The following is a 138,083-nucleotide window of genomic DNA, read 5'->3' on the forward strand; positions in this document are numbered from 1 at the left end:
GGGCAGCTAAATTTATTATCTAAGAGGAACTCATTAAAATGTTACTGTCAGACCCAAAGTAGCTCTTCAATCTTCAACATGTTGAAGTGAGAAGGGAGAGGTGGGGAAGAGAAGCTCTAATTCTGGGGCAGCTAGGTGGCACAGTAGATAGAGCACTGGCCCTGAAGTCAGGAGGACCTGAGTTCAAATCCAGCCTCAGACCAAACACTTGACACTTAGCAGCTGTGTGACCCTCTGCAAGTCACTCAACCCCAACTAACTGCCTAACCAAAAAAAAAAAAGAGAGCTCTGATTCTGGCCAAAAGAACAAGGTTCAAATCTTGTCTCTGATGCTTACTTATCTGTGTGATTGTGGGCTATCACTTAACTTCTCTGGGTCTTAATTTTCTCATCTGTAAAATGAAGAGGTTGGAATAGATTCCTTTCTATGGTAAACCTATGATTCTTGTTTTTTAAAATGATTTTTAAAAACTCTGAACCAAAGAAAATTAGCATATATATATATATGTACATATATTAGAACAGAAAAAAAGATTGCACATAAAAGTGCAAATCTGCTATGTACAGCTTGCTTTTCTATTGAAATACGTAATAAGTTCAACGTGTAATTTTCAAAGCTATCCTGTTTATCTGTGATTCCTTCTGGCCCCCCTTCTTTTGTCTTCTCAGCATTTTTTTAATGCCTTTATGATCCTTGTTTGAGAATGACAAAGGAAATCAGAGCTTCCTTATTAACAAGACACAGACCAGGGATAAAGGGAGCTGAGTTATGAAAAAATCAAATTAAATCTTAGCTAATTATAATGGGTTATACACTTTATGAATTAATTTATAATCATGGCTATCATTTATGACAATATTATCTTATTTGATCCTCACCACAACCCCAGGAGGCAGATGTTCTCACCATCCCTTCCTCCGTCTGCCCACACACCCCCTTCCGCTGATTATTTGTGCTTTGTTGTGGTAGCACTAGCTTCAGGAAACATTAACCCAACAACCCTGGGAGGTAGGGGCTACTGTGATCCCCATTTTACAGTTAAGTGAACTGCTAGATCAGTTTACAGATAAGGAACACATTAGCAAAAGTTAAGCATCTACCCCAAGGCCACCCAGCAAATTACTGGCAGAGACCAGACTTGAATTCTGGTCTTCTGTCAAGATTCAATATTCATTCCACATCCTGCTGGCTTTCAGACAGGTCTCCATCACAAATGAAAAATTCCCATGCAAAACCTAAAGGTTTTCAAGTTCAAACTTGATAAGAGGCTGGCAGAGGAAGTTGTAGGCCTGTCTTTCAAATGAAGACACCTGCTACTTTCAACGCCTTTATTGTTTTGGGGGTTCAGAAACCTAACTCTATGTGGAAAATGTACTAGTGACATTATAGTGTACTATACAAAAAACCACTAGAGGGGAGTAAAACATCAAAGGAGAACATGCCACAACTTGGCTTTCGGGTCTAATGGACAAATTACATTTATAACTGTTGACTAATATCTATTGTTTCCCATCAAATCCACTACATTGCTTTAAAATCCAAGGATGTGGGGGAATCACTCTTTCCATATGTTTGGTGTAATGAGTCTCTGAGCCCAAAGCCGAGGAGAATCCACACTCTCAAGGTCTCTCACTTACAGGGGTAGAGGACAGTTCATTCAAACACTCAGCAAATCTACTTTATTTCTGATTTTCATTTAATTTACCATTGACTGATGGTGACAAAAGATGAGACTGTATTTTTGAAACTCAAGAGGGAACAAAAGTCTCTTGCTCCTAATGGACCTTCCAGAAAGAGAGGCCATACCGTCCTTGGGCTTGAACTTCCAAACAGGAAGCTAGATGGCTCAGTGAATAGAGTGCTGGGACTAGAATCAGGAAGACCTGAGTTCAAATATGGCTTCAGACATTTGTGGGACCTCAGGCAAGTCACTTCACCTTAAGTTTCCTCAGTAATATCACCAGCTTCCCAAAGCTGTTGTGAGTCTCAAATGAGATAATATTTGCAAAGTACTTAGCCCAGTGACTGGCACATAGTAGGTACTATGTAAATGCTAGTTAATCAGTCATTATAAGGAGAGCAGAAAACTGTCTCAAGAGTGTATTTGAAAGAGTGACAGACTTGGAAGGCAGGAGAATGGGGTACAAACCCCTAGTTCTGAGACTTACTAGCTGTGTGGCCATGAGCCATGTGCTGTACAGTCATTTTCTTCTGTGAGGTCCTGTTTCCTCAACAGAAAATGGGGATAATACTGCTTGCACTCTCTACTTCATGGAGTTAAATAGGGTCATAGATTTAGAGCTGAGGGGATCTCAAAAGTTATCTGTTCTAACTTCTTCTGACCTTCACTGATGAGTTCATTGAGAGCCAGTGAGGTTAAATATTTTGCCTAAGGTCACATAGGTAATAAAAGGTAGAAACAAGAATGGGACCCCCAGATCCTCTGACACTAGAATGCAGCACTTTTCCCACTGCATCATAATGCTTCCTAATAATATGAGGAAAACACTTTGTAAACCTTAAAGAGCTCTATAAATGTGAGTTATTACAAGGAAATGGGGGTTTCCTCCCATTAGAGAAACTAGATGTTCCAACTGGTGGAAAGAATGTGGGCTTTCACTTTGGAATTATCTTGTAAAACATGGGGCTTCAATGTTGGATGAGACCTTAGAGATTATCTCACCCAATATTCTTTGTTGTACAGAACAGGAAATTGAGGCCCAGAGATCATCTTGTCCAAAGTCACACAGACCCAGGAGCACAACCCAGGTCTCTAAGACAGTCCTAGACTAGACCAGACTGAGTTGTGCTTTACATCATGTCATCTTGCCATCATCCCTTCCACCATCCCCTTCCCCCTCTCCCTTTACTATCTACCTCTTGCTCTGTGTACAGTAATCAAATCAGCTATTGGAAAGGATGTCAGTTGACTAATCTATGTATCAACCAACCTACCATCTCTGTGACTCCTCAGACTAAAACTTATTTCCTTGGCTACCACTATGTGGTGACCCTGGACAAGTCACATTCTGACTTAATTCATTTCTAAGATGAAAGGGTTGAGTTAGATAGTCAATTCTAACTCTTCTAGCTCTAAAAGAAAGATAAAATGCTACAAACATTTGAGGGGGAGGATGGGTCCTGTTTATGTGAGTAGTAAAGGTCAAGAAAGATTTCACAGAGGAGTCAGCCTATGAATTCTGCCTTGAAAGAAGAAAGGGATTTCAACAGAGGAAAGGGAAGGGAGTGGAGTCTATTTTTTAATGAAAAAAGAATTAGTGATGGTTTTGTTGTCATATTCATTTTTAATACATCCCACTGTCCTATCCATTGAGCCATCCCTTAAAGTAAGGATTTTTAAAGGTAGTTCACCAGATCCAAACACAACTGTGTTTGAAAGTACATTCAATATTTCATAGTCATAGTGCCCCACCTATGCAAAAAGGGGAATAATGTTCATTTTCTCAATGTTTTGCAGAGGCCAAATTTGGTCATTATCATTACATAGCACAGTTTAGTTTTATTATTCTTTTCCATTTACATTGTTGTAGTAATTGCCTTTATTGTTTTCTTAGTTTTAGTTACTTTACTCTGCATCTATTCATATAACTCTTCTCATGATTCTCTGAATTCTACATATTTATTTTTTCTTAAGGCATGGCAATATTTCAAGAGGACTCTTTTTAAGCATGGGGGATGGTATGAGCGTGGAAATGGGAGAGGGAAAGAGAATGAGGATCATAGAGTAGTTCAGTTTGTTGGCAATGTTGTAAACATGAAAAGATTAGTAAGAATAAAATTGAAGCCAGACTGTGGAGGACTTTGATTGCCAAGATCAGGAATATAAATCTCATTCAGCAGGAAATGGAGAGATGCTAAAGGTTACCAAATAGAGCAATGTGACATGACCATGACAGTATAAAAGGAAAATGATTCATTCAGCATGATGGAGAATGGAGTGGAGAAGAGAGACACCAGAGGAATCAAGACCTAAGAAGGCTCTTTTGAGACTTGACTTGAACCAAAGTTGTTACAGTGGAAGTGGGAAGGAGTCAAACATGGAAGGTATTGCAGAGGTAAAAATGAAAGGATTTCAGAACTGATTAGATGTATGGGATGAGGGAAGAGGAATATGTTAAAGATTACTTAAAAGTTACAAGCCTGCATGATAGAAAACATGATAGTGCCATTAAAAGAGACAGACAAGTTAAGGAGAGAGGAAGTTTTAAGATGGAAAAGTATGAATTCAGTTTTAGATATGTTGAGTTTGAAGAATCCCAATGAGCAGTTAGAAATTAAAAACTACATCTCTGGGTAGAAATTGGGCACATATGTATACATATACATATAACACACAAACATATGTGAATAATTTGTAAAGAAGTGGTCACTGAAACCAACAGAATGGATGGGGCCCCTGAGTGATAGAATGCAGAATGAAGAGAACAATCATGTTGAAAGAACAAGAGGAGACAGCAGGAAAGACAGAGGAGGTTATACTAAAAGACTGCAGGTCCTAGAATACCATATATTGAAAAGCAGAAGAACCCAGCAAAGCTAAGCATAATTCTAAATGAAAAAAAAAATGGACATTTAATGAATTGTCAGACCTTTAGGACTCTGATTTAAAAAAAGAAAAAAAACAAACCTGAACTTAATAGAAGATTTGACGTACAAGATCCAAGAGAAACGTAAGGTACATACCGAGGACTAATTACGAGGGATTCAATAAGAACAGACTGTTTACCTTTTATGTATGCAAAATGTAAAATGTATGTCTAAGATTGTTACTAGTAATTGGGTAGTTTGTAAGAAAGATTGAGGTAGAGCTGAGTATGATATGGCTTTAAAAAGTAAAACCATTTAGGAACAGCTAAAATGAATAATTATCTCATGCAAATGAGGTGCAAAAGGAAGAACTGACACAGAGGAATTAGATGGGGGAGGAGGGCTGTTAGTTCTGGAACCCCACTCTCATTGGGAATGGTTCAAGAGGGAATGATACATATATGTCTAGAAGAGTATAAAAGTCTTCTAAATTCAGAAAAAAATAAAATACTAAAAGGATAGGGAGGGGGGAGAGGATAAGGGAGGGATCTAGAGGGGAGGATGAGGGAATAGGTCAAGGTAGGGTATAGCAGGGTGTTTAGATTAATAGGAATGGGAGGATAAGGGAGGGGTCTTTGGGGGGGTAGATTAAGTAATAGGAGGCAAAGGTAACAGGTAGAAGTGAAGTAGAGGAGTTAGGAGAGAGAAAGTAAGAGATATACACAAACATAAAACATAGATCAGGAGTAGAATTTATTAGGGAAAGTATATGCTTATGTGTATATACATGTATGTATGTATGTATGTATCTATATATATATATCTATATATATATATCTATATATATATATCTATGTCCATGCTTAATTGTAGCCTTCTGGAGTGTGGAGGAGGAAAGAGGAAAAAAAGAACACAGTAAAAAGTACACAGCAGAGAACAAAAGAAAACTTACAAGGAAGCAAAGAAAAGAAGGATAGCTCTCAACACAATTTTATTACATAGGCTTTCTTGAAATGGAAATTTATTGCTATATATTTTGAATCCTCTCTTACATTCTGCTGTGCACATGGCGTGTTTCTTTTTTCATTTATTATTTTGTATTAGAGTTTTAATATTTAAATTTATATTTTTCTTTTTTATTGTATATAAGTTTTAGAAAAATAAAATAAAATAAAATAAAATAAAGGAATGGCCAGAGGTAAGAGGAGAACCATAAGGCTACATAGCATCATGGGAGCCAAGGGAGGAGAAAGTATTAAGAAGGATGGGATAGTCAACAGTTTCCAATACTGCAGAGAGTAAGAGATCAAGAGTAGCAGAGCCAAGATGGTGGAGAGAAGCCAGGAAGTTGCCTGCGTTCTCCCCAATTTCCCTCAGAAATAATGTTAAATCAAGCCTCTAAAAGAATTCTGGAGCAATGGAATCCCCACAAAAAGATGGAGGGAAACAATTTTTCAGCCCAAGATAACTTAGAAGGACTTCGTGGAAGGTTTCTCTCTTTTGTGTAAAAGGGGAGTGCAGCCTAGTGTAGTTGGTGTCTAAACAAGCCAGCAGGAGGTTCTTAGTCACAGCACAGAACAGCAACTGAGGTTCTGCAGTCTGGGTTCAGCAGGTCAGTGGCATAGCAGACCAGCTGTGAGGCCTCCAGCCCCAGAGCAGCAGGCAAAATGCCAGCCCCAGAACCCAGGGCACAACAGGCACAAGTAGGCCAGGCCACCCTCGCGGTGGACAAACTGCCAACCCCAGAGGCCCTTGTGCAGAAAGCCAGTGACCAGACCCCTGACCCCCGGTGCAAGAAGCTTGGGACAGTGACCCATACACCCCAGAGGCAGAGCTCAACTTTTTAAAATGAGCAAAAGAAACAAAAAAAAAAGAGTGCTGATCATAGAAAGCTACTATGGCAAGAGTGAAGATCAAAACACAACTCAGAAGAGGACAGCAATATCAAAATGCCTACATGCGAAGGCTCAGAGGGAAATATGAATTGGTCTCAAGTCCAAAAAGACCTCTTGGAAGAGCTCAAAGAGGATTTTAAAAATCAAGTAAGAGAGGTAGAAGAAAAATTGAGAAAAGAAATGAGAGTTATGCAAGAGAATCATGAAAAAAGTCACCAGCGTGGAAGAGGAAGCACAAAAATTGACTGAAGAAAACAACTCCTTAAAAAATAGAATTGGCCAAATGGAAAAAAACCCACTGAAGAAAACAGCTCCCTTAAGAGCAGAATTGGCCAAATGGAAAAGGAGGTACAAAAACTAACTGAAGAAAATAATTCCTTAAAAATTAGGATTGGGCAAAAAAATCATTCAAACAAAATCAAAAGAATGAAAAAATGGAAGAAAATGTAAAATACCTCATTTGAAAAAAAAAAAACTGACCTGGAAAATAGATCCAGGAGAGATAATTTAATAATTATTGGACTACCTGAAAGCCATGACCAAGAAAAAGAGTGTGGACTGCATCTTTCAAGAAATTATCAAGGAAAACTGCCCTGATATCCTAGAAACAGATGGTAAAATAGTCATTGAAAGAATCCACCGATCACCTCCTGAAAGATATCCCAAAATAAAAACTCTGAAGAATACTGTAGTCAAATTCCACAACTATCAGGTCAAGGAGAAAATATTGCAAACAGTCAGAAAGAAACAATTCAAATATCAAGGTCCCACAGTCAGGATAACACAGGACTTACAGCTTCTATATTAAAGGATCAGAGGGCTTGGAATATATCCCAGAAGGCAGAGGGGCTTGCATTACAAACAGGAATCAACTACCCAGCAAAACTGAGCATAATTTTTCAGGGGAAAAGATGGACATTCAATGAAATAGGGGACTTTCAAACTTTGCTGATGAAAAGACCAAAGCTGAACAGAAAATTTGATCTTCAAATACAAGACTCAAGAGAAGCATAAAAAGGTAAACAGGAAAGAAAAAAAGCCCCATGGTATTCAACAAGGTTAAACTGTTTATATCCCTACATGGGAAGATGATTCTTGTAAACTCCTAAGAACTGTATCTCTATGAGGGCAGTTAAAGGAGTATACTTAGACAGAAGGTGTGGGTATAAATTGACTTTGATGTGATGATAAAAAAAATTAATTAGGGGGTGAAAAAAGGATTGGACTGGGAGAAGAGAAAAGGAGGAGGCAGAATGGGGTAAATTATATCACATGAAGAATCATGAAAGACCTATTAAAGTAGAAGGAAAGAAGGGAAGGGCTGAGCATTGTTTGAACCTTACTCTCATTGAATTTGGCTCAAAGAGGGAATAACATACACAGTCAGTTGAGTAAAGGAATCTATCTTACCCTATAGGGAAGTAGGAAGGGAAGGGGAAAAGAAAAGAGGGGAGCTGATAGAAGGGAGGGCAGATTGAGGGAGTTGGTGGTCAAAAGCAAAACACTGGTGAGGGGGGATAGGGTGAAAGAAGGGAAAGAGAAAAGTATAAACAGGGAAAATAGGATGGAAAAAATACAGTAAGTAATCATAATTGTGAATGTGAATGGAATGAACTCTCCCATAAAACAGAAGTAGATAGCAGAGTGGATTAAAAATCAGAATCCTACAATATGTTGTTTACAAGAAACACATTTGAAGCAGAGAGACACACAGTGTAAAGGTAAAAAGTTGGAGCAGAATATATTATGCTTCAGCTGAAGTTAAAAAAGCAGGAGTAGCAATCCTTATCTCAGACAAAGCAAAAGCAAAAATAGATACAATTAAAAGAGACAAGGAAGGAAACTACATCTTGATAAAAAGGTACCATAGACAATGAAGTAATATCAGTACTAAACATATATGAACCAAGTGATATAGCATCCAAATTCTTAGAGAAGAAGTTAAGTGAGTTACAGGAAGGAAAAGAGCAAAACTATGCCAGTGGGGGACCTCAATCTTCCCCTCTCCTCAACCTTCCTCTCTCAGAACTAGATAAATCTAACCAAAAAATAAACAAGAAAGAAATTAAGGAGGTGAACAGAATTTTAGAAAAGTTAGGTATGAGAGACCTCTGGAGAAATTTGAATGGGGATAGAAAGGAATATATCTTTTTTCTCAGCAGTATACAGAACCTACACAAAAACTGACCATGTATTAGTGCATAAAAATCTCAAAATCAAATGCAGAAAGGCAGAAATATTAAATGCTTCCCTTTTCAGATCATGATGCAATAAAATTACATATAATAGAGGGCCATGGAAAAATAGATTTAAAATTAACTGGAAACTAAACAATCTAATCCTAAAGAAAGAGTGAGTCAAACAATAAATCATAGAAACAATAATTTCATCAAAAAGAGTGACAATAATGAGATGACATACTAAAATTTATGGGATGCAGCCAAAGCAGTACTTAGGGGAAATTTTATATCTCTAAATGCTTACATGGATAAAATAGAGAAAGAGCAGATCAATGTTAGGCATGCAACTAAAAAAACTAGAAAAAGAACAAATTAAAAATCTCCAATTAAACACCAAATTAGAAATTCTGAAACTCAAAGGAGAGATTAATAAAATTAAAAGTAAGAAAACTATTGAACTAATAATTAAAACTAAGAGCTGGTTTTGTGAAAAAAAAAACCAACAAAATAGATAAACCTTTGATTGATTTGATTAAAAAAAGAAAGAAGAAAACCAAATTACCAGTATCAAAAATGAAAAGGGTGAATTCACCAACAATGAAGAGGAAATTAAAGCAATAATTAGAAGCTATTTTGCCCAACTGTATGCCAATAAATCTGACAATCTAAGTGAAATGGATTAATATTTACAAAAATATAAATTGCCCAGATTAACAGAAGAGGAAATAAAATACTTAACCCCATTTTTAAAAAAGAAATTGAACAAGCCATCAATGAACTCCCTAAGAAAAAGTATCCAGGGCCAGATGGAGTTACAAATGAATTCTACCAAATATTTAAAGAACAAATTAATTCTAATACTTTATAAACTATTTGGAAAAATAGGCAAAGGAGTCCTACAAAATCCCTTTTATGACACAAATGTGGTGCTGATACCTGAAAGAGGAAAAGCCAAAACAGAGAAAGAAAATTATAGACCAATTTCCCTAATGAATATTGAGGCAAAAATTTTAAATAAAATATTAGCAATGAGATTACAGCAATTTATCAGCAGGACAATACACTGTGACCAGATAGGGTTCATACCAGGAACACAGAGCTGGTTCAGTATTAGAAAAACTATTAGCATAATTGACCATAGCAATAACAAGACCAAGAGAAATCATATGATTATCTCAACAGATACAGAAAAAGTTTTTGACAAAATATAGCATCCATTCCTAGTAAAAACACCAGAGAACATAGGAGAGCTTCCCTTAAAATAATAAGTAGTATCTATCTAAAACTATCAGCAAGCATTATATGTAATGGGGATAAGCTAGAAGCATTTCCAGTAACATCAGGGGTGAAACAAGGATGTCCATTATCCCCACTGTTATTCAATATTGTACTAGAACTTTAGCTTTAGCAATAAGAGAAGAAAAAAAATTGAAGGAATTAAAATAGGTAATGAGGAGACAAAACTATCACTCTTTGCAGATGATAGGATGGTCAACTTAGAGAATCCTAGAAAATCAACTAAAAAACTTCTTGAAATAACAACTTTAGCGCAGGATATAAAATAAACCCACATAAATCATCAGTATTTCTATATATTACCAACAAAGCTTAGTAGCAAGAGATAGAAAGAGAAATTCCACTTAAAGTAACTATTGACAATATAAAATATTTCAGAGTCTACTTGCTAAGACAAACCCAGGAACTACATGAACACAATTATGCAATGCTTTTCACACAAATAAATTCAGATCTAAACAGTTGGAAAAATATCAATTGCTCATGGGTAAGCTGAGCTAATATAATAAAAATTACAATTCTACCTAAATTAATTTCTTATTCAGTGCCATACCAATCAAACTACCAAAAAATTATTTTATAGAGCTAGGAAAAATAATAACAAAATTCATCTGGAAGTACAAAAAGTCAAGAATATCAAGGGAATTAATGAAAAAAAAATGCAAAGGAAGGTAACCTAGCCACCCCAGATCTAAAATTGTATTATAAAGCAACAATCATCAAAACTATTTGGTACTGGCTAAGAAGTAGAGTAGTGGATAAATAGGTTAGGTACACAAGACATAGTAAATGACTATAGTAATCTACTGTTTGATAAACCCAAAGACTCCACCTTCTGGGATAAGAAATAACTATTTGACAAAAACTGCTGGGAAAACTGGATAATGGTATGGCAGACACTATACAGAAACCAACATTTCATACTGCATACCAAGACAAAGTCAAAATGGGTACATGATTTAGACATAAAGTTTGATACCATAAGCAAATTAGGAGAGCAAGGAATAGTTTACCTGACAGGTCTATGGAGAAGGGAAGAATTTATAACCAAATGAGAAATAGAGAACATTATGAAATGCAAAATCGATAATTCTGATTATATTAAATTAAAAAGTTTTTGCACAAACAAAACCAATGCAACCAAGATTAGAAGGAAACAATTTTTACAGCAAGTGTTTCTGATAAAGACCTCATTTCTCAAATATATAAAGAACTGAGTCAAATTTATAAGAATACAAGTCATTCCCAATTGATAAATAGTTAAAGTTTTCAGTTTTCAGATGAAGAAATTAAAGTTATCTATAGTCATATGAAAAATGCTCCAAATCACTATTCATTAGAGAAGCACAAATTAAAACAGCTCTGAGGTATCACCTCATACCTATCAGATTGGCTAATATGACAGAAAAGGAAAGTGATTAGTTTTGGAGAAGATGTGGGAAAATTGGGATACTAATGCATTTTTGGTGGAGTTGTGAACTAATCCAATCATTCTGGAGAGCAATTTTGTCAACTATAAAACAGTGCATATCCTTTGATCCAGCAATACCACTACTAGGTCTGTATCACAAAGAGATCATAAAAAAGGGAAAAGAACCTACATGTACAAAAATATTTATAGCAACTCTTTTTGTAGTGGCAAAGAATTGGAAATTGAGAGGATGCCCATCAACTGGGGAATGGCTGAACAAGTTATGATATACGAATGTAATGGAATACTATTGTGCCATGAGAAAAGATGAACAGGTAGATTTCAGAAAGACTTACATGAATTGATGCTGAGTGAAGTGAGCAGAACCAGGGGAACATCACATGTAGTGACAGTAACACCGTGAGATGATCAACTATGATTGACTTGTCACTCCTCAGCAATACAATGATTCAAGACAACTCCAAAAGACTCATGATGGAAAATGCTCTCCACATCCAAAGAAAGAACTATGGAGTCTGAGTGCAGATCAAAGCATGCTATTTTCACTTTTCTTGTTTTCTGTGGCTTCTCCCTTTTGTTCTTTTTCTTCTTTCATACATGACTAATATGGAAATATGTTTCCATGATTGCACATGTATAACCTATATCAGATTGCTTGCTGTCTTGGGGAGGAGAGAGGAGAGGGAAGGAGGGAGAAAAATTTGGAACTCAAAATCTTATAAAAATAAATGCTGAAAACTATCTTTACGTGTAATTGGAAAAAACAAAATACTATTTACAAAGAGAAAGATCAAGAATAAAGAAGACCAAAAAAAAAAAAAGATGTTGGATTTTGTGATAAAGTGCTCCTAGTAATTTTGGAAGAAAGCTATTTAATAGAATGGTAGGGGTGGAAGTCAGATTGCTTCATCTCTTCTTCTCCTTTCCTCCAGAATGTTTAAAGAGCTTCTCTTTAAAATGGTTCCGAGTTACCTGGGGATGAGTACTTGGAATGTCCTCTTTGAGTTTACAGCTTGAGGCAACTTCCTAATAACCATCCCATCATTTAGATTCCAGTATCCTTATGGGGTAGCTCACCAATGACCCGAGCATGAGGCATTCTTTGACTTGGATTAAATAAATGTTTGGAGTTTTTCCTTGCTATATTTTCAGAATAAAAAGTGGAAAGAATACTAAAATACTTTATCTACTAATTCTAAACAGATTGAGTTATTCCTGCTAGGAATGACAGACTCCGTTATTGGATGTAACTAAAGTAGATTACTTTTTAATGTATTATGTATTACCAGGCATGGGTTAGCAAACCTGATGCCTTCTTTTATTTTTATTATTAGTTTGTAAGCAATTTGAGAGCAAGGAATGTGTCATTTTCTTCTTTGAATTCTCATCTAGCACAGTGCTTACACATAGTAGGAGCTTAATAAGTATTTATTGATTTTAAGGTTTATCTTTTTACTAAGCAATGTTCATTTCATTCAATATTTATTTCTTACCACCACTTTTTTCTGTAATGACAGCTGCTCTCTTAGTAAAGGCACCTGAGGGTTTATTGTTCTAGGGTATAACTAGGAGCAGGCTAGTCAAAATAATAAAGTTAAAGGATGAGTCTTTGCCCTAAATAAGGTTCAAAATGATTAAGGAAATTTTCTTGATGGAGTACAAACCAGTAGTCTAGTGCACATCTTCCAAAGTCTTCATCTCCTCAGAGACAAATAAGATCATTACAGGCTTTTAAGTGAATCTGATATAAATTTACTGAGGGAGAGAGAAGATTAGGAAAGGAGAGGGGGAGGGGAAAAGGAAAGAAAAGAGAGAGAAGGAGAGAGAGCCCAATAACAGACACAAACAATATTTATAGGATAGCACAGAATTAAGGCTTTATGAGAGACAGAACAAAGAAAACACATTTGTACGAGTTTAAATCAAAACCAGGCTTTTCTTCTCAGGACAGGCATTTCAGTGAAGATGCATGTTCCTTGCATATTCACCATCTGACAGATATGTTTTAGTGATGTAACTATCAGGCTTTGTAGTAAACAAAGTGAGAGCATTATGGAGCCCAGCCTTACTTAATTAAAGTTTGAAAGAAAAAAGTTTAAAAATTCATGTGTGGTATCCATCCCAATGCAACAAGATCACTGTAGGAAAGAGAAATGAGAACAGATTGCTTACATTTTGCATGTTTTTTTTTTTTTGAAAAAGCACACATAACCAAATTCTCTAAGAGGAGATATGTTCCAATCTCCATAGGGCAACAACCCAAATTAAGGATAAGATCCGCCAGCTGGAATCACTGATGGAAGACATTTTGCGGGTGGTAAAGTAACAAAGTCTCAGGAAAAAAATGACGAGTATATGTTGTAGGCTCAATGGAATTTGCTTAATACATTGCACATTTGTCACCATCGGTCAGTATCTAGGGTGCCAGAAGACATAATTTCTTCATTATACCATCAAATGCTTGTCAGTTCTGGAAAACGAGTATTGGAGAAAAAAATCAATCTTATTGCCTTTTCAGAAAGCACGTCCTTTGTTGGTCAGGAATTCTGAATGGAGCAGTTGAGTGAGTCCATAAAGATGTGTTAGCTAGGCCAGTAAAATCAATGTTCATTTGGATACTTCTCTTCCTATCTACTTTTTAAACCCTAGGACCACTCAAAATACCCTGGTGGCTAAGTGAAGGAAGGAGAGAGTAGCTGTTTTCTCAAGGTTCCAAAGAGAGATGGAAGCCAGTGGCTGAATTACAGCTGGAGTTCAAGAGGCTGATTAAACTTGCATCTTGCTGTTAGGTGGTACAATGGATAAAGTGCTGGGCCTGAAGTCAGGTAGACTGTTTTTTCCTGAGTTCAAATTCACTTGTGTGACCCTGGGCAAGTCATTTAACCCCAACTGCCTGCAAAAAAAATTATCTTCCAGAAAGTTTATGTCAAAATGCTGCCCCTGGGTTATCAAGGTACAATAAAAGGTTATGCCTCAGTGTCCTCATCTGTAAAATGAACTAGAGAAAGAAATGATGAACCACTCCAGTATCTTTGCCAAGAAAACCCCAAATGGGGTAATAAGAAGTCAGACATGAAGGAAAAATGACTGAATTTGCTATTTTATCTAGACCTTAACTTTGTGACTTGCCATAGCCATGCAAGTAACCCCACATATCCAAACAGTTCCTAAGTCTTGTTGATTTTTACGCCTATATAATATCTTGTACCTACCTCTCCTCTCTGTTCACACAGCTGCTACATTCATTCATTGTTGTTGTTGAGTTGTGTCTGACCCTTCGTGACTCCACAGACATGCTATAGCATGCCAGGCCAATCTATCCTCCACTGTCTCTCAAAGTCTGTCCAAGTTCACATTTGTTGTTTCTATGATACTATCTATCCTTTTCATCATCTGCTGTCCCCTTTTTCTTTTGCCTTTAATCTTTCCTATCATCAGTCCAATGAGTCCAGTTCTCTCATTATGTGACTAAAGTATTTAAGCTTCAGTTTCAGTGTTTGACCTTCCAGTGAATAGCCTAAATTAATTTCCTTGAGTATTTACTGATTTGACCTCCTTGCTGTCCAAGGGACTCTCAAAAGTCTTCTCCAGCACTACAATTCAAAAGCAACAATTCTATGATGCTCAGTTTTCCTTATAGTCCAATCCTCACAGCCATACATAGCTACCAGAGTTTTGACTCTATGGACCTTTGTCAAAAAGGCAATGTCTCTGCTTTTTAGTATGCTGCTCATATTTGCCATAGCTTTCCTTCCAAGGTGCAAGTATCTTTTAATTTCATAGCTGCAGTCGCCATCTGCAGTGATCTTTGAGCCCAAGAATATAAATTCTGACACTGTTTCCATTTTTTCTCCCTCTATTTGCCAGGAAGTGATGGGACCAGTTGTCAAGATCATTTGTTTTTGTTTTTTGATGTTAAGCTTCAAGCCAGCTTTTACACTCTCCTCTTTCACCCTTATTAAGAGGTTTCTTAATTCTTCTTCACTTTCTGCCATGAGAGTGGTATCATCTGCATATCTGAGATTGTTGTTATTTCTTCCAGCAACGTTAATTTCAGCTTTTGATTCATCCAGCCCGGCATTTTGCATGATGTTCTCTGAATATGTGAAATAAACAGGGTGATAACACCCAACCTTGTCATCTTCCTTTTTTCCAATCTTAAACCAATCGGTTGTTCCACGTTTGGTTCTAACTGTTGCTTCTTGGCCCACAAACAGGATCCTCAGTAAGATGTTAAGTAAGATGATCTGGTACTTCCATCTTTGACCACAGTCATTCAGGCTCTCATTATCTCAAATACTGAGTCTTCAGCTGATCTTGCCTCATCTTTCTCTCCTCTCACATTCACCTTCTACACAGCTGCCAAATTGATTTTCCTAAAGCACAGACCTGACTAGGCCACCCCCCAATCCAATTTACTCCTAGGATCAAATGCAAATCAAATGACATTTAGAGCACTAGCTCTCCAGTTTACCTTTTCAGGTTTAGTATACATTACTTCCTTTTATATACACTATGGCCTCATCAAATTGGCATTCTTACTGGTCCTCATAACACGATACCCCATCTTAGACAGCAATGTGATACAGTAGAAAGAATACAGGATTTGGAGTCAGAGGACCTAGGTTCATATCCTGATTTACTCAAGATTCCTCATCTGTACAATGAGGGGGTTAAGCTGGCTGATCGCTAAGGACCCTACATGTTTTAAATGTATGATCCAGGCTCTGTGTCTCTGCACTGGCTGTCTATTATGCTTGGAATATACTCCTTCATCACCTCTTCTTCTTAGAATCCTTAATTTCCTTCAGAAGTCATGAGGCTTTTCCAAATTCTCCCAGCTTCTGATCTAGTCAATCATTCAACCAACAAGCATTTTATTAAGAGCTTACTATGTACCAGACACTATGCTGAGTGCTGGGGGTACAAATATAAGGAAAAAAGCAATCCCTGCCTTTAGGGAGATTATATTCTAATGGGGGCAAGGGGAGAGAGATGACACATAAAAAAGGAGATGAAAGGGTGTGTGGAGTAAAAGGGTGAGGGAATGTGGCAAAAGGAAGAGAAAGCCTGGTGCAGATGAGTCAGTCTTGCAGTTTGGAGATGAATGGCAGAAACTTTGGACTTTTCAGCTCACTCTGCATCTTGCTGCCCTGTCTGGTTTCAACTCTATGGAACAAGATACTTCCTTTTGTCCCCTCCCCCTTTTGTGGGTTGTCTCCCCCCTATTAAATTGTAAGCTCCTTGAAGGGGGGGACCATCTTTCTTTCAATTAATTGTATCCCCAGCCCTAGCACAGTGCCTGGCAGATAAGAGGAGCTCAGTAAATGTTTATTGGATATTATTGGGGGAATGAAGACATGGTTGGCCTGGCCTCCTCCTTAAATTTTAGATGTTCAGAGGAACCAGTCAATCAGAGGGAGAGGCCTTGGAGGCAGAAGATACTTCCATAGGGAGAAGTTGTCTAAGGTGGAGTCAGCCTTCAAGGTGAAAATGTTTCTATGGCATGGGAGACAGAGTCCTATGGAGATGAGTCAGCACTATGGCTTGGAGAGCATTGAATTAACCAAAATTGTCTTGTCTGTTGTGCTTTACTTATATATGCCCATGTTGTCTTCTCCAGTATATGCTCCTTGAAGGAAGGACTATCTCATTTTTCTTTGTATTCCCAGTGCCTAGCATATAATAAGTAATACTAAAATTAATAAATATTTATCATTTTTTAAACCTTCGTTGTTGAGTTTCTCTTGTGCACCCATGTTTTTGCTATAAGTGCTTCAGAAAAACCTTCCTAAAAGGATGTAACTTTTCCTTTATTCCCATGAGGAAATATTCATCCATTCTTAGGATTAAGAAGCCTTATAGGTCTTCTGGTCCAACCCCCTCATGTTGCAGAAGAAAAGAACTGAGGCCCAGAGGGGTAAACTGCCTTCATTCACCAAGGTCTTAGAGGGAGGAAGTGGGCCTGACTCCCAACTCTTACCTTTTAGCACATAGTACAAGGCACTGTGAGAGGTACTACCAAGACAGGTGGCTGACCGTGGAGGAGTTCCTGAGACTATGCACACAAATAGCTATAATACAGAGTATGCTAAGTGCCATGCCTTATTTGGGGAGGGGGTGAAAAAGGAAAGGATTCATGAAAAACATAACATCTGAGCAGAGGCATAGAGGAAGGGAGCACTTTGACATCAAATGAGATTGTGGCCAGGTTGCTAGATTTGGAGCACTTAGGTCCTCTGCATCTTGGTGATGTGGGGCAAATCACTCCAAGTCTCTGGGTCTCAGTTTCTTCATCTAATAAAATGAAGCAGCTGGGTTTGGACTGACTTCTAAAGTCCCTTCTATCAGTGAAACTGGAATGTTATCAACAGGTAGAGATAAAGCAGGGAGAACGTTCCAGACATAGGATATCACTTGAACAAGGTATATAGGTAAGACGTGTTTGCAGAGGATTGTATGTGTAATTGACTGGAATACACAGGAGGTGTGAAAGCCTTGAATGCCAATCTAAGGAGTTTATATTTTATTTGAAGGTTTATTTTTCTGACTCAGTGTTTTGATTTAGAAAAGAATTGAGGGGCAGCTAGGTGGTGCAGCAGACGGAGCACTGGCCCTGGAGTCAGGAGGACCCGAGTTCAAATCCGGTCTCAGATAAGACACTTGACACTAGCTGTGTGACCTTGGGTAAGTCACTTAACCTCAACTGCCTCGCCACCCCCCGCCAAAAATATTGAATCATACTGTTCTTTGACTCCTTTTCATGGTCACGTTGTTTGACTTTCTATATACCAGGGCTACAAAGACAGATAAAAACTCAGTCCCTGCCTTTAGAAAGCATGTTAATGGAGGGAGATGACACACCAAAAACTGTATAAGATGTGTGTATACATATATCTATATACATTTTTTCTCTACACATACGTGTGTGTGTGTGTGTGTGTATTTAAAGACAGAGACATAGAGAGGGATACAGAGATACAGAAAGGGGGAAGGGAGAGAGAGGAAGGTAAGGAAGAGGAAGGGGGGAGGGGGAGTGTTAAGTAGAAGGTAATCTAAGAGGGAAACAAGGAGCATTCACATCCAGCTTTGGTTCTAGTGTTTTTCCTTTAAAAACCAGAGAATATGAAAATACATACACACACATTTGCACCAGGGAAAAACCTTTGAGTCCTCTCTCCCAACCCCCATTCCCAAGGGGGTGCACTTTGAAAGACATCGCTTGTGTCCCTTTACTTCAATTTCCAAGATGGACATCACTGACTTACTTTTTGTCACCTTAGAACTGGTTCTACTATGTTTTGACCTGGTGAAAGGGATGATTCTGAGCTGAAGTCTCCTTTAGAGCATATTCTGACTTCCCAGCATCCTCTACCACTTGTTCAAAACCAAATAGCTCCACATTCAATTTTTAGAGTGTACACTGAGGAATATAAACCCCTCTTAATTCTAGTGCCTTCCCTCTTTAATTATTTCCTATTTATCTTATATATAGTTTGCTTTGTATATATTTGTCGCTTTTCTCCCACATTAGATTATGAGCTCCTTGAGGGCAGGGGCTGTCTTTTGCCTCTTTTTGTATCCCCAGTGCTTAGCGCAGTCTCTGGCACACAGTATGTGCTCAATAAATGTTTACTGATTTACTGATTGATTAAACAGTCAAAGCTCAGTAGGGAAAATTGCTGTAACGGCTGTGAGTCCCAGAAATGTCATCTACTTAATATGGCAGAAAACTTCCAGTTTTTGCTAGCTATAACATGCTTCCTGGGGTAGTTGGTTTGAACCGTACTTTGTGGTTCTGTTTTGGTTTAATGGATTTGTTAACCTAGCAAACACAACGTGCAATAGGTTATTTTAACCTCTGCAAACACAAAATTTGAGTTCAAGGGAACATTTGAAATTGCTAAGATGTGAACATTTAACTAGTGCTTAAGAAGCAACTTGAACAGTTCTGTGGGTAATGTCAGACAATTAAGTAAAGGAAATTGTGAAAAAGTTATATTATGATTTTATTTTAGCTTTCCAGTTGAAGATTCCTAGGTAGTCAAAGAAATCTGCCATATATAGGATTATTACAATGATGCACTCTTAACTGTGCTTACTCTGTGGTCATTCATCTATGAACTCTAGAAACACAAAGTAGGAAGAATCAATGACTACAGGAACCAGAATTTGGCCCAGAACGCTATGTTCAAGACACAATGAATGAAATTATGAAATTTAATTTGAATTATGAAATCTAATTTGCTGTGTGACGAACAAGCCTCTGGTCCCAAAAAAAATTGGTGGTTCTATTCAAATTGTCTCATCAGGCAATAACATATTTATAAGAACACAAGATTTAATTTACTCCCCAAGTTTCCATATTGTTTCTTTGCTTTAAGAGACACTGAATAAGCTATCCATTTAAGTTACTTATTTTAATGAAATAAAAAAGCCATTGTTTGAAGCCATTTTACCATTTCAGCTTCTAATTAATTTCCTGTCCTGTTCCTGAAGGAAATAAATTTCTTGTAATTATAACAAAGGAGGTTTTTAAATGGTATTGTTAGTTACCGCCCAAAGATATTGAAATACCTTTTAATTTCCTAATAGTATTTTAAGATGAGTCAACGTTGGTGTGCTCAGATGACTCAAAATTATTGAAGATGGTATGATTCTAATACAACAATTTTCCACAGTTATGTTGGGAAATACCAAATTGCAAGCTGACCTACCCAAAGGAAAAAAAAAAAACCCAAGTGATTCAGACTGCCAAAGTGCTCCAGCTAAGCAGAAGTCCCATGTAACTCAATCTACCACCAAGAGAGCAAATTGAAATGAATTCACATATTCATAGATCATAGATTTAGAATTGGAAGAGACTTTATTCAAAAGCATGCCCAATTCAATTCATAGCCTGAAGAAGATTGAGAGTGGAGGGAAATATATGATATCTGCTCTAGTATCAGAAAGGTGGTCCTGTGAAAGAGGAACTAAACTTTCTTTGCTTGGCCTCAGAGGATGGAACAAGATGTAATGAGTGAATGGATAAATGGTCAAAGGATATAAATAGGTAGTTTTCAGAGGAAGAAATCCAAGATATCATAACCATATGAAAAAATGTTCTATATCACTAATAGAGAAATGTAAATTTAAAAGTATGAAGTACCATCAGATTGGCAAAATTGACCAAAAAAAAAAAAAAAGGAAATGACAAATGCTGGAAAAGACTGTGGGGAAAATAGGTACTTTAATCTGCTGTTGGTAGAGCTGTAAACTAGTCCCACCATTCTGAAAAGCAAGTTGATACAATACCAAAAAAAGTTATTAAATTGTGTACCTTTTACCCAGCAATATCCCTACTAGATCAATACTCAAAAGAGAGCAAAAAACAGGAAAAGGATCCATATGGAAAGCAATATTTACAGCAGCACTTTTTGTGACAGAAAAGAATTAGAAACTGAGGGGATGCTTATCAACTGGAGAATGGCTGAACAAGTTATATATATGAAGGTGATGGAATACTATATTGCATAAGATATTATGAAGTTTCAGAAAAACCTGGGAAGAACTGCATAAACTGATGCAAAGTGAACAGAATCAGGATAACAATTTTATACAATAACAATATTATTATAAGGTTAAACAACTTTGAAAGATTTATGTACTCTGATCAACACACTGACCAACCACAAATGCAAAGGACTCATGAAAGATACTATCCACCTGCAGATTGAGAGGTGACAGACTAAGAGTGCAGACTGATAAATATTTTCTTTCTTTCCCTTCCTTCCTTTCTGAACAGGGCTAATGTATGAATTTCTTTTGATTGACTATACACATTTGTAACTGAACTGAAAATAAAATTGAATTTAAAAAGTAACCAAAAGCTGTGGGCTATAAACTAAGCTAAACTTTAAAAAAATTGACTGTTCATCAAAGGTATGCTTAATATCAGTGGACTAAAAGTATGCCTTCATGAAGAAGAGTAAAAGGACATGTGTTTAAATAAAGATATAATGGATGGAAGTTACAAGAAAACTGATCTTGTGCTGATATAAAGAAAATGTTCTTTGCTGTCTAGAAGAGGAATATTTGGCATATCATGATAGGGAACAAATTGTCTGTCCTAGGTGTTCAAGAAGAGGCTGAATAGCCATTTGTCACAATATTCTAGAGATTTTTTTTTTAATCAGGAGTGGTTCTTCCAAAAATCCTAAGTATTTATTAAAGTTAAATTATTAAACAACAATTAGCCACTATTTGCAAGATACTGTGTTAGGTCACTAAGAGGTACAGAAGATAAATAAGGGGAGAGGGAGAGAGGGAGGGAGGAAGAGAGAGAGAGACAGAGAGAGACAGAGACAGAGACAGAGAGACAGAGAGAGAGAGAGTAGTTTAGCTACCAGAGGCTTCCTGATCAGTTATGGCTTAGCAGAGTATGCCTTAAAACCAATATTCTATCTATAGCAAAACTCTGTGCTATAATATAGCTTTCAATAAACATTAATCTGATATACTTATTGAGGTGAGGACAATCCAATTCAATAAACATTTATGTGCCTACCATGTGCCAGGCACTGTGCTAAGTACTGGGAATACAATTAATAAAAAGACAGTCCCTGCTCTCAACAAGTTTACAATTTAAGAGGGGAGACAACACACACAAGGAGACAGGAAAGAAGGTGGGGGGAAAGATGGGACATCAGGGGGTATCTGGTGTGGGCCATGGAGTTCAAACCAGGCAGGGCAGCAAATGCCAGGTGGAATGAGCTAGTGATATACTTATTCCCCAACACCATTCCCCCCTTTTTTTTCCTCTTGCCCCCAATCGCTTGACTGATTGCAACAAGATTGGGTTTAGTAACTTCATGGTGATAGCTTGGAAGAATACTTTAAAATATGTGAAATATTAAAGAGTTTTCTATAATTACTAATTATAATAGGAGGTTCTTAGGTTTGCAAAATTATTTCCACCTATCTCATTTGATCCTGTGAGATAAGAGACTGTATACAAGTGCCCATTTTGCAAATGAAAAAAACTGAGGTCTGAGAAGTTTGGTGACATGTGTGGATACACACAGCCAGGAGGCAGAATTCCATCCGAGGTCTCTCTTAACTCCCAGTCTAACCTTCTTCAATGTTTTTAAGACAACACTGGCTCTTAGCAGATTATAGACAATTTGCTGATGGACGGCAGGAATGAAAGAAGGGAGACAGGATATTTGAAGGATGGGACATAATATTTATTTAATCTTGAGCAACCCTCTCATTTTTCATGAGGAAACTAAAATAGTGGTTACATGACTTCCTCAAGGTCAAATAATTAAGGGAGTTAAGTAGCAGAGATGATATTGGAATCCAAGCCTTGATTCTAAATCAAGTCTCCTCCTATACTGTTCTATCTGGTCTGACTAGAGGACAAGGTTTCTTCAAACTCTAAATCCTATTCTGCTATGGGGATAGGCATGGATTGGATATCCCAGTAGAAAACATGTTTGAGACTGAACTAAGAGATGAGAAGTAGGGCAGCACAGGGAGAAAGGTAGGATGCCAGAGAAACTTAAACTTTTGAGATTCTGCTCAAGGTTTGAGGTCTTGCTGACTCTGATGCCACACTCAGCTTTCCTTGTCTCACACCTGGGGCTCAGAGACAAACAAATCTGCTCAAATGGACTAATTGCACATTGCTGACCTGCAGCAGCAAACGTTCTTTGATAGCTTTGCACTGGCTGTACCCCATGCCAGGATTACTCCCTCCTTCCTCATCTTTGCCACTCTGGACCCCCATTTGTCTTCAATACACAGCTCGAGGGCCACCTTCTGCCAGCCTTTCCTGGTCCTCCAGTTGCTGGTGCCTTCCCATTCTAAAGCTTCCTTGTACCCACTTTATATGTATCAATATACATATATACGTGTTGTCTTCCTCCATTGGGATATAAGCTCTCTGAAAGTAAGAACTGTTTCACTTCTGTTTAGTACAGCATCTTGCATAGAGGCACTCAATAAATGCTTTGAGTGTGCTATTTGCAAGCTCAACAAAAAGGCAATTTTTGAGGAACTCAAACTGTGCTCATGTAGAGGCAGTACTGCTAGTGGATAGAGTGCTGGATCTGGAGTTGGTAGACTTGGATTCAAATCCCTTCTCAGAGACAACACGGTTGAGTTACAACCTCTAGATCCTCCATTTTCTCACCTGTAGATGGGAATAATACTTGCATTATCTACTTCACAGGTTTGTGATGAAAGCACTTTGCAGGCCTGAAAGTGCTATGTAAATATGTTACTATTACATATACAATATGCTTCCATGATTATGTATTTCTAGAAAAGGCTATTCATTCATTCTGCATTTATTAAGCAACTATAGTTTACACAGGCACTGTTTTTGGGACTGTGGGAGGCACAAAAGTAGAAAAAGGGGACCTAATCTCAAAATGGCTCACAATCAAATTAGGAAAACAAAACAACCAGAAATTTTAAAAAAAAATTAACATAAGCAAGTCAAAGATCGGACAAGTCTGAACTATATATCAGTGCCATAAAATACAAATACAAATACTACTACCACTACCACCTCCACTACTACTACTAGCAGTTTAAAGTTTGCAAAACACTTTACAAACATTATCTCATTTAATGGTTGCAAAGACCCTCTGAGGTAAGTACTATTATCATCTCCAATCTGTACATGAGGAAAGCTTAGACATGCTAAGTGACTTCCTAGGGGGTCACTTAACTAGCGTAGCGTAGGAGGCAGGATTTGAACCCAGGTCTCCTCCAGGGCCAGTACTTTTTACACTCTACACACCAAGCTGCTTCAGGGTGAGCACAACATGGTTCCTTTTTTTGTGAGCAACTCCTATACAAATACAAAACAAAACAATGATTAGTGTGGGTCAGCTTAGTAAGGTGAGGCTTAATGGACTCTTTCATGTTCAGTCACTCTATGAAGTCCAGTTTTAAGAGACATCCATCCCTGAACTAGGGATGAGAGAGAATATAGTGTACAGCTTATGCTACTCTTACAGCTACAAAGATTTGGCTGCCTTTTCATTTCTTTTAAAGGGAGGGCTCCCCTTTTTAAGGCTGAAAACTCACCACTAGCAAAATCAACCAAGTGGTGAGTTTTCAGCACACTTCAAGGGAGCCCCTAATACCACATCAGTGTCTGTGGCCAACAGACTGAGAAATAATGCATTAAACTAACACAGGCCAAGAAACAAGAGGGTTGAACAAACAAGAAGCCCATTCTCTTCCCCCCAAATACCATCATCTTTATAGCTATAGAAAATTCATGAAACCAGAGGGTGAGGTCTTCTCTGTGGTTTGTATAGTCATTACCACGTGGAGAGTACCTTATAATGAAGAGTACCTCATAATACAAAAACATCTAGATACAGACAAGCCACTAATTACATTTGCTTTTCATTGCCAATTATTAAACTGTACCTTTAAGTTTATTTCAGAGAGAATGTGAAGTGTTTTTTTTTTCTTTTCTAAATACGAGTTTAATTCATCTGAGGGTAGTTCCAACACAAGCTGGCATTTTTGTAGAGCTCTGTGGAGACAACACTATCATCAATGCTAAGACAGCAATGATATGATCAATACAAAAATAATTATCATCTTTTGCACAATGCGCTGGTATGAACTTGTCTGATGTGGGGAGATTCAAAATACTTCAAAAAATAATGACTCTTGTATCACAAAGACCTGTGGAGGAGTGAAAAAGTTATTGATCTTCCCCATCCTGAACCCAAGTTTCAAAACTCCATGCTAAGAAGTAATTTGGAAACTCATCTAAGCTAAACAGGATCACTCAAATCGAGCAGCTGCCTTTCTAAGTGTGCTAGGTTTGAGTGAAACCTTCCTTGGCAGTAGGGAAAAAGTAATAAAATGGATTTTTTGTTGAGTGCTGGATGGGAACCTTACACTTTTCCCTAGGAGGTAAATGACAATTAGGAAAAAGAAAAGAAGGACACCAAGAAAGGAGCTGAAATCAAAGGGTATACCTTCCTCTAACACTTTTGATAAGGGCTTAAACATCTGACATGATTAAGTCCTCCCAATATTTTAAACTGACTGTCAACTTTGCTGGTGGCTAACAAATTTGACTATACATCAAGAGTTAGACCTCATTGGTTCCTTTCAAGGCTTAATATTTATAGTCATTAGTCAGAGGCAGATAAGAGTGATGCTGGTTTAAGAAATCTGGCAACGTGAATGAATAAGCATTTGCGCACATTCTGGACTACTTTGCTTCTATCAGCAAATGTGAAGCTATTAAATTGAGTTCTATGACACAGACAGCCATCTCTCAGGCTGCTAGACACTAATATGGGTCAACCCAACAGTGGACATAGTGCTCCTTTTTCGGATTCACATTTATGTACATGTAGGCTAAACCCAACATTAGGCCATCCACCAAAAAATGGCCCAACTTGGAGAGTTTGCTCCTCAGATAGGTCACCAACCTGGTAGTGGTTCGAGGAATGCCATGGTTATAAACACTAAGCTATGCTGGAACAATTCTCTTTCTGTCCTTTCTATGGTCAGGGTGATGCTGCTAAAGTAGGCTGATCTGCTTTCACCTGCATGAATCTATAATTTTTTAGCTTTTAAAGAGATTCACTTGGGTATAACACTACTTAGGTGGTTATTTATTCCTGTGACCTTTCCTCACTGTACATTTCTCATTCTCAATTCATGGCATGAATGAACTATGTAGCATTTATAGAGAAACAGAATAAAATTAACTATTTCACACACACACACCCCCCCAAAAAAAGCAGAACACAGTCTCTATTAAAACATGAGTAACATCTAATGAAATGATGCTGACTTGCATACAAATCATCCTGAGAAGACAAAATAAGTGAAGCAATGACATTGACTGAGAACTCTTTTTTTCCCCCGTGGGTACTGTAGGAGTTGAGAAATTATGCAAATATCGATTTGAAAATTTAAGTGACACTTTAAATAGTAAAACCAATAAAAAATTGTACTTTGTGACATATGTAGCACATGCTTGGGGAAAAAAAAAACTTTTCTTTTCTACTTGAAACAAAAATGACATTTTTGAGTATACATTTTCTAAGGAAAACTGTATTCCCACAGCAAGTTTATAACCATGTAAAAGTTCAATCAGTATTAAAATTAAATTTTGTCTCTCATATTTCCAAATAATTACATTTACATTACACTCTTCAAGAAAACTTTCAACCATGATGCTAAACATTTCTACTACAGTATGAATTACAAAATAATTTATAACAATTCTAATAGGGGCCATATATAGTTTTATTTAAATATATAATAATTTAACACTGCACAGCAAACTAATTTATAGGTATAAAAATAGATTCTGTTTAGCAATAAAAAATAAACACTACATAAAAAGACCAAAACATACACAACCATAAAATTTGGAAGATTAAGGCAACATAAATATTTCAAGTAATTTTATGAGATTACTTTACTCATGTAACATTCAGTCAGATGTTATTAAAACATCTCAAAATAGACACAGTTCACATTTTTTTTTCAGTACAAATTTTCCCTTTCAGTTCTCTTCTAAACATATTAGTGTATCTTCTTAAACACTGTATAACAACAATTAATCTAGATTGACCACTGGGCTGTCAAAGCCACTGTCCTGTTGACTAGTTTGGGGAGCCATTAATAATTTTCTTGAATGCTGATGATAAGCTGAAGAATGAACTGCACTGTTCAGTTTTTTGAAGTCTAATCTCAGTACATCAGAGTTGGGATGAGATGCATGCCCAGGAGGCTTATTTACCTGTTCTGTCTGGGTTCGTTTGTCTTCTTTTTTGACAACAGGAATGTGGTCATTTTGACATAAGAATTGTCTAGAAAGTTTATTGGCTTTTCCCTCTGTATCAGAAAGACAAGTATTTGTTGGAAACTGCATGAAGGAAACTGATTCTATTTGTTTGTCCAGGATCCCTTGTTGCAAAGGAAATAAAAATGATGTGTCACTGCTATGTAAGGCTTCAGGAGTTATACTTTTTGAACTCCAGTCAAGGGAGTCACTGGGACCTTCTCTATCCTTTACTGGAGTTTCCTGAATATCAAAATTCAGACTTTTCTCAGCTATGACCTGCTGACAACACTCAGTCTGTGAAATACATTTACGTTCTTTTAAAATGCGTTTTTCTTTCAGACCCTGAAATGTTACATGACTGGATCCTGAGTCAGAGAGACCAGAAGTCTGAGTAGCTGTGTGTGTGTTTTCAAACTGCATATGAGGGCCAGTTTTGCTTCTTCCACCATCCTCAGGAACAAACTCAGGATGCACATTTCTTGGCAAATCATCTTGCTGTTTGCATGCAGTCACACTGCTCACAATGCCTGAAGATGCTTCTCTGAAAGCAACATGCTTTGTTTCCATGTGTTCTGTATCTTCTAACCGTTGTCTTAAGTTACAAGGTAAACGCTTCTGAAGGACTTGCTCACCGCCTTCCTTGGTGATATTATTCCTGCCGCTTGATTTGTTTTCCATATGGCTTCCCCTACTCTGATTCATGTAATTTCTTTTTGATTGTTCAATTCCAGGCAGTAGCTCAGACGATCGAAGTACTGCTAACAAAGTACAAGGAAAGAAAACAGAAAATTAGAGGGAATGCTAAAAACAAAAACAATCCTTTCAAATATTTTAGAAAACTTTACCTACCAATGCTAGAAATTCTTAGGTTGTGTTTATAAATCACCAGTTAAACATCACAAATAAACTTGCCCTCCCTTTGCCCTTGTTTTATAAGGCAGAAACTAAATCTCTAAAGGAGTGGGAAGGGTAGGAAAAAAACAAACTACTGAAGTGATTCATTTTTCACATACCCAACGGTGAATTTTTGATCTGGGCTCTATTAATAATAGGTGTTTCCAGCACGTTAGCCATTGTAGCAAGCTTGCTAGCAGCATTCATGATCTTTTTCTCAGCCCTATGGGGAATTTCAGAATATTAAATCAATATAGTTCAGAGAAAAAAATGAGTTTCTCTACCCTTAGGCTTTCCGTTATCCAATTCCCCTAGCCAGTTTTTAAAGCAACACAGCCATAAGTTTCTTTCACCCCAAAGTCATGTAAAAACACTTAATTTTGCAACTTGGAAAAATGGCCGGATAATCACATGCTGTTCCAGCTCTCTCAATGCAACAAAACTGTGCTTATTTACTCTGGACTCACCCTTCCTGCCTTCCATCATCCTGCAAAAGTTGGTGTAGGCAAACCAGGTAGTATTTGCGCATCCTCCGAGCAGTTTCTTGACGCTCTTTAAATAGTTCTGCTTTTAGCAACTCAGCTGCTCTCTCTTTACTTCCTTGTATATACCGAATCATATCACCTACAATGTATGGGGTAAAAAATGTACAGGGTATTTATTTTTTAATAGAATGTCCCAGAGGGAGAAGGGAAATAGATATTCCAGGGCTATTTTCTAACACAAAAAAAAGGGGGGGGGGACTAGTAGGGAAGCTTAAAACAGTGCTGTTTTAAACAATGACATAGAATATTGAGGATTTCCTTTTGGTAGGGTTTGAAGAGAAACTATTACATATTCCATTGAAATGATGATGGTCACATATGGTGAGAAAAATGGAGTGTTCCCTGATGAAAAATCTGTCATGTTCTAAAAAAACATCCTAGGCAAGAAAATACCATATATATGATATACAGAAATTCCACAACAGTGATGAGTATTTAAAAACATATTTCAACTTCATATCATGATCTATATATTAAGGGAGAGGAAGGAAAATTGGAAAAAGGAGAAGGATGTTGAGAGACAGACTGACATTCAGAAGTGAAAAGGACAGCTCAGAAAGACTCGTCCCTTGCAGGGATGTGATGGAACTTGAACTGTGAGTGTCACTGAAATGCTAATTAGCAATTCACAGGGTCACAGACTTAGTGCAGGGAGAAGCCTTAAGGGGTTCGACCCTATCATATAAAGATGAAGAAGCTGATGCCTGGAGAGGTGAAAGAAGGGGGTTTGGGACCATGTCTTTTGGCTCCAAGTTTAGGACTTTGTAACCCCTGATACATCTTTGTGTGGTCTCAGTGACCTGTGTGCTTCCTTATCTGTAAAACAAGAGGCTTGGACTCAATGCATTCTAAGGTATGTTTGAACTGGACAGTAGATTGGACAGTAAGGGAGATCTAAGAGAAGGGAAGGAGTTATTGTGAACCAGACCCATCAAGGCCAGGACTAGATCCTGTCTAAAGAAATTCCTCATACCTGTTCTACCAGGACCATCATGTTTATAGAGCACTTATAACCTCAAAGCATCTATGATGTAGAATAAAAATGGAAGAACTATCATATTTAATTAAAATTATATGGGGCTTAACAATGCATGAATCCCTGTGCAACAATCAACCAACCAACAAACAAGCAAGCATTTATTAAGCATCTCCTATATGCTAGGCACTGAGGAATACAAGGACAAAATGAAACTGCCCTGACCTCAAGGAGCTCACTTTCTATAGGAAAGACCACATCTACACATAAGTTTATACAAAAGAGAGATGAAATAAATACTAGGAAATCTGTAAGGAGCAGCTTAAAGGGATAGGGAACAGGAAAGACTTCATGTAGAAAGTGGTGCTTAGGCTTAATTTTGAAGGAGGAAGTATATTCTAATCTAGACATAAACCTATGCAAAGGCACAGACACGTCAGGACCTAACAAGTGGTTATTTAATTTCTGCTTCTTCTTCAGTCCTAATCCCTTAGACTTTTAACTGGTCATAGTTTTCCCCTTTTATTATCTAATTTGTAATATAGTCAAAGTACTATTACAATATTACCCCACTCACAGTCAAATGATTGTCGACTATAATACATGAACAATCCCAGCTTTCTATCACTTCCAAAAATGCATAGAGAATATCTAGAAAAGGCATCAGCATTCTCTGAGATGTGAGTTTTTCACAATTTCTAATGTCTCTAGGTATTGAACTTATGAAAGCTAGAAGATCCACAAATGAGGTCTTACAATATCTTAAGATGATTGTTTTAACTCTGTATAGATTTGGTTGCATAAATTCTATAGGAACTCACTCTTGATTTTTTTTACAGCTTTAATATAATGTCCACGAAGTTCTTCCAAGCCCTTTCCGTTGCATATCAGGCAGCTATGGTCAACAGCACCTTCTGAAAATGATCTAAAAACAAACCAAAGGTTAAAAATTCAATTAAACATATTTATTAAATACCTACACTACGTGCCAGACACTGTGCACTATGCTAGATGCTGTGGATTGAAAGAAAACAAAAACAAAAACAGAATAGTCCCTGCACCCAAGAAGCTTACAGTATATGGTGGGGAAATAACATATACATAAATACAAAATATAGAGGAAACAATACATACATAAATACAAACTATGCATAAAATAAACACAAAATAACTTTGGGAGGGAATAGAGAACACTCGCAGCTGAGGGAATCAGAAATGGGCTAAGAGTAGGAGGTGAGATTTGAGCTAAGCCTCGTTGAGGGCTAAGTCCTCCAAGAGGCACAGGTAAGGGGCGAGAGCATTCCAAGCATGGGGAACAGCCTATATAAAAGCATAGAGAGGATGTGAAATGTCAAGTATGAAGAACATCAAGTAGGCCAGTTTGTCTAGAATATTGGTACGCTGAAAGGGAGAATAATGGGAAACCAATCTAGAAAAATCGGTCAGATACAGATTGTAAAAGACTTTAAATGACAGGAGTTCAGATTTTATTCTACAGGCAACAGGTAGTCCTTGAAACTTCTTGAGCAGGGGAGTGACATGGTCAGACCAATGCCTTAGTAATATAAACTTGGCAGCAATGGATGGAGACAAGGGTACAAATTAGGAAACTACTACACTACTCTAGGCGAGCAGTAATAGGCTTAATTAGGGTAGTAGTCATGTGAGTGAAAGGGATTGATGTTAGCAATGTTGAGGAGGTAGAATTGATAAAACTTGGCAAGTGCTTGTATATGGGAGTCAGGAGGGAAGAGAAAGAAAAAGAGTAGCAGATAACTCTAAAGTCTGAACACCTCAGTAACTGGAAGGCTGGCAGTGCTCTCAAAAGAAACAAGGAAGTTAAGAAGAAGTATGGGTTTTCTGGGAAAAGATGAGTTCTGTTTTGGATGTGTTGAGTTTGACATGTCTGTGGGATATCCAGGTGGAGATGTCCAGCAATCAGTTGGCAATACAGGAAAGGAGGTGGGAATAGAGATTAAGCTAAGATATACGCATCTGGGAGATATCTGCATAGAGATGATCATCAAACCCATGGAAGCTAATGGTATCACCAATACAGAGGAGAGAAGAAGAAGCAAGGCCTGGTCTACACCTGTGCACAGGGGCAGACTATGGATAGTGATCCAACAAAGGAAGGAGCTGTCAGTAGAATGGTAGAACCACACAAGAGCAGTGTCAAGAAAAATCAGGGTTAAGCACTACAGATAAATTCAAGAAAAATAAAGATTGAGAAATGGCCATTTAAAGATTACACAAAAACAAACAAATCTCAAATGACTAATTTCATCTGGAAAACAAATCAAGTGTTCCTTTAAAATGGAAACAATCACCTTGGTGGTATGCTAAGTGCTCTCAGTTCTTCCAATTTCATCTTCATCTCATTGTTTTCTTCCATTAATTCTTCAACAACTCTACTGTTTTCTTCTGCAAAATAAAAGTTTGTAACTTTTTGTCCAGGTTTCTTACTGGTCTTTATTTAACCATATGCAAATCTTTAGAAAGAAAGCTATATAATTTTTTGTTATTCTCACTCCAGAATGATTACTCCCTTGGCTTTATTTTCTCAGCACATAAAAACTATACTGCACCACTATGTATTTACTTCTATGTTATCTAAGAATTGTCCTCTGTTTGGTAGAATGACAAAGAACATCACAACCAGAAGGGTCTTCAGAGCTCATGTAATCCAGTCCTCTGATTTTTCAGAGGAAGAAAAACAGGCCCAGAAATGTTAAGTAATTTATCCCAAGATTCACACATTGCTAGTTAGTGGTAAAACTGGGACTTGGACCTAGTTATTTCAACTCTCTACAGTGCTCTACACTGTTAACCTCTCTTCTCATTCTAGATGCTTTCTTTTCCCTAGATTATTGTGACATTGCTCTGCTGTATTTCTTCTTCTGGTGTGGTTGCCTTCTCTCATCCTTTAGCTACAAGGGAGCTTGCTCACTGCTCTGAACACCACCAAAGGCTATGTGTATGGGGTATTTACAAAGATTTATGAATAAAAAGCTGTACGTGGTATGTACATGCTTTCCCTGTTACATTTTGTAGTCCCTTGAGCCTATCTTTTCCTTAGAAGTTCCAGAAGGAAAGGAGCATGTTCCTGTGGTTCTGCATTCCCCATAGTTCTACCAGGCACATAGCCTCTATGTTCCATAGCCTCCACATTTGTGGAATGAATGGCTCAAACCTAACCCAATAACATAGCAATTACCTTCTCCCCTACTCTATCAAAAGGGAGGCACATTTAAAAACAAATCTCTATTTCAATTCTGGGGACTTACAAAATCTTTGCAAAAGAGGATGGGTTGGCTTACACCTGGAGAATCACCGATTCCTCTCAGTGATATTAAGCTGTTTTTATGACTCACTGAATGCTACCAAATCACAGAATAGTAAAATGAAATCTAGACTAGGAATCAACAGACATGGATTCTAGCTCTGCTCCTGAGTAGCCATGGGAATGTAGGTAAGTCACAAACACTCTGGGCCTCAGTGACCTCTTGTATAAAATAAGGGACTTAAATGAGAAGATCTCAAAGATCCATTCCAGTTAAAATATACTATGAACTCTATGAAAATATTTGGAAAGAATTATAGAAACAAACAAACAAACAAAAAAAAACCCCAAACCACACCAATGCAATACTACTGAATAGTCTTAAGGCTAGTAATCAAAGCACTAGGGTTCTGGTCTTAGCTCTATTATCAACTTGGGTGGCCTAAAAGGGAGGGTTGATTTTTCTGACTTATTCTTTGTTCATGTATTAAACTAGGTAACAATCTCAAAAGGGAATTGTGCCAAATGACTATTTCATGATTACAATGTGAAATATAAAATATTATTATTGAATAGCAACAGTAACCAACAACTCTTGCCATATGTTGTGTACAGTATTTTTCCTTTTGTAATTTACTTGGTTTACATAATTTCACAATAACATTTTTATGTAGATATGTATAAGGTTTGTATAAGCATTCCATTCGTTCTTCTGGCCACCACTCCACTAATGAGCTAAAATAAATGCAGACACAAGGGTAGTTTTATTCTGAAGAAAAAAAAAATCATCTGACTTTGAAATTCTATCCAACCTTTTTTTATTTTCAAGTAATTATCTATCTTTAACATTTCTCTGTAAGCTGTGGCTAGTAGCATTTCTCTGTCCTTCCCCTGGACTTTCTTTAAATTCCTTCTTTTGAGGACATAGGGAAATTTAAAAGGAGATGCCAGGGAACAGAATTTCCCTATGTCTTTATATTTCAACTATTTCACTGCATCAAGGCATATACATTGCTAAAAAAAAAAATCTTGTTTATGGAGAACAGAAGAATTTATGACCAAACAAGAGTTAGAGAACATTATGAATTGCAAAATGGATAATTCTGATTACATTAAATTGAAAAGTTTCTGCACAAACAAAGTCAATGCAACCAAGATTAGGAGGGAAGCAGAAAACTGGGAAAGAATTTTTACAACCAGTGTCTCTGATAAGGGCCTCATTTCTAAAATATATAGAGAACTAAGTCAAATTTATAAGAATACAAGTCATTCCCCAACTGATAAATGGTCAAAGGATATGAACAGATAGTTTTCAGAGGAAGAAATTAAAGCTACCTATAATCATATGAATAAATGCTCTAAATCACTATTGATTACAGAAATGCAAATCAAAACAACTCTGAAGTACCAAATCACACCCATCAGACTGGTCAACATGACAGAACAAGAAAATGATAAATATCGGAGAAGATGTGGGAAAATTGGAACACTAATGCATTGTTGGTGTTGTGAACTGATCATTATGGAGAGCAATTTAGAACTATGCCCAAAGAGCTATAAAAATGTGCATACTCTTTGATCCAGCAACAGCACTTAGGGCTGTATCCCAAAGAGATCATCCAAATGGGAAAAGGACCCACATGTACAAAAATATTTATAGCACCTCTTTCTGTGGTGGCAAAGAATTGGAAATTGAGAGGATGCCCAATCAATTGGGGAATGGCTGAACAAGTTGTGGTATATGAACATAATGGAATACTATTGTGCTAAAAGAAATGATGAGCAAGTGGACTTCAGAAAAACCTGGAAAGACTTGTATGAACTGAGACTGAGTGAAGTGAGCAGAACCAGGAGAATGTTGTATACAGTAAACAGCCATGTGTTCAATGACTGACTTTGATAGACTTAGCTCTTCTCAGCAATGCAAGGATCTAAGACATCTCCAAAAGTCTCATGATGGAAAATGCTATCCACTTCCAGAGAAAGAACTATGGAGTTTGAATGCAGATCGAAGCATACTATTCGCCCTTTTTTTTCTTGTTTTGTTTTGTTTCTTCTTTCTTGTGGTTCCTCCTATTAGTTCTTCTTTATAACATGATTAATGTGAAAATATGTTTAATAGGAATGTATATGTAGAGCCTATATCAGATTGCATGCCATCTTGGAGAGGGAGGTGGAAAAAATTTAAAACTCAAAAGCTTATGGAAATGAATGCTGAAAACTAAAAATAAATTAATTAAAAAATAAAACAAAACAAAAATCTTGGTTGTTTTCCTTTTGGGGTAATACAGAAAAAAATTTCTTTTGGTTGCCTTGATGAAGCTGGCTAATAGAGATGGGAGACTTCTGAAATTTTTCTGGCATTTAAAGAAGCCAAGTGATACAAGGGTTAAAGAGTTGAATTTGGAGTCAGGAAGACTTGCTTTCTTTTTTTTTTTTTGGTCACTTTGGTCACTTATTCACAAGTGACTGTGGAGAAATCACTCATCCTTCTCAGAGCTTAGCTTCATATACAGTAAACTCTTGGTTAACCACATTACTGAAGATAAAAGCATAGCTAATCTCTAAATCATTTCTATTTGTCTATGAGTTTTTCTTTTTACTTACATTTGAATATAAATGACTGATGTACTGGGGAATCACTTCAAACAAACCAAGTTACACAGTGAAGGGCTAACTCAGGGCAAAATGGGAAGTTATTCAGTTTTCTCATCCTGAATCATTGCTCAGTTCCACTTGGCAACCCAGTCTACCAAGAATATTAGACAGTCTGGGTTTCAGACCAGTACTAATACTAACAACATTTCCCTATTAAGAAGTAAGCTGCATAGAAAGTAAGAGCTGGAGAAGATCCAGGAGAAGAACTAAAATGATCAAGAGTATGGAATAGTTGTCATAAGAGAAAGACTAAAAAATTTAGAACTCTTGGTCCAAAAACACAAAGGCTGAGGCCATGTCTTCTCACTTAATTTCTCTGGGCCTCATCAGTCTACTTATATGTAAAATGAAGGGATGGATTAGATTATCTCTAACAACCCTTCTAGTTTTTTCTTGCCATTTAAAAAAAGACAGTTATAACCAAAACCCTAAATTTACTGGAATGTTTTTCTGCCTCTAGCTTTTACAAGAAAGGGACAAAATACAAGGAAAAAGAACCAATAATAGTGATTTCGGTTTTTGGTTTTTTTTTAAGGAATTCCTGTTAACAAACAGTTCAAACTTTTCACTGATCTTCATAATAATGGCTCCTCCCTGCTCCTCAAGATACTTTAATGCTGATTCATTCAAAACACTCTTTCCTGCTAAGATAGGGGAATGGACAAATATATATATTTTTAAATTCCCAAAAGCCGGGGCACAAAGGGGCTTCTGGCTAAACTTCAACCAAAAAAATTACACCAATAAAAAGCCCTTATTCTCAAAACATTATAGTTGAGGTTTTATATTACAATCAGTCTATAAAATTATGATGGGTATGGATGCTATTTCTACCAGAGGTACTAAGCTAGAAAGTTTAAGTGTGGATGCAGTGACAGATTGTATCTGCCATTCAAGGAATCACCTAGCTAAGTTTGGAGAGGCTCACCACAGGTTGGCAGCAAGATGATGAATTTTTTGGCTGTAGCAGTTCTTTAAAGACCAACATTGTACTGGTCTAAGATGGTTGAGGACCAACTTGTAGGTGGATTGGGATCTACACTAGGTCAACAGAGGGCTCAGTGGTGGAATTTTGTTTCTCTAAAATATGTCTAAACAATATCTTCTATAGCCAAACTGCACAGAATGTGCCAGAACTTATCTCATCTCATAAGGCTCAGGCAGGGTCAGCCCTAATTAATACTTGGAAAGGAATCCCATGAGGAAACCTTAGAACCATAGACTTTTTGGGGCCTCAACTAACATTCTACTCTACTTCCTTACTGTTGTATGAAAGTGACATTTGGTTCTTGAAGCCTACACCTAAAAAAGCATAAACTCTGGTAGGCAACTGAGGTAAGAGGGCTTCAAGTATGAGTCTGGTGATGGACTGAATATATGTCATTTGAGGACCAGCCTAGCTAAGTTACAAGAGTCTTGTCTGCAGGTGAGTCACAGTGATATGAAGTTTTCTAAAATGATGAAGAATTCTAAAAGACTATTTACTAAGCAGTCAAGAAATTGAGGCCAATGTCAATGCAGGGCTCAGTGCCCATGCCAGTGAAATCACAGATTCTTGAAGTAATGAAGTTAGCACAGATGGTAATACCATTTGAAGTCACACTCCCATGATCCTCAAACAAATCCATGAGGTAGATAAAGAATCATTAACCCCACTTTACTAATGAAAGTATTGAAGCTCAGAAATCATCACATGACTGCAGCAAAGACATACAGCTAAAAAGTGGCAGAGCCAGGACTCCACCCCATCTTCTGACACCAAACTCAGGATTTTGTTATGCCATAGTGCAACCCTGAGTCTCTTCCAATTCTAAGTATCTATGATTCTATGACCTGCTGATCAAAATGAAGAAATACCAGACAAAACAGAAACTTTAAGTTTTTAAATAGCAAATTTAGAGCAATTAATTAATCCACATAAAAGTTAATAAACTTGTTGGGCTAATAAGAGTGAAGAAAGGCAGAGGTTATCTTAAGAAGCATAACACATTGAAAACATATCAAGGTTCATGGAAGATTAAAAAAAATGTCATGGATTACTAAGGTAAACGTTCTTAATAGGAACACATTTCTGATGTTTGGTAGATGATATAATGGAAGACAACCACGTCTTTCCAGGAAATACCCCTTGACATCATTATCAAAGTCAGATTACTAATGACCTATGGGACTGACCACAGATGGTAATTTCTTTTCTTCCTAATACATTAGAGGAAGAGCTAATACATAAAGAACACAAATAATTAAACAGAATATGATATTTGGGGTAAAATCAACAAACTTAAGCAGAAGATTACTTTTAAGACAGAAAATTAGGACAATGATTCCATTTTATTGGAGATTAAAATGAGATCTAGGCATAAAATCTAAGTCTGGATCATTCAGGAAAAGTTGAGGAAGAAATTACTCTAACATAGAGACAAAGGTCTAAATTTAGAGGGGATCAGAGAATTTCAATGAAGGAGAAAATGAATGTCTGTGATCAATAGCTACAATGTCTATTACTAAAATCAAAATTAGCCTACATTAATCTCAAAGAGGATCAATGCCTGTTATGAACTAAAATACCACTTTTGAACACAGTAACAAAGTTTAAAGTACATTTTACACTAGTAGCAGCTTCACTATTTTCAAACACTAACCTCCAATTTTCTCCACTGTAGCTTTATGTTCTCTTACTGCATGCTGGAGATGCCTGCATGATTTCTCTAGCATTTTTTTCAAATCTTGACACTCTTGCTTTGCTTTTTCAAGCTTGTGGAAGCACTGTTCACAGCAAGAATCTTCTTGAGGTTCAAAGATTGTTTTCCTACACTGAAAAACTGCACAAATAAAACTCTAGTAAACTTTTGGTTACAGTAGACACTGCTCCTTACTCAATTTGCTTCAACATTTCAAAGATCTGTGATTTTATTAGTACAGGGGTACTTTCCCCTCTGCCAACACAGATCATAGGCCTCTGTACCTTAGTGTTCAAAGGCTGCTATGGCTGAATGTAGTGAGGAATTGCTCTAAACTTGGGCAGGACAGTCTTCAGATGAGTCCAGCAGCCATCACTGGGCTCATTCTAGAAGCTTTTGCAGCTTACTAGCAGCACCTGCCTGAGCATGCATTCCACTGGCATGATCTCCAAGAGCCCAGTTTCAGCACCATGCTTACAGTAAGGTATCTCAGTAGGACTGAAGTAGAGAAAATACTGATATCCTTGTCTCTCTTATTCCCTATAAAAATTACACAATTCTGGTATTAGACTAGAACATAACATATAACCCCTCCAAGCCTACAAAAGTATCAATAGCTGTCCCCTTATTGGTTTCATAGTGACGATGCTTTCATAGCAGTAAACACCAGAAACTTTAATAAAAGAACACATTAGTGCTATACATTACATAGAATGTCATTTTAAAAATCTGATTATACTGATTTTTCTTAGTACCATTTCATTTTTGATCCAAGCCTGTTTCATACATGCATGATTGCCCTAAGCCAAATTATGCTTAAAATTGCTTTTCACTCTTTCCCAAGCAAGTCAGAGAGTAGACTCTGTAAGTCTGTTTTGGGAGTACTAGTACAACTAAATTCAAAGAAGCTTACCATCATAAGGTTGGCTACTACCAAATGACAAATATTTTCTGTCCCAAACAACTCATAAAGACCAATTACTAAGGCATGGAGCGGGGGGTGGGGGCGAAGGCAAGTTTAGATTTTCATAAGTGGAAGGTGTATCCACTCCAATGAAACCACAGATTGTTAAAAAGTATTCCCAAGTAGACAAAAAGCAAAAATTCAGGCTGTGTCTGGCTATTAATCTGTCATCAAAGACATGAAAGTACTTTGAAAAGTAAAAAACTCTTCACAAATATAGTCATTTATCAGGCAATAAAACTGATAATCTCAACTATTCAAGAGAGGTGCAGATAATCCTAAAGTCCACAAAAAAAAAGGATCTATTGAAGACCCTTTTAAGCAAGGAAAATTGCTATTAAAAAACTTAAGTGTTTTACTTCTTAGCAGAGAAAAGAAGCCATACCCTCACACCCTTTGTTCAGGCCTAGCTTCTTCACAATTGTGTGTAAAGCCATATTTGTGATTTAACAAGTTTGATTACTTAGTTTCCCTGACAAGCTTCCAATTTCCTAGATTACAGCAGAGAGTAAATTAGAAGCCATGAGAGGTAGACAGGGACTCTTATAGTAAAACTCAATTCTAGGGAGAGGTAAGAACACCGAAGCAAAGGAGATGGGGTGGTTTTTTTGAGGTATTGTGACATAATGGATAGAGTGCAGAATTTGGCATCAGGTGTGAATTCTAACTTGAAAATTTACTAGGTGTATAACAATGAACAGATTGCTTAATCTCTCCAAGTCTCAGTTTTCTCAACTGCAAAATGGGGATAATATTATCTGTACTACCTACTTCAGAGAGTTGTTATAAGGCTCAAATTAGATAAGCTATGTATGTAAAAGGTGTTGCAAATCTTAAAGCATTTTAATGTCAGTAATTACATCATTTGCAATAGCTTCTATATGCAAAAAGAACTTTAGTAAAAGGATCATACATTAACTAGCTGTAATATTTTATCTTGTATAGTGCCTTTAACTAATCACTCAACTTTAACCAATTTCTAATCACTTCAACATCTCTAATCCCATTTTATTTTCTTAATATTTCTGCCAGGCAGAAATCATTATCCCCATTTGACAGGAGAAAAAAACTGAAGCACAAAATGGTTACAATCAATTCAACTTCATTTATTACTTCATGAACATCTATCATGTGCAAGGCAATGTGACTTGCATAGGTAGTTAATAACAACTGGAATGAGAACCTGGGTCTCATGAATCTCAATCTAAGGGCTCTTTTCACTAGAATATGCTGTCTTTACATAATTTTATTGTGAAAATGTAGCAGAAACTACCAGTTCAAACATCTGACTTCTAATAATCTCTATACATAGCTAGACAGACATAGGCAACTATTATACACATAGGAATGTGTAAGGCAGGGTAGAAAAACAAGGTTACTCTACCAGTCTCTGCTGCTTTTTCATGTGAGAAGCTCTGTTGTTTAATTATTTTTTGTAGTTGCATCTGGTGTCCAATACTGTAAACAGGAAGGCTTGCTTGGTCTCCAGTTTCCTTTGTGGCAGAGATCATGATGACTTCATTTTTCTGAAATATATTTCTCAAATAATCAATGTGGATCAGAAAAGCCTTTATTCTCTTTTCTTAAAGACACAGATATTAGAAACACAAATAGAAACCCCAAGGCATGGTTTGGCCTCTTACAAGTTCTTTCTTTAGTGGTTTATATAAATACTTAAAATAAACGTAGCCCTTAAAAAATCCCAAAGGGCTGAATTTCCAACTATTCTTAACGACAATGGTATCAATACACAATCAATGTTATCTTGTAATTAATGAACCTAATAACTATAACGATACTTACATGTGTATAGCACATTATGCTTTTCAAAGTGTTTTCCTAAACATGTTCAACAAAGTCAAAGTTCCTACATCCAAAGCCTCCAAGAAAAACTTGAATTGGTCTCAGGCCAAGGAAGAGTTCAAAAAGGATTTTGAAAAACAAGTAAGAGAAGCAGAGGGAAAACTGGGAAGAGAAATGAGAGTGACGCAAGAAAATCATGAAAAACAAGTCAACAGCTTGCTAAAGGAGACCCAAAAAAATACTGAAGAAAATAACACCTTAAAAAATAGACTAACCCAAATGGCAAAAAGGGGTCCAAAAAGTCAATGAGGAGAAGAATGCCTTAAAAAGCAAAATTGGCCAAATGGAAAAGGAAGTGCAAAAGTTCACTGAAGAAAATACTTCCTTAAAAATTAGAACGGAACAAATGGAAGCTAATTACTCCATGAGAAATCAAGAAATTATAAAACAAAACCAAAAGAATGCAAAAATAAAAGACAATGTGAAATATCTCACTGGAAAAACAATTGACCTGGAAAATAGACCCAGGAGACATAATTTTAAAATTATTAGACTACCTGAAAGCCATGATCAAAAAAAAAGCCTAGACATCATCTTTCAAGAAATTATCAAGGAAAACTACCCTGACATTCTAGAACCAGAGGGTAAAATAAAAATGGAAAGAATCTACCAATCACCTCCTGAAAGAGATCCCCAAAGGAAAACTCCTAGGAATATTATAGATAAATGTCCAGCTCCTAACCTAAAATCCCTTTAACTATTCAAGGTAACAAGGTGGGAAAAATTTTTCCATGTTTGTATTTTACTTTCAGCATAATTTATATCAACACCTGTAAACAGGCTGGAATAGCCCAGTTAGATAAAGTAACTAGTTTATCTTACTGAAAGGAAAGCTGTGATTCTTAACTAGCTGACTTCAAGTGTCAACAGTGGCATTTTAGAACATAGCCCAGGATTGGTGGACACAGAGTCCTGGACATTACAGATTCATATTAGTCTCAACTAAAACGTTTTAATTATAACTCCAAGGAGAAAAAAAAACAAAACAAAAAAATTTTTTAGAAAGATAATCACTGCTGTTTAGAGCACACAACTCCTTATGTTTGTTTGAAAAATGTGCTCCAAGTGATATGTGATTTCTGTATCTTTTAGGAAATAGTTCTGCAAGTCCTGTTTTGGTAATCAATTCATTTTCATAGAAAATGTAATAGTTCTTTTTTAATTCCCTATGATATTGTATACATTTTCTTGAATTCTGATTCCCTAAACTTAAAGTAAGTTTTCTAATAAGGAAGATTTTTAAATTTGCTGGTGTGAAAGTTTCTTTTTTCTCTTTTTGTTTATGATGTTTATGCATGCACTTGGCATTTTAATTTGCAAACAATTTAAAATCATGTGTTACCTCAAAGTTCTTAGCTGACTTCCTGCTAAAACTGCTTAAGCTACTTTTCCTATACATTCCTAGACAAGTAACAAACTAGGAATTTGAAAGTCACTCCCTTTTCTAAGGGATTTGACTCCCAAAGGTAGACTACCCAATTCTGGGTAGCTCAAATGGTAAGATAATATTACCACCTTGCAACTACATAACACTTAATTTTAAAATATTTTTTCTTATATTGTCTTAATTTATCATGATAATGACTCCAGGACTTAGGTAGCTGGATATTTTAATCCTCATTTTTCAGATGAAAAAATAAAACAAATGGTTTGCCCGAGTAAAAAGAGGTGGGATTAGAACCTTCAAACTAGAAGGAAATTTACAAATCTTCTCGTTCTGATCCCTCATTTTGCAGATCATCTTATTCCAAGCTCAGTGCTTTATCGATTAAGATATCAGCATCAAATCCAAGGTCCCAAACCCAACCAAACCTGTAAAAAGCTGTGTGTTTAGTCAAATTATGTAATTGTCTCTACAGACTAGTGAGCTCAAGTCAGATGACTGGACACACCTAACTAATGGTATATTTGAAAGATGTGAGAAACGACTATATGCTCAGCAAGGGTGGGTAGCACCAGACTCTGATTTCAGTGACAGAGCTAGTCTTTAAAAAAAAAAAAAAAGTAATATAGGAAAAGGAAGCATGACTTTACATCAATTTTTATCCTCCAGATTTTCAATAGAATACAACTGCTTAATCTTCACTTTTTTAATCTTCCCAAGAACCTTCATTTTGGGGAAGAGCCCCAGACTAGACATCCCAGGTAATCTGGATTTAGCCACCATTCCCCATTTCCCTTCCCAGCTTTTCAACTCCTCTTCAATGAGTAATCTTCCTCCATTAAAAAGTAAGCTCCTTGAAGGCAAGGTCTATTTTTCTTTTTGCCTACAAATTTATATCCCCAAGGCTTAGCAATCAATCAATCATTTATAAAGTGCCTACTGTGTGCCAAGCACTATGCTAAGAGTTGGGGATACAAAAAAAGGCAAAAGACAGTCCCTGCCCTCAAGAAGCTTACAATTTAATGAGGGAGACAACATGCAAACAAATATATACAAAGCAAGATATAATCAGGATAAATAGAAACAATTAACTGAAAGGAAGGCACTAGAATTAACTAGAATTAACATCTCTTAATACAAGAGATGTTGTAGATGTTGCAGAGGTAGAATCAACTCATTTTGGCAAAAGACTGCATATGAAGGTTGAAAGATAGTGAGAAGTTGAGAGTGACACTTGTAAGTTGCATGCCAGATAGACTGGGAGACCAGTGTTACCCTCTATAGTAATAGGGAAGGTAGGATGTTGGGAAGGTTTAGGGAGAAAGATAATAAGTTCTGTTTTAGACATACTGAGTTTCAGATGTCTACTGGATATCCGCTTTGATATCTAAAAAGCAATGGAGATAAAATATCAAAGGTCAGCAGACTGTTTGGGGCAAGATAGGTAGATTTGAGAATCATTAGCATAAAGATGGCAACTAAATCTTTTGGAGCTGATGAGATCATCAACTGAAATAGTAGAAAGGAAGAAGAGAAGAGGGCCAAGGACAGTACTCTGAGAGACATCTACATGTATGGTTAGAGGGCATAATCTGGATGAGAAAGAGGCAAAGGAGACAGGGAGGTAATGGTCAAATAGCCAGGAGGAGAGCGGTACCCTGAAAACCTAGAGAAGAGAGAGTGTATCAAGGAGAGAATGATCAACAGTAAAAGCTGCAGAGAGATCAAGGAGAATGAGGATTGAGAAAAGGCCACTAGGTTAGCAACTAAGACATCACTAGCTAACTTTGGAGGGGGCAGTTTGGGTGGAATGATAGGGTCAGAAACCAGATTGTAAAAGGTAAAGAATGGAATCAGAGGAGAGAAACTGGAAGTACCTATTGTAGAAGGCCTTTTAAAGAAGTTTAGCTACAAATTGAAGAAGAAATATAGTAGTATGATAGTGGGGAATGGAAAGATCAAATGAGGGTTTGTTTGTTTTTTTTCAGTATGACAGAGATACAGACATGTTTATAGCAGTAGGGAATGGGCCAGTAGAGAGAGACTGAAAATAAGTGAAAGAGTAGGGATGATAGAGAGGGCAAGTTGTTGGAGGAGATGGGATAAAATGAGATCATGTGAATAAATAGATGGATTAGCTGCTATCCTTTTATTAAGGGGATTTGTTCTGTGAAGTTTGGATTCAGTCAAAGGGCCACACTTGAGGACCTAAAATGCCACATGTGGCCTCCAGGCCACAGATTCTCCACCCTGAGGGATTAGCATTTGCTAAGGAGTAAGACTACTTCATCATTTGGGACAGGTGTGAAGGAGGAAAAAGTGACAGAAGGCACCTGAATGATATAAAATGAGGAAATGGGGAGAACAGGGAGTTCATGGCAAAATGTCAATTTTTTCTATACAATACAAAGCCAGCTTCTCAGCTGGGAGAGTGAGAGTGGGGAGAATCCTGGGACTTTCGAAGAGGGATGAAAAAGTCTTAAAAAGCTGCTGTAGAGAGTGAGGTAGTAAGTTGATAAAGAAGATACAGTAGGATTGCCTGGCAGTAGCGAGGGTCCAGTTGAGGTTATATAACATAAAATTGTAGTGGATCTAGTCAGAAGTCTCCATCTTCATTCAACAGTAGGTGTAGTAATGAAGGTGGTGAATGGTGAGTTATGCAAGGCTGTTAGGGCAGCAAGGTGGCACAGTGGATAGATGACTGAACCTGGAGTCAGGAAGACCTGAGTTCAAATCTAGCCTCAGACACTTCCTAGCCATGTGACCCTGGGCAAGTCACTTAACCTTCTTTGCTTCAGTTTCCTCATCTGTAAAAAATAAGCTGAGTGGGAAATGGCAAAGCACTCCAGTACTTTTGCCAAGAAAACCCCAAATGAGGTCACAAAGAGTTAGACACAACTAAAACGATTCAACACCCAAGGCTGAGGCTTGGAGGACTGGCAATAAATATCACAAGAGGGCTGTGGATTCAAAAGAGGAGGATGACGTAGAGTTGAATTGGTTCACCAAAGGATCACGATAGGGAGAAGAAGAATGGTTAGTGCAGAAGAAGGACAAAGAACAGAGGGGTCAAGGGATGGAAGACACATTGTGGATGAGGATTAGGGTTCTGTAAGGGAAGGCAAAAGCAGAGGTGAAAAGCCAATAGATTATGGCCAGAGAAGAGGATTTCAGAATTCTTGAACACAAAAGTGGTATGGATGATGGCAAAATCAAGGGAATAACCATCTTTGTGTGTTGCTGAGGAGGGGTGGAGAAATGGTTTATGAGAAGTGTGTAGTCTGAGGAAATGAATGGTTAAGATATTTAGTTCAAGCCTTAGTAACTACTTAAATGTTTGTTGACTGACTGACCAAAGTGGCAAAGGTTGATAAAGTACAATATAAAGCATAATTATGTGGAAAATCATTTTGCCTCACCATTTTAGAGGATTCAAAAACTGCCAAATGGTAATGCAAGTGTGAAAGATACAGGCCAATAAATATGCAAACAGCCCATTAAAATGGTAGAGGACTATGGAAATAAGGAAAATATGGTCATCAGAGGAATACTATACTAGGAGGGAAACAGGAGACCTGAGTTCTAAGTTTGTCTCTGCCATTAAATTTGGGGTGACTTTGGCCAAATGCCTTCACTGCTCTAAGTCTCAGTGTTCTCATCTATAAAATAAAGGGACTGGATGAGATGATTTCTAAAGTTCCTATTGGCTCTAAAGGGCACAACTCTGGTTATCTGTTCAATAATTGTTAGTTATTATATATGGTAAGATGGTAAGATAACAGCACTATCTTGCAACCACATAGTACTTAATTTCAAAATGTTTCTACTTATATCACTTCATCCTGATATTAGGTAGGTCAGGGGTTTATTCTTATTTTTCAGATGAAAAAGTAAAGCAAATGGCTTGCCCAAGGTTCTATAGCAGAGCTGGGCTCAGAACCTTCAAACTAAAAGGAAACTTATAGACCATCTAGTTCTACTCCCTCATGTTACAGATCATCTTACTCCAGAAGCTCAGTGCTTTTGCAATTAGATATCAATGTCAAAACCAATCCTAAGCTTTAAAGTCCTTCATCAAATGACTCCATCTTTTTTTTTTTTTTTTGGTTAGGCAGTGGGGTTAAGTGACTTGCCCAGGGTCACACAGCTAGTAAGTGTTATGTGTCTGAGGCCAGATTTGAACTCAGGTCTTCCTGAATCCGGGGCTGGTGCTCTATCCACTGAGACACCTAACTGCCCCCTAAATGACTCTATCTTATGAATCACATCTCTCATTATCTTTCCTTTGGTCAGGAAAACTTCCTAACATTCTGCATGTAAACATATGCATATTCTTCTTCTACTTCCAAGTCCTTATAAAAAGCTGTTCCTTATTTCTTCTTCCTTCCTGCCTATTGTGTTTGAAACAATTAAAATTAGATTTTAAATGTTATTTTTATTTATAAAGTTATTAAAGTTTTAAAATTTAAAATTAAAATTTCCCTATTAGACTTTCCTTATGGCATAAAAGTTGGATCTACATAAACTTAAATCCTATAGATAATGCTGAACAAAAGAATAGAGTTCAATCACCCTACATGTATATGCATGCACTTACAAACCTTGTAGTTGGGTTATGTTTTATAGTTTGACGAATTTCAAACTTACATTAATGTATATCATTTAATGTAGTTGGCTATTTTGTTTTCTCCTTTAAATTATAAAATTCTTGAGGACAATGCATATGCTTCCATACCAAGATATCTTAAAACTTAGTGTAAGCATATTTGTTGAAGATAGTTTTAAAAAATGAAATGGGGATTCAAGATAAACTTCACCCCTGAGAGCTTAGGCTGCACACACACACACAAAAAGTGACATTTTCTGGGAAAAAGATGACAGAGGATAAATGTCTGCATAGTATCTGAAGCACTATGTACAAGTAGAAATTCTTGGTGGCAAACTCTTCAATCCTTTGGATAAGCTTTAAAAAGCTTTTAAACAATTATTAACAATTAACAAAGTCCTATCATTTTTATTAAACTCCAAATTCTAATTCACAATACAGGAGAGACAGAAAAAAATAATAAATATAACTTCTAAAGTCACCACCTTGAATACTTAATAGCTAGCTATTTTTGGCTCCCTGGAACTTACCGTTTTCCATTCAGGATTACTATTTTCTAGAAGTCGGTACAGTGTACCTCTAAAAGCCATCTGTATGCAGGCCCTCAGTTTTTCCAAATACTGGGCATTTAGTCGTCTTGGAGAACACGGAGATTTGGTTTTTGAAAGATGTTTGTTTTCAATTCCACTAAGCTCTTCATAAATTTCCTCTACAAGAAGCTCAATTTCAGTCAGAACATCTTCCTCATACTGGTGAATCTCCATCTGGATCTGCTTGCCTTCCTGAATCGTCCACTCTCTTTGCTTCTGTTCTAGACATGCCTGTAATTCAGCTTCCTTCTGAAGAATTAGCTCAGTTTTTTGTTTCATAAAATCTTCCTTTGCTGCTGCAAGCACCTCATTAATTTTATTTCGATGATCATCTAGAAATTTCCGGTAATCTTTTTCATTTTGTTCTTGAATTCTATGGATTTCTTCTTGTTTTTCTTTGTTCCAATCACTTCGGGACTTAGCCAGCTTAGCTCGGACAATCACAGGGATTTCTTCCTCTTTTAACTCGAGTTCCTTCTGGAGGGAAAAAATCTTTACTTCAAGTTCTTTGACATTTTCTTCACTGTTTCCAAGCTCTGTCTTCCATTTCTCCTTAGCTTCCAAAACTGCAAGTGATACCTAAAAGATTTAAAAACTGACATTATCAGTTAATTTACTTTTTTTAAAGTCTGTGAATTTATATAATGTAGTTTAAATATGGTAAAGAAAGCATAGTTAAGGTTGGCATCATTCAAGATGGTTTCAGAAAACCTTAGAAAGGCTTACATGAACTGATGGAAAGTAAAGGGAGCAGAACTAGAAAAAAACTGTACACAGTAACAGCAATATTGTATGATGATTGACTGTAAATGACTTAGCTATTCTTAGCAAACAAGGATCCTAGTGAATTCCAAAAGACTTATGATAAAAAATGCTATCCACCTCTAGAGAAAAAACTGATGGTATCTGAATGCAGATCAAAGTATACTTTTTTTCTTTTGGGTTTTTGAGGTCTGTTTTCTTTTACAACATGGCTAATACAGAGATTTGCTTTATAAGACTGCACATGTATAATCTATATCAAATTGCTTGCCTTTTCAAGGAGAAAGTAGGGGAGGGAGAGAATTTGGAACTCAAATTTTTAAAAAATGAATGTTAAAAACTGTTTTTACATGTAATTGGAAAAAACCTTAAAATTTTTTGGAAAAAAAAAAGAGTAATATTATTGTAGAATGTATACTGTAGTTTTTTTTTTTTTCCTTTTCCCCTAAATCACCAAAGAATAAGTTATGCCCTCTCTTTAATAACATGATGTTAAAAATTTTTAGGTATGTAAAACTAAAAAAAATGTACAAAACAAATTTTAGAAAAAATGTTTTTCTAAATGATTAACTTCTTTAAAAAAAAATACAAGCTCAAAAGTCCTCTTTTACTTCATTAATGAAGTAAGGAAACTACAAAACTATTTGGGAACATAGTATACATATTTTGTAACTACTTGCTGGCAACACAACTGGATTTTAAGGAGATTTTCTCTTTAGAGCAGAATAAATTAAAATTGTACCAATCCAAAAGGTAACTGCCCTCTTTTCACTTTTCTAATTTCCTTTAACAGACTAGGATGACTCCCTGACAATCAGTCAGTCTCCATTTAAAGACCTCAGGCAATTAGAAACTCATTACCTCTTGAAGCAACCCATTCTAGTTTCTGTAAACAACAATAGTCAGGAGATATCAAGCTTTGCCCTTTGGGGCTAAGCAAAAACAAGTCTAAATCCCTTTGCTGTGTGATAGCTCTTCAAATATTTGAGACAAGGCATCCTAATACCCCCAACTCATCTTTTTCAGGTTAATCATCCCCAACTCCTTTAACCAGTCATTCTTTATCATCATTATTGAGTGTCTACACCATTCTGACTGCATTTTGACTTTATTAACATCCAAGCTAAAATGTGACTCCTGAACCGAACTGAAATTCTGGCCATGGTGACATACAATAAAACTATCTTTTCCCTCATTCTGGACGTTAACCTTCTATTAATAAAGCCAAAGCTCATGTTAGCTATTTTGGCAGCCAGGTCATAGTGTTGACTTCTACGGAATTTGCATTCCACTAAAGCCCCCAGATTTTTTTCACATAACCTACTGTTTGTGTTTTCCCATTCTATACTTGTTCAGTTGATGTTTTGAATCCAAGTGGAGAATTTATATTTATTCCTCTCAAATTTCATTTTATTAGCTAAAATGGCTAGCACTTGGGGAATGGCAGTAGATTTCTAAACAACTTTGGAAAGGAAGAGAATGCAGCCACAAACAGGATGAAATTTGAAAAGGATAAGTTCAAGGTAACAGTGGGGGGAAAAAAAATTCCCTGTCCTTAGGATAAATACTGCCTTTTTCACATAAACATGGCAGATTAAAACCTAATATTGGGATACTTAGCCAAGAAGAAAAATAAAAAAATCTCTCTTTTCAACAGCAGTCAAAATCTTATTGGTAAAGCCTAGAGTTGAGCCCCTGAATGTTAGAAAACATAGCGACCACATAAGAACTCTACAAACTTTTTTTTCCTGTTTGTTATACAACTGTTTCAGTCATGTCCAACTCTTTATGACCCCATCTGGGGTTTTCTTGGCAAAGATAGTGGAATGGTTTGCCATTTCCTTCTCCAATTCATTTTATAGGGTTAAGTGACTTTCCCAGGGTCATACAGCTGGGAAGTGTCTGAGGTCAGATTTGAACTCAGATCTTCCTAACTCCATGCCTGGCACTTTTTCCATTGTGCCACCTAGCTGCCCCCTACAATCATTACCACCATCATAATGACAGCAGCTTATATTTACACAGTACTTCATAGTTCCATAGTACTTTAATGTACTTATTTGATTCTCAACAACCCTAAGAAGTAGGTAATGTAATGAAAGCTTTGGAAAATAAATTGTCTTTTTTAGTCGGTAGGAAAGAAGGTAGCTGAGACAAAACTGAAGATAATCTTCTAATATACAAAGGGATAATGTATGGATGACAGGAAGTAGTTGTTTTTTAGCTTCTCCTAAAGAGAGAACAAGAGAGAATCAGATTCAACCGCAACAAATGGGATTAAATTCAGCAGTCAGGAAGATATTCCTAATTATGAAGCTTGGGAAACACTGGACTGAATCATTATATGAGGGTATAAGATAGGTCTTTCCTTAGTAGTCATTCTCTTGATAGAAGGGAATGGAAAAGAAGACTCTCTCAAGTTCTCCTGCTGAGAGGGTAGTTAGTACCTTTTTGGCCACAGAAACCTCATGTTCTGCCTCCCATTTCATCTGTTCAGCCTTTAGGTTGGCTCTGTACTCCGCAAGCTCAGGAAGTTCTTGCAGCCATCGAGAACGAGCATTTAACACAGCTACTTCTACCTGTAAGGCCATATGAAAGAAACATGTAAAGAGAAGACTCTTCAATCAATAGAGTGGACCAACTAGTTATCACAATGATCCAAGAGCATCTTTAAAAAACTGGGAGAGCCAAAGGCTGAAATATCTAATTGGCTTTGAAGTTCTCACATTGTCCAGGAGGCCCTTCCCTACATTGAAGGCACTCAATAAATTTTTTAGATTTTATTTTAGAAGGCCTTAAAGAACAAAGGGCCATTTACACACACCATAACTGTTACAGTCAATATTTCATTTTCTAGATACCAAGAGACTTTCCTGGAAGGCACAAAGATATACCAGAAGCAAAGTTGCCCAGTCAATCTAGTCTTTTGGGCTGGGTTGGGACCACATCTCTATTTTATATAGCAACATTTCCAATTCAGAGGGTAAGATTGTGACTCTCAAACAGTAAGGTAGCATGTGAGTATAGATAGCTCTGAGTAGCAAGTAAAGATATGAATTATATTTTAAACTGATAGGATTTAGAGTCAAAAGAGGCCAAGAAGATTACCTAGTCCAATCTCTTCATTTATGTTATATATGAAGACAATGGCTAAAAGCGATAAGATGATTTGCCCACGATTCCCCAGGCTCCCACCAAAGGCAGGAAGTAGCAGAGCCAGAGCTCAAACCCCAGGCCTCTAGCTTCGTTCCAGGGCTGCCTCCATGACACCACACTGCAGACACTGTACCATCTGACAGCTGGAAAGCACTCTGACTTCATAAGACCCCACTTTTAAGCTGTAAGGTACCTTACCTTAGAGACCATCTAGTTTAACTTTTCCACTAACCTGAAGTACAGAGATGGGCAGGTATTTTCCTGAGCCAGAATTTCACCCAGATTTGGATGAAATGCTCCCTGAGGGCAAGGGCAGTGACTACCTCTCAAGACTTGAGGACACTGTCCCTGGCTACAGATTAGATAAGCTAAGTTCTGGGAATAGGTAGTGCAGAGGTACAGAGTTGGGAGATAGAGAAGGATGTCTGAGGCCCTGGGACATTTATCTTGTGTATAGTTTACATATGTATAGTCATCTGCATGCCATCTACTCCCAAGACTGTGATCTCTTCGAGAGCAGAGACTATCTTTTTACCTTTCTTTGTCTACCCAGTGCTCAGCACAGGGCCCAACACAGAGTAGGTGCTTAATAAATGTCTACTGTTCTCCTGCCTGCCTGCTTGCCATGGAGAGAATAAAGGGTGAGATTGGAAAAGTAGGAAAGGGCCAGGTTTTGAAAGGCTTTTAAATGCCAAAAGGAGAATTTCTATTTGATTCTGTAGGCAACATGGAATCCACTGGATCTCACTAAGGAGGGGTAGTGACATGTTCGTATATGTGCTTTAAGAAATGACTCTGGCAGCTAAGAAGAGGATGGATTAGAATTGGGAGAGACAAAGCAAAGAAACTAATTAGAAGACTACTGTAATAGTCCCGGTGAGGTGATGAAGGCCTGTACTAAGTGGTGGCCATGTACAAGGAAAAAAAAGGATATTATGAAGACAGAAATAATGATACTTGAGAACAAGTTGGATACATGCAAATGATACTGAGGTTGTACACCTGGACAAATGGAAGAATAGTGGTGCTCTCAACAATATCAGGAAAATTGAAAAAAAGGGATCAGTTAGGTGGTACAAAGGATAAAACACAAAGTCTAGAGTCAGAAAGACCTGAGTTCAAATTTAACCTCAAACATTTACTAGCTCTGTGATCCTGGGTAAGTCACTTTACCTCTGTGCTTCAGTTTCCTCATTGGTAAAATGGGGATAATAACAGCATCTACTTCCCAGGGTTGTTGTGAGGATCCAATAAGAGAATAATTGTAAAGTGCTTAGCACAGTGCCTGGCACGTAATAAGCACTGTGTAAATGTTAGCTATTATTATATTATTGTTAGCTAGTGTTATTATTATTATTATTATTATTGTTAGCTACTATTAGCTATTAAGTGAGGGTTTTAGGGAAAAAACAATGAGTCCTGTTTTGGACTTGTTGAATTTGAGGTGCCTACTAGAGATGTCTAAAAGGCAGTTGGCAAGCTCGAGAGATCAAGTTTAGGCTAGATGTATAGAGAGTACCACCTGCACAGAGAGGCAACTGATGAGATCATCAATAGTTAACATAGAGGGAACAAAGAGGGCCAAGGACAGAACCTTAAGGGATACACCATGGTTAGTGGGTGTGACTGGATAAAGACCCAGCAAAGAAGACTGAGAAGGAGCAGTAAGAGAGGTAGGTAGAGAACTAGAAGAGAAAAATGTCACAAACACTTCAAGAAGAATAAATATAAAGGAGGAAACAGTAACTGAGAGCACCTAATGCAGCAGAGAGGACAAGAGAAGACAGGAAGAAGGGGAACCTATGACTTTTTCCCAAGGAGCTTGGCTGAGAAAGGAATTAAAAATAAAGGATGATAGCAGGGATGGCAAAATCTAGTGAGGCTATTTAGGGCCAGAGGTAATAGGTATGTTAGTAGACATCAATGAAGGAACCAGCAGATAGAAACAGAAGATTACAGAAAAAGAAAAGTTGACAACGGTACAATCTCCTGGATAAAATGTGAATAAGTAAGATCATGGGTATACAAAGAGAGGTGAGTTTGTTGAGGAAAAACCTCTTTATCAGACTGGAATAAAGTAATAAATTATGGTACATGAATGTAATAGAATATTATTGCTCAGAAGAACATGTTGAACACAAATAAACATGGAATGACAAATAAAAAGGATGCAAAGTAAAATAAGAAAAGCAAAAAACAATGCCAATGGAAAGGACAAAAAGAAAAACCAAACACTGTGTAATTATAATGACCAAGTCTGACCCCCAAAGAAGAGACATGAAAATGTACTCCCCTTCTTTCTTTGCAGTAGTGGGAGGCCACAGGTGAGAAATACTCCATACCACTATAAGATTTGGTTAATGTGCTAGGTTACTACCCAACTTTACCTGCTTTCCCCTATCCCCTTTGAAAAATTTTTTTGTTATAAGAGATGGCTTTCTAGGTAGGGGAGGAAAGGATGTATTAGGAAATAAAGATAACATAAAAACAAAATATGTCAATAAACAAATTTTGAAATCAAAGAAACATATCAGAGGTTAGAAATAGTTAGCCTGTTAATATTTGCAGGTGATATTATTACATAGAGATCTTCACAGCTGGATGAGGACACAATTTAAAAGCAGAGGGCTAAAAAACATTAAATTTTGTTCAGCTCAAACATTTACTAAGCACCTAACTCTTATAATGTGCTGGAGACATAACAAATACTGCCAAAAAAAGTTTACATTCTACTAAGGTCCAATACATGAACACAGATAAGTATGACCTGACATAATTTGAGGAGGATAAGAACACTAACAATTTCATTAGAGATGAAGGAGGAAGGAAGCAGAATCAGGGAAGGCTCAGAGGAAGTGGTATTTGAGATAAGCCTTGAAGAAAGATGGAATGCAGAGTTCAAAGAATTCAAAGTAAATGAGTCCAATATGGATGAAATGTAAATGCAAGAATAGGAGTAACATAAAATCAGATTAGAACCAGATTATGAAAGACCTTGAATGCTAGGCTAAGCAATTTGTCCCTTATACCAGAGTGAATAGGAAGCCACTGAATGTTTTTGAGCAGGCAGGGGTCTTAGGAAGATTATCTTGACAACTGTGTGGAAGATGGATCAGAGGCAAAGAGACTAATACCAAGGCTATTAAATTAGAGATGAGAAATGCTGGAAGCCTAAATAACGATTTTAAGAAGTGCAGAAAAGGAGAAAGATACAAGAAATATTGTCTAGCAAGAATCAACAAGACTTGACTATTGATTTTATATTCGGGGTGTGGGAGGAGAGACAGTGCAAGAGAGAGAAGAGTCAAGGACAATTCCAGGGTTATGAAACTGAATGACTGGGAAGATGGTGTGCCCACTCAACAGAGATAAGAAGTAAGACAATTTTATCTTGAACACATCAAATTCGAAGTGCCAATGAGATATATTTGTAGAGCTATCTGGAAGGCACTTAGATATGTGGGACTGGAGTTTAGTAGCTGGATATAGAGATTTGGGATCTATGTGATGATAATTGAATTCATGAAAGCAAATGAGACCAGTAAGGGAGACAGAAGGTGAGAAAAGAAGAGAAGAGAATACTGGATGGATAGACTCTTGGAGTGAATCCACACTTAAGGTGATAGATGATGATCCTGCAAAGAGTAAGATAGAACACTCATACAAGAACCAAGAGACAGCAATGTCAAAGGATACCAAGGGAGGACGGAAGGTTAACTGGTATCAAAAACTGTAAAGAGGTCAAGGAGGATGAAGTCCATTCTAAGGAAAGGACATTACATTTAATAGTTAAAGGGTAAAGAAACTCTTCTATCAATGAAAGCTGGTACCTTCTCTACAACTGCTTTTTATACATACTTTAGATCAGGTCTTCAGGGTTTCAAGGGCAACTCTCTGTCCACCACACCACGCTGCCTCTACAACAAGCATCTATTAAGGACCTACTATATATCACTCATTGGTTATTAATAAACTATAAAAACAAAATAATGAAGGCATAATTTTACAACAGCTAAAAAAGTCAGAAACCATACGATATGATTTTATCCTAGAAGTGGACCACAAAGTGGTCCAACCTTAATAAATTCACTTATCTTTAAGTCTCTAGCAATATTTAACAATGCAAAAAGTTCTAAAATGTTATAACACAATGAAGAACTTTATCATCTGCTTATTACCTGTTTGGTAATATTTTCATGGTATTGGGCCTCCATCTCTTTTTCTCGTTTTTTCAGAGCCTCTTTAATGGCTGTTTCCTTCTCTTGCAGCACATCTTGCTGAATCTTCCATTGCTGCTCTTCAATCATTGCTTCCATCTCTTTCTTGGAAATTACATCTGGGGTGATTATTTGGTCAGTTTGGATGCCACAATCAAAAGTCTTCTTTTTCATTTCTTTTATAGTTTGATCCAGTTTAAACCGCCACTCCCTTTCTAACTGCTGAATAACTTTGTCTTTGATCTATGTTTTTGAAAGAAAAATTTTAGAAAAGAAAAATCCTCAAATAAGTAAGAGCCAGGGTTCATATTTGTCAGCCAAAGGAACAACCACAACTAATACATTTGAAAACCATCCTAGACAATGATTACACATGGGTTAGGAATTTAACCAATGAAGATATAGTCTTAGAAACATTCTGAAAATTACTCTTTGACCTTATCTTACTTCTAAAATTCATAGCTTTGTTGGTATACCAAAGATCACAACCCTTCTTTGTTTTGGTAGATGGCACTTCATAAATTGTCATAGCCAAAAAATGTCAGCAGATTTGTAGTTTAATGGGCCCTCTTGGATGAGTTTAACCTATGAGTTCATTTATGGGTGTTCAACAATTCAAGTGATGAGACTATGTGAACTTGGGTTGGCTCTTGAATGACAGACAGGGAGTCTAGTCTATCACAAGGCCTCTACTCTTAGCCCTTTCCGTTTAGTAGGAATTGCTAGAGCTTGTGCGCTACTGGCAAAGCCTTCAAGAACCTAAGGTTATCTCTAAATCACACTGAGGCATTAACTTAGGCTTTAATGGACAATGAAACTAATCTATCCTAGAGAGACCTAAAGCCCATCTAATCCAACTCCCTCAATCTCACAGATGAAATACTTGAGGTTGCAGGGAGATTAAGCTAAGTGACTGGCCCAAGATCCCACATATCACTGGTAGCAAAGAAGGAAATAAAAACTATCTAGTGACCCCGGGGCTAGTTGCTATTACTATCAGACCAGAATTTATACAAGACTCTTCTGTCTTTTTTTTTTTTTAATAAAACTTGAGAATAATTTAATCCTTTGCAAGGTTGTTATGCTTGCTATGATGATACTGCAAAGGTGGCACGGTAGAATGTGGAAATCTTTTGCTGTGAATGATGTGTTTACTACCAGCTACAAAAGGATTCTTTTCACACTTGTTGGTGTGGAATTCCACTAACTGAGTAGTAGATGTGCTTCACTAAACTCATCCAAGGGGCCTCATTAGGGTAAACAAAAGAGCCTTGTTACAAAATCGCTACACTTATAATAATATGGTCCCGTGGTAAGGACCTCATTAAGGCCAATCCTAAGCAAAGCTAGTTCTAGTTTGTTCCAATCTCTGAATCGCCCCTTTCCCCTTTTCCACCTCTCACTTAGTTTTTGCTCATATTTAGGACCTTTGCTGACCCTACCCAGTAAGACCCTACTGCTTTTTTCAGGTGTCTAGCTAACTAACTTTATAAACTAAATGGAACTAAGTGATAATGGAGAGAAAAATAACATTTTTATTTTAACAAGGTCCTTTAATATCTTACCCTAAAAGAGTGACTAATGGTAGTAATTATGGTAGTAATTTCAGTTCCCAACATCAGGAAGGAGTAGGGGGGAGGGGAAGGATGATGGTACAGGGATGGGAAGAGATAAGAGCAAGAGGAGGCTTTTGTGCCTCTCAAGGCACACCATGTAGGTGTATCCTATGTTTAGAGCTGGCCCTAACCCCTTTGAAAAAGAACTACTAGATCCAGTATGTAAAAAAAAACCTCCAGTACTTTTCCATTAATCTACAGCAGTGGTGTCAAACAAATATCAACTGGGACTATTAAACTATATCTAGGATCCTTGGGGCTGCAAATTGACTTAAAAACCACATTTTAACATTATGGTCTATTGTATTTTTATTTGTTAAATATTTCCCAATTATATTTTAATTTGGTTCTAGCTGCACTTGGGAGTTTTGGTCTGCATGTGTGATACCTCAGATCTATAGAATAAGCCTAAACTTCTTCACCTAGCATTCAAGCCCCTCCCCACCATTTTACCCCAACCTATTTACTCCACCCCCAACTATATGCACTTTATACTATAGTCAAATGGAAGTACTTGCTACTCCTTTATTATACTCTGTGAATTTCCACCTCTGTGCCTTACCTGAACTGAAGCTGTTCCCTATACCTAAAATGCTCCTTCCACTACCACCACTACCCCCCAACCCAATTTCACCCACCCAATTCTTTCCCATCCCTCTCAAGGGACAATTAAAATACCATCTCCATAAAAGTTTTTTGTGATCTCCCTCCCCTAGTCTCAGTCCCAGCCTGAAATATTTCCAACTTCTGCTCAGAGCCCTTTTTGTACCCCTCATGACATTTAATATTTACTATATCATAGTTATTGGTCTGTCTACCTTTTCTATCACCTTTAATATTGAATACTGAGATAAAATATGAATATTAGTCTATAATTACCAGAAGCACTTCCTGTGTTAAATCTAGGCCACTGGTTCATGTTCAGTGGTCTAAAAGGGGTTAAGCCTAGCTGTTATCTAAGTGAGATTAAGAAATCTTGATAGAAGAAAAGGACAAAATAGGACTAATGTGATTAAATAATACAACAATTATCACAGTTCTCTTCAACTCAGAGAACTATGCTAGTATCCTGGCTCTAAGAATTAAATTTAGTTGAATATTTATATACTTGGCAAACAAAGTCCCACGTCTGTTTTAGGAAGGTTAGTCTAAATAGATCATTCAACAGTACATTTTTTAACATAGCAATTGAACAGATATATTAAAGCCCAGACCTCTTTCTGTTCGTTCTCCCACTGTATTTTGGCTAAGATTACTTCATTTTCAATTTGCTGTTTAACATCAGTTTCTTTTTCTTTCAGCCACTGGCTCTTTGCCGCTGTAATGGTACATTTGAGTTTTTCTTCAAGGTTTACCTTGAGTTTGCTTAGATCCTCCTCCTTTTCTTCTAATAGCTGTTTCTTGAGCTAAGCAAAATCCAAGCAAATAACTTAACACAACACTGTCACTCTATAAGTTAAACTTATTAAGCTAACTGTATTCAGGACATAATGGTATTAGAGGGTCATAATTTGCGCAAGTTCTAACTCACTTATCCTAAATCTTTTAGAAGTCTGTTGTCATTGTAAACATTTGCAGGACAAAATCTTAGGTTGCTGCATTAAAAGAGAAACACTCAGCCCTATAAATAAGTCACATGTGCAGTGAAGACTCTTATAAAAAAAAAAGTTTTATAAAATAAATAATTTTGGATGGCCCAGAGTACTTGGTATCATTGATTTGGTCCTAACAACTTTACAGGTACCATATTTACCATAGCCAACACCCCTTCCTTCCCTTATTCCTTCCCTCTCCCCAGTATAGTTTGTGTTTCACATTTTCCACCTCAACTAAAACTAAAGGTTCTAAAAAACCTAAGGAGATTCCTCCTTTGGTTATTTTAGCTATTTCTCAAAAGCAGAATGCTAGGAAGAAACAGCCTGGAGGAAAAGGGAATTAAACTATAGAGACACTTTGTGTCTTCTTAAAAAATGTTCATAGGTGGCAAAGAGGAAGAAACATGAAAAGGAGGCAAAAATAAGTAAATAAATATGGTAATTCTATAGGTTAAATGCTATTCCAACCCCTGGTTCATTGTAACCTATTTCTCTATAAAATACATGACAGTGGAGTTTACTTATATTGTTGGTAGAGAGGGAGAGGGGAGCATTGAGCGGCAGATGCCCCGTACAAACTTACTAATACTCTATTACCAAGGAGCACTCACTCTTCAACTCCACTCACCTTATGTCTTAAACATCCTTCATTACCTCCATCAGGAAAATTCACCCAGATATCAGAAAGCCAAACAAAATACAACATAAAATGATCCAGGATTTTGGAGGTTGGTAAAGGGTGGGACTATCTCCTTGTGAAAACCAAATATATCTTATATACCACTGACAAAATAATACTCTCAAGCGCTATTCTGTCCATATCACTCCTTTTTTCAAAGACCTTTCATGGATGAAGAATAAAAGCCAAAGTTTGGACAAAATTCATAACATTCAAGGCTCTCAATATTCTGCCCCAAGGTATGTGTGGCTTTGGTCCCCTTCTCCATTACCTATGCTGATGAATGGAATCGTTTTTGCAGAGGTTTTTGTACATATTTTTTGTGTTTCAGCCAAAGGGTGGGATCTCCGCCTACTGCAGTAATCAGGCCAGGGTTGGGTATGCAGACAATTTTTAGGGCACCTTTTCTAGCCCCTTCCTCACACCAGGAGGTAAGCAGTAGAATCCTTAAAACACTGATCAGATGCCCAAGGAGCTGCCAAATCCCACTGTTGCTTCCAGTGAGCAGACAACCCTATGGCCTGGGCCACCTGTGTGTAGGATTGTGGTATCCGCACCTGCTGCTTTGTGACTTGCTTGTCACCACAGGACTTTGAGATATGTAAAAATGGTAAAATGGTATGAGTGATGTCTTTTGATTCCTGCACAAATTGGATTTAAGTGAGGCAGAGTTGCACAAAGTTATCAGCCTCACTTTCTCCTCCAGAGTCATCGTAGTCCAATGGCAGGACAGTGTCGACTACAGGTGATGTCTCAAGATGCAGCAGATGACCTTGGCATCTTCTACATCCCACCAAGCCCTTAGCTCTCCACAGTGCCTGATGCAACAAACTGTTCTCATCCACCCATTCCACCAGGGGAAGTCTTCACATGCTTGGGGTAGACATCCCCTTAACTCACCAACGGATTTGAGACTCCTCAGTTACCCTCAACCTGGTTTAGCCTGTCTGCCAAAATGGTTGACTAGAGTGTGGCCGTTGCCTATGCCATAGCCTCTTGGAGCCACAGGTGAGAGGTGAAACAGGTGGACACCAAAGGTAGAAAGCAGCCCTAAAAAATGCTCAGCCCTCACACTATTACATACGCTACCCTAAAGCCAAAGTGGAGTATCCATAATTTCTTTCTTTCTTTTTTTTTTTGGTGAGGCAATCGGGATTAAGTGACTTACCCAGGGTCACACAGTTAGTAAGTGTCAAGTGTCTAGGCTGGATTTGGACTCAGATCCTCCTGGCTCCAAGGCCAGAGCTTTATCCACTGCACCACCTAGCTGCCCCTGAGTAGCTATAATTTCCCAAAAATGCTTTACACTTTTGCTGTTCTCTTTCTCATGCCCTACTCCTTTTCTTCATCAGAAGTCTTCCTATTATTCAACCCCCAGCTTAAATGCCACTTTCTATGAAAACTTCCCTAATCTCTATCACCTCTTGCAATGCCAAGTCTTTTCCCTAAACTTCCAAGGAACTTTTTTATCTCTTATGTCACTCACTATATTCTGCCTTATAGTATCCTCCCAGCTAATTTTTAAAACTTTAAAATTAAAATTTTTAAATGTTTATCAATTAAGGACCATTTATATTTTTCCTCCCACTTCTATCCACTTCCTAGAAGAAAAATAACTTTGTAACAAATACATCAAGTAAAATAAATTCCTACACTGGCCACGTTCAAAAACATATGTCCTATTATGCATATTTAGTCCAACCTTTCTTTCAGGACAGGGATTAACAATCTTCACTGTAAATCCTCTGGAATTATGGTCAGTGATTGGCAAGCCCCTTGAGATAGAAGCTGTATTTCATTCAACTTCATATTGCCCACAAGCTTTTCACTTAAAGGTACTCAGTGCATGTTTGTTGAACCAAATCCCTAACTCTTAAAACTGGAAACGTTATTTATAGCAAAATATAGCTACAAGAATCCACCTACAATGTTTTTTAGCTAGCCACTTAAATTAATTAAAATGGAGATTTGCCTGCAGTTTTTAAAGAACTAACACCTGTTATTACTTGAGCAGAAGTGTGCAGGCCTGAATGCACGAACACGTAGCCTATCAAAAAAATGTTACTTATCAGCAACTGATCCACTGAAAGACCAAATTTTATAATAAATTAGATGTTCCTCCTCTTTCAACAAATAAATAAAAAAAAAAAACTCCTGGGAAAAGAATTAAAAAAAAAAATCACTCCTGCACATTTGCCAGCTGTTATGCTCCAAAAAATAAGCAAACTAGAGATCATCTTCCCATTTTAATTTTCAAAACAGATCTAAAAGCTTAAGTCTCTAGTTTCCAAGTGACTGAAGACATCATTTTAACTTTCAAAGAGCCAATGCCAATTAAAATAAGTTAATTTTGAAAGTCATTTATTTACCACATATTGTATACACATTATATTCTTCAATGTATTCATCTTTATTTTAAAAGCCACCAAACTATAAACCAGAATTTCTAACTTGCTCATTAGACATTCTTTTTGAAGTTGCCATACCAATAATTTGCCTTAACATAGCTTCATAAGCCCAAAATCCCTCCAGATGGCATCTGTTCAAACTTTGAACAAAACACACCAGGTTCTCAAAGTGAACTCTGCAGGTTGGTTCAAAAATGCAAGGATGCAATAGACTGCTGTCTGAATGAGATCCTCAGGTTATTGCAGGGAGGGGAAAAGGGGATGTCATTTCATCTGATGAATTTATTGCTTGAAACTAACCAAGAACAACTGGAGAGCATCAAGAGGAGAGTTACTGTTGTTCTGCTACCAGCTTGGATAAAAAAAGCTGATATAACAAGACTCTATCATCCCCCTAGCTCTAGCCCAAGATAAACCAACTCATCCACAAGAACGGAAAGGGAGAGAATAGGAGAACAGATTGTATAAAGGCTTTCTGAAGGTCATAATTAATATTTTACTATCACTTCCTTTTTCATAATTCCTTATTCATAATTCTTATCACATCTACTGATGACAGCCTGGGCTTATACCTCTTTCCCTTCCCCCTGCAGTGAAAAAAAAATCTAAAGGTCAGAGTGTAGAGTATTCCAAGGCCCTCTAAAGATGGTTTTTAAGCAATGGCAAGCAGAAAGCAGGTAGGAATTCTAGATGGTCTACTGAAGGGTCCAAAATAATGGTCCATGAAGTCTCCTGGCCTGAAGTACCCATGGTCAGAAAATCTGACAACCACCATTCACCTATTTTTGGGACTTTTTCTCCTAAGAAAAAACTTGTATAAAAGGATAATTTTATTATAAATAGACCCAATTTTCCATTGTTTAAATGGATTTAATGCTTTACTTCCAATATTCTGTTGAAATACATATCATTAAAGTTCAGCAGGGAACAAAATGAGCTCTACATATACTTTCCTCTTCCCATGGGAAAGTAAGAATTTGAATAAAAATATTCTTGAGTTCCCATAATGAGAACTATGACAAAAACACAGCATTAATTTATACCATACCATCTCTTCCTTAGTCTGCTGCTCTTTCTCAACAGACTTCCTTATGGTAGTCTCCAGGTTGTCTTTTTCTTTGCAAACTGCCAGGTAGCATTCTTGTACAGCTGCCATCTCTTTATTCACCTTATCTAAGTCAGTTCTTAATACACACAAATAGAAAAGAAAAGGTTTCATTCACAAAAATCAATTATAACATTTCTTTATTTTTATCTTCATTTGTTAAGAAGTAATAGCAGCTTTGGTGTATAGTTATAAAAGACAGCAAATTTTTGTTTTCCTTACCTAAGTTGCAAACGATTTGATTCATAAACTTCTAAGAGCTGTTGTTTTTCTAAAGCATGCTTTGCTAAAAGGCTCTCACGTATTTGGTTCTTCATAGCGTCATGGTGTTGTTGAAAAGTTCTCTCACACCTAGCAATGAAAAGCAATTATCTAAATTCCTTCTTAGCCTTCAAAAACCTAAAATATTCCTACCAAACTTAAAAAAGTTATTTTTTCCTTTTGGAGCCTTTCCCTCTAACGTAAGTTAGTTACAATTAAGGGTAGGTCTATTTTTCTTTCATTAAAATGACAAGCAATAAAAAAAAAAAGACTAGACTAGAACTCAAAAGACCTCTCAGTCCTGGTTCTATCTCTAAACTGTAATGCTATACAAATGTAAGGAATTATTGAAATAATAAAATTGTTTCTATAGGAAAAGTATGGTAAATTCCAACTGGGAATGTCAGGAACACATCTTACTCTTGTGTCATAATCTCAATGTCCAGAGTCTTCTATCTCTCTCATCCACTGAAGAGAGAAAGAATAGGGCTTTCATGTGGAGCTCTGCTTACTGGGATCTAAGAAGGAAGGGGTAACATCAACTTCCAAATGGAATACCTTCTTTTGTGGTCATAGGTAGCACTGGTAGGTGAGATTAAAGTGGCCATTTGCACATACAGGTTGCTAAGGTGGATGTTCACAAAGAGGCCTATCCATTCAATTTTTTAACCAAAATAGTTTGAAACTGAAAACAGCTATCAGGTCCCTATAGCACATTTACCTATCCACTGTTTCTTGTTTATCACGATCAAAATCTTGCACCATTTGTCTCATTTGGCTACATAAATCCCGGTTTGTATTTTTCAGCTTTTCTTCAGCTGCTTTAAGTTCCTGGATACAAGAGAAAAGAACAGTTAGGGAAAAGGCAATTAATTGTGTTCAATTTTGTTTCCTTCTGTATTCTTCACCCTTCACTTATCCTTGCACAACATACATTTACAGAACACCATCCAAATAATGAGATATCTCTCTTAGCAGCTTGTTTAAGATGCTCTATGGTTATTTATACACATGGAATTATTTCCCAATATAAGTTCTATGAGGGCAGGGCAATGTTTTCTCCAAACTCTGTATCATTCAAGACCTAAGAGAATAATTATTCTTTATGCAGTAGTTATACACTTAATGCATGATTTGAATTGAGGCTTTCCTGCAAAGCAGTATAAGTTTATTTCTTATAATTTATTTCTTTATTATATGTTAAGAGTAGTGCTTTAAAAACTTGCATTTACTTTAGAATTATGCTGAAGTATTTAATCATAATACTTTGGCTAAACCACTAAAGAGATGGGAAGTTGGAACTGAACTCAATTATGTCCCTATAAGTATAAATTAGTTCCCTAGCCAGAGAGTAAGGGAAGATAACTAACGAGTTCATAGACCCTTAGAGCCTTATAAATCTAAGTGCTATCATCAAATTCAGTTCTTCTCTCTTATCTCAAACTTGTGAAGTCTTAACAAAATATAACAAAAGATTAAAATCACCTCATTTTCCTGTTGTAAAGTTTGAATTTCATTTTTAAGTCGTAGAATATCTTCTTTGACTATTTTATCATAAACAGAAGAGTCATGCCATAATCGATTGGGTGATTTTTCCACATTGTTTGTTTTAGTCTAAAAACAGATCACCATCATAACATGTAAGACTTATAGGAAGCATAATCAACCCTCCCCATCTTACCCCTTTCCCCACTCAATGTAGTTTATATCTATTTCATCTCTTCCTCTCCATATCCTTATTTCCCCACTAAGGAAGATGATCTCTCCACCTGCATTCCTAAATGTAAAGACAAAGGTAAGAGTTTTATCTTATTCCTAATGGGGAAAGTAAATCTTGGAGTTCAATCACTCTCACTAGATGGTGAAACTCAAAGTAGATATGACTTATACTATTGGGCCAGTTAGGTGATGCAATGGATAGAGCACTGAACTTGGAGTCAGGAAGAACTGAGTTCTAATGTGAATGCCTGTAGAAATGCCTGACCTCAATAGAGGTCAAAGCATGTATTTGCTATATTCCTGCACGTACTTGCTTTGGCAGTACCTACACTAAAAAGGGTAACAAAAGACGCTCTAAGACCCAGGAAACTAACAGTGCTTCCTAAAAGAAGCTAAAAAGGGTTGGTAAATAGTCCCTATGTCTAATTAAGCAATTTTTAATGTGGTTCTGAAATATGTAAATGAATGTGGTAGCTGGAAGAAATGGAAACAAAGGGGAAACATGAAAAATTCTATACATTTTCCAACTGAAGGAAAAGGAAGGTCATAGGAACTAGAGGGGGCTAGATAGTCACCATCATCCTGCTTATGAATTTATGAGGCTGTATGAAATAAGACAAAAAGATTGATATTTCTGCCATGGTGTTTAATTTTGATAAGTAATAATCGGTAATGCCCAAATCACACAGACACAACTAATTTGGCCTCTCAGGTGGTGAAATAAGCTAAAGTTACAGTAGCATTGGAATGTGGCTGAGACATTAAGAGTTTTATGTGTTAATTTCAATTAAGAATGAATCATAATAGTTAAAAATGAATGTATATCAAATTGATATTAAATAAAAATAAGCAAATGGAAAGATGCTCATTTAGGTGATAAAAAACACACTAAAAGTACTCAAATTATTACTTAAATATCTTATTAATAACTTTTATTTATATCCTCTACTAATATCCTATGCTCCATACATCATCATGGAGATGACTCAGTGAAATGTATGCAATAGCAGGTCTACCAAGATAGAATACCTGTGAGTATGAGTCTGATGTTCATCATCTGAAAGACCAATCTAAATGAGGAGAGGTTCATTACTAAAAGATTGGTGACAAGGTGACTTTTTTTAGTTTTTTGTCCCCAACACATGATTAAAATTATCTAAAAAAGCATAGAAAGTTTAAGAACTATATCTGTGGAAGAGCTAAACAACTAAAATAAAAATCTTTGAAATAAACACATACTATATATATACGCAAATATATAAACAAACACATACATGTGTATATATATATATAATTTTTAACTACAAATCTTCACAAATATCTCTTAATAATGTTCATTACAACTCTATGAAGTAGGGTAGTACAATTATCATTATGAACATTTTACAGAAAAGGAAACTGAGGCTCATAGATGTTAAGTAATTTCTCTAAGGTCACATGGTTATTAAGTGATGAAATTAAGCCTAGAACTCAGGTTTTCTAATTTCTAGCCACTATTAGGTGGCACAGTGAACAAAATACTGGATCTGGAGTCAACACAGTTCAAACACAGCCTCAGATCTTTACTAGCTATGTAACCCTAGGCAAGTCATTTAACCTGCTTGCCTCAGTTTCTTCATCTTCAAAATGGGGATAGCAATAGCACCAACCTCCCAGGGTGGTTGGGGGGATAAAATGAGATAAAATTTTTAAAGAGCTTAGTACAGTGCTTGGCATGTAGTAGGCACTACATAAAGGTAGCTAATATTATCTTCCATTAGATCAGAGGTTAAGGTCTGTAAACCTGGTTTTAAAAAATATCTTTATTACTGTATTTCAATATAATTAATTTCCTTTGTAATCTTATGTATTTTGTTTTCTGCATTTAAAAACATTCTAAGAAGGGGTCCATAGGTTTCGCCAAACTACCACTGGGATCCATCACACAAAGAAAGTTCAGAATTTCTGCACTAAGCTGAGCTCCTGCTCCTACTCATTACTTTCAGAAATAAAAAAAAAAACAACACATGACTATGATAGAATAAAGTTTATTTTCTTCTCTTCAGTGTATTATCCCTTATTATTTTGTATCTCATTTTTTCTGAAGACATTCAGAGGGAGTGTGTGCTAGTAATGAAGAGCTCCCCCTTGTGGTAGCTCCTTAGAATCCTAGCCAGAGGCCAAGAATACTCTAATATTTCGGAAGGGTATGGGGAAGCAGTTCAAATCTAAACCTATCCTGAGTGGTAGAAATATCATAATGGTACAGAAAGAAACTTTGATAAATGTTATTCTATTGATTATACCCTGACCAGACATCTATCTCACTGTTGGGCATAGGTGAATGAGTGCCAATGTGGTGAATGGTATATGAAAGAAAGTAAGATACAGTTGAAAGAATAGCAGGTTTGGGAGTTGGAAGACTTATGTCAGAATTTAAGCCCCATCACTTACTAGTTATATGACAATGAGCAAGTAACTTATCCTCCCCTACAGGATAAGTCTGCTTCTTTACCTAAATGGGATAATACTACAGGGTTGTCCCCCAAAAGTCTTATTGAATTTTTAAGCTCAACAATGGGATGTAATACTGCAGATCTGGCAACAATGAGTTTTGACTCTTTCAAAATATGCCTTTCACCACAGAGGAGAAACTCAACTACATAAAGAATACGGGCAAGTCATTTAACCTATCTGGAGCCTCTCAGTTTCCTCATCTGAAAAGGGAACTAGACAAAATGATCATTAAGATGTCTTCACAGTTTTAAATCCTATTATGACAGTGCTGAGAACTTCTTTCTCAACAAATAAAACCAGAGAAATACAAGATTTCAAGGATGCCATTAATATCATATTCAAGAAAAATTTCAATTCAACATATATTAATCACCTACCACGTACAAGGTACTATGTATGCTAAATGCTAAGAATATATATAAAGACAAAAATAAAACAGTGCCTACTCTTAAGAAGTATTCTACTTTGGCTGTGAGGGTGGGGGATAGAACATGTATATAGATAGGAAAATATTAAATACATATAAAATAATAAAAATTTCAAGAGGGAGAGAACAAAAAGTGGAGTGAATCAGGAAAAACCTCAGGTATTAGACTCACAGTGCAGCTCAGGATAAGTGATTCCAAGAGGTGATAGTAATGAAGGAATGCATTATAGACATATAAAAAGGCACAAAGGTAGGAAATATAATACCAGGTACAAAAAACAGCAAATACACAAATTTGCTAAAAAGGAGAGTGTATGAAAGAAAGTAAAATAAAACTTGAAAGGTAAGAGCCAGATAACTGAAGACTTTAAATGCCAGGCTGAGAAATCACCAAGACGCTTCCATAATATAATCATTCATTTCACAAAACGTTATTCAGTGCTATATTCAGAACTGCACTTTGATTACTGATGAACAAATATCTCTTTAGAACAAAATCTTAAGTTTTCTCTAAAACAGGGAGCATGGTCTGTTATATCAGAATTAATGGTGTTCTATTTCATCTACTCTTTCTAAGCAAAGATAAATATAGGAATTTCCTGCAAAGTGCTCCTTTGTGACCAACAATGTATCATAAATGATACAATCATAAATTTCCATAATAATTTAAAATAGCAAAACTATGCTCTAATATCAGGTGTCATTGGTTCCATGGAGTCTTCCTGATTCTCTTGTTTGAAAGTGATCTTTTTTTTTTGCCCTCTCACATTCTACCTTGTTTTATTTGTACATCTCTCTCTCTCCATAATTAAATAATAATCTCCTTGAAGGCAAGACTACCCATTTTTCACCTTTGTACTTTCAGCACCTAACATAATGGAATATGTAAGGAATAAGGATATATAAGGAATGCGTGGTGACTTAAAGAAACACTAAGTCTTAGAATGGAAAGGCTTTGAGGATTGATTCGGACAGTCATTTCTATTTTTAAAAAAAATTTGGACTTTCCAGAAAAATTTTAACTGGTATTTTTTCACTGTTACAAAATAGAAACATTCATAATTATTCTGGATAACCTTAGAATTGTGCTCAAAGTTGGGATCATTATTTTAAAAAAAAAAAAGCTACTGTGGCATCTTAATATTTTAAAGCTTCTTTACGGATTTTAGTTGTGAGGTCTGAAGAAGAGGCATCTCTTGAATGTGGTTCCTATATTCATCTTTCAGGATAAGTCAAAAAAGGGAAGTCGGGGGAAGATATAAAAAAGTTGAAAAGTGGAGGAAGTTTTTAGCCCATAAACACCTCCTGGCTATAACATAAATGTTGTTATTTTTCAGTCATTTCAGTCATGTCTGACTCTTCAAGATCCCATTTGGGGTTTTCTTGGTAAAGATTCTGGAGTGGTTTGTTATTTACCTCTCCAGTTCATTTTTTACAGATGAGGAAACCGAGGCAAATAAGGTTAAGTGACTTGCCCTGGGTCACACAGCCACTAAGTGTCTGAGGCCAAATTTAAGTTCAGGTCTTCTGATTTCAGGCCCAAGGCTCTATCTACTGTACCACCTAGCTGCCCCTACTGCATAAGTAGATTGTTTTAAATCCTCCTAAACCCCTATATAAAAGTTCATAGTCATTTAAACAGACAAACAAAAACTATGCCAGGAGAGGATTCATCTGATTTATTCCTGATTCAGTCAGTCAATACCATTTATTAAGTGTCTACTATGTGCCTAGTATTATGCTAAGCACTGCAGATACAAAAAAGAGGACCCTTCCTATCTCCCCTTTGGCCATTCATTTAGTTTTTTTCAATGTCTTTCTTTAAGGTTGAGTTATGTAAAGTCTCTATTCTTTGTTTTGTTAGTTTGGGTATTTTTGACTTCCTTTGGATTCTCAGTTTTGCTGGAACATAATTCTGATCATCCTTCTTAATTTAGTGTTGTGAGTTTATCTCACTCATTTTAAATTCTGGTCATTTGATTTTCTTCTCTTGATCAGTTTTGGCTAACATTTTTGTTGGTTCTTGTTGATTAAAAAAAAAAAAAGAAACAGTTCTTAATAATGAAAAAACCAGTAAAGATTCCTGAGGAGAGATAAATAAAAAATGCTTCCTTACTCTGCTATGGCAGAGATAAAGGAAAACTAGGATGGAAAATTGAATACATTGTTAGAGATGGACTCAATATTAGATTTTTTTGCTTATTGCTTTTTTTATTTGCGCCTTCCTGCTGCCCGCTGCTTTCCGCTGTGTGTGCGCGTGCGCACGCATGCACACACACACTCAGGAGGGTGCTCAGGAGTGGGGGGGGGTGGAGTTGGGGAGAGGGACAGGTCTTATACCAGCCCACTCCCCCGAGGCACCCCTCCTGGCAGGCTGAGTATTGCAAGGGAGGAAGTGACTGATGTAAAATGAAATCAGGCCTCAATATTAAGAAGACAAAAAACAAAAACAAAACGGAGATGATAATCCTTGTGTTACCTACCCTCCTCATAGGGCTATGGATCAAGTAAAAGTGTATGTAACAGTGCTGTTTAAACTTAAAACTATATGTAAAAGTAATAGTTATTACCCGTAATAAGTTACTTGATATAAAATCAAATGAACTATAAAGAGTTCAATTACATCTCAGCTTAGTCTCCTCTTTCCCTCCAAGGCAAAAACACTATATAAATCTGGTAACTTTCTTCACTGAGAGGAACATGAATGTGGGGGGGACAGGGGCAGGGCAAGGCAGGGCATGGTGGTGGCGTTTAGAGACAATTCACTTTTGAATTTTTCCTTGTGAAGAATGTATCAGAAGATCGTCAAGGTAGCTGGTTCTATGAAACATCTTCTAGGACATAAAAATAGCTGTTATACAAAATGGTTCCAGGTAAAACTACTTATTTGTAATTTGTGATGGTATTTTACTTATATGGAATTGTGAGGCTGGCCAAAGATAAACAGAAGACATTCCTTTGTATCATAATATTATCATCCCTTTACATTGTCAATAGAATTAATGATACCAACTTAAGGGAAAAATGCTTTGTGACATATATCAATCTGTGCTTATTTTTCTAAATGTTACACAAAAGGGCTAAGTTATTTAGAATGTGGATTTTATATGCAAAATGAGCAAAAGCTTATTTTTAAAATTAAGCATAAAATAAATACTTTTTACTACAAACCTCAAGTTCACTTTTTTCTTGAGATTTTTTCAGTTGACTGAGATCTTCTACTTTTCTATGACAATCTTTGAGATCATTTTGTAACTGAGAAACCAAGCGGCGCTTTACTGTGTTGCTGGTCAGCAAACGTTGCAATTCAGATTTCAACCTCAAGATGATTTCATCTTTGGAAGGCTCTTCTTTTGGGTCTGGTTTCTGCATAGTACTATTGGAAAAATCATTTTTAACCCATTAGGTAGAGTAAGTGATGGCTGTTCTTTAAGTCCATCTAAAAAAGGAAGAGCTACCAACTCCTGCCTTAACCATGTGTTATGATTTATTATATCCCTAGATTAACATTTTAACAACAGCTTAATTTTATTGTACATGGACACATGCATGATGAATGTTCTCAGAAATCAGCCCACTCCAAGATAGGTTCCTTCCAAGTCAAAAAATAGCTTCTCCTCTAGCTCTGCCAAACACTTACAAATGAACTAATAACCCCATTGTCTTCACTGTCAGTAGGTAATTCATATTAAACATTAAATATCTTGCTTTTTTTGAGTGAATTTTAAGAAATTACACAAATCTTCTAATTCTTAAAGATGTACACATAAAGGGAAGAAAAGCAAACACTATTCATCTTATTCAACTACTTTAATAACTTATACAATTCAATGGAATTCAAGTCCAACGGAACCCCAAGGGGGGAGGGGGAAGGGGGAAGGGGAGTGTGATGGTCTGAGAAATTGAGAAACAGTAATATAAATGAAAAACTATATAGGAACATATGAAAACCTCAGTATCAATACACTTGCAAGTGGTCTTATGACAACTTAAGTATAATGGTGTCTCTGACTTGATTGCTTAGCAGAAGAGACAGTGATCTTTCCTACACAGTTTGGCTGAGAACCCTAGTTCTCTGACTGTGTATTCAGGAATGAAGGCAACTTGCTTTAATCATTTTTGTTGCTAACACAGGTTATTGGTTTTGCCCTGAGTCTGGGTTTCCCTTATCTTTTACTTCTATAGCTTGGAACATTGGTTTTCCTCAGTTTTGGCTAATATTTAACATTTCAGTATCCTAGAAGTTGGTTTGCATCATAGCTCACAATGCATCCCCTTACTGGCCCTGCTTGCTCCCTGTTACAGGTCTTCTTTTAGGACTGTAAGATTCCAGGAACATGAGAACTTCAAGTACTTCTCCTTAGGAGGTCTTATGACAGATGTCTACAAAAAAGAATATCTATACATGGCTTTCCAGGTTGGGAAAGGGAGGAAGGAGCAAAAGGAAAGCAATAAAATAAAAGAAGGAGAAAAGGGATGGAAGGCTAATTTGGAGGAAGAATATATACCAAATTGGTTATTATTACCCAACTAATTCTGAAATTGTAGTGCAATTATTTCCAAAATTTCATCAAAACAAATATTGCTACTTCAGGATAGTTGGTTTAACCATAATATCATGGAGGCAAGCTTTTGGAGAAAAACTTAAGAGATGAAGTAAAATCTCACTGATTTCAACCAACTGACCTTACATTAAAAGTCATTTTAGCCACACTGTACTCTTTCCTATGTGTAAAATAAATAAATTTAATTAGTTGGTCTCTAAGTCACCTTCTAGTTTTAATATGCCATAAGTACATAGAATAGCTAAAAATAGGCTAGTTTTTACCTATTCCTACTAAATGAGTTTCTATTGAACAAAATACATAACACTTGTAAATATATCTTACTTCCATGATTGATTTGTAAACTTTGAAGCAGAGAATTTTGCAATTATTGTTTAGCAAATCCTTTCTTCATATATAACACAAAGGTAAACCAGTCACTCCACTACCTGAATAATCACAAATTTTAAAATTAGTGGAGCCTGAAATAAAAGACTTTAACTCTACTCAAGTTCCAGATAATTCCAAATGGCTAAATATATTAAAAATGCAATGTTAAAAAAAAGTCACATTAATTTACAAAAGTTTGTTTTAAAAAGTAATTCTTTATTGATAATAAGTATTCTATTCTATATGTTCTTATCACCTGTCTAAATGACAGACATACTTATAAAGGAATTACTGTGAAATGCTCTAAGTTAGAGCAATACTCTGTACTCTGCCCTGGTCAGATCACCTATGAAATACTACTGTGTGCAGTTCAAGGTGCTACATTTTAGAAAACCATTAATAAGCTAGAGCCTATCCAGAAGAGGAACATTTAAGATGAAGAAATTAAAAATCATGCTATTTGAAGACTGGTTTGAAGAAACTACATATGTTTAATCTACATAAGAGAAGACTCAGAGGCGGAAGATGAGAGTTGTCTTCAAGTGTTCAGAAATGGGTGAAAATTTCCAAGAGGTAAATTTAGGCTGGATATATAATGCAAAATTTCTTGATTCAATCCAATGTACATTTATTAAGCACCTACTGTGTACACGGTGCTGCACTAGTATTAATTCTTAATAATTAAATCTAACTGAAAGAATAGGCTGCCAAAAGAGTGAAAAGATTACTGTTACCAGAGAATGTCTTCAAGTGAAGGTTTTAGTAACCATTTGTGGGGAGTGTTTAAGAGGTGAGACTGATTGGCTTCTAAGGTCCCCCTACCCAGAAATTTTGGAAAAATCATTGTTTTTAACTTGAATTACCATTCTGTTCAATTAACAAATTCTGTACATGTACATAATTTTTAAAAAACTAATATTGACCACTGAAATAGCACATCCTGCAGGCTCTTAAAGTAAGCCAAGTTAAGATCAGAGAGAATGCTTGCTAAAGTAATTTTCTCCTCTTTCCTAAAAAGGGGAAAGCCAGACATGGTGACCAAGCCCTTCATAAAGCTTAAACTGAACCACCATGTGAAAGAAGGTCCCCTGAATCCAAATAAACTCCAGTCATTTATGAAGCATGCTGAGAGGACCAAAGGGAAAAGGCATTTCACTTGTTAAATGTTTATTATTTGAGCTTAGCAGCCAACTATAATAAAAGAGGGAGGAAGCTGTCTGCAAACTGCATGCAGATTTAGTTACTCAAATTCCATTAATGTAAAAAAGGAGATTGTAGCTAAACTCTTAAAATTTGCCAGGTGGTAGCTTAAGGGAGGTGATGGTAGTGAAGACTTTCTGCCACTTATATTAAGATTACTGATATAAAAGCAGTTCAAGTCAACAAAGAATAAAAATTCTCAAAACTGTAGGAAGACTACTGATACTACATATCACAATTATTACCAATTTTAGGAACATCATTCTCCCCTCCCTCCAGTTGTCCGGACGACAAATACTTTTTTTTCATTTATAAAGTTTTAAAAATATTTCACTTAACAAGCATTTATTTATAACAACATTATAAAGATAAACAACTCTGAAAGACTAAAGAAATTCAGAGATCAATGTAATGACCAACCATGAATCCAGAGGATTGATGATGAAGAATGCTATCCATTTCTTGATAAAAAACGTAATAGACCTTGCAAGATACAGAAAAAAACCATATTTTTGGACCAGACCAAATAAGGAATTTGTTTTGCTTGACAAACACTTTCAGCTGGTATCCATGAGTAAGGTTATAAGACCACTTGCTGAAATCCTGCTGTGCAGAGGGGTCTTGGAAGATGAAACATTTTTTCTTATTCATACAATTCATTTAATTCCTTATCATTTTTAAACTAGTATTTGGATTCAATGACTACCCATACTCAGTATAAGATAAATATCTGGTATAGTCTTAAACTTTTCCGTCTGAGATATCACCAAGATGAATGTTGATGTCTAAAGTTTGACTATTCACTGAAATGAGCTAAAGAATAACTAGGGGACTTGTTCACAAGTATAAAATTTATTAAAGGAAAAATCAAAAGGAGTGGAAGGGGAAAACACTTTAAAAGATTTCACAATTAATTTGCAAAACAAATAAATTAATTGTTTATAAAATTCTAATGGTGTCTTTCACAACCTAGCCCCTTCCTATCTTTCTAGTCTTACACTTTCATTCCCACTCCACATAACTGACCAGCAACACTGGCCTTCTGGCTGTTCCTCACATAACACTCTATCTCTTACCTCTGTACCTTTGTACTGGCTGTTCCCCCATTCCTCTAACACCTTCACAAATATTCTCCTCTGCTCCAGGGCAGAGAAAAATGTGGTCCTACTTTCTCTTTCATTGTTGAACATCCAGAGACACCTATTTGGCTTTCAAGTCCTAGGACTCCAATGAAATTTCTCTCAAAGGTCACTAATGATCCCAACTGCTAAATCTAATTACTGACTTTCTTAAGTCTTCTTTCATCTTTTTGCAGCTTCTCAGGTTGTTGATCACCTCCTAGTTGCAGTGGAAAATGTGCTGATTTGGAGTCAAAGAAATTGGTTTTGGGTCTTGGCTCTGCCAGGTGTGTCACCTTGGAAAATCACTTTATATCTCCGGGCCTCAGATTTCTGTAACATGAGGGAGTTGGGCTAGATGACATCAAAGGTTCCTTTCCTCCTCTAAGTCTATGCTCCTATGATTCTTCGTGGGCCTCTGATAGTGCTCTCTTTTGGATTTCCTCCTGCTTGACTACTCAGTTTCTTTTGCTCAAACCATTCATCCTCTACTCACTAAGAATGAGGTGTCCTTCAAGGTATTGACCCTGAACTCTATTCTTTCCTCTACATCCTGTCCTTTAGTAATCTTCTTCAATCCTTCTCTCCTCCAAATTTCCCTATTTCTGTTGAGGATACTACTGTCTTTCCAGTCACCCAGGTTTGCAATCTTAGAGACATCCTTAACTCTTTTCTCTCCCCTCATGCACAATTATCAATTACTAATAAACCTTGTTGATTCTAATTCATTAACATTTTTGGTAACTATCCTTTCTCTACTTTCACCAACAAAATCCTAGATCAAGTCTTCATTACCTCTTCTGTAGACTACCTGGTCTACCTCTCAACTGCCTTCCCAACATGTAGTCCTTCCTCTGTCCAAATTCACCCCCCTAAACCCCCATCTGCCAAAATGATCTTCCTAAGAAACAGATCTAACCAAGATATTGCTTTGCTCAAAAATCTTCAGAGGTTCCTTTCTCTTATAAGATAAAATGCAAACTTCTCAGCTTGACTTTTAAGGCTAAAACTCCACAGTCTGGTTCCAACTTACCTTTCTAGCCTAATTTCAGGTCACTCCTCCTCACATACTCTAATCAAACTTGACTACTCTCAGTTTCTCAGACTTGCCCAAAGTCATACAAATTAGTGGCAGAAAAAGAATTTTAACCTAGATCCTCTGACTACAAATTCAGTACTTTATCATTTTAAATTGAATATATACTAAGGTATAGGGACTGGACCCAAATGAGATTTCATTGATATAAGGAAATTCTGGTTGGAAAAAATTACATCTACCCATGCAAGTCTACACCTTCTCTACAACTTAGATTCTTAAGAGAATTGCCTAGAAGACTGAGAAGTTAAGTGATTTGCCCAGGGTCACACAGGAACATTTACTTGGGTTTTATAAATAGTAATGCATTTACTTATCTGACACGTCTAGGGAAAGCAGTATACCACACAGGGGAATTTTTATTATAGGGGTGAATGAAGTGCTTTAAGCACAACGATATAAACAAAAAATTTTATTCATTTTAGATGAAATCCAATGTGTGACATTCCATCAGTTTTTTAAATAGAGTATACTGATCTACTGAAACTTAATTTGATAACTCAGGTCATTATGAGTAGTAGCAATTACTATACTGTACTATATACTTTATTGATGTCCTTAGGGACTGTAAATAGGGACTACCTGTTCCAGACTGTCATTTGTATTTTCTAGCTTTCAGAGTTCTTAAAACAAATCTAGAGAGGATTCTGAGAAGATGGCGTAATAGGTCAGAAAATTCCAAGCTCTCAAGATTTTCCCCCACAAAAAGAGATAAAATAGCACCTCAGGGTGAACAAAATGGGGGGGGGGTAAATAAGAATAGAGGCACAACAGGGGTCTTCCTGGGACAATCTGAGAAGATCAGAAGAAAAATCCCAGGGCAGATTTGGTCCCCATGAAGAGTAAGGTTAGGTACGAATTAACACAAGCAGCAAGCCCTGGTGTTAGGTGGTTTGAGAGGATGCCTTGGCCAGAGCCACACACCCCCACTTCCCACTCCCCTCTTTGGGGAGGGGAGTTGGGCCTCTGAGCCTCTGAGCCAGGGAAGGTCGGCTGACAAGGAACACCAGACCCAGCTGTGGCTGCAGAGAGCAGCAAGGGCAAAATGGAATAGAGAGGACCAGGGTTCATTTTCAGAGGAGGATATTGAAGCAAAGAAACCCTCTTGCAGCCCAAAGAGTAATGTCAAATGGTCACCTGCCCAAAAAGAATTTATAGAAGAACTTAAAAAAAGACTTTAAAAATCAAATGAGATTGAGGAAAAATAAAAAAAAACAAAAAACAAACAATCCAAGAAAAACAAGATTATGAAAAGAAAGTCAACCAATTAGAAAAGGAAATCTGGAATCTTAAGGAAGAAAATGACACCTTGAAAATCAGCAATAACTAAAAGATAAAGAATGAAAAAATAGAAGACAAAGTGAAACATCTTATATGAAAAACAACTGTTCTGGAGAACAGATCAAGAAAACATAAGAATAATCGGACTACCTGAAAGCTATGATCAAAACAAGAATCTTGATACAATAATACAAGAAATAATTAAAGAAAATTGTCCTATAGCATTAGAAGGAGGGAAATGTTAAGAGCAACAAAAAAAAACAATTTAAATATGACAGTGCCACAAATTAGAATCACACAAGACCTAGAAGCAGAGATATTAAAGGACCACAGGTCTTGGAACACTATATATCATAGAGCAAAAGAACTGGGGTTCCAGCCAAAAACATCATACCCAGTAAAGTTAAACATAATCTTGAATGAAAAAAAATGGATAGAGGCAGTTAGGTGGCACAGTGGATAGAGCACGGGCCCTGGAGTCAGGAGGACCTGAGTTCAAATCTAGTCTCAGACACATGATACTTACTAGCTATGTGACCCTAAGCAAGTCATTTAACCCCAATTGCCTCACAAAAAATAAAAAAAGAAAGAAAGAAAGACAAAGGAAATTGACATTTTATCAACTGCCAGATTTTCAGGACTTTGTTTAAAAAACAAACAAACTGGACTTAACAGAAGATTTGACAGACCGTTTACCTTTTACCTTTTATATGTGTAAAACGTAAAACGTATGTCTAAGATCGTTATTAGTAATTTGGTAGTCCATAAGAAAGACTGGGGTAGACCTGAGTATGATATGACTTTAAAAAGTAAAACCATTTAGGAACAGATAAAAAGAGTAATTATTTTATACAAATGAGATGCAAAAAGAAGAATGGACACAGAGGAATTAGATGGAGGAGTGGTGCTGATAGTTCTGGTAACCTGCTTTCATCAGGAATGGGTTTAAAAGGGAACAATATATGTCTAGAAGAGTATAAAAGTCTTCTAAATTCAGAAGAAATAAAATGGTAAGGGGATAGGGAGAGGGGAGAGGATAAGGGAGGGCTCTACAGAGGGGAGGGTGAGGGAATAGATTATAGAGGGTTACAGATTTATATTTATGGGAACAGGAGGATAGGGGAGGATCTTTGGGGGTGGGGGGGAGTAGGCTAAGTAATAGGAGGGCAAGGTAACAGTAGAAATAAAGTAGAGGAGTCAGGAGGGATAGGAAATAAGAGACACACACAAACATAAAAACAAAGATCAGGAGTAGAATTTGTTATGAAAATTATATGTACGTATGTATGTATATATGTATAAGCAAACATATTCACACTTAATGGCAGCCTTCTGGGGGGAGGGGGAAGAAGGGGGGGAAAAGAACAAAGTAAGAAGTACACAGCAGAGAACAAAAGAAAACTTGCAAGGAAGCAAAGAAAAGATGGATAGCTCTCAACACAATGTGTAGTATTTATCATACAGGCTTTCTTGAAATAAAAATTTATCACTACATATTTTGAATCCTCTCTTATGTTCTGCTATGCACATGACATGCCTTTTTTTTCTTTTCTTACTTTGTATTAAGTTTCAATGTTTAGGTTTATATTTTTTTCTTTTCTCTCTTCTGTATTTGGGTTCTGGTATTTGAGTCTAAAAAAACCATAAGTCTATAAAAGAATTATTTTTGAAAATTCACTATAGAAGGTGAAGTCTTTCCATACTTGGCATAATCTGTGTAGGTGTACAATGCCAAACATGGACAGCAAAAAACCTGAACAATGATGGAGAATACAATTTTAAACCAATTTTACAATTTTAAAAAAACCACAGAATGTGGAGAATATAATTCTAAAACTACAGAATGTATGCTAACAACTTAAAATTTTGCATTCTCCATTGTTCAAAAAACGGCTATTGAGTATCTGATATATACTTAGGCCTATGTATTATGGAAAAAAAATAAAGCATAAAGACCTTAAAATGCTTCTAATTTCATGCCCCTCTCCCCAATAACATAAGTGCTCAAATAAGTGATATGATCTTTTTTTTTTTGGCAAGGCAATTGGGGTTAAGTGATTTGCCCAGGGTCATACAGCTAGTGAGTATCATGTGTCTGAGGTCACATTTGAACTCAAGTCCCCCTGACTCCAGGGTCAGTGCTCTATACACTGCGCCACCTCGCTGCCCCAATATAATCTTATTACTAACAGATACCAAACATCTGGTCATAGAAGCTTCCTAAGAAAAAGTGTTTTTTGTTTTTTTTCCCCTGACATTGAATAGTACTTTCAACTCACATTCTGAAAAGAAGTTGTAATGATAATACTACCTTATATTTGTTGTTTAAAATAATATAGAAAAGCAGTTTTTGCATTTACTTCTGATATGTTGAAAACATTAATTGTCTAACCTTTAAACTTTTATCAAATAACAGCAATTTGCCAAAAGAACAGGATGTATCTGGTGTTAAAAATATAAACAGGATAATACAAATAGTTTGTTAACAAATTTTAGACCTTTATATAATTTTCAGTGAAAAAAATAATAGAACATGGTTCTGTGTAGAACCCACATACCTAAATACCTAATTCATCAATTAATTACCACATGTAAAAAAAGTTTCACCTTTTAGTTTTTGAAAAAACTAAAATCTAAAAGTTTTTTTTTTAAGACCAGAAAAGTATTCTCTCAATACCTGTGAATTTTTGATTTTTTCCAGTTGACTTTTTTAATACCCAAATCCACATATGATTCAGCAGGGTCTACATTCAATTCTTCATCTGGGTCATTTGGAAATACTCCCAGTTTTGCAGCAGAATCATAGAGAGAAATTTCCTCTTTCAATTCTGCTAATTCTTCCTAGAATACAAAAATTAGAGAATATTATTGTTTTTGTGCATATAAGATACAAATAACTAACGCATATACATCTAATTCTTGCTAATACCCTAAATGAATCAGTGTGACTGAGTAAAAAGGGAAGTATATTATTCACATTCTTTGTGTGAAATTACTATATAGTCTCCCCTCATGGACCAAGGCCTTAAAAGCTGGTATAAAGGTTTCTCCAGTGACTCTCGTCTTTGCTGCTAGTAGTAGCCCTGTACTTCTGGTAAAACTGCCCATAGAAAAACAGGCCTGAGGAGGTGATTCGGCTACAACCAATCTGACTTCAAACTAGCAAAGACTGCTACTGTTAGCAACAATGACAACATCTACTGGCAGCTACAACCAATGTGATCACAAAGGGCAGCTTCCCTGGACAGAAAGCATTAAAGCCAGCCAACCAGATGCACTTGAACTACATGAATCATCCATCACACTATGTTTGGGGAGAATAGCAAACCAAAAACCAAAGAGGGATAATTTTTCCATATACTATCTAGGCGTAAATCTAGTCTTGTCTGAAAGGATTATATTGAGTTGATAACTCATATAACATACTTAAGGTAAAGGAATCTTCCACACAGAAAAGTTCTGAAGACAAAGAAATCTCTAAAAAGACTTCTATATAGTTCCCCACCTGATGGAGGTTTTATAGTACAACCTACAGAGGATGATGTTAACTATAATATAGTCCAGTGGATGGATCCCAATTATGTAGGCAGTTAGGTATATGGAGGTCAGAGGTCACTGAGAGGGCAAGTGATAGCACATGTGGTATGCGGAAAATTGGAGCGAATTTCTCAGCAAGGCTGAAGACATAAGGGAAAACAAGCCTACTGGGTCCAGAGTTGTCCTAGGACCCTAAGGCCAATGCTGACTATAAGATGAATGTAAATTCCTTGTGAAAGGGGACTGGCTCTCTTTTTGTTTTTGTATCTGTAGTGCCTTGCACATATTAGGAGTTTAATAAATGGCTAAACTGAACCCATTCATCCCATTACTGCTGAGAAAACCCAAATATCAAAAGCTTATAACACTTTTCCTCCACCTCCTCCCAACTCCAACACACACACACCCTGTTCAGAACAAGGGCTATATGGCCTCCTAGCCAAATTATACACCTAAATAATTCTGACATCAGAGCTCCCCACCAGTTTCCCACTTTCCTGGGGCTCTCACAAGCCCATATTCTACTAGGAGAACCCTTAACTATTGGGTTATTTACCTACTTTTCCCAAGTGACAACACTCACTTGTAAAGCCCTGTTCATATTGTCACTCAGAGTATGTGCACTCTGGGCTTGCTGAAGCTGGAGCCTTAATTGATTCATCTCTTGTACTGTTCCTATAGGAATAAAAACATTAAAGGACACTTAAAACCCCCTAAATGTAAGACACAAGTCACCTATGAACTACCTACAAATGAACTTCAATTCAGTACATGACCACCAGATTTTTATCCATGTACTATAATGAATACAACAGAATCCGAGAAGATAGCTGGATAAGAACATATAGTATTTTCAACGAAAGTGCTCTGCCAAAGGAGTTGCATTAGCTTTTCCTAAGACCTTGCCCCATGCAGGGTATCCTCAAGATTTGATTGGCTTAGGAGACTAAGGTTTGGGCCATTGACAAGATTTCATGATCACCTAAAGATATAAAAAAAAACCTGCCCATATGGAATTGAGGCCCTTCTAACTTGGCAGATATCCCATAGTAGCCTGATTCATCACATACAGCTCTGCTGACTGCTTGTATTTTTACAGACTAGGGAGGCTTCTGCAACTTTGTACAGAAATGAGAGTGGTCTTTGTTTACTTAAACCAAGTGTTGTCCCCTTGTTGAACAGCCTTCTTCTGTTAATTGTTCAATGACAAGTATGTCATTTTTTTTTCCAGTATGAAGCCTAAACTACCACAGGACTGGCTTGAGTCAGGCCTGACTTAGGAAAATATCATAATGAACTTGAAAGGACCTTAAACTAGAAATCACGAGGGAGGTTCTATTCTCACTTCTGCCACTACTATGTAACACTGGGTAAATCACTTCACCTCTAAGCCTGTTGTTTGGAGCAGATCATTTCCTCATCTGTAAAATGAAGGATATGATTGCTAAGGCCCTTTCAAGGTTTTGAGAACTTAACTTTGGACATGAAGAATTAAACTGTTCTAGGCTTTGTTGCCTCTTTGTATATTACTGGGAAAAACCAATTATATGGAAGAGGCCACATGTCCAATGAGCCAAGCTAGAGTAGCATCTATTAATAGTTCTAAGAGAGGGAGAGCGGTAGATAAAAGAATAATAACATGCTTAAAACAACAACAACAATAACAACAACATATTCAATATTCCTATAATTTAAACAAAAAGGTTAAGGGAAAAAAATGTTTTTTTAAACACAACAGAACCCATAGCCCACACCACTAAATGTAATTCTTGCTTGTTCTCCCTCTCCTTTTACTAGATCCTCGTCTATTCATTCTCCCACCCCCATCCTATTGATGATACATAAATATGTTATGGTATGACAGAATTTTGGGCACTAGAAAAGTAGTCAGGCAAAATGGGTTCCAGCTCTGCCACGGTCTAACTTAGACAAGTCACTTCTTCACTAAATCTCTCTGGACCTGTTTTTGAAATTATAAAACCAGGAGGCTGAATTAGATGATCTCTAAGGTCTCTTTAGGTTCTAACAATCTATGAATGTATTCATCTATAAATCATCTTTACATAATCCATGTCTTTCTGAAAGATCATATTTAAGTAAGAAATTTTATAAAATTATAGACCAAGGAAACTCTAGTAAAATCTTAAAATTATGAAATCCTTTAAAATAAAATAATCACTTGGTAGATATACATTAAATTTGTTTCAAATGTGGAACTATATCTACTATCTACACTTTTATTTTGTCTGAAGCAGAACAAGGTGGCTTACCTGTTTCTAGCAAGGCAGCACACTGTTTTTGACTCTCCTCCAGATTCTTTGTTAATCTGTTTATTATTTCTGTTTTTTCTATCTTGTTTTCTTCCTGTGATCTTTCTACTTGTTTCACGTGATCTCGTAGACGACAACAAATGTCTTTCTGAATGGAAAAGGTTTTCCAGAAGTCATTTCCCTCTTAATAATTAAATATTAAAGTACAAATATTAAAACATGTAAGTCAAAATTCAATAGTCAAATGGATGCAAGAAACCCTGCTTTCTTATAATACACTTAAGATATTAGAATTTATGAATACAAGTGAAAACTATGTTCAAAATCATCATTAAAAAAACATTTGAGGCTGTACCCTGGCACTGTGTGGTGTTTGAACAGTCAGGATTTACAATTTAAGACAACACTAACACAAATACCATAAGGATATGCAAGAAAATAGAATAACATAAAATTAAACATTTAACAGTAACAAAGATGTAAAAATATGTTTTTGAAGGAGTATAAGAACAGAAGACCCAGACCCAGCAAGATGGGATGCTAGTGAACTCATCATCTATGTTTATATCTCTTCCTTCCTTATAATCTTAATCCTATGGGGCTTCATGAAAGAAGAAAGTGGGTGAAACTTTGGAGAAGGAAAAGAAGCAAATGCAGATGGACTGGGTAAAGTTGCCCCAAAATGAGCAGAATATAATGGAATAAGAAATAGTAGATGATGATGATGATGATGATGATGATCATGAAGGAAATAAAGCAGTCTGAGGCTTTTAAGGACAAAGTGAGGCCTGGGAAGCTAAAGATGCCACAGCAGTAGTAGCTTGTAACTTAAGATGAGATGCAGAAATATTAATAGTAAACACAATTTATGTAATCATGTTGAGGATTGAAGACAAACTTTTTTAGGAGATAAAAAGACAATGAGTAGGCCAACATGTCAGAAAAAAACAAAACAATGGAAAGAAAAAGGGAGAATTTGGTGTTAAAGATCACTCTGAGGTTTCTTCTTGTTGGGCAGGTCAGGGAAAGAACGAGAGTGCACAAGTAATTAGAAAGTAGTATTTTTAGAACAATGAGACTAGAAAAGATGAATATGCAACTACATTACTGTCAGACACACAGTTCTGAGAGTCAATGAGAGTCAATTTAACTCAAAATAATGTTACATACAAGTATATCAATGAACTGAAGAAATTTCTCAGAAAAAATAACTAAATCCATAAGAACAGATAATTTTTTGTTCACAATTTAGTAGTTTGGTCAATTCTGAGACTTGTGGATTTAGAAAATCAAAAGGCATTGTTTTGATTGTGCATGCATAACCTATATCAGATTGCTAGCTGTCTTGGAGAGGGAGAAAAATTTGGAACTCAAAATTTTACAAAAATGAATGTTGAAAACTATCTTTACATGTAATTGATAAAAAAAAATAAAATACTATTAAGGAAAAAAATTAAAATGTGAATTCCCTGGCCTAAAAAAAAAAGATACCCTTTACTGTGGAGTATTTGAAAAACAAAGCAGAAACTTGAAAACCTACTTAAAGACCATAGCCCCAAGTCAGAGTAAAAGTGGTAGTGTTAACTTGTAGTCTACACCAACATCTGTGGAGGAATGAGTGGTAGAATATCTTTTGGAGCAGATCACTGCTGATCTCATGTAATCTGGGGAAAGAGAGGGGGAATGTTGCAAGTCACAGGTTGTTATCAGGTCTAGGAAACAGAACATGTTTAGAGATAATTTTCCAGAAATTTTTAGTGAAAGGGCAGAGAAAGAAATGAGAACTACAACTGGAAGAATATACAAAAGATTCACCATTGCTAACTCTGTGAGTCTTTTCTTATTCAGGCTAAAACTGGGATAATTTTGTTAATTGTATGCAGTCCAAGTATTAATTAAATGTAGATCTACATATAGGGGCAGGTATATTATTTTCTTGTTTTTGAAGTCTGTTTTGAGTTGTTTTGGAGGGTTTTTTTGCTGACTGGTGGTAGAGAAATACTAATAGGGGACTGTTTGATGTAGCGCCTTTGAAGCAGAGAAAGCCACTTGAAAGCCATAGCACTGAAAATCAAAGTTCACATTTAAATTTAATGGTCTGGAATGCAATTCTGTAATTAATGCAACAAATCTTTAGCAAAATCTATATATTAGGCCATCATACTTCAACTTACTTCATTCCAATTGCCAAAGGAGGAAAAAAGATATAGCAATGGAAGTTCATTTCTTCCCATCTAACTTGATTGAAAACTAGATTGAGTCACCTACATTTTTTCTTACAGATTGCCCCAAACTTTTAACACAGGTATGGATTTTTTTTAAGTTTCTCTTTTTCAGGTTGGGTTTGTGTATGAATTTTTCTCATAAGAGTCATTTTAATTATTTTTAATTTTTTATAAATGTGAACAATTGAAACATTTTAAAAGTGTTTATTTTTTAGAATTTATTTTCGTTAATTTTTTTGAGACTAGGTCTAATAGTTATTAGGGATGATTCTCTGTGACTTTTAATTACATATTACAGCATTTCCTTCAATTGGTGAAAAAAAAAATAAGAGTTTATATGCAGTTTTAACTTACTTATACTTCACATACTTTTCTCTGATAGGACAAATCTATAAAATAACTATAAAAATATCAAACAGTAGCATTCTTGTTGTTCAGTTGTGTCTGACTTCTTTGTGACCCCATGGACTTTTGTCCATGGAGTTTTCTTGGCAAAGATACTGGAGTGATTTGCCATTTCTTTCTCTAGTATGACCCCATTTTACAGATAAGGAACTGAGGCAAATATGGGTTAAGTGACTTACCTAGGATCACACATCTATTAAGTATCTGAGGTCACACTTGAACTCAGTTCTTCCTGACTCCAAGTTCAGTGCTCTATCCATTGCATCACCTAACTGGCCCAATAGTATAAGTCATAATAAAATCTGTCCTAAATAAGTATATAGACATTTGTAATTCTATTCACTGGAATGAGTATTTGTTTCACTTAGTTACTCGACTCTAAAGGTGGAGACCCTACAAATGAATTACCTGAAGCTAGAAAGTTGTGTTCCATTGGGAATAATATTAATTTTTTTTAAAATATCAAACCTATATATTATAGGTTTGATATACAAACCTATACCTGTACACCACTTTCTGCTGAGAATGGTATGAATACAAACCTGTAATCTTTAAGGCTATACTAATAGAGCTCCCAAAAAGAAATACTTGGACAACTAAACTGGTTTAACTTCTTCATTCAGGTGTTTCTCAAAAATGCCACCAAACAACTCTCAAATGCTTAAAGAGACACCAATAAGAAACTTATAGAGTATCATGTTTCACTAAAGCTGGGTACAGCAATCTCCCAAACATAGGGAATTCCGAAAATATGTCCTCTCCATATCAAACATACAAGATTTTGACTCAGATTCTCAAATGAGTGAATGAATGTTCTCTCTGCTTTTTGACTGATTTTCTTTTCCAAATTTCAAACTAAGTTACAAACATCAGTGATTAACTACAAAAACACTAAGCAGATACATCTTTATTTACTATTTGCTCTTTGGAAATCATTCAAACCTGCTCTTGAAGTACAGCATTTGTAGAATCCAAATTTTTCTGTAAAGCTGTCACTTGGTCTTCATACTTCTTTCGAAGGCATAAAACAATATTTTCATGTTGCTCTTTAGCTCGCTGTAGAGAGTCAGAATGACGAAGCTCTAACAGTTGCTGTTTTAGGCTTTCCATGGCCACCTCACTCACTCTAGTTTTCTTAATCATCTAAAAAATTCACACAAAACCATACACTAAATTCAGATTTGTAATGTTTATATTTCAATGATTTCAAACACGAGACTTTGTTAAGTTCTAAAAGTCACAAACATATTTTCAGCAAAATATAACAGCTCTCAGAATGAGAGTCAAACAGCCTTCCCAGGCAGGATGCTCTCAACAGACTTCATTAAAGGCCTGGATTAAAAAGGTGAGCAACAGACTCCCTGTGTCTGGGTCGTAGTTCCCTAAAACTTCTCTAGTTGAGACCTCCCAGGCACAAGGGGGCTTGAGGGCTACCCCGACTGTTACCCTTAGGTAGAAGCAACATGGCTACTAAGGCTAGGCAGAGAACTTGCCATGACACTGATCTCAATATGACCACTCTGTTAAGTTAGCAGTTAGATAGGTGGACTCCCCATGGCAAGTCAATTGTTGGGTCATAGAAAATGACAGAACTTTCTTGAAAAACTAATCAACACTGTCATTGGCCACTTGTCAGAAAATCATGAAGTTTTATTTTAAAGCCATAGCCATATTTTGTGATTGTTTCCTGTATGTTTTCATTAATGTAGTTCATCTTACAAATTCATAACCTTATTGTTGTAGGCATCATAGTAACAATTTAACTAACAATACAAATTCCACAACTATTAGTATCTCTAGTTCTCTGAAGAATTAATAAGCAATATATTTGGCAAGTACTCCAAAGAGATCATTGACAAAAAAGAAACGCTCTAATATATATGCCAAAATACTAATAACAGCACTTTTTGTGATAGCAAAAAGAAATCTTAGTGCTTAGCACAGAACCTGGTACACAGGTGGCAATAATTAATGCTTGTTCACTTGACTTGAAAAAGAACTAGAAACAAAGTAGATGTCCAATGATTGGGGCTAAACATATTGTGGTACATTAACACAAAGGAATATTACTGTGCTGTGAGAACCAGTGGATAGTAGGAATACAGAAAAGGACGTAAAGACTTAGATGAACAGATAGCAAAGTGAAGAGGTAAGCAGAGCCAAGAAAACATATATTCACAATGACCACAAGAATGTAAATGGAAAGAACAACCCCAAAATATGGAAGATAGCTGTTGCAAAATTACAAATAAAAATGACAAGAAAAATCTATTTTTTTTTACAAGAAAATAAATGTTGTAAAAGCTCCCTAAAGAAAGATAAGACATCTCTCCAAACTCATTTGCAAACATGGGGTCTAGTATACAAGCACGGAACAATGCATAAAAAGACATTTTTTTTTGAGTGATTGCTTTTACAGATTTTTTCTCTCCTTCCTCTTTTTCTATTTTTATTTCTTTTAAGAAAATTGTTATAAGGGGTGATTCCCTGGGAGGAGCTAGGTGTGAGAGATAAAGGAAGAAATCTAGAAGATGAAAAAAAATAGAAGATAGGAATAAAAATCTATTTTTTCAAAGATTAGCACCACCGAGAATATTCAAAATAATGTGACACAGGCTTTGAAGGAAATTCTAAAAGAACACTTTTAAAAATGTTTTGAGTGACATAAGCATCATTCGAACAAATTTATATAATCCCAAAGTGACAAGTGGACAAATGTTTTTAATTACATGTGATATAGTCACAGGAGATCTGGGTCCTAGTTCTAGCTTTTTTGGACAATAAATTATAACCTCTTTGGGATAAATTTTCCTTATCTATAAAATAAGGCAACTGGATTAAATTAGACCTTTAAAGTCACTTCCCAAACTTCAATTTGGAAATTTTACGATGTTTTAAAAAGTCATATCTTACTTCCTCATCATGAGGAACATCAACCAGAAATTTGATTAACCTAAACAACCATCCCCTGACTATGCCAGATTACAGGATTCTGCTGGGCTCTTTTTTAATGAAGGAGATTTCAAAGCAATAGGGAGTATGCTAAAATAACACTGCTTTGATATTTTGCATAGCTAGATTGTATTCTAAACCTATCATGAACACCTTAAACTTGGTAAAAGATCTAGATACAACAATTATTACAAAGAAATCTATCTACTATCTACAAGAGGATGGAGAGACAAGAAAGGAAAAGTTAGCATTTTAAGTATTGGGACCTATGGCTTCCCTGATACAGAGAACACTAGGATAAAGAAACTCTAATTTTCAAGTCATGATGCAACAGTGCCTCTCATTAAAAAAAACAACTATTTTTTCTGATTAGCGAGTAATTTATTTTCCCTCCTTCTCCCTCCCCTCAACTGCATAATTAAAAAAAAAAAAAAGGAAATCCTCATAATACACAGTCAAGCAAAACAAATTCCTCCATTACCCATTACCAAAAGTATACATTATCTCTTTCTACATTTTAAGTCCATTACTTCTCTGGGAGAAGATGGTTGTCATGCTTCATTTCAGTCCTCTGAAAGCATGATGTGTGGCTACATTGACTAGATCTAGTACTAAAATCTTTTAAAATTGTTTTTCTTTATAATGCTGTCATTGTAGATATTGTTCTCCTAAGTTCTGCTTGCTTCATTCTGAATCAGTTCACAGAAGTCTTTCCGGTTTCCTCTCAAATTTGCTTATAATAGGTAGGCAGTTGCTTAGTTTCCAATTTTTTCTATTACAAAAAGAGCTATTAATATTCATTGTATCTTTTAGTCCTCTTTCTTTGATCACATTGCTGCCTCTCACTAAAAAAAAAAAAACCAGAAAAGTTGTTAACTAATTGATCTATTTCAATCATTTTTCAGGAGAGAAATGCTTTAAAATGTCATCAGCATCTTGAAAATATTCATGGAAACTAGTAACACATCAAACACTTCAGCATTAACATAGTTCGTTATTAGAAAAGCTAGATATTAAGTAATCTCAGAGAAATGAATCATCACTCTTCAAAGACAGACATTTTAAATCTTTTATTTTCCAAAATCCTGTCAGATAAAAATACATAACCCCACAAAAATAAGTCACTGTCCAAATTAAGACTGTATTCAGTTAAACAAGTGTCGAGTACTTATATGTTTCTTATGTGGGAGATACAAAAGTAGGAGAGAAAATGCATATAGACAAAGAATGACTAAATAATGAAACAAGAAATTACATATTTAAGTCCCAAAGTCTGAGAGAGTAGCCCTACTCAGATACCTCATTTCGTCATAATAAAGATATTAATAATGGAGTCTTGCAGGCTACCCCAGTAAAACCCAAAATCTAGTAGGTCCAACCACAATGGAAAGAAAGGTTTTGGCCTTAGCATAGGGCCTGGCACATAATAAGCACTTAATAAATATTTGAGTACAGGAATGTATTAAATAGCATATCTCTTTTTATCTGAGCAACATCTAGCCAAGTTCAGTGAAGGTCATCCTAGAGGTCAATTATTTTGGCCACAGTAATTCATAAAGATGACTAATTAAGATATGAGGGTATTGTGAGTCTCATCAGTCTTCAGAAGTATTTAGTTATTTCCTACTAAATTATAAGCACTTGGCCATGGGCAAGGACCATATATTTCCTATATGAGAAACAGCTTAGCACGGTGGAAAGAGAACTTTCTTGTGGTCAGGAATAACTGGGTTCAACTGATATGTACTGGCTGTGTGATTCTGGCCAAGCCATTTACTCTCTTTTCTTTTTTTTTTTTCCTTTTTCTTTTCTTTTTTTTTTTTTTAGGCAATTGGGGTTAAATGATTTGCCCAGGGTCACACAGCTAGTAAGTGTCAAGTGTTTGGTCTGAGGCCAGATTTGAACTCAGGTCCTCCTGACTTCAGGGCTGGTGCTCTATCCACTGCGCCACCTAGCTGCCCCCGCCATTTACTCTCTTACTGCCAAGGAACTCTCTCAAACTATAAATTGCAAAGATGTGGATTTGCATGGATCACATGAGTTCCCTACACCCAAGATCACAAGTTTAGTCCCATTACCCTATCCCTAACAAACAAGTAGGTACTTAATAGCTATTTGTTGAATTGAATAATGGGAATTCTGTAGTGGGAGATATCACCGGAGACTGGACAATTTGGAATGTCTTCTTTGCCTCTTTGTCTCAGAATCAGACCAAGTATGAACCTAAACATAGTAAAAGCAGATATCAGAATCAAAAGTCATTGATAATTCTTCTGTTGAAGATGAATTTACTAAAGTTCCACGGTTTCTTGGTTCTCCACCAACAACTTAAAAACATTCAGTAGCTAGCACTATAAATGCAAATGGAGTTAGGGAGTAGGGTGGAGAAATTAGAACAAAGTAATTATTTCATAGTGTTTCCTTTTTCATGTCTCTTATTTTTGCTTTTTCAAGTTTTTTTCTCCCCATTCCTTCTCTCCTCCTACCCACTCACAAACCTAATAAACTTTCCCACAAGAAAAATGTCTTCCCTTCTTTGAACTATTTATTCCCTGCTCTAACATGGAGACACTGACCCACTGGAGCTGACACCAGGAGGGACAGGCTGTTGAAGTCATTTTCAATCCTCTATCCTCATTCCCAGGGCAGCATTTCTAGGCAGGGGTCCTTTCTATCTTACTCCAAAATCAAAAAGGGGAAAAAAAGAAGGCTCTGCCAGAGCTAGAAGAGATTCCAGTAGCTACAGTTCATTCTCTCTGTCCTCCACATGCTATAACATTTATCTCATTCCTTAAATGACTCACATCAACTGAGAAACAATGTATCCCTACTATGAACATAAGGAGACTGCTGCTAACAAGTAGTCAAAGGAAGTTACCTTTGTAGAACCTCTGTGCTACCCTTATAAAATCCCATGATACCCAGTCAGAAAACAAGTAAACTAGAAAAATTACTAAACAAAAACCCATACCACTTACTTTTTCCAAATCATCTCCAATCCCAAGTGTCTGCTACAAAGCAGGCACTTCTACAAGCCAGGAACACATATACCAGAACGTCTCAAGACAGCAGAAGATGCCTGGAAAATATTTCTATGACATCTAAGATCTAAGGTAACATTCCTACCTCTCTCTAAATAAAAGGCATATAAAGAGTGATCCAAGCAGGTACAGGTGCATCCTTAGGATAACCACAGGAAAACTGATTTGAATCAGAGACATGGCAGCAATAGGAAAGAGTTCTAAAAGTATGAAAAGAAAAATATAGATAAAAACTGTCGGATGAAACCACATCCAAAAGCTCCCTCACTTTTTTTAAAATATCAAAGTAAATCAAAATACCTCTGTTCAGTCTGATTTATATGGAAAACTAGATCTGAGACTCAAGGTATCATGAAAAAATTATTTGTTGTAATTAACAAAACATTCTCTTCTTACTATGGCCACATTTCCCCCACAATTTTTTTCATGTTATTATTACATTAAGATGTTAAGGAGAATCTCACTGTCTATAGATGAGTTCCAGAAGAATGTTATTTTAAGGGAATTCTATGGTGAATCCTTTTGTAAAGTAAAAAAAAAAAAAACAACTTATAAAATCCCTGGTGATCTGTTCTGGAAATCCAGGTTGTCACAGATCAGGTTTACTCCAAGAGAAGCGCACCTATGTCAGAGTGAAAGAGTAGAAAACTGATTATACATCGAGAGCAGAAGGGACCTCAGGGCCCAATTAGTCTAACCTTCTCTTTTTACAGAGGGGATAACTGAGGCCAAGAGAGATTATACTTACACAGGCTGTCTCAGAAGGGGGACATGAACTCAGGGTTCTTGAAACTAGTCCGTGTGCTTTCCACTGCACCACACTGGCCCCTTAATCCTCTAATGTCTATATTTTAAACTCAGATTTAATTACTATATTTTATACCACAAGATCAAGCCAGTACAAGATTTGTACTAGTTACTTAATTAGAAACGTTTACCTGTTCTTCATTGGCTTTTAATGTTTGAATTTGGGTTTCAAGTGCTTTTATTTGCCCTTCAGACTGTATCTCTTTCTCTTTTCCTTTCTGAAGGAGGTTCTGTGATTCTTGAAGACTGAGTGCCAAGCCATCCTTTTCATCTAAACCAATAAAAATGCCATAAATAATGTTATAGGCAGGTAGCTTCAATTGCCAAGACACCTATCAGAAATCAGGTGCTAAATAAATACTGTTATCCACTAATTGTTTTCAATAAAATCTCAATTATCTGAGTTTATCTGGCAAAAGGTAACTAATGAAACAACAATAAATAGGTAGAAAAGCAGTATACTTTAAATGTTACAATGCATATTTTTAAGAATGCCTCCATTCATCTCTGTGACTCGGTCTCTCTCTGGCTACATGGTAAATAAGGAAGAGATTTTATGCTACTAAGTGACTTGGATCAAAGATACCTTAATCATAGAACTGTTGCGCAAATGAAAGCACCATCATGACAAAAGGTGCAAAAAGATCAAAGTTCTCATTTGAATTTATCTTTACTACATTTGCCTCTTCCAAGAACAGGGCAATTTTCTTTCTAAAACACATGCTTGGAATTTGAGGACTATAACATTTATTATTTAATCAAAGTAAGCGTAAGTGAGGCCATTGGAAATTGGAATATTTCACTCAGAACTATATAAGGGATTAACAGCCTCTTTAGTACATTACCCATAGAGCTAAAAAATGTGTGCAGATATTTTAAGTTTACAGAAAAGTGGAGGAAAGAAGAGGGGAATGAAGGAAAGAAGATGAGATGGAAGAAAAAAGAGAGGAAAGGAAGGCAGAAAGGGGGAAAGAAAAAAGAAAAGGGGAGGGAAAGAAGAGGGAGGGAAGGAGTAAGGAAAGGGAGGAAATGAAGGAAGAAAATAACATGATATGGAAAGAACACTAATTCTAGCCCATTGGGGCTCTAATACTAACTAGTCATGTGACCTGGACAAATAATTCCCCCTCTGTGGATCTCAATTTTCTTCTCTGTGGAATGGTAGAGGTGGATGACTACATGATCTCTTATTGCTCTGCTCCCTCCCCCCAAACTCTAACATTCCACATTTCTGCAGTAAAACATTGCATTCTAAAGGTTACACTTAACTTAAAGGATTGTATAGATGAAATCTGAGCATCTCCTAGGGATATCCAGTATTCAACAATTTTTCTATCTCCTTACCTTTTAACATCACAAGCTGATGATTCAGGTATCTAACTTGTCGTTCACTCTCTTCTAGCTTCTCACACAAATCAGTCAGTCGCCTTTCTTTTGCTTTATTAAGAACCTGAAGCTGCACAATTTGCATATTTTCTAAAGGATCTAATATGAGACAAAAAAATTCCTATTAGATGAAAAATTCATCTCAAGTCATTTGTTTAGGGCTACTACTTGCCATTAAAAAGAGAGCTCTAGGTTAGTTTTTTGGAAAATATTCTTTTAGAAAATAATCTAGGTAATCTTGTGATTTAAAATACATTTTTTAAAGAACTGATATACAACTTATAATTTTTATAAAGTTTGGATGTAAGTCTCCTTTAAAAAACGGACTACCTTGTACAAAGATCCCTTTCATATGCTGATTCAAAAATTATAATACAAAAAAAAATGAACACAAAAAAAATTCCTGTGGGAGGGGAACAAGAAGGGGACAAAAGTTCTAATATAAGATATTCATTCCTGTATAATCCTTTGGTCAGCTATGGCATATTCCAACCCAGCAAAAAGGGTACCTTTTCTTTGGGGGAAAAAAAACATGTCACCACTATATCAGTTTAAGCTATGTGTGAATACAATATTTAGAGGGCCTAGGTTTGATTTCCTAGGCTCTGATCCTTACAAGCCTGTGACCTTGAGCAAGATACTTAATTCCTCCAAGTCTCCCGCTCCTCTGTAAAATGAGGAGTTTGGACAACTAGATGACCTCTAAGGTTCCTTCCAGCTTTGAACCCATGAGTCCAGGATCCTACATAAAGTTGCCTAAATATATTACCTTTAAAAGTATGATCTAAATGTAAATCAATCAATATTTGTTTATACAGAAAAATCTGAAACCGAAGAAGAAAATAAAACACTGCATTTTGTACTCCAAATTATACTTTGGTAAGGAAAAAAGATGCTAATGAAAAATTCCTCCATTTAGGGTTCAGTAAACCAAATAACTAAGCAGTGTAAGTGGAAAGAGGACAAGGAATTAGGAGATCTGGTTTCTAGTCCCTATTCTGTACTAATTCACTTTGGGCCAGAGACCTCAAAACTCCCTTTCATCTCTAAATCTGAGATGTTATGATACTAATAAATCACTTAATCTCTCAGGGCCTTCAGTTACTTATGATTAAAATGAGGAGACTGGACTAAATGATCTCTAATGTCTCTTTTAGCTCAAACAACTAGAAACTTCTATATACTAAAATATATAGGTAAGAAAAAAAGGTTTAAGTCACAATGCTTACTTTCACCAGGCTCCAAAAATTTTTGCTGCATCTCTTCAAAGCCATCATTCCATTTTGCTCTTTCCTGGATAGATGAGATATTATTTTGGCTGGAGATTTGGTATGGCTTATATGTCACTTTATAAGAGCCCAAAGCTTGACTAGTAGGAACATGTGTTGTACCAAATTGCTATCATAAGATATATGAAACTGATGTTAGTTTACAAATAGGTTTTAATATGTAAATTTTAGTTTAACAATATAATCTCTGTCCTAACAAACAACAAAGCCTATTTATTACAGAAATAACTACACAAAAACAAATCAGCAGATTTAAGGCACTGAATCTAAGTTTTGTAAATGAGATGGTAAGTATGAAAAAAATTTATGCTCATCAAATAATTATGAAAAGAATGAAAAAACTGGTAAGAAAGATGCACAAAATAAAATCTATCAACTACAGAGCTTTGCTGGATCATTATAGCTTTGTCACTCTTAGGTGGGATCAAGACACTTTGGTTTTTCACTGGAGCACAATAAGTAGCAGTAGTGGCTAGAGGCTACAGAAGTTTAGAGAAGATATACAGTTCAGAGAATATATAAGTCATACTCATTTAAAATAAACCTTTAGTTTTTTAAATAACTGTCTTCATAAACCCTCTATTTTGCCATACTGACACAAAACTGTGGTTACTATAGATTTAAACAGAATACATCATGATTAATTTAGTATAAGCCTGAGTCATTATACTCATTGAAATCTTTGTAGTTAGAACAACTCACAAATTCTCCCCTTTAAAAGCAAGTTCTTGAAATACCTGAAAATGTTCCCTTTGACCATCTGGAAAACTTATTATTTTGGTTGGTTGGTTGTTAAATTCCTGCTTCTGACCATTGGTATATGGCCTAAAGTTTTCAGGAAGCTGATATAAATCATTCTGTTCATAGTCATTTGAAGAACTGTAACCACTTCCACTTCCATCATGACCTTCTTCAATATGGCACCCAGTATATATATCTTCATTTTTTCTGTGATGGTCTTCCCAACCATTGGCATGTTTCTGTCCAGGATACAAATTCTGAACATCATTATAGCCCTATTAGAGGGTAAATCAAAAGCACTCAAAAACAAAGAATCTCAGAAATCAGAAGGGACTTCAGACCCAAACTACATCTGACCAAGAATTCTTTACAACATCAGTCATAAATGCCCATCTACCCACCGCCTGAAGGCCTCCAGAAGGAATATACTTCATCGCAAAGCAGCAGCCCACTACAGTTTTGGATAGCTATAATCATTAGGAATTTTTCTTTGCAACTTCTAAACTCATTGCTCTACTTCTAATCTTTTAGGCCAAAAAGAATAAGTCTAATCCTTCTACTACATGACAATCCTCCAAATACTTGAAGACAGTTACTGTATTTTCTGTCTCTTGTTTTTTCTCTCCAGGCTAATAGCCTCTAATTCCTTTAAAAGATCCTCATAGGGCATGGTATCTATTCTTCTCTTCTGGCCACCTTTTACTTATGTCCTTCCTAAAATATGAAACCCAAAACTGAACACAGTATTACAAATATGGTCTGCAAAGGGTACTGAGGAACTACTAATTCTTAAAACAGTCTAGATTGGCTTTAGCTTATTTGGTGGCCTATCACAACAATTGCATATTGGGTTTTGTAGTCTAGTAAAACCTCCAGATCTTTTTCAGAGGATCTATTAATTTGGCCATTTCTCCTCTATCTTGTACTTGGGGATAAAATTTTTTTGAACACAAGTGTAAACATTTTATTTCTATTAAATTTCATTTTATTAAATTCAGTCCATAGTCCTAGCCTATCCAGATCTTTTTGGAGTCTAATGCTGTTATTCAATATGTTAGCTCTCTCAGTTTGTTTCATCTAATTCGATAAAGATGCCTTCCTTGGTTTTATTCAAATCTCTGATAAAACACTGAACAGGAAAAAGTCAAATAGATTCCTAGGGGTACTTCGTGAGGACCCTTCCTAGAAGATATCTATCCATTAGTGATTACTTTTTAGGGTTGGCCTCTCAACCAGTTCTTAGTACACAAAACCGTGCTGTCACCTAGCCCATATATCTCCATCTTGTCCACAAGGATGGTATGAAAGCCTTAGATGTTAACGAAGAATTTGAAATAGCATACCTATAGTGTATTATGCCTACGCCATATACCATATGTATATTACAGTATGCCCCAAAGTGACTAGTATTCCTCTGACAAGTAAACAAAGTATACTTGTCAAAAAAGGAAACAAGATTAGTCAAGCATTACCAATTCTTAATGAAGCCTCACTGACTTTAATGAATACCACTTCCCTTTCTAAATACTCACCAATGTGTTTGGTAACATGTTCTAGAACTTTGCCAAGAATACAAGTCAAACTCACTAGCATATAGTCTGCAAGTGCCACCCTCTTCCATTTTTTGAAAATTGGGATGTTTGCTCTTCTCTAGTCTGTGGTATCTCTTCCATTCTCCAAAAACTGTGACAGCATCTGAACAATAGCAGCTCCCATTTCTTTTTATAGGGATATTTAATAGAGATAATTTAATTTAGCTGGACTCGGTGGTGTGGACGCATTGAAGTTATGTAGACACTTTATCTCCTTATTTATCAAATGTCTTAATCATTTTTGTTCTAGCCATTACCATCCAAGGATTAGTATCTTTAAAAATAGAAGAAAAATAAGACTTGGATAGTCTAGCCTTTTCACTATACTTGTTACTATCTTACCCATCAGAGAGTGGTCCCATCCCTTTCTTTGATCCTTCTCTCACATCCCTCACCAATACAAACAAACCACATTTTTTTCTATCCTTAGCACACACTCCCAAACATGACTCATTAAAGTCTTTAATATTTCCAATACCACTCATACAGGACTGTGCTACATTTTTGTACTCATCATTTACTTGTCCTAGTCTATCTTCTACAAGAATAGAAAATGAACTTGTAATTTCATTGGTATGAGGAACTCCCAGGTAATCCCCTCTACCAATGCAAGGTTGGCACCTTCTCTGCAATAAATTGTCTTAGAAAGCACTGAGAAGTTAAGTGATTCGTCCAGAGTCACATAGCCAATACGTCAGAGGTAGGACTTGAACCCATGTCTTCCTGTCTTTGAGACTGGTGAGCTATTCACTATGCCTCACTACCCCTTGTTTTATCTTCAATACACTTTAACAAATGTGTGTTGGCCAATAAGTTTTCTGTATAGTTACGTAAATCTTTCTAAGCAGATTCTCCCCTTTACTGGCTAATATCCCATGGTTTCATGGGCTGATTCCTCCTATAAAATACTAAGCCACCGCATCCTACCTATTCTTTCTCTGAACCCCTTAAAATGTCCCCCCACCCAAATCTAGTGGCTGCCTCAAACAGTGCCTAGCATTCATAAACTCTACCACACACTCTGTTGATGAAGGCCACTTACACCAGAGTTCCCAGCAACCCTACTTCAGCAGCTGCTTCTTCATTAAATCAAAATCAAGTCCAGAAAAGCAGTTTTCTTGGTTACCTGCACCACCTTTTAAAGGATTAAATTACCCTTAAGGTAAGTCATAAATTGTTCAATTATTATACTTCTGGCAGAAAAAGGGCTCCAGGAGATGTCTGGATAATCACTATAATAGTATGCCTCTATGACAGGTCTATAGTCTGTTTCCCAGACTCTTCATTTAATTCCCACTACTTTCCATGTGATCCACAGTATATTCCCTTGACAACTGTTTCTGTTTCTCCCTTCACTGATCCTCACCAAAAATTCTCTACATTTCCCTGCTTAGGTTCAGACTTCTTTATATGAGTATTGATTCTTAATATCACACTATCACACTACTCCTTTGGTTACACCCTTCCTGTAGAGTATGCTATACTCTTCTACAGCCATATTATAGTCACAAGTCCTAATCCATCAAGTATCAAAGATGGATGAGGTCAAATGTGCCTCCTTTTAATAGAATTTCTTGTTCATTCTGTTAATCACCTAAACTTTGCATATAAAGGTATAAAGTCATGGATTCTATTGCTTGCTTTCTTCTGGGAACTATCTTTTGTAAATTGTTGATCCTTTCCTGACATTTTTCATCTTAAATTACTATCTATGGTATCAGGCTTGAAAGATCTATATTTTCTTCTTCCCTTTTTAATTTAGTCCCTATTTGATCAGATTCACAGGACTCCAAGCCAGCTCTTGTTAGGTATAATGTATCCCTGAAGAGTCTATCATCATTCCTATGTTTTAGGCACTGGTCTTAAAATCCAAATCCTATTCCCAGATATCATTTTCTTAGCCAGCCTCTCAAATTACTTTCAAATTTTTCTCCCTCTTTTTTTTCCTCTACCTTTAATCAGCATGAGTAATAAAGTAATATGTCCCTAATGCCACTGGGTTTTTTTGGTCCAGAGCATCATAATCTTAAGCAATATTTTCTAGGTTCCTTCTGGTAGTATTATTTATCCCTACATGAAACACCAAGGAAAGACTGGTAGTCTTTAGATTTAATAATTCTTGAGAGGTTTTCCATCATAATCTAGCTACATGCCCTGGAAAGATAGCAGACTCTGTATTGTTTATGTCAAGTACACAGATATCTGTCTCAGTACCACTCATCAGAAATAATTAACCACTACTTACATCTCTGCTTCCTCTAACCCCTACTAGATAGCTTTTTCACCTGATAGCACCTGTGGTTCCACATCATCACTTTTTGGAACCCAAGAAGTCACTGCTTCCCTACTACAAGAAAAACCTCATACTTATAACTTAGCTGTAAATGTTCACTGACTCCTCTTTTTTTCTTTCTCTATTACATTTTTCTACCCTCCAACATCCTGACACAGGTTTTGGTTTCCCTAATGCCTCTTCAAATCTTATTTCTTCTTTGTTTTCTTCTTGAAGCACTTCTTCCATTCATTCAGGGAATAAATACTTCATTCTCTCTGACAATCTGGAGAGTAGAGAAGCACTTCTTTGGCCCTTTGATCTTCTCCTCTAGGACAAAGCCCAACCTGTATTTTGTGAATGTGTTACTTGGTACTGGCAGAAACAAATGGCCCACTTCTTACACACTCCCTAAAGCTTCTTCTTTTATTACTTAGTGTTCTGATACTTACCCAGAGAGCTGTAACAAGAAGAGGGTGAATGGGTCTTTGTCCTAGGGAGTTAAGATTTAGAGAAGTATATTTACCTCCTCCCCATCAAAGCCCTATTGTTCCATGCCTCAGGGTTCTCTGCTGGACTAATGGCACATCTGGAACTCAACTGACCCTTGTTCTGTTGGTCAAGCAACCATCCTCAAAAGAAACGTCCTCTTCTCTGAGAGTCTAGTGGCCTGATGTACCATGTCTACTACACAGTACTACTGCATCCCAGGGACAAGAGAGACAATTGCCTCAGCACTTCTCCCATCTTCACTTCCTCTTGGGGATTGGGGCTGCAGGGGCACAGGTGAGACACTCTGGGAGAATCAGTTACCCCTTCACCCAACTGGAAGTGGCTTGCACAAAAGTCATCCATTGCACAACGAAGGTGAAGGCTGATATACTCCAGTGTGAGGATTTTGAGGTCAGCCTTCACACAAGCAGTGATCTTATGATCTCCTCCAGAGACCTCTCCTTCCTCCCTCTCTGTCACCAATCTGTGTCATAATCCCTAGTCATGGTTCTGATTACCACAACGACCACCTCTCCCTCCTACTAAGAGATGCCTTTAAGGGACGGAGGCAACTTCAAAAGATAAAACAGATCATTTTGATTGCAAGAAATGGAAAAGATATTTACACTTACATTCTGGGGTTTAGGCAGTACTTGATGGTCATTCCAGCTGCTCCCTGGTTCTTCAACCTGATGTGTTCTTGAAAAAAAGAACACGTTCATTTTAGTGTCTACCTTTGGAATAGATACAAACAGCTTTATAGATGTCAAATGCTCCGTGTTCATAAATATATGCAAGATTTAAAGTATCCATTTATAATGCTCCAATTTTGTAAAATATGTCCATTTATTTACTATTACCAGGATATGATAATAATGAAATAATCTAGTGGGGTTTTTCCCATTTTTTCTTTCTTACTGTCCCACTGTGGCATCCTCACTACAGTCAGAAAAGTTGAGCTCTGGAGAAGAGAGGTCATCATCCAGCATATCATGAGGAAGGTCTGTCAATAACTGCTGCAGCTGAAAAATGAAGGTCTGAATTAATATAAAAAAAATTAACCTGAATTTCTGGGGGCTTTGGACCACCTCATACAGAATAAATAGTTTCTCATGAGGTAAATATTTTGACAAAGAGAGGCAAAAAAAGTTCCCTGATTTTTGTTTGTTTGTACGTTCCTTTTTTTCCAAAAATCTACAAACACTTTCAATACTTAAAAAGATCTTTAATTTGATGTATCAGTGTGGGCACACTATGACAACATATACCACCAACATCCTCCCTGCCTTTACAGACAGTTTCAGAAGTTGCTGTATAGTTCTTGCCTCTGAAAAAACAAAAACAAAAACAAATTATCCTCTGGTGGCCAACCTTATGGTGCTATTTCTCTGAACTTGGTTTGTCTTCGGGTATTACTGGTTGGTCCCCAAAGCCTTTCTATCGTGATATACCCTGACTAACCCTGTGCTCAAATAATATAACCTTTGAGATCTCAGACTCATCACAACATAATCAGGAATTAGAATAGATGGAACTTTAGTATAGGAACTTCACAAGTAAGCCACACAATCCAAAACAGGCTCATAATGCATTTATATAATACCTACTTGGGCTGTGAGATAATTTGTGTAAAGCAAAGTTGAGAAATTCATATTAAAACGTATAAATATTTGTGATAAGAAACTGACTTCATTTTTTCCTAATAAAACCCTCAAATTTAAATGTATGTACTCTAGAATGGAAAAGCTTTTGAAGAACCATAGCTGGCCATGTTAACAAGAGAAACAGAGTATTATTATGGCACCAGAGGACAAATTTGAATTTTGGAATACTGTTTTACCAGTAACATGATCTAGTAACCTGATAGATCTCCCCTGGGGGTGCCTGGCAGCCTGCAGCTTTCTCCCCAAGTTATCAGAACAGCAATGGCAGATGGCTTAAGTACTCTTATATCCCCGTAAATGTGGCAACAGGTCCCTGAGGAGTGTTAATTGGTATATAACCATCAGACTCTAATGTTGAGGAGATACAAAGTACCTTGCTTTTGACAAAGTTTAAATAAGTGGAGATTCTGGTTTTTTACTTTAATGTAAAAAACCATCGTCTAAAGCATAAGCACTAATTCAAGACTTTAGTTATACTCTTTTTCCATCCTTTCAGGTAGAATAACATAGTTCAATGTTTTAGTATTCTGCCTACATGAATTATAATCTAAACAATGAAAAAGCTAAAAAAAAATTATTCAACCATTTTCCAAACTGGATGAGTTAGGCCTCTGTAGATGACTAATAATCTAATTAGAATAGTTCTAAAGAATATAAAAACCACTGTAATATCTTCAGCCCCAGTTAAAGGTGCCTTAAAATAAATATAATAAGAGTTTTACATGCTTCAAATAAGATAGTGCTAAGTGACAAGGGTCAGCGGAAGAAATTTTAAACAAGCCCTGTCCTTAAGAAGTAAGCACTAGTTTAAATCATGGGAGACGAATTTATTCTCTGCAAAGTATATAAATTCATTTCCAATAAATTTATTACATGTCTTTTGAGGACATTAAATATTCCATAAAATTTTACATAAAGTGAGGTTTTCCTGGTTAATCTATGGCAAAATAGGTTTCCCTTCCCAGTGACTTGGGTACAGTAAATGGGCAACAGCTAAAGATAGTATAGCTATAATAATTTAGTATCTCAGAAAGCACTTCAAAATGAAATTGCTATATAAATTATCATTTCAAAGGTAATCCATTTTGTTCCCTACAGGTAAATGAGAATAAAAGGAGAAAAGCAATATCCTTCATAATCACTCATCTCCTAATTGGCTCTGTACTAGTAACAATAACACAATGGTCAAATTTATTACCTGCATGTTTGTTTAAAGGTAGTGACATCTGGCGATGTAATGTAACATAAGCAAGCATGGAATGGGGAAACATGATTTCTAGGTAAACAGGAAAAAAATTCTAACAGAAAAACTATATTCAAGTGCCTCAAAAACATTTTCAATGTTTATAAACCTGGAACACTAAAATGCATTATAAAACTAAGTCTTTCCAGGTGAAATCAAGGTCCTTCCAGAGAGAAAGAAAGAAAAAAAATTCATTTTAGAAAAACAGTTCATACCCATGAGATCTTTCAAAAAGTAGCTCAAACAATTTGGTCCATATTTATTAGTACTACTTTATGTATAAAAGCTATTCACACATTTTATTTAACACATTTTTGTTTTTTTTTAAAAGAAATCCAAAGTAAATCTATCGTACTTACTTCAAGTAAGGACTTCTGTATGGAAAGTACATTTTCTTCTAAACTTTCAGTGAGGTTCACGTGCATAGTCACACAATGCAGGGGAGCCTGGACAGGGACAGCTGAACTGTACATTTTCCCCCCTCACAAGGATACTAGAAAGCTACACAATAGATAACCAGTTACTACTGCTTACTTGGAGTGCCACAATGTTAAAAAAGCTGGTACTCCATCAAAATATATTAATTAGAGCATAAACAATCTGTCAATAAAAATATTCATAGATAAGCATGGATACTTATCATTTAGCAAACTTTCTTTGGACTTTACAAAATATTTCACAAATATCATAAAGAAAAGACTTTTAAAAGCCATTCATTCACCTCAAGAATCTTCTCTTTAAAAGTCCTTTGACACAGCTTGGTCATGTTCTATGACTTAAAGTTAGTGTATTATAAGCTCTTCTAACCTAACGCACAAAGCCACTTGGAAACAGAAGGTACTGTTCTCCACTCCACCCCCAAAACTTCCATTTTTAGAGAACAAAATGTCCAACCCTCTTAGCTCCTATCAAATATACTTTTTTTCAGTCATTCAACCTTGTGCCATAAAAAGTAGAATTTCCACATTAACTTATGAACGTAACCAAACATTCAAAGTAAAGGCTAAAAAATGTACAAAATAAGATTATTTTACTTTTAGAGACTATCTGACATCTAAATAAAACATGCTAAAGATGATAAGACTTAATCCCCTTTAACTCCAAATACAACATACAGTTTCTTACCTAGGAAGTAGTAATCTTATCTGTGGGAAGTTATTATATACCAACTGAATCAAGTAAGTATTGCTTTGAATTTAAATGACCTCCAGAGAAAAGGACAAATAATCTTTCTTTATTACAATTACTAAATTCATTTTGAAATCATTCTATAAACATCACCACATCTCCTTAAGTTTCTTACCAAGAAAAAGGCCTTTTTCCTCCTCAACTAATTCCATTAGTGAAACACAGAAAATCTAGACCTTTTCAAAAACCTATATGGAATATTAGCTTCTTTTTACCAGAGAATGTGAAGCAGCAAACATCCAAACTTCTTTGTTAGTATTTTCAACTTCAGTTAATAGAACAGATGGCCTTAGTGACTGTGAGCTTCAATTTCCATGAAATCACCCTCACTCATATTACCAACCACATACAACACTTTTTATTCCAGGAGAAAGCAGTGAATAGAGAATAGAAAACAGTTATACACCTTCTAGAACAGATTAATTAATAAATGCATGCAGATAATTTGGGCATTTTTAAAATGTACACTATTAAATAATGATTTCAAGAGCACATACTAGACAGGGAGTTACTATCTTGAAAACAAAGTAACTATACTTGAAAAGGCCTATTACCAAGGACCTGACAGAGGGCCAGGTTCACAATGATAACTTGGATAACTCTTTGTTTTATGAATTACACCATGTTCAGAATGTCTAAAAGCATTTCTACTTCAGTGGTTAAACCAAAATTCACTGTATTCTCTTAAAAGGAAATTTCTCCTTTAGAACATAATGTAAATCATCACTATTCTTAAAAAAAGACAAAAAGATAAAAGATTACAGAGATTTAGAGTTGGGAAAGGTTTTACAAATCATCTAACCCAACCTCCTAGCTTTATAGATGAGGAAATTGAGGTTCAGAGAGCAAAATTACTTACTCAAGGTCACAAAGGAGTAAGTAGCCCATATACTTGATAATTAGCAGATGGGATAGAATGGAATGTTAGAGCTAGAAGGGGCCTTGGAGATTATCTAGTCCAATTACCTCATTTTGTAGAAAGCACTTTGGAAACCTTAAAACTTTAAACAAGTATGAATTATTATAGTTATTATTATTGTTATCAATGAGGAACTAAGGCCCAAAAAAGTGAAATAGTTTGCCCACACCACATAACTAGTTAGTGGCAAAGCTAGAAACAGAACTTTGGTCCCATTTTGGACTCCCAGTCCATTGATCTTTGCATTACACCACAAGTAATCATTGAAAGATACTTATTCTGCCCATTTGTGTATAATCACAGCTCAGTTTGATTTTTCTCTGCAAAATTTGGTTCCAATTGTGTTGGAATGAGTCTGAATTGTTGTGGGAACTCACACAGTACACCCCAAACAATTTATAAGGAATTGCAAAATAGGAGCTTTGGAAAATTATCTATTATGGCCATTACCTACAACTGTTTGCACTTTGATTTTATTAAGGGTTCGCAATAAAACCCTACTAAGATATTCAAATAATATAAAATGTAAAAAAATGCTGGATTTTATAACTCCCTCTAGTGGGCACCAAATATTAAAGCTGTCCAATAATTACATCAAAAGATGCTGTAAAAGCTAGCAGGAGACGGAATGTGCAATGAAAATCATACCTCTACAGGACAAGCACTCCATGCTCACAGGAGCTTCTCAATTCTACTATAGAACCCCTGAAGAAATAATGGAATGTGCATCACCCAAGTCATGTTGATGAATGTAAGAAGGGTGAGGGCATGGCAAACCTCCTGTAGGTAATTGCAGTTTTCTTTCTTCCTTCTAAAGATCATAGTCTAAGTTTAAAGTTTTTCATCTCTAAACAAAACATCCCCAAGAATATCTATTCTCTTAGGACTACAAATCACTAAGCATTTCTAACCAAAACTACTAGATCCCCAAAAGGGAAAACAAATTGACTATCTAGAACAAGACCACAATCCCAAAGATATTTCTGGTGACATCATAGACAGTATTTGTAAACTCAGGTGAATTGTGAAATCACCTAGATGGCAAACTATATTAAGGTGTGACTTTAAGGAGACAGGGACAACATTTTTTAAAAATCAGCAGTTACAAATCTACTTTTAGGAATTATTGTTTTGTTGGTAAACTTGGGTGCCCTTCATTCTTTAAGGAGATTAGCTTACCAACTGCTTAAAAACTTAGGAAAATAAATCTTTTGTGACACAACTGTATTTTCACAGTAACTAGTTATGATATCACATGTGTAACTGTGACTTTTAGGTGAACTATAAGGTACAAAAAGCACACTGCCAAGCCCTGAATGCCTGTTAGTTACTAGGGAAATTTTGAAATCTTTGAAGATGTTTAAAAAGAGGAAAGGCAACAACTGGAATCACAAGTTCATAGATCTACAGCTGGAAGATACCTTAGAGGGCAGCTAACAATGAGGAAACCAAGACTCAGAACGTTAAAATGATTTGTTCAAGGTCCCACAACCAGCATGCAGCAGGACTGGGATTCAAACCCAACACCCTTTTAGGTACTAGTATTGATTAAACGACCTCTGAAAACTCCTTCAAACTCCTCTACATCTAACAATGTAAATGTTTCATTTACACAACACTTTGCTTCCTAAAGGAGATATAGTTTCCTCTTGAGTCCTTCATTACTAACCACAAAAAAGGAAAAGGAAAGGAAAAAACAAGCTCATTATCAAGATGTTCATCAAAGACCAGTGATTTGGCAAGTCAGAAAGCCCATAAGCCATCTAGTCCAATCACCTCATTTTAGAGATGAAAAAAACTTGAGGTCCAGATGGATTAAGGGACTTGCCCAGTGTCACATGAGATAGTTAAGTAGCAGAAGCAGCGCAGTAAGATCATACCAGGTCCTGACACTAAACCCAACACCTTTTTCGTTACACCTCCAACTGACCAGCAGAGCCCTGAAAAAATTTCAAGATTCTCTGACTTGTGGGTACCCTTGGGTAAAATCACAGGGTATAACAACAACATGCAATGTAGTAAAAATGTTTCTACTGACGGAATCCTAAAGTCTAATCCAGGGATGGGGAACCTGTGGCTTCAAGGCCAAATGTGGCCTTCTAGGTCCAAACTTCACAGAACAAATCCCCTTAATAAAAGGATTTGTTCCATAAAACTTGGACTCAGTCAAAAGGCCGCATCTGAGGACCTAGAAAGCCACAAATGGCCTCGAAGCCATAGGTAGCCCAACCCTGTATTGTAGTCAAAGGTCAAAGTAAACACTATCTTGTTACATAAAAGTCTCTAGAGGAAAGGTAGTCCATAAAGTCAGTTGAATGACTTTAAGAACCAGCCTACTTAAGGAAACTCCTCATCTGCACAACTTTCCAGATAAACTCTTTTCTCCTATTAAAGTTTGTCTTCTTGTATTTCTCACTTTGTAGTAGAGGTCTTTTCTTTGTGGCATTTCCTTGTGCCTCACTATATTATTTCTGGCAAAGGGAAATATTCAACCAAGACAAGGGGAAATGCTAAGAATATTCTGACTCTTCATGAATCAAAATCCTATTCCTACGGCTTTAACCACCTCCTACATGATAGCATAATATCCTCAACACTAGCTAGACCCTGAAATTTCCATCACAATATTTAACAGCAGAATCATCCCACATTTCTAACGACTTTCTCTACTGAATGATACTAACCTTGTCAGACTCCCTCCTCACATCTTCACTCTCCCTCCCCTTTCCTAGATTGGATTACTAACACAAGAAAACTAATCCTCAAAAGTCATCACTAGCCAATTATCCATAGTTTTGAGAAGAAACATAGAGGAAGGGTTAGGAAGGGCATCAATGGCAATATTCCCAATATATCTCTATTATCTCTTCTGTCACTTAAGAGCTATGGAGAGCATTGAGAACATCTAGAAATCATTATTCTGCATACATGGCCTGCAGAGGAAGACTTCTATAGCCAAGTATATATACAGTGTTCAATTTTGAACTCTCTTCCTCATTCTGGGCTCATTTACAGTTAGTAAGTCTAAAAATGCTCAGCATGAAACAGCAGTCATCTGAGTACAAAAATAATTATTTCCAATCCTTACAGCAAAACCAAAAATTATTATATTGAAATCACATTTTTAGTTCACCATGAATAAAAAACAAATGAATACCTTCCCAATTAGATCTCAAAGTACTTTAATAAAATGTTATCTGGTGGCATTGGCTTTAAATTGTTTACCTTTTCCTTCAAAAAGAAAGCAACAGTTCAAAAATAACTCCACATGTCTTTTCTCTCATATCAGTAATTTCTTATTTTACTATTTCAAATACTGAGTTGGAAGAAGTAAAAAAAAAAAAAAAAAAAAGAAAGAATAAAAATTTACTAGTCCTGCATTAGAGGAAGGTCCCTAGCGAAAAGTTACAAAAGTAGTATTACTTGGGCCTTCAATGTTCAAAATTATCAATAACTTAGAAAGAAGCATACATTTCAAATTCACAAACCCAAAACTAAAAAGGATAGCTAGCATGAATCAGTCTCTAAAACCAGATCTAATAGATGAAATTTAATTGGGATAAACATATAGTCCTATTTAGGTTCAAAAAAATCTAATGTAAAAGGGCAGCATAGGGAAGACACGGCTAGACAAGAATTACCATGAAAAAGACCTAGGATTTTTTTTAGTGAACTGCCAGGCTCACCAAAGTTAAGAAGATACGGCAGTCAAAAGAGGACGTTCAATCCTTTGGCTGTATTAATAGAAACATGGTATCCATAATAAGAAAATTAAGTTTTCCATTGCACTTTGACCCGGTCAGACGATACATCTGAAGAAATGAGTTGTATTGAACTCCTTATCTTTAGAAGAAACATATTCAGAGTAACATGACCAAGATGGTGAAGTTGATTTATAAACCGCCATAACTGGGGCAGGTATACACATAAGTTCAGACAGAATTGCTATCTTCATGTATTTGAAGAGTTCTACCATAAGAGGGAGATCATAGTGGTTTTACATGGCCCCCAAAAGAAGAATTATCTTTCTATAAAGCTGCAGAAGGGCAGATTCCAGCTTACAAAACTAAGAAAAAGTTTGTAAAAATTAGAGTTGTCCAAAAGTGGAATAATGTGCTTGCCTCAGGATATAATGACCTCCCCGACTTCTGAGTCCTTTCCTAGGTAGCCACCTGTCAGCTGCGCTGCAGGGACCATGGCTGATTAGGCATAAGGTATCTATAAGACTTCTGGTTGCTTCTAACTCTGAGATCAGGAATTTCTGCACAAAAATGTCACAGAATATGATTATCATCTGAAAATAAGATTAAAATAAATAATAGATGTAGGGGTCCCTTTTGGGTTGACTTGTTACCTCTTTCTCTCTGGCATAATCCTCTTGACCATATTCCTCCTCGTCATTTTGAGTCTGAAGAGCCACACTGCCAAAGTCTAGTGACATGGTCCTTCTGAAAAAGAAAGTTTTTCAAGCCCAAATTCAAAAAACATTTAGTAAAACAGTCTCTTTCTCATGGGCCATATAATCTAACAAAATATGTAATACAGATAATTATAGTACAAAACAGTATCTGATAAGTACACAAGAGAGATGTAAGTAAGGTGCTTTGTGAAGGTTGATGGAAGAAAAGAACCTTAATAAGTACATTAGAGGAGATGTCCCAGGTATGGTGACAACCAAGTATAGTTTTAAAGGATGAGCAGGGATTCAACAGTGGCAAGGAAAGACCTTCCAGGAAAAGGGAAGAGTCTAAGTAAAGGCATGGAAATGGGAAAGCATACTCATCATGGGGACAGGAAGTAGCCCCAACATTGGCCTGGCCACAGAGGACATGCAAAGGAGGTTGTAGTCAAAAGTGTTAGACAGGGAAGAATGAACATTATTAGAGGAGTAAAGAGGAATCATTAAAAGAGGAAAAGACTAATTCCAGGTCTTATGCATAAGGAAGAAGCATTGGAGCATTAAAAGAAGTGGGGGTGAGAAGAGCTGTTAGGAGGCTCCAGCAACAGTCTAAAAATGTGGTAATGAAGGCTTGTACTAATGCACAGGCAGGATCAATAAAACCTAGCAATTAACTGGATATGAAGGGCAAGAGAGATGGAAGAATCAAAGATAATACCAAGGTTTTGGATATGGGAGAATAAATGAATAGTAGGGTGATGTACAGAAATTATGTTAAAAGGAAGACAGGTTTTTGAAGAAAGATAGTAACTATGACTTACTTTCAGCATGAGTATTTTATTTTAAAATCTCATTTATAACTTAAAAAATCTTTACACAAAGTTTTTCAAAAATCAACAATTTAAACAAAAATCTATATTAGGAGCTTTAAACATTTCATATTAAGATATGCACTTGGATTACTATAATTTTATATTTTAAAAATCAGTCCCAATGCTGCATATAATAGTAAAATGATGGGTTATTTTTGTGAAACTGTTTTCCTCCTTTTTTGTTAATAAGGGATAACTACTTGGGAGGGGGAGGAGTAGGGAAACTGAAATATAGGTGATATATTTTTTAAAAGCTATCAATAAAAATTAATTTTTAAAAAGCAGTCCTAAATTGTATATTAGTTGTTTCTACCAAGAAGTCCATTTAAATCCTGGCAATTTCCATATGTTAAATTCCTCTTGTAAGTAACAAACACCGTGCTCCAAAATTTAATCAGGTTGTGACACCCAAAGGAAACAAGACTGACTGATCACTTAGAAGTTCTGGCAACTATAAAGAAGTCAATTCCAAAAGTAACAATAACTCCAAGATCTTAATTAAGAGCTGTAACAGAAGAAAAAAGGCAGAGGATAGATTTTCAACTATAGTCACAAAGTTGCTAATGATATGAATTAACACTAAAAGTATCCCAATTTTGCAAAGTTCAAAGACTTCAAAGCCCTGAATAATCTTGACAAACAGAAAGGCATAATTGCTAGGCCTACCATTGGCTTTCATACATTCTATTCTCTCTAATGTTAACAAAATTTTTATCCTTTCCTGAGTTCCTCACTTGTTCCTTTTCCTATCATTTTGAAGTACAAGAGAAATACATAAAACACAAAGAATATTATACTGTAAAGAACCTGATTTCTGGTGACAACTTTTGAGGACTGAATTCTCAATTGGGACACCAAGTGTTCAAAACACCTCCCTCTTGTAAAATTACTACAAATCAATTTGTTTTACTTCCAGAGCCTTCTTGGAGCTAGCTACAGACAGCCTGTGATGTTTGATTAACTGGTTCCTTATTTGGTGGTATCAAATCACAAAAGACAACTACCTTAGTGGACTTCTCTATCATATAAATCAGTAACAACAAAACAGAGTTAGCTGTCCCAACTCCAAGTTATATACTATTAAAACCTAAGATGTGTGTAAAACTTTGCATACAATCAACCTAGCAAATTTCCCCATTGTAAAATACTGGCATATAGAGACTTTCTTTTTTCCTCATTCCAAACATAGTTCCTTAAAAATCATTCATTTGAAAGAGGCTTGCAAGCAGCTGAAGGAAGTAGAAAAAAGACTGGACTGGGAATCAGGTTTCTAACCTTGTGTCTATAACCAAATAGCTGTATAATCTTGGGCAAGTCTTAACCAGTTATCTGGGTCTGTTTTGTCATCTGTAATATAAGAGAGGTGAACTTCCTCTCTAAAGTTCCTTTAAGTTCTAAAAATCTTTGGATTCAATAAAATCAAAAGTATCTATTTTGGGGGCAGCTAGGTGGTGCAGTAGATAGAGCACGGCCCTGGAGTCAGGAGGACCTAAGTTCAAATTTGGCCTCAGATACATAACATTCACTAGTTGCGTGACTCTGGGCAAGCACTTAACCCCAAATGTCTCACCTAAACAAATAAATAAATAATAAAGGTATATATTTTAATGAGTCATTAAAATAAGCACATGCCACGAGTCAAAATCAGGCCAAAATTCTTAATAATGATATCTTATTTGCATAACACTTTATGGTTTACAAAGTGTTTTTATACACATTATTTCATTCTATCCTCAAAACAATTCTGTAAGGTGGGTATGATGAGAAAACCTAGGCCAGAAAGGGTTGAATGACTTATCTAATGACATACTGCTAATAAATGTCAGGTTCAAAACTAGGTTGTCTCTTTAATACTTTCCAATACACCCAGCTTAAAAAAAAAAACAAACACCCAGCAGCCTCTAGACCAGGGGTTCTTAACATTTTTGTGTGTCAGGAATGCCTGTGGAAGTCTGGTAAAGCCATGGACCCCTTCTAAGGATAATATTTCTAAATGCATAAAATAAAATACATAGGATTACAAAAGAAATCAATTACACTGAAATAGTTGTCAAAATATTTAAAAAACAAATTCACAGACACCAGGTTATGAACCCTCACTCTACAAGGAAATTAAATAATCTCTGTTTCTCCCTTCTCCCTTCAGTTTAAATTTTCAAAATTCGGTCTCAGGGTCCACAGTTATAGACAGGGATTGGTGTTCTCTTATCCATATATCATTCTACTGACAGGAAAAGCATCACAAAGGACTAATCAAAGGTTGGGCAGACTGGCAAGAATGGGTTACATGGGGGGCAGCTAGGTGGCACAGTGGCTACAGCGCCGGCCCTGGAGTCAGGAGGACCTGAGTTCAAATCTGCTCTCGGACTTACTAGCTGTGTGACTCTGGGCAAGTCACTTAACCCCAATTGCCTAACTCAAAAAAGAAAGAATGGTTTATATGTCAGTGAACATTTTTGCATGCACATAAGCTTTTTGAGTCAACCTTCAAGCCTCACTTATGAAACATGCTGACAGACTTAAGTGTAATTTAAATACCAAAACAAAGAAGACAGAAGTCAAAGAAAGTGATCAAAATATTTTGGCCAAATGTAATGTCATATATCAGTTAGAAAGAAGCTAGGTTTTATCAGAGGTGACCATGGTAGGTAGGTTGAACAAGTAAAATGGGAATCAGTGTAAATGATCAGTACAAATTTAAAACAAATTTTCCTTAAGGATAAGCAATAGTATTCTTTAAAGGCGGAAGATAAATGAGCAACAAAGAAAGACTGTAAAGTCTACTTTAGAATATACTTATATTTCAGGCAGAACAGCCTATAAGATAGTCATATCCAGTCTCTTTATTTTACAGACGAGGAAAATGTGGCCCAAAATTTAAATGACTGTCTCAAAGTCTAAAAAGTACAAAGCTGTTTCTGGATATAAATGTGAGCTACCATCTATCATCTGTATAAACAGTTCTGCTATATCACAAGATATATAGATGTAACACCTTTGAAAGACATGTGTCTTAATCCTAGCTAGTTGTATAATCTTGGTTAAGTCACAAGCTTTCTAATTTTTTCCCTTATTTTATTTGCTTTATCTATAAAACAGAATGCTTTGCCTATTCAGAATTGTTGTAGGGATCAAATGAGAAAAATAAGAAAATGCTTTTATTTTCTGCAACACTGTGCAACTGTAAGGTAGCATAGGAAAAAGACAATCATGACTTGGGCTGAATATTGGGGGTAGGAGGCAATATAAAACTATGTATGTCTGATCCGCCCTCAGTCCCAGTCCTACTATCACTGGTATTTTTTGCTTGGCCCCTACCATGGAGCTCCAAGTTCTGATTTCTACACTCCTTTGGCTCAATATTTGATACAACTCTAAGCAGAGAATATTCAGAAAAGTCCACTTGCATATTATGTTAATTCCCTTCTCTACAAGTGCCAAGCGCAAGAAACTACTACACACACCTAGCACCAAAAAAAGAAAAAAATGATAATTAAAAAGTAGACAAAGGGCTTACCTGCAGTTGTAACATGTCAAAAACTGCTAAGAAAGTGAGTAAAAACCTCTAAAATCCATTCACTCTTTTAGAGGAAGACTAAGTCTTATAGCAAAAAGAATCAAACTAGTTTTCCACCAGCAGCTATAGATAAGTTACAATAACTTAAGATGAATGTATTATTAAGATCATAAATATGGAGCTGTAAGGAAGCAGAGAAGTCATCTAAACTAGTCCTTGCATTTACTAATGAGAAAAGTAAAGCTCAGAGAAGGTAAGTGACTCTTCCAAGGTCACATAAGTAGTAACTATGAGTCAAGATTAGAACTCAGATCTTCCCACCCCAAATTCAGAGGATTAATCAAGCACTTTTATCAGGTACAAGATAATGAATTTAGCTTTGAAAATATTCAAAAATAAATAGCCTTTAAAATTAAAAAAATTATCAAGAAATAATGCACAGAAAACAAATTTTAAGGCTCAAGACACGCTCAAATAAGCAACTGAATGAAATCAAAACCTCAGCATCTGAAAAAGTGAAGTTAAATTATCCAGCAGAAAAATTATTCAGGGCCTCCGTTAACAAGCAAGTTAGAGCATTAGTAAATAGTTAAAATAAAAGCCTGTCATATCTTAGAATGAGAAAAAGAGGCAGTATGGAGTCGTGCACAGACAGCTGCCCAGGATTCAGGAAGGCCTGAGTTCAAATCGGACATCAGCCACTTACTAGATATGTGACCCTGGGCAAGTCACTTAACCCTATCTGCCTCAGTTTCCTTATCTGTAAAATGAGCTGGAGAAGGAAATGGCAAACCACTCCAGTTTCTCTGCCAAGAAACCCCAAATGGGATCACGAAGAATCAGACACAACTTAAATGATTGAACAACAACCACCACCACCTAAAAAACAGGTCTTTTTCACTCTATACAGTTCAAGGAGAAGATGATTTCACTAATATCGGGAACTCCTGAGAAGGAAAATATGCTATACCAATGCACGCTGACCATTATTCACTCTTAGAGAGTTAGCTGGAGTGACAATGCCAGTAGGGTTCAGAGGTGGGATTTGAACCCAAGTCTCCCTTGATTCACTCGGGGTTAAATGCCTCCACTGGACCCTGGGCAGTCACAACGTGTTCGAGGCTTGGGCGCTATGCAAGGTCCTCACTCGGTGGCTCTCCTTTAGAAGTGTCCCTAGGGCCAGGAAGGGTGAGCCCTTCTGGGTTTGGGCCCGCAGCGGACCAGCCAGGGGGCAGGCTGGGGCACAGGGCCCAAAGGTCAAGGGCACGGCCGGGAGCTCTTCATTCGGTGGACCTCCTTTAGAAGCGTCCCGTACCCACTAGCACCCAGCAGGGCGGGCATCGCTAGGTTTGGTCCAGTGAGGCAAGCCGGGGTCCGAGGGTCAAGGGCACGGCCGGGCAGGCGCGCCCAGTCCCGCGGCGGGGCGTTAGCTTTGCCTTCGGGCCGGGCCGCCAGAACCCAGGCCTTGACAATTCCAGAATCCAGGCCCCCGGCGACGCCACGCCGAGACCGGCGAGCGACGGACCGGGCCGCAGGCTCGGAGCGGGCCCGGGCTGAGGAGAAGGGGCACCTGCTGGGTTTGGGCTAAAGAGACTGAAAGGGCGCTGGGGCTCGGGGGCCCGAGGGTCTCCCGGCGCGGAAGCCCCGCGGAGCGCGTCCCCACCCGCTGCCGCTGTCCCAAGAAACAAAAGCGAAGCTCTCACCGGGGCCCGTCGTCTCCGCCGCCGCCGTAGCTGCGGGGGGTACAAGAACACTAGAGCGGGGAAACCCTTCCAGCTGTGCCGCCCCACACAACACAAACCCCCGCCGCTGCTTCCTCGTTACAACCGAACATGAAGCGAGGTGGCAGCTTGATGAGCAGAGGACTCCTGCAATCGACGAGCAGAAAGCCCGGAGGTAGGCGGGGCTAAATTGGCTTGGGGGCGGGACTTTTAGCTCTAGCGTACTAATTCTTCCAAGCTAGGTTGCAGAACAACTCGCGGTTGCGAGAGTGAGGCTGTTTGAAAGCGGGCGCCAGAGCTGGCGGGAAGTTCAGTTCTCTCCACCATTGGTCGAGGCGTAAGCCAATCGCAGCCTGCTTGAAGGAGGGGCGGGTTGATAGGTTACCTAGACACTCAAAGTCTAAGTGTAGTTTTAAGTCCTATGGTTTCATCCTTTTGCAAATGAGATTCAGAGAATTCAAGGAACTTGTCCACATGGTTTTCCCTGACAGAATGTAAACTCCTTAAGGGCAGCATCTCCAACGCTTAACACAATTCTGGACACACAGTATTGTGTGTCTAATAAGTGCTTATTGATTAATCAATTCATTGATAACATAGCTAGACTATATCAGATCCAGGACTCAACCGAAGATCTTCTGACTGCTAATTTAGTGCTCTTTTCCTCACACTACACCGCTTATGTGAATGATTAGAGTCACTTTCTTGGAAAGAACTTAATTTTATCTTCATTCTTTAAGGGAAGAAAGGAATATTCACATTCATATAGGAATTTGTTGTCCCTACTCATAATGGGAGTGAAGATTCATGATCACCAGTATTTTGTGCAATCTGGTTGTATCTCTGACTGAAGAACCAGACCACTGAAAAATACAATGGTATTCAAATGGTTTTCAGCCTCTTGGTCAGTCTTTTGTAGACCTATATAGGACAGTCTATTAGTCCAGGGACAATACCAAAAATAAACATTTTTATTGAGTACCTACCTCATACAAAGTAGTCACTGTGCTCAACGAAATACTTTGACAATTCTATGATCTCATTGCTGTGGGTATACTTCCTTTAAAGATGCAGATCACAGCCCATTCATGTCTGACCAATCTATATGAGTCTTGTCTAAGTCTCATAATTTCTTTACACACACACACACACACACACACACACACACACACACACATACCTATCCATTAATTTTCCTTTACTCTTGCTTTGTGACCAGGCCATCTTTTTTTTCTTATTATACATCTCCCCATTGGCATCCTTCACACCAACTCTTTTTTGTCTTATAATGTGCTACAACCTGTTCATGTCTACCATGTTCCTCTTTATTGCCCTTTGAGTCACCCTTAACTTTAATTCTCTGGAGGCTGGCATTCCATTTCAGGAACACTAAAGAATACTGATATTAAAAGGACCTTTTTTTCAGGGGAGAAGGTTAGGGTCATTAACAGAACTTTGCAATTCTCCAAAGGTAATTCAGTATACTTTCCTCTTCCTTTTTCACCCTGGGCTTAGCTCATTGTGTAGTTGTAGTATCTATCCAAGGTAGATATATAGATGGATTCATTCTTTGGATGGCCCACCAGTAACTGCATATCAAGGTCTGCATGATAGATATTTTTCAACTTTTTTTTGTTCTATGAGGATAGCTAGGCTAAACTCTTCTGAGTAATTGTGGATCTCAGAAGATACTACAGTATTCTAGAGCTTGAAATTGGCACAAGGTAATCCACCCATAGAAACAGCCGGGAGACTTGACTAGTGGTAAAGTTTCTCTCTTCCCTTGGACTGCACATAACATCCTCCATAATGTTGATATCACCTTTGTTGAACATGTGCTACTATGCTAGGCTGCGTTAGTCTCTGGAAATAAAAAGAAGTAGGAGGCACAGTTCTCAGTCTAGAGGGGCTTACAATCTAGTTAAAAAGGCAAGAGGTAGAGTCAGTATTGTGCCATTCCTGCTATGAACCAAGCAAATGAATTGGACAGTAGACACTTTTTTGTAGTCATTTTCAGTCATGTCTGACTCTTCATGACCCTGTTTGGAGTTTTCTTGGCAAATACGCTGGCATGGTTTACCATTTCCTTCTCCAGCACATTTTACAGATGAGGAAAGTGAGGCAGAGTTAAGTGACTTGCCCAGGATCACACAGCGAGTTAGTATCTGAGGTCAGATTTAAACTAGGTCCAGCACTCTTATCTGCTGTGCCATTTAGCAGCCCCAAACAACTACAGCATCTTAACATCTTAACATACTAGATCCAGCCTATCTTTCCATAATAATCTCACCTTACTCCCCCTCATTCATTCTGCGTTCCAGTCAAATTTGCCTGCTTGTTGTGCCCCAAACTCATCATTCCATTTCTTACCTTTGTGCCTTTCCAATGCCTAGCACAGGCATTGACTTGTACGTGATAGGTACGCACTGACAAGTAAGTGTGGCAAAAAGCCCTGAGAATAGCAGTGCTCCCCAGGCCACCAACTCTGTTTCTAGTCTGACTCCACAGCAGTCATCCAGGAGAGGAACTCCTTTGGGAAAGGGGCCCTATCATTGCTGATGCCATCCCTGCTACCACCAAGACCAACTGCCACCACTGGGGTTGGCAAGCCAGCCTGAAGCAGCAAGGTGTCCAGAGGGAGAGACAACAGGAGTGATGTACTAGGTGGGCCAAACCATGCCACACCACATCAACCACCACAACCACCCCTGTGATGAAGACCACCTACAACCTTAGGCTCAATATCTCTGGGAATAGCAGGGCTCCCCAGACCATTGAACTTGTTGCCAGCCCAACCCCTAAGTCAACATTAAGGGATGCCCACCATGTGTGGAGGGGGGCCCACCATGCCCACTACTACTTATATCAACTGCTGACCAACTGTCACCATTGGGCACATATGCCCCAAAGCCCCAAAAACTGCGAAAACAGAAATTATTTTATTAATGAAAATGACACAAAAAAAGATGAATTACTGCATGTCTTGCCACTGTACCCTACATGACTCTGCCTTTCCATCTCCCCCACTGCTACAACCTCGTATGTTTGTTATGTCCCTTTATTAAAATATGAAGTCTTTGAAATCAGGGACTACCTTAATTTTCTATTTTTAAACTCAATGTTATGCTTTACACACAGTGCCAAATAAATGCTTTTTCACCCATGTAATATATTTTGAATTGAATTGAATTATACATCAAATTGTATATACCTAGAACACATTCCCTTCTAACCCTCCACCTCTTAGAATTCTTAGCTTTCCTAAATTTCAGCTCACATGCCACCAATCAGAAGCCTTTTCTGATACTCTTAGTTGTTAATGTTCTTTATATTTAATACAAGAAATTATATATAAGAAAATATTATAGATGACAATGTATAACATATGACATAATTTTGTATAATGTATGTCATATATAATCAAATTGTATTGTTTTAAATTATGTTATGTATAATATATGATATTAACATGATACATAAGTCTTTATTATACATAAAAAAATTATATTTCATTCTCCATGTAAAGATGGTATCCTCTGGTAGAATGTAAGGGCAAGGACTTTTTGTTTTTGTTTTTGTACCCCTAAGTACATAGTACGTGATTAATAAATGCTTATTGAATTGAATTGAGTGGAGGGCTTTTGTAGGGAACTATGGGATATCTTAGTACAGTTTTAAGTTCTTAAAGTTTAAAATTGCATTAAGACACCCTGTAGAAGAAGATATGGTTTAAGAGGTAGGTTACAGTCAGAATGGGGAGGACCTCAAAAGCTGGAGAAATGAGATGGGTTTCCTGTGGGTTTTGCCAATGACAAATATAAAGGCACAGAGATAGAAAATAAGCAAATGAAACCCAAAGGAAGATAAGCAGTTAGCATATTAACTTGTTTAGAGTAGAGAGTCCTTTAGGGAAGTTGAGAGACTTAAATCTAAGGGGGAGAGAAAAAAAACTGATGAAACACATGGAACAGAAGGCCAAAGAGATTAGCTTTCATTTGCTAGGTTATTATTTTCTGCCTATACAAAACTTGCTAAGATATACCAAACAGGACACTCCCCCTACCTCCTATAACTGACTATCCACCTGTCCTGCCATCTGTTCACCCACATCATCCTTTCACATACACATATGCACACACATACATACATACATACATATATAGAGATATACATTTATATAAACAAATATGTGTGTATGTTATACACACATATATACATACATACACACATAAATACACACATTTACATACACACACACACATATGCATTCTTGTACCTATGCATATTCTGGAGAAAAGAAAAGGTGATTCCCATACACTGGATGGAATATAAACCAGTATAACATATAATTAAAATTTAATTTAAAAACAAAACTTTAAAACATTTCATGTCCTTCATTTACATTTCAATGGAAATGTAATGCCAAACAACTACAGAAGTACTGAGGTTTGGCTAGTCTTACCCACTGAAAGGATGTATTCCTGAGAAGTGATAGACTAGTAGAATGTTAGAACTTACAGGAACCTTCAATATCATTCCTGTTCAGCTCCCCTCATCCAGGACTAGGAATTGCAGCCTTAGCATGTGCCATGACTTGTTCAAGGTTCTGATCAGTTGCCAAATCTCCTTGATTCTACCCTCACAACCTTTTGTCTACTCTCTGTTCAGATTGCCACTTAGTCTCAAAACCTCACCATTTCTGCTGTGAAGGTTTGTAACAGTTTCCTACCTTTCCTCCCAGCTTTCAGTTTTCCCCTCCCCAATCATTCTTTCACACAATTGCCAAAATCATTTCCCTAAAGCACAGGTCTCACTGTAGCATACCCCTGCCCAAGATTCTTCAGTAGCATCTTATTCCATCTAGTCTGATGAGTACTAATAAATTTCAAAGTTGGGAATTTTTATAGAGTCAGAAAAAGATGATGATTCCTCTGTACTTTGCCCCAATCAGACTACATCTGGAATATTGGGTTTAGTTCTAGTTACCATAATTTAAGAAGATGTTGAAAAGCTGGAGATGTCTAGAGGAAGGCAACTAGGTTGGTGAAGGGCATTAAGTCCATGTCATAGAAGAATTCATTGAAAAAACTGGGGCTATTTAGCCTGGAGAAAAGAAGACTGGTAGGGAGGGGCATGATAGGTATGCTTTCAAGCATTTAAAAGATTGTCAAGAGGATTAAACTCGTTCTCTTTAGCACCTGAAGGAAGAATCGGGAGTAATAAGTGGAAGTTGTAAAGAGGCCAATTTAAATTTGATACCAGGAAAAAAGTACTAACAATTAAAACTTGTAAAGGTGGAATGGGCTGCCCTGGGAAGGGGTGAATACCTCCTCATTGGAGTTATTCAAGTAAGGCTTTATGCCCACCGGTAAAGTCTGGTATAGTACTAGGGATTCTCAAAGGTACCTTACAACTTAAAATAGTATGATTCTATAATTTTATCAGAGACTACTTAGCACTTTACACTTCACCTTCTTTAAATGATTAGTAGCATGTTATATTCATCTACATCAAAATATAAAAATATATGTCAGAATATATAAATATAAAAACATGACACATACAATGTCAAAGCATAGAAATAGAGACTATATAAATATATATGACATATAATGTCAGAATATATGAATATAAAAATGTATATCAGAATATAATATGTCAAAAATAATGTCAAAAACAAGTCACAAAATGTGGCAGACCCAAATTATGCTATGATCAACATGTGAAATAACACTTTTATTGATTTCATGTTAATGAGGTCAGAAAAAGAAAAAAGGAGCAGAAGAAGACATAGGCCGTCTACAGATGACCAAACAGAGGGCCAAAGTGGTTAAGCTACTTGCCCAAGGTCATACAGATAGTAATCATCAGAAGTTTTGGATTTCTACATTTATAGTTCGTACTTCTTTGAAAACTATTCATGTCCCCTGATCACTTGTCTAATGGTGGAATGGCTCTTGATATTTGATATTTTGGCACGTTGCTAAACATTTATTTATACACCCCTGCCCATATCCCACAGAGAGTCAGTCAGGGCAAATTGGGGGCCCCTAGTACACCTTTACATTGCTCTGACAATAGGAACCATAACTCTGGGAACCAGCTCATAGAGCTACTAGCATGGCTTCATTCTGACTTAGAATCTGAATACAGGACGTCATAAATCATTAAACTACCTTCTTCTCTTCCCATCCCCACAATGTGCTGAGGTATGGATAGCTCCTCCTCAAATGTCATTCCAGCACCTCCTTCAGTTGTGTTGCCTCTATCCTTGCTTACCCTCATTATAAGGTTACTGATAAGCCTTCCTTGTCTCTGGGCAGAAATTAGCTTCATAAAGGTATTCTTCCTCTAGGTTCTGTTGCCTGCATTCATGACTGATCTCCTCTTTCCAAAGCTAGTTGAAGAGAGGTTTTCTTATTTACTGGCGGCCTTGTAGTTACTGGCACAACAGAGTCTTGAGGCTTGAACCCATGTTTTCTGATTCTGACTGAGATCAGGGTACTGTCTCCTGTACCCTCTAGCCTATCAACAGTGGAAGTAGTAACAACAGGGCAATGGGATATTGCAGGGGGCCAAGGGTAGTTCCTAGGAGAACTAGATAGGATCCTTGAATCTGAAAGCACTGGAGAAATCTGGAAACTATTCTTGAAACCCTCAAAATGCTGATGGTTGCCACTGTGACCCTCAAAGGCTAAATGGTAGAGGGAGATAGAAAATGAAGAAAGTGTGGAAATGGCAGGCAGGATAGAATCCTAGATACAGGGGGGAAGAGAAAGAGATATTTGCCTATAGGAGTGGAATGAGGAACAAGGATTTGGGGGAGGGGTGAAAATAATGGTATGTGGGCAAAACAGGGAAAGGTTAGACAAATAACATTTATTCAGCGTGGAAGCTTCTACATTAAAGTTTAAGGCCTATGTGTGAGTTCAATTGTGTGAGTAAGTCAGGAGCAATAGCAGATAATGATTCCTACAAGATTTTAAATCTATTTGAGAAAGAGATATGTGTGGAGATAGGAATAGAGTGCCAGGCCTGGAGTCAGGAAGGCTCATCTTCCTAAGTTCAAATCTGGCCTCTGACACTTCCTAGCTACATGACCTTGGGCAAGTCACTTAACCTTGTTTGCCTCAGTTTCTTCATCTGTAAAATGAGCTGGAGAAGGAAATGGCAAACCACTCCTTCATCCATGTGTCAACTCATTGGTTGTTCGTTGTGCAGCCCAGGTACCAACAATTAAAGTGACAGTCGTAGGTAGTCTAAGAACCAAGTCACCCTCTGTCCTCCTCCCAACCCAATATTGCCACCTCTTCTTTAGAAGCCAAATGGGGCCCACAAAGGAGTAAGGGACATTTGGAATTCCTGTACATTTGAGGGATCCCTTCAGCCACTAAAATTTCTTACCTGGTGAATAATTTTCTGGTGATGTCTCTTACCTACTTAGCTAGGATACCATATTTCACCGCCTAATCACTGCGACCACATAATCGTCACACCCTGGGTAGGTTTTTTTTTCCAGTCCAAAAATTGGTTTATAACCTTTCGTCACATAATCATCACATGGTATAATTATGTTCGTCATGCCACTTAAAAGGTAAACAGAGTAGCAATGTATTACCAGCGGTATGAGAATACACATTTATCTCTTGCACATTGTGAGCCATGAGCCTAGAATTCTCATGCATTGTCAGTATTCAATTTTAATGCATGTTCACGAGTACTCTGTGCATCCTAATCTTGTACCAAAGACAGTTTAGTAATAAATGATTTTTAAGTAATACTGGCACGTGTTTTTAAGAAAAAGCTTCACATAATGGTTGCACCCCACTTTTTTGCAAAAAATTTGGCATAAAATCTGCTACAGTTATGCAGTGAAATATAGTAGTTGTTAGAGAACACACCGTCTGGTTTTCTGGGCCCTGTCACAGCTTGTACTCTGTTGCTAGAGCCTTCAATAATAGTTACCATTTACATAGCACTTACTATGTTCCAGGCATTGTGCTCAGCGCTTTACAATTAACATTTCATTTGATCTTCAAGAACCCAGAATCACTTGCATGGCACAGTAAGACATCAGAGGAGTAGAAGGACTTTTGGAGAAGTTGAAGTCTCTAGAGAAGGAGCTCTTCACCTTTTTGTGTGTGTGTGTATGTGCCATGGACTCAAAACTGGGAAGATGAGTGAAGACTTTGGACCCCTTCTCAGAATAATGTGAGTTTTAAAAAAATTCGTAATTGAAGGAAATGCTAACATTAGAGGTTAGTGAAAATAAAGATAACTTTTTTTCCTATCCAAGTTCAGAGACCCCCCTGAAATTTATCCCCAGATCCTTTGGTTAAGGTTTATGTCTGAGAACCTCAGATTAAGCATCTCTGCTCTAGCACCTTAAACACTATCAGTCCCTTGAAGCAGAAATGCCAGGTCTACAGTGTGTACTGACACAAAGCAATACTAATATTTATTTGTTTCTTTTTTTAAAAAGTCATTTACATGTGTTCATAAGCCAGTTCAAGGCAAAGGAGAGAGGAAGGGAATATAGATTAAAATGTACAGCATGCAATCAAATCTTTTTTAATGTGAATTTTTTTTCAAATGTATTACGTGCTCATTCAGCTAGTCTATCAGTTTGAGTCATGTTACAGTCAACTACGGATTATCTTCATCTCTTTGTACTGGGAGCTGTTCTCTACTGCCCAGCTACCAATGCTCCAATCCCTTTAACCAGGAAATTTGAGGCAGTCTTGTTCAAAGTAGCTGGATTATTCATGGTTTTCCATTATCCATACCCACACTCCCCTTCATTGGCACAGATAATCAAGAATTGATCATATGCAAAATTGAGTTTAAAATATTACCTACTTGTAAAAAGAAAATAAGCACACCCAAAGATTCATTGGCAGTTGTAGTAAAATTATATGTAGGACATAAAAAAAATGTAGAAACTAACATGCTTCATCTCTGAATTTCTATGCAAAAAAAAAATGATTCCTCATTTACTTTTTTAATTTAAGCTTAGTATTTTGTTTAAACCTTAGTAAATAAATAGCTCACAATTGCAAAGCTGCATCTACATAGCCCAAATTCAGTGAGGTTAAGGCAGCTATCCAGATAACTCAGGGTAAAACAACCTGTTATGGAATTACAAACCTGAAAACTAGAGTAGAGAACTGAGACAATCATCTGATAATTCAAGAAAGATAATATGCTCTTACCATGATTATCTTCATTCTTTAGGCATATTTTGGCTTAAATTATCTAAAAGATTGTCTTGATTCTCTCTTCCACTGTATGGGGGCAAACACAGTGAATTAGGGAGGAAAACAAGAGTATCTATAACCTGAATTATCCAGATCTGTTGTCAACTCTGATCCAATTCATTTTTTTAAAATGCTATGCATAGAATCATAGACTTTTAGAGCTGGGAGGGACTTTAGAACTCCTCTAATCCAATCCCCAATCCCTCATTTTAAAAATTAGTAAACTAATTAGGGTCCAAAGAGGATCAGAGATTTGCCTACGTGCACAGTGTCATTCAGTGGCAGAGCTGGGACTACTGTTCAGATATCTTGCCTCAGGTCAGTGAGTTTTCCACTATAGCCTATAGAAGGGTCAACCTTTTCCAAGTATTTGGTTTTAAAGATTTTTCACCTTCTCTGTTGTCTATTCAGAACTGGAAAAGGTGAATAATGTGGTTCACTGCAAAGAGTCAGTGGGGCATAGTGGATGGAGGGCCAGCCTTGGACTTAGGAAGACCTTGGTTCCAGCCCTAGCCTGGCACATACTAGCTGTGTGACCATGAGCAAATCACTTAACTGCTCAGTGTGCCAGACAACTCTCAAAAACTGTAAGCGACAGATGAGTTATTTGTCTGCATTGGTTGAGGGAGTTTCCATATTAGGAGTTCTATATGCCAATAAAATAATAGGTCCAGACCAAAAAACCCCAACAATAACAATGCAAGCTTCACTGACAGCCAATCACGGGGCTCCTCCCCACCCCATGCTCTGCCTTAGCCTTCAAATAAGTGTCCTGAAACAAAGCTGGAAGCAAAAGTTTCCCCCAAAAGAGTAGAAACAGATGTTGAGATGCTGGCTTCCACATCCATGCAGATTGGTTTGTACCTTACAAAAATATTTGTTTGCTATCTTGTAAACCCATGCTATAGGTATGAAGAGAGAGGCCACCTCATCCTAAAAATATTCCTGATTTTGTAAAATTATCTAGGCAACATTCTAGGGAATCTGCTTAAATCTAACAAGTTGAACAGTTTTGGTCTGTCCAATTTCCCATCATATGTTTCTACAATACGACTGCACAGCAAAGATTTGGAAATATTGATTCTGCAGAGCATAGTGTTGCCTTAACCAACAGCAAATGGGAAAGACTGACCCCTTCACTCACTTTTGTGGACGTGGCCTGTGTTAAGTATCTAATTAATTTTAAATGTTGCTTTTTAAAGTGCTTCTAAAAGCAAAAAAGAAATTAAAGTCAGTAACTATTAAGCAAATGGCATTCTTTTTTTCCTTAGCAAGACAAAATGTTTTGTTTTGGCAAATGGTTTTACATGATTGGAATGCAAAAACACTTAAAACCTCTCCAACAAAATGAAAATGTCCCAATTATTTCGAGACAAAAGGCACATACAACTATCTCAGCAGTTCATTCAAGTTATCTTTTGCATGTGGTGGTTTAACTGTGCTTTCAGCTTGTTATCCATGCAATGTGACCTTAAAAGTGACATCTGTGCATGCTTAATTTCCTTTCCCGTATGGGCAAATTGTCTTCTCTCCTTCTGCTTTTTTTTTTTCATTTTCTGATGGTTAAGTTTTATGCTTCAAAGAAGGACACCTCTTCCATACTGGCTTTTGGAAGGTGTGGTTGACAGAACTCTTTTCTATTTAGAAAACAAAGTTTGAAATTATTTAATCCATCTTCCTACCACAGGTTGACATTCCTTTGCATTTCAGGGTCATGGAGTTCCAATGCTGTCATTTGCAGGGCTGAAAGTGGCCTTTTTGATTCTCTTTTCTTACTGGCTGTCTAAGGCTTACTTCACTTCCAGAAGAGATAATCGGCAAACTATTCTCCATGTGGTAGCGAATGAGGTGACCCACGTTGTCAAACACGTGATCTTTGGTCCTCACCTTGTAAAGAAAGTACAAAGGGTCCTAGGTTAGTTTGTAATAACTCTCTTGAAAGGGGGAGAAAAGTAATAACTACTAGAAAAACAGACTAACTATATCAAAATGAATGATTAAAACCTTTCCCTAAAATACATGTTTTGCTGCCCTGAGAGACAAAATCAGACATTTACAGACTTCATGGTGGGGGATGGTCAGGAGAGTTCCCTGATCCAACCTGACAAGTTTATGTATGGGTAGGTGAGCCTTTGTTGGGACTTGGATTTTATTTCATTAACGATGAAGTAAATGAGTGGTAGGGACTGCAACTGCTACCATTTGTGCTAGGCATTTAAAAGGGTGCCTTCAAAGCAGAGGTCTTATGTCTACTCTTTATGTTTCTGATCTCCAACTCATGGTCTGATGTTTCTTTATCTCTTCAGAATGAGAAACTGATCTTCACCTATTAACTGATTCGTGATACCCAACCTTTATTGCCGATTAGTAGTCCTTTAACTTTACCTTTATGAACTCTCTGTCTCATTCCCCAATAGAGACTGTTCTAAATCTCTCCTCTCCTCTTAACCTCAACCCTACCTCCTTCCTCCACACTTGAGATTCCTCAGAGGTCATCTGACATGAAACTCCCTAGCATCTTCAATTTCTCCTTCTCCACCAGATCTTTCCCATCTACCTACAAATAACACTCATATTTCCCTGGTCTTAAAAAAAAAGTTTCATTGACCTGTATATGCCATTCAGCTATCATCTCACCTCTCTCGTCTCCTTTATTGCTAAACATTGTGCAAAAGCTATCTATACCTGATGCTGCCAATTTCCCCTCTACATACTCTCTCTTTGTTCCCTTATAATCAAGTTTCTCAAAAGGGATGGATTCCTAATCCCTAAATTCCATGGCCTTTTCCCAGTCTTCATCCCCCTGGATCTCTCTGCCCTTCAGATTTCTTCTGATTATAAGTTTTGCCCTCTTTCCACTACTGCTTCCTACTGATGCTTTCTTTGTTACCTTGGCCTTAGAAACACACTTTCCTGGGTCTCCTACTTCTTTACCCATTCTCTCACTTCCTTATCAGCATCTCCCTAAGCTCTTATACTGGGTGTTCTTCAGGGTGTTCCTTGTCTCTCTTCTCTCTTGTCCTTGCCTCTCCTCCCTCCTCCCCTCCACTCTCCTCTCTCTTATCCTCTCCTTTACCCTCCCCTCTATTTTATCCTCTTTTCTCACCTCTTCTCCCCTTTCTTTGCCTCTTCTTATCTCCTCTCCCCTCTTCTCTCCTGTTTTCTTCTTTTCCCTCTTCTTTCCTCTCCTCTCTCTTTCCCTCCTCAATCCTCCCCACCCCATTTTCCTCTTCTCTCCTCTCTCTTATCCTCTCTTCTTTCTTCTCCTCTATCTTCTCCTCTCCTCCCTCCCCCTCCCTTCCTTTTCTCTTCTCTTCGCTCCCCTCTTCTTCCCTCTCCTCTCCCTCTCCACTCCTCCTCTCCCCTCTCTTCCCCTCTTCTTCTCTTCTCTTCTCTACTCTACTCTCCACTTCTTTTCTCTATATATACTTGCTCCTTTAGTGATCTCATTCATTCCAAGGGCTTCAATCGCACTACTTTATGCACAAAATGACCAGATCTAGTTCTCTACTCTAACCATTCTTCTGAGCAAAAGATCTCCAGCTCCAATTACCCATAAATATCTTTACCAGGATGTCCAATCAGTATCTCTCAAGTTCAGCATATCCAAAATTAAACTTGTTATCTTTTCTTATAAACTGTTCTTCCTTCTGACTTTGCTATTTTTGTCTATAGCACCACCATGCACCTGCTCTGGTAAATTCATAACTTTGGAATTATCTTAGCCTCTTCCCTCTTCCTCACCTCTCATAACCAGTCAGTTACCAAGGAACCTACCTCTGCAATTTCTCTCACATATATTGCCTCCTTTCTATTCCCATAACCACCACCCTAGTACAGGCCCCAATTACCACTCACCTGAACTACTACAATGCCATTCTTATAAGTATTCCCTTCTATGCTATCTATCCCCTCTAATCTACCCTTCATATCACTACCAGAATGGTCTTTTTTTTTAAACACATAGTAATGATCATGTTTCTCCTTTGTTCAAAAATCCATTGAGTAAAATTAAACTCATATACTGGGCATTAAAGACTCTATAATCTGATACCACGCTACCTTTCTAGCATTATTTTATATTACTCCCCTCAATGAACTCTATGATCCAGACAAATATGACTACCCTTTGTCCTTCAAACACCCACTGCTTTCTCATCTCATACGTCTGTGACTTTACTTAAGTTACACTGGAAATGTTCTCCCTACCCACCTTCTCTGGTTGGATTTCTCTCCACCCTCTAAAACCAAAGCAAGTGCCACCTTTTCCATGAGACTTCCTTCAATCCCCGCTGTTGTTAAGGAATCCTCAGACCTCACATTGCACTTTTTTTTTTGGAGGGGGATGAGGTTGGGAAGAGGTAGAGTAAAGATAACTTTTCCATACACACACACACACACACACACACACACACACACCCCCATACACATATATATATATATATACACATATACATATACATATACATACAAATATATATATATATACATAAAATCTTGTATAATATAGTTATATGGGTTTTTTTAACTTTCCTACTAAATTGTAAGATCTTTGAGGGCAGGTCCTGTGTGTTGTCTGCTTTGTAAATAGTAAGCTCTTTATAAACAGTTATTGTTGGATATTTGTTTTTCTTGTTGAGAATAAGACTATAACAGGCAGCCAGAGAGAGGAAGAAAGTTTACCTCTCCTCCACAATTCAGGTAAATGAATTGTTTCATTTCTCATCCCAAGTCCTAAGAATTGAAAGACTTATTGAATTTCTTCAAAAACTGAACAAAAAGTAACATGCATTCTGAAACTTCCTGAATTCTGAACCTTCAGACCGACTTTAGCAGTACAGTTTTGAGGGTGATGTCTGTAAAGAAAGGTTGGTCATACCTTGCCTTCAGGGTCCACCAGCAGAAGGTGTTTCGCCTGACCTCCTTGTAAACCGCTCAACACATATTGACCAGGTGATGTTGCGCTTTCTCGAACCAAAAAATCCCCATCCTTAATTAAGAGGCTTTCTGCTGCTTTCCGGCTTAGTTTTCCATGGTAGCAGTCTTCATTCCTCAGTTGTTGTTTGATTTGGGGAAGGGCATACAGACCAGCTGTCCTGCTTGTGGCACTTGGTTGGACCGTTTCTGGTACTTCTGAAAATGAAAACAAAACACAAGGCAAAACACCCTTGCTATTTCTCCCCATTCAACAAGTGTTTAGTTGGTACTTGCTATGTGCAAGTTTAGAGGCAGTGTGGAGAGACAGCCAGGAAGATAGGGCCAAAGTCCTGCCTTTGATACATACTATGTGACCCTGGGCAAAGCCCTCACCTCTCGGTGTTCAAGGCCAGTGATGTCAAACTCAAATAGAAATGAGCCACTAAATGGCACAGAAGGATCCCAGCTGACTGCATATTGACTTAGAAAACTACCTATTAATATTATCTCCATTTTATTGTATTTTATTTATTTTTCTTTTTATTAACTTATTTTTTTATTCTATTTATTAAATTTTTCCCAAATACATTTTAATTTGGTTTGGAGGATCAGTCATGGCTGTGTGATTGCTACCTCTGCTCTAGACAACTCTCTCTGAGTTACTAATGTGCCTTACTAGGGAGACTCCCTATTCCAATGAAATCACAGATCTAGTCCCTATCCCCCTGTTTGCAAGAAGGACAAACACAAAAACAAAACAATTTCTGCCTTCAAGGAGCTCACATTTTTCTAAGGGATATAGCATTTTCATAGAAAAGGTAAATGAAAGATAATCATTTTTTAAAGTTTTGACTTAATTTTTTCTTTTGTATTGTTAACAAATGCAAACATCTCATTACACAAAAGAGAGCAAGAGGCTTATATAAAGAATTATGAACTGTTATATGCAATCTTTTTTTCCTTAAAGAAATCATATATGATCTGTGTGGAGGGGAAAGGAAAAAAAAGAAATTTACATGATAACTTTGTTATATAAGGAATAGCAAATTGTGCATAATAGATTTGCAGTTTCATATGCAATCATATATTTTATTATGCTATGTTACAGAAAAATGCTTGTTTTATTCAATAAATTAAAAATAAAATTTAAAAAACAAATACATATGTGTATATATAGATTATATTTATATATAAAATGTAATAAGGTAGTTACAAAACTGCTCTAATTGTTTGCAACACCTGTACTTTTTTTTATTATACTCTTGTGTGTATTTTTTAAAAATAAAGTATTCAAAGGACCAAATGAAATTATTTAAGCAGAAGCTCCTAAAAATTCCACAGTCTCTGAAGCATGGCTGCAGAATAGGAAAAGCACTGGAATTAGAATCAGAGGATCTGGGTTTAGATACTGGTCCTGCCATTTACTCTCTTGGCGTCAGTTTCCTCGTGAGTAAATTGAGGGAATTGTTCTAGATTAGATGTGTCAAACTCACTGGTCCAAACCATGTTAAAATGCGATTGGAAAATGTTTAACAAAATAAATTAAAATACAATACAACATCATTAATACTAATTTGTGGGTTTCTAAGTTAATATGCCTCCAATAGGGATCCTCTTCTATTTAAGTCTGATAACCCTGGCCTCGAGGTCCTGTAAGGTCTCTTCTAGTTTTTGATCCCATGAGCCTATGAATATAGCCATACTAAGCCATCTTTGGCTTCTGTTATTGGAAAAGCCTTACTCAGATGTGTGGGTGGTCTCTTCCAAAAGGAAAAGGGAGAAAGGCCAGATCCGCAAGAACTGCCTATGTGACCAGACAGGGAGGAGCTTTCAGGTCGGTTTCAATGCCCTGCTGGAATATTTTTTTTAATCTCCAAAAGTTCTCATGCCCTTTCCCGTATGTTTCAAACACTGCACATCTTTGATTGAATCAATATACTACTTCTACAGAACCTTTCAACCCACTGTCAATCATCAAAGAAGCTTTTCTTATGTTCAAGGCACCATGCTAGGGAGGGGTGAGGTTGGGGCAGATTAAAAAAAAAGACAAAACAAAAATTAGTCTCTGCTCTCAAGTTGCTTATATTTTACAAGGGAGGTGGGTGGGGTGGGGTGATAACATGGAATTTGGTTATATATGTGTGTGTGTGTATGTATGTTTGTATATATGTATATGACAATTTGAGTAAAGCAAGGGCACTGACAATTGGGAGAACAAGGGCTTCTTGAAGGATATAGTAGCTCAGCTGACTCTCAATGAAGATAGGGATTCGGAGAGGCAGATATGATGGGGGAGTGCATTTAGACTTGGAGACAGCTAACAAAAAAGCATAGAAGAAAGAGGTAGAATAATAAGTTTAGGGAACTGTTAAATAAGTCAGTTTGGCTAGAGAAGGTAAAGTACATGAGGGGGAGCCCTGGGGAACAGACTCTTAGAATTTCAGAGTTGGAAGTGACTTCAGTGGCCATTATCACTGTAATATACCAGGCAAACGGTCATGCAGCCTTAGTCTGAGACCTCCAATGTGAAGAACTCATTACCTCCTAAGCTGACCCATTCCACTTTGGGACAGCTCTTGTTGTTAGGAATCATTTTTTCCTGACATCAAGATTAAATTTGTTTCTTAGCAATTCATTGTTAGGAATTGTTTTTTTCCTGACATCAAGATTAAAATTGTTTCTTAGCAACTTCCATCATCACTCTTGTTTCTATACTTTGATGCCAAATAGAACTAATCTACTCCCTCTACCACATGACAGCCCTTCAAATAGCTATTTTGAATATCATGCATCCCCCCACCAGGATAACCACCTGAGACCTCATCAACATAGAGATTGCTTCAGCTTTTGGTACTCAGCACCTCCTCAGCACCTTTCCTCTCCCCTTTGATTGCAGAACTGGAGGAAAGAGCAAAAATCTCCTCTCAAAGCCTCCCTTTATAGAAGGCTCAGAATTTCCAGCCAGCTCTTCATTTCCTACTAGCTGCTCTGCTTAGTTTCAACTCCTTGAGCATATCCCCTCCCTCCTGGCATTTTCAGCTTCTTTTTGTGTGTTGTCTTCCTTTATCAGATTGTAAGCTCTTTGAGGACAAGGATTTTCTCTCTTTTTCTTATTTGTCTCTCCAGTGCTTAGTGCAGTGCCTGGCACACAGCAGGTGCTTAATAAATGTTTACTATCATAGACACCATTTCTTCCCCCCTTCCAATCTTCTCTTCTTCAAGCTAAACATTCCTACTTCCTTTCATTGCTCTTCCTTCATATGCCATTCTTCTCAATTCTAATTGCCAACCTTTAGTCCCTCCTTATCCTATCAGGGTCCTAAAATGTGATTTGCAAAACTGAACATAATGCTCCAGATGTTGTCTGACCAGGACAGAGTACAGGCTGATTATTACCTCTGAACCTACCTCTAGGAATAAGAAGGTAGCTCAGTTATGCCCTCTCTCTTTCTAGTGCCACAGATTCCTTAGCTCTAGGCAGCAAAGTTTGTTCAGACCTCAACAGTTAGCTTGACTCCAGCCCTTCAGGAGTAAGAGTCTGCCAGGGGCTGCAACCCAGAAGTACTAGTGCTACAAAGCTCTCAGCTACAGGTACTGGGAAAAGCAGGATCTGAATTGCTGATGCTGAGAAAAATAGGCTCAACTGCTGGGACTAGGAAAAGCAGATTGAACTTCTAGGGCTGGGCCCGAGAACCAAGGATTAGAGTAAATGGGATAGGTCACCAGTGACACAGGACACAGTGAATGTGGGGAATGGTGCAGCATTCCACCAAGCCTTAGGGAAGAGCGCGGCATCCAGTTGGGGCCAGTTCTGACCACCCAAAAGTTAGTTGGGGTGGAGACCTAGGCTGGTGAACTGTGAATTCCTAAGTATATGAGGAGACTGAGATGCTTTGAGACCTAGCCCCCACGGAAACTGCAATCAGAGGGAAGGGAGTAAGAAAGAGTAATAAGAAAAATAAAGGAAGAAAAAAAAGACTGAAAGTACCAAAGATTTCAGGAAGAAAAAAATCTCAAAGACCTTGAACATAAACAGACAGGAATCAAACTCTGGAACAAAATCAACACGAAAAACAGTAACAACAGAAGGATATGTGGCCTCCAGATCTAGTAATGAGTTCAGGCATCTATGAATAAATACTGAAAAATGAAGGAAAATGATCCAACACTTGATGAGGCAGGGCATTCTATGGAATTTGAGGACAACGTAGAACCACAACACGCTGTTCCTTAGTGGTTTAAAAGAGAAATGAGAATCATGAAATTGAATTTTTGTCCTGCACAGAAAAAATAATGAGCAGGACAGAATCTACAATGGCAAGCCTCACCAAAGAATCAGAGAGAATAATAGATCAGTAATGTAAAAACGGAAGAGAAAGACAACCTAGAAGAAGAGAAGCAAAAAAACAAGAACATTCAAAGAAAATATACTCACTATACAAGCAAAACATAAGGAGCTCAAATATAGGATATGTAGAGACAACCTAAGGATCATAAATCTCCCAGAAGAACATGACAGGACAAAAACCATTAACACCATAATGAAGGAAATAATAGAAGAGAACTATCCAGAACTTCCAAACATAGAAAATGAAATTCCAATGGAAAGAATTCACAGATCACCTCCAGAAGGAAGAGGAAAAAAAAAAAATTCCAAGGCGGCAAACTCTGAGACACATAGTAGTTAAATATGAAAATTCAATTCAGAAACAAGAAGTTCTGAAAACTGTCAGGAGAAAGATGTTCAGAGTCAAAGGAAAGGACATCCAAATAACACAGACTATTTGCTACAAATCCCTCTAATGACAAGAGAAGGTGACTTACCTATTGGCACACAGCTAGTAAATTCCCAAGGTGGGATTTGAGTTTGGTTTTCCACTGAGCTCTAGTTTCAACAAAAGTATGTGATATAAAAAAAGCTTTTTTAAATTCTAGATTTTACTCTATGAACAGCTCTGGGGGGAGTGGGGGGTGGGGGAGTAGGAAGGGAATAGGCATTTATTAAGCACCTAGTATGTGTCAGGCACTGCGCTAATATTATTTCATTTTATCCTTACATAAGTCCTGAGAGGTCAATACAATTGTGATCCCCATTTTACAGTTGAGGAAACTGAGACAGAGTTTAAGTGACTTGCCCTGGGGTCACACAGCTATTAAGTATCTAGAGCTATATTTGAACTTAGATTTTCCTAATTGAAGGCCCAGAACTCAATCCACTGAACCACCTAGCCACCTCTATGAAGAGTACCCAAATTAAAACCCAGCATGTTTTCAAATTTTCCCCTCCCCCAATCCAAAATTGACCATACAGGAAATGTAATCTTTGCACACACTTTCAAATGAAGTAGAGAGAAAGTTCCCTTTAGTAGAATGTGGAAAATGGTTCTAGTCACTTACTTGCACAGTGTAACGGGCTCCCAAGTACTTGAGCCGGGTCTTGAATTCCAGAAGGGCAGACTGCCGCCTGAAAAGCCTGAGTGTTGATGTAGCAAGGATCATCAAAGAGATCCACCCTGCACCTGTGCTTCATTAGTGATGGATCCCTTTGAGTCTTCACAACTCTTTCACTGATACTACCTGGAGGGATGATATCTTGCTTGTATTAGGTAAAATTTTTAATGATTCATAGCACATACAAATTTAGAATCAAGCTCCGGACTTGAATCTTCTAAATTTCCATAATCTTGGCTTCCAAGATCTTAAAGTCAAGAGCCACTTTCACCTCATAGTTTCTGTTTATTTTGTGTAATCTACAGCCCAGAACCAAAACTCTGGATTTATACAGCCCGGGTTCAACCTTGAGGGCTTCCCGAGGATTATACTCTCTTTTGGCTTGTGTACCTACCCATTATTTCCCTTGGGAACATCAGTATTTGGCTCATTTTCCCCCCACTCAGGGTTTTCCCCTGGGAATATAAGAATTTGGCCCATATCTGGGTCTACACAAAAATAAAAATAATGGAAACCGGCCCACATCCCTCATGAAAGCCCTCTGGCAAACAAAACATCAAATGTAGGACAGAGTTTATTTATTCTGACAAAACCCACAAAGGATTTACATTCATAAACAGTAAAGACAACTCTCTTTCTGTCACTGATGAGTTTCTCCCTCCCAAACATCAATGCAGTCTTCCACACATAATGTTATTCCAAGGGGAAAACTTTGGTGTTGTAAGAAAGTCACGAGTTCCATTGGTGGGACTCCCCACTCCCTGGGGAAATGTATACAGTTGCCTTGGCTTGTCTGCCCTGAGTTGAGGGGAAAGTACTGGGAGTTACTAGAGATTTGACTGCTTTTCCTAGGCCTGAATAGCCCACATACCTCATGAAACCAATGAAAAGTTAGATCCAAGTTTGCCCTTCTATATCATGTCTCTGGCACTTACTATTCTTCAGTTCTGTCTCCTGCTTGGTCAAGAAATTTCTCTACTTTGTCTAAGAGATGCTTTGTTATTCTACCATTATCACCAGCTCGAATTCCTGTAGTTCCCATCTTGGTCCGGCAACTCTCCATCACTGCTTCTATCTACTGCCATCTCTGGGATCACATAGATCCCTGAAATGCAAGGTTCTCTGATAATATACCTGGGGAAATGGTCTCCTATTTCACATCCTTCCCTGGGGAGAGATGGTAAAAAAAAAGGGGGGGGGGCTTGGGTGGCTGCTCAGGCTTCTGTTCAGCAAAGTGTCCACCTCTTAACTCTTGTTTACCTCCAGTTTCCCAGTTTCTAATAAAAAGTCAAGCCCCAAGGTTGTAACTCAAGTGTCAGAATTAGTTGCTAATCATGAGTTATCATCCACATTTAGGATCAAGAGGGGAATATATATATATATACACACACATATATATGTCCAAGATAATATCTATCTAATATTTATATAATCCAGGATCCAAATGAGTTCATACCTTGCTCAAGAACTAATTTTGTCAAAGGAAATTCTCCCTTGTATGGGGAAACATCATCAATGCCAGAATAAAAGGCTTCATTTAAGTGGGGAAACAAGGACCTTAGACAATGCCTACCACATTTGTTTTCACTATAATTAGCTGGTGTTCAAATGGTGGTTTTCAGTTTTGGCCTGGAATATATAAGTACGGTAAGTCCTGGCCTTTGGGTGGGGTCAACCTGTTTCCTTAGCCTCTTCCTCAGCTTCCTCCAACAGTCCACCTATTGCCCATGGAGAGAAAGTCTAACAGGGTGACTCATGGGCTAAGGGTGAGGCAGGCAAAAAAAGTTTAAGGAGGATAAAGAATAGAAAAGGAGTATCTGGAAATGACAGAATCTGGTCAACAACTAACTTCCAGTGACCAAAACAAAATGGCAGTGATCTAACTGAACTATTTCCCACTTAAAAACTTCAGTAGTTCTTCTTATGAGCCTGGTAAAAGGAGGAATGATGTCTTCTGTTTCTGCTATGAAATTCTGTTTTACCTATAATACTATACCAGTATCTTCTACCCCCTGCCAATGTGATAATGCTTAGTTCTGTCAAAACAAACAAACAAACAAACAAACAATACTCTATGGAGAACATGTGCCTTTTAAAGGATATTAATGGGGAATAAATATTCCAATGTAATTTTATACTCAAATTTGTAGCACATGCCCCACCATTCCTCATATTCTACCTCTTGCCCTGGAAACAATAAATAAATAAATAAATATGACCACTGCATATGG

At 36.9% G+C, this 138,083-nt stretch overlaps 2 protein-coding genes across 6 annotated transcripts in view; both read right to left on the reverse strand.

Annotated features, from left to right (window-relative positions):
* Positions 1–26,728: 26,728 nt before the first annotated feature.
* CEP152 (centrosomal protein 152) lies at positions 26,729–116,322 on the reverse strand. 5 transcript variants are annotated; one of them, XM_027860928.1, is made up of 28 exons: positions 116,210–116,322; positions 110,073–110,166; positions 101,623–101,726; positions 101,337–101,403; positions 96,345–96,623; positions 95,548–95,716; positions 94,277–94,417; positions 93,064–93,203; positions 87,075–87,275; positions 83,503–83,650; positions 81,816–81,907; positions 80,373–80,536; positions 71,238–71,442; positions 64,910–65,038; positions 64,146–64,255; positions 63,386–63,514; positions 63,107–63,242; positions 58,591–58,782; positions 55,722–56,003; positions 50,835–50,966; positions 47,566–48,204; positions 40,567–40,708; positions 38,180–38,359; positions 31,927–32,020; positions 30,418–30,521; positions 28,543–28,699; positions 28,195–28,298; positions 26,729–27,939 (listed from the first exon to the last, which is right to left on the reverse strand). In XM_027860928.1, exons 2-28 carry the CDS (start codon positions 110,157–110,159, stop codon positions 26,954–26,956), a joined length of 5,313 nt encoding a protein of 1,770 aa, XP_027716729.1. In that variant the 5' UTR covers positions 110,160–110,166; positions 116,210–116,322; the 3' UTR covers positions 26,729–26,953. The 5 variants fall into 5 exon arrangements, with proteins under 5 accessions (XP_027716729.1, XP_027716730.1, XP_027716728.1 ...); XM_027860929.1 differs by lacking the exon at positions 116,210–116,322 and adding an exon at positions 103,971–104,112 and having other exon boundaries at positions 96,345–96,587; positions 110,073–110,152; XM_027860927.1 differs by lacking the exon at positions 116,210–116,322 and adding an exon at positions 103,971–104,112 and having other exon boundaries at positions 96,345–96,605; positions 110,073–110,152.
* An 8,460-nt stretch (positions 116,323–124,782) lies between these two features.
* Positions 124,783–138,083, reverse strand: part of SHC4 (SHC adaptor protein 4) — a 70,093-nt gene continuing 56,792 nt past the window's right edge. The window contains exons 9-11 of the mRNA XM_027860932.1: positions 135,799–135,978; positions 130,364–130,617; positions 124,783–127,371 (exon numbers count right to left, since the gene is read on the reverse strand). Coding sequence (XP_027716733.1) covers positions 127,216–127,371; positions 130,364–130,617; positions 135,799–135,978 — 590 coding nt within the window. The 3' untranslated portion in view covers positions 124,783–127,215. The remainder of the gene's footprint in view (positions 127,372–130,363; positions 130,618–135,798; positions 135,979–138,083) is intronic.

The sequence above is a fragment of the Vombatus ursinus genome, unplaced genomic scaffold, assembly GCF_900497805.2.
Source record: "Vombatus ursinus unplaced genomic scaffold, bare-nosed wombat genome assembly UNPS02014335.1, whole genome shotgun sequence".
Classification (NCBI taxonomy): Eukaryota; Metazoa; Chordata; class Mammalia; order Diprotodontia; family Vombatidae; genus Vombatus; species Vombatus ursinus.

Bases quoted from the DNA above. Each gene is read 5' to 3' on its own strand.
- CEP152 (XM_027860927.1), bottom strand. From the start codon at position 104,084: ATGTACAGTTCAGCTGTCCCTGTCCAGGCTCCCCTGCATTGTGTGACT. The intron at 87,276-93,063 runs GTAAACGTTTCT...TGAATTTTTTAG, and splicing joins TAAAAGCCAATGAAGAACAG to ATGATTAAGAAAACTAGAGT. The intron at 81,908-83,502 runs GTAAGCCACCTT...TTATTCCTATAG, and splicing joins TGCTGCCTTGCTAGAAACAG to GAACAGTACAAGAGATGAAT.